General features: G+C 35.7%; 4 protein-coding genes across 9 annotated transcripts; 1 reads left to right on the top strand and 3 right to left on the bottom strand.

The window, feature by feature from the left end:
- Positions 1-9476: 9476 nt before the first annotated feature.
- Positions 9477-51918, bottom strand: Sirt4 (Sirtuin 4). 3 transcript variants are annotated; one of them, XM_081768696.1, is made up of 3 exons: positions 51589-51918; positions 37054-37709; positions 9477-9925 (listed from the first exon to the last, which is right to left on the bottom strand). In XM_081768696.1, the coding sequence occupies exons 2-3, from the start codon at positions 37678-37680 to the stop codon at positions 9611-9613; spliced, it is 942 nt and encodes a 313-aa protein (XP_081624822.1). In that variant the 5' UTR covers positions 37681-37709; positions 51589-51918; the 3' UTR covers positions 9477-9610. The 3 variants fall into 3 exon arrangements, with proteins under 3 accessions (XP_081624822.1, XP_081624823.1, XP_081624824.1); XM_081768697.1 differs by lacking the exon at positions 51589-51918 and adding an exon at positions 51254-51517; XM_081768698.1 differs by lacking the exon at positions 51589-51918 and adding an exon at positions 49108-49289.
- An 18625-nt stretch (positions 51919-70543) lies between these two features.
- Positions 70544-98615, top strand: Vps37B (vacuolar protein sorting 37B). Of its 2 annotated transcripts, none has more exons than XM_081768699.1 (5): positions 70544-70696; positions 82678-82831; positions 84434-84605; positions 86931-87013; positions 92629-98615. In XM_081768699.1, exons 2-5 carry the CDS (start codon positions 82697-82699, stop codon positions 92911-92913), a joined length of 675 nt encoding a protein of 224 aa, XP_081624825.1. In that variant the 5' UTR covers positions 70544-70696; positions 82678-82696; the 3' UTR covers positions 92914-98615. The 2 variants fall into 2 exon arrangements, with proteins under 2 accessions (XP_081624825.1, XP_081624826.1); XM_081768700.1 differs by lacking the exon at positions 70544-70696 and adding an exon at positions 70742-70982.
- LOC145692201 (uncharacterized) lies at positions 78288-78716 on the bottom strand. The gene has a single exon (XM_081767501.1). The coding sequence runs from the start codon at positions 78714-78716 to the stop codon at positions 78288-78290; it is 429 nt and encodes a 142-aa protein (XP_081623627.1).
- Positions 91097-115540, bottom strand: LOC145693027 (uncharacterized). Of its 3 annotated transcripts, none has more exons than XR_014132684.1 (2): positions 114360-115540; positions 91097-91312 (listed from the first exon to the last, which is right to left on the bottom strand). XR_014132684.1 is itself a non-coding variant. In XM_081768695.1 (1 exon), exon 1 carries the CDS (start codon positions 115469-115471, stop codon positions 114443-114445), a length of 1029 nt encoding a protein of 342 aa, XP_081624821.1. In that variant the 5' UTR covers positions 115472-115539; the 3' UTR covers positions 113609-114442. The 3 variants fall into 3 exon arrangements, 1 of the variants encoding a protein (XP_081624821.1); XR_014132683.1 differs by lacking the exon at positions 91097-91312 and adding an exon at positions 109791-113429; XM_081768695.1 differs by lacking the exon at positions 91097-91312 and having other exon boundaries at positions 113609-115539.
- Positions 115541-121896: the final 6356 nt, after the last annotated feature.

Raw genomic sequence — 121896 nt, 5'->3', positions numbered from 1 at the left:
AGCAATGATCTGCAGTGTCTCCGCCCAACTGTGAAACATGGCGGCGGCTCGGTGATGCTGTGGGCCGCCATATCATGGTTTTTATTGGGTCCTGTGGTCACACTTAGCGGACGAATCACTGCCAACGATTATGTCGCAATTTTAGGGGACCACTTGCATCCTATGGTCCGGATGTTGTTTCCGGACAATGACACCATCTTCCAGGATGATAATGCACCCATTCACACAGCTGACGTTGTTGCAGCATGGTTTGAGGAACATCGGGATGAAGTTCAACACCTTCCCTGGCCCGCCCAATCCCCAGATCTCAACATAATTGAACATCTGTGGTAGGTCTTGGAAACACGACTCCGGCGACGATTTCCACCTCCATCCTCTCTCACAGAACTGGCCAATGCCCTGCACGAGGAATGGTGTAAAATTCCACTTGCTACCATTCACGACCTCTATGCCTCCATCCCACGTCGCATCAAGGCTGTTCTGAAGGCGAGAGGTGGCCCGACACCATATTAATCTGGTAAGTTGACCATCTGTATATATATATATATGTATGGGAAACTATACAGTCGTGGGCACCTTAAGGCATTTTTTTAGTAATTAATTTATAACTTTTATACGTTTGGCCATATGTGTCTAATATTTGTCAAATAATATTGTTACAGTATGGGCTTCAAAATAAATATGATATTGGACTGAAAGGTAATCTTAGGTACGTGTAATATGTTTTTTAAAAAAGTACTATAACTTTTATAGTGATGGGCTCTACAGAGACTGAGTTGGGCACTTTTGATTACAGTTATGGGCACCTGTGCAGAAGTTTCTAAAATTATTTAATAATGCCAAGATAAATTACTTTGTTACATAAATGCATAATACAGCATCTTGTTTTGACGTTTTGTGGTTTTATAGTAACAATTTTAATTTAAAAAAATTAAGAATTTATGAAATTAGGCACTCTGTTTTCCTAATCGCTGTCACTTTCAGTTTCGTCTAAGATCTGCAAACACTGGATACAATAACATACATCATCATCGTATGCTTCTCCACAGCAAGAAGGCAAGCTTTATGAAAAGCCTGTCCACAGCGTTTGCAGTTCATTCCTGGAAAACGAGGTCCTACAGTCTCACCACACTGGTTACACAATCCAGAAAGTGAAAAAGAAATTACGGTTTTCTAATTGTTCCATACTGTTTTCCAATATCCTCACTTTCAATATGTTTGAATCTGCTTTGGATGCTGAAGAAGAATGAACTCCCTCATTTTCGTTCTCTCGCAGTTCGCCAAAAAGCACTAGTTTAGCCGGAGGGGCAAAGGATAATTTCTCCACATCAGCTCCAGTTATACCTGTACGTTCAGAAGAAAATAGATTAACACTAGGAGTATCTTCGTGTCTTTTTTCTACTTTCCCAGCTGGACCTGACTGTTTAACTTCTCTTTTCCTCTTTCTTCCTCTCTTGCTTTTCTTTTCTCTTTTGTGCAGCTCTTTCTATTTATCTGATGTTATTACAAATGGGAATCTTTGAATATTGCGACCTTTCCGCTTTGGCGTTTCTGCCATACCAAACAGTCCTTAAAAAGTGGCATATCTGATTTCTTGATTGGATACATTTTACCCCGGTCAGTAGTTCAATTTTGCTCTTCTGGTGTCACTTCAACTTGTAGAGAAGTGCTTGCTTCCTCAAGTTGTTTTGCTAAAGCACTTTCAGTCTGTTGTAATCGTGGTGAGTTTGAGGCTTCATCTGCCAGCAACTCATCATTTGTGTGGATTTTTATGAGCGTTTCATCTTTAGAAAATTCTTCAAATATTTTACAGAGAAGGCGAAAATCTTCACACTATTCTTCATGACCATTAGCACCTTTATCTGTAAACTGTTTTATTTGGTTACATTCTCGGGCCGAAGTAAACCACAAAACTTCTCATAAGTCAAATCACGAAAACTTGATTGCATTTAAATTGTATTTACATAATATTGGAAATAATTTAGTCCTCACTCAGCGCCGCAAACTAACTTGGGCAGCTACCTGAGTGAAAACGCTGTGATTAGTTTCTTAAAAGCCGGTATTAACAGCAGTGGCAAATGATGTGCTGAGTAATCACATCCGAGGCATCAATGCAAAAATCACCGATAGACACTGGCCATTACATCACATAATTCATCTTAAAAAGCAACTAGGCCTATTTCATACTCCAAAACTTCACGTGTAAGTACTTACATGGCCACAACGTAAGTCACTGGCGCTTCTCCTAGCGCGAGGACTGTAGCTATATTTTAAATGTAATCATATGTGATAAATATGAATAGGCCTTGTTATTAATTTTCAAGGAAAAAGCTGTACACTTAGCAATATGAAAAAAAGAGGCTTCGGACTTCCAATGCACATTGACGTTTGTGCAGTGCTTTCCATTCTTGTTCTTTTTTGGGATCATGATCTAGGTCTAGCTGAGTCGAAGCGTCGAAACCTTCGTTTCATATTGGTAAGAGTACAGATTTCCTCCTTTTCCCTAAAATTAAATGTAATCAGATACATGAGAAACTTAAACCTACTTAAGTAATCTGATTATAATGGGCCCTATACCGAGATTGTAGTTATACACTCTCTTGTACAGTTTTTCCAGAAAGGGGTCTCTATAAAATAAGCCTAGTTCTATTGTTATGCTTAATCACGACCGCCTTTATTGTTATACAGGCCAATCTTGAAATGGCAACAGGCCTTTTTGCCTTCCATAGACTATCCACACAGCACAGCCGGCTGCCCAAATTCTCTGCATTAATGTCTAGAGAAAGGAAGGATCCTTGCTAAAAAGGTAGAGAAATAGTCTGTGAACTGCCAACTGTTGAAGGTGGATAGTCTGTGGCAGGCCGATTTCCGCAGTTGCCACATTCAAGGTCCTGGCTTGTATAACAAAGAAGGCCGTGGCTTAATTCAATATAAACATACAGTGATGGGCATAGTGAGTTTACAGTAATGGGCACTGGGCCCATCACTGTTAAATAACCTTTAAATTTCATGAAATTTTCGAGCAAGAAACACAACAGCCTGAAATGCACTTTAGGCTTAAAATAACGACAAAAAAATTCATATAGTAAAATATAGTTATGAGCAATAGATGCCTTCCACGGTCATGTTCCATTAAATTAAAATACAGTGGTGAGCACCTCATGATTTGAGAGCAAAACTCATTTAGACTTACATCTCATTAGCATGAAGTGCTCTTATCGTTTAATAATCACTCAAAACACAAAATTTTAATTTTCAATTGATTTATAATTAAACAAAACCTTAATCAGTATACCTATCTGATTAAAAGAATTCTTTACAAATGAACAACAACCATCACAACGTTTCACATCGCGCACCTTTCTATACCACGCCACACACACGAAAGAAGGAAGACAATTGACAAACTGTGAGCGTAAAGAAGAAAGGCGTACCAACATTTGAAAATCGTCAATAGCTCGCTACAGGCGCTCAGACTCTTATTATTTGAAAATAATTGGCATAGGTGCCCATCACTATCAGAGTGCTCACGAATGTATAGTTTCCCATATATATATATATATATATATATATATATATATATATATATATATATATATATATATATATATATATATATATATATATATATAAACTAAACTAACTAACTCTATGGCCTATGGAACCCGGAGGTTCAATGCCGCGTTCACAAAAGCTCTCCACTGACTTCTATCCTTAGCTAACTGCATCCAGTTTCTACATATTATATATATACAGTATATATATCGGGTGTTTCAAAACAACACCGACAACGTTTGCGAGTTGATTCCTGACACCAAGATAAGACAAAAGGTATAGAACAACTTGGGTGCACAAATGCTTCCTTTCGGAGTTATAGGCTGCCGAAAACATGAACTTTAAAGGTCCATAGTTCCAAAATTATGAGACGTACCGTAGTCGGGTCAAGACTTCACTTAGGAACTAATATATGCCCTTCCCAAAAATACATATTTCAGACAGAGGCGTCATTTAGGGGGGGCAGGGAGGAATATTTGCCACCCTCTGAGTTTGAGATGTACATCCTCCATTCCAAAAGAAACCGAACGTTTTAAAAAAACAAAAAAGCAATGTACATTTTGGAACAAATCATTTTTATTAATCAATGTATTCCCCTTCTGCATCGATACACATATTTGCACGCTCCAACAAGTTGTCAAACGATTTCTCCATGTCCTTTATTGGAATGGTCTTTAGGACGGCGGTCGTCGCCTTCTCAATGGCATCAATCGATGCGTGCCACTTTCCTTTCATCGCCAAATGCAGTTTCGGGAACAGATAGAAATCGCACGGAGCGAGATCTGGTGAATAGGGCGGATGATGCAACCGAATAATGTGATTTTTGACCAAAAATTCAGTTACAAGTCGCGAACGATGTGATGGTGCATTATCGTCCAAAAGAGTCCAACTGCCGATTTCGCGATATTCGGGCCGAATACGACGAATTCTTGCCAGCAAACGCTTCATGACGCCCAAGTAAAACTCTCCAGTGACTGTCTGGCCGGGCTGAACAAATTCTTTGTGGATAATTCCTTTTGAATCGTAAAAACAAATCAGCATCACCCTAACTTTTGACTTCACCAAGCGACTTTTTTTGGGTGTTCCTTCATCCGGCCCTCTCCATTCAGCACTTTGCCGCTTTGTTTCGGGCTCACATTCAAAACAACACGTCTCGTCACCAGTTACAATCGATTTCAAGAAGTTTCGATCCTGCCGAGCACTTTTAACGATGTCTTTGCAATGCGCAATTCGATCAACTTTTTGGTCTTCGGTGAGTTTGTGTGGTACAAACCGCGAATTAACCTTCTTAAGGCCCAAAACTTCGGTCAAAATGCGGTATGCGGTTGTTTGAGGAATGCCTAATTCCATTTCAATAACTTTCACCGACGATTTTTTGTTATGTTTGATGAATTCACGCACTTTTTCGATGTTTTCTTCCGATAATCCGGTTCTGGGACGGCCTGATCTTTCGTCATCATCCAGCGTCTCTCTACCCGATTTGAATCGCCTGAACCACTCGTAAACTTGCGTACGGGATAGACACTCATCACCATATGCATTTTGTAGCATTTGGTGCGTTTCACTAAAAGTTTTACCCAGTTTAACACAAAACTCAATTGCAGCTCGTTGTTTGAAACTCATTTTCCGACCGATGTACACAACACACTGACAGTTGAAACGCAATAACTTTGTTGCCGTGCATCCAAATGTCATGACATTTATACCAGTTGTCAATGAGGGACTACACCATCTACCGGTAAAATATTATAACAGATGGCACTAGTGGTACTATTTGTTTTCAAAAGTTCGGTTTCTTTTGGAATGGAGGGTGTATATAGATTTTATCAATAGAATAGTAATAAATCAGTGAAAAACGCGAAATTTTACTTATATCAAGCGGTCTTGCCCCCCCAAGCAAAATCTGAAATGACGCTCCTGGTTTCAGAACTCTAAAGTACTCACATAACAATTTTTATAGAGGGAATTTGGTTACGGGCATTTAATTGGAAATACTCACCAACTACCTTTATAAAAAGTATTGCGGAAGTACCGCAGGATTCTGAAACTTGGATATTTGGATAGGGTACATACTAGTTTCTAAGTGAAGTGTTGACCCGACTACGGTAGGTTCCATAATTTTGGAGCTTTGAGCTTTTAAAGTTCATGTTTTCGACAGCCTATAACTCCGTAAGGAAGTATTTGTGCACCCAGGTTGGTCTATACTTTTTGTCTTATCTTGGTGTCAGGAATCACCTCCCAAACGTTGTCGGTGTTGTTTAGAAACACCCTATGGAGAGAAAACAGAATAGGGTGGGGATAAAAGGATTTGTTTCACTTGTAGAAACACCTTCAATTATCCTTTCCTCTCCGTCTTTTTTCTTTTGCTCTCTATTTTAGATTGAAGGAAATAAAAACACCAGGGAGAAAGACAACTAAAAGAAGTGACAAACACGAGATCTATGAAAGGAAGAATGTCAAGGAAAGTGAAAATCAATAGATAACTATGGAACGATTTCATTCATGTCTTACGATAATACACATATTTATTAATCTCTCGACTGTCCAATGATTTGCCTTTCGTGATCAGGGCATGATTCTTAATACAAGTATACTCAGAAAAACTCTTAGATTAGCTGACCTCAAAGCTCGATCTACATATTCAAACTGCAACACGTTAACCGTTATACTACATTGGATGTAGTTCTGTTTGCTAAAATCGTGCTTTAATTCTATTCGCCAGCATAAGAAGAAAGAAAATTCACGCCAGTGATGTCTTAAAGTCTTATTTAGTGGTTCCAATTCTTCACCACTATGTCTTCTCAGAAGCTTTTCCAAGGTCATGTCTTCAGTTTGAAGACATAAGACAGCTTGCTTGCCAATTCTATACTTTTGTCATTTGATGAAGGGCAATTAGGCCTTCTATACAGAGACAAATCCTAGGAAATATATTAAGATTTATCTTACGAAAATTTTATCGACATATATCGTAGGAAATCCTACCCTTTTGTGCCATTCACGTAAATTTTTTTTTGTTTCACATCCTCCGAAGAGGTGCCAGGACTCACAACGCATACTCGGCCAGCAATGTTTTCCAGTGCTTTGCATGTCTGTTGAGATAAAGTGTTGAATTTGTATTATATAAAAATGTTTCTTCCTCGTATGCACTAGGGCTAGTTTTAGACGGAAGCATTATCGTAAATTTCTCGTAGCAGATGTGCTGCCAAAAATCTCGTATAATATTCTATGGCATCAAAAGTACACAGTGCTTTTACACGGTAGCAAACAACCGGAGAAGAGAGCAATTATGTCTCTGAAACTAAAGCGTGAAGTAGCTAAAGCTATGGTGGTTGTAACAACAGTTCTCACCGGTTATATTAAAAAACAAAAAACCACAAAAAAGTATGTGGGCAACGACCATTCCTACTCCAACTCATTTTTCTTTACTACAATTAAATTTCCCACACAAAACAAAGAGCATGGATATTTGGCACCATGGGCGTCTCTGGCGAGGGGGCGGGAGGACGTGTCCCCCCAATATTTTGAAATACGAAATATTCAATATTTTAATTTAATTTATTTACATAGTCACTAGCAGTTAGATCATTTTCTTTGATGTCTCCCCCAAATTTTACATGTCAGAGACGCCAATGTTTGGCACAAAATCTTTTGCTTCCTTTTAACACACAAAGGCGCTGCAATCGGACCAAAAATGCTGGGGAAAATACTACGAAGAGCAAGTTCTATCGACAAGATATGCCACGGCATGTGAAATGCTATAGCATTTGCTACTTTACACGGTAGAATATCGATGATGCGATTTTTGCTACGAGAAATGCTTCCGTCTAAAACTAGCTTAATAAGTGCACATATAGCATGTTTGCCGGCGGGAGAAAACAAATTTGTTTTCACATTCTCTCACTTGATGTCGCTTAAAACAAAACCTTACGAATTTTCTTTCCGAAATAGAGCGTGCTCTGAACAAGAGAAATCTCATAGGGTCGTTCAGCACATAGGAAATGACATGCGAACTGATATCATAAACGTTGAGATTTTAACTCTAGGAAAATTCTTAAGGCATTTCCTAGGATTTATCTCATAGTGTATAGTAGGCCACAGAAACACAGGTTCGAGTCCGGTTAAATATTTTGTCCTACTAGTCAATCAGGCAACAGTTAGGCCTGCATTTGGTAAACCACGCATAGGTTCCAGTTACAAAAGATAATGCTGAAAAAGAATTATGGAAGACATCTGAAAAACTCATAAAACAGGACCTTTAACCAGATAAGTATTAGGAAATCGTTATGTGGATTTAGTAACAAACAATTTACATTTATCGAGATTAATGAAAGTTGTACTAAATAAAGGAGAAAGAATATGAGACATATGACTTGTAAATATTGTGAATATATTGTTTATTGCATATTTGTTTAATATATACAGTACAGGACCGAATTGATGATGAAACCATCATTATATATATATATATATATATATATATATATATATATATATATATATATATATATATATATATATAGGGATGATGGTTTTGTCATCAATTCGGTCCTGTATTGTGCAACTCGACCGTTTGAACAAAGCAATCCAGAGTTGTGTTCCATCATGACAATGTGCGGCCACACAATTTTTGATGACGCGGAACAAATTGACGGAACTTGGTTGGGAAGTTTTGATGCATCTACTGTATAGCCCAGACCTTGCACCGTCTACCATTTGTTTCGGTCTTTGCAAAACTCTCTTGATGGTAAAAAAAAATGGGCGACCGAAGCGCCGCTGAAAATCACTTGGCCAAGTTTTTCGACGATAAACCACAGAAGTTCTACAGCGAAGGAATTATGAAGCTATCCGAAAAATGGAAAAGGGTCATATATAATAGTGATCAATATGTACTTGATTAAAATTGGTTTTCAATAAGAAATTGCTTGTTCAAAAATGTGCCAAAAAACCGCGGAGACCTGTTTATATGACCCTTTATATTTATTTTTTATATAATGCAAGAAAATTTGTATATGCAAAGTTGTAAATAAGACTTATTTAAAAAAATAAAATAATCTTGGAAACCATAAATAAATTTTAATTTCTTTAAAATCCTTATATGATGATACTTTATATGATGTAACATTTAGTGTAAATTTACATAAATTACATTTACATAATTTAGTGTAAATTTACATTTACATAAATTACATTACATTTACATAAATTACATTTACATAAACAATGGACCTAAATCGATTTTCCCCTGACCAATTTGACACTTCCCTGACTTTTCAGAATGTGGACACCCTGTTTAAGTCAGTAACTTTTTAATAACGAGTGGTTTAACAACAAATATTTAATGATTTGGAAACTACGTTTGCTCTTGAGTTCTATTTATGAAAGAAATTGTTAAATAAGCGAAGGATTGATACGAGTAATAATAATATGATCACTTTAAAGGTTTAAGCAAAGGTTTGAAAACGGCAAAGTATCGAAAATCCCCTCTACTATATAGTTTAACTTGCTAACAAGCAGTCTGGAACATGATGAATCTGGACATGGAACTAAGGGTTGTCCATCTCATCTCATGTCAAACTACACATTTCATTTCCTTTGCTGAGGGTTGGGGATTCAAGAAAAAATCTAAATCTCAGATCAGGATTAATTAAAAATTTTCGAGAAATATAATTATTGTTCAGTAAAAATATATTTTGATTGTGAATGTAAACATTTATGTATAAGACCCTACGGCTTGAGCGTGGTTTATATATTTATTAATATATGGGCGACTTTGAAGGTTCGAACATTGATTTCAAACCTTCAATTTAAAACGTACCTCCGTAGTATTTTATTAACTAAGCAGAACATGATTTTGTAGGAGATCAGTACAAAAAGATTTTATCACTGTAAACACACGAATTAGAGGTAAGTAAACTCAATACTGATAATTTAAAGCAATATATTATCATCTTAAAGTACATATATACAAGAAAATCACGTTCACTATATCTAATACTTAATTTTTAAACTACATAAATACAACTAAATCAAGTTAACTATATCTATTTTTCTGTTATCATATACTAAGTTTCGTTAATACTTCACCACATCTGGCACTAATTTTCAATTGAGCATATTTATCACCACGTGTTTCACCAATGTTCACAATAGCTATTGGTTTGTTTAGTTCTGCAGCTTGTAAAATTATCCTAAATGCTGAGAACACGTAACAAGATGATCCAAGGACCAACAAAGCACTACATTCCTCTACTTCGCGTTTTACTTTTTCCACTCTCTCTTTTGGTACATTGTCTCCAAATAACACAACATTGGGTTTTAAAATTCCTCCACATCGCTCACAGTCAGGTACTACAAATCCATCTACTTGGTCCTGTAAAAAGTGAAACCTTAATTTGTGGCAAACAGCGGTCAAGATAATAAAAGCTTAACATGCGAAACTGTTGTTATTTTAGACAACATGCTAACAAAGTCACGAATTTTTGCTATCATTTTGCTTATTTGTAATTATGATTGCTGAATATCCTTTGTAGTTCCTAGCTCTCGAGCCTTATTCACGAAGGATAAAAACAAGAAAAACAATAAAAAGAAACATTAGAATATAAAAGGAACAAACTCATCGGACTAGAGCATTGCGAACACCTTGTCTTGGATGTTAGGCACACGTCGAGTGGTAGGCTCAATTTGCGCATTCTTTTGTTCATGTAGGGAAGGTTATCACTTCATGTTGGTATTTTTGTTTTGGTGCCAATGTTGTATGTATGTTTAATTACTGTGTCCCATTTCTTGCTTAACCAATCCTTATCTTTGTTACGCTTTAGATTCTTTTTAAAAAGTAACATTTGCTTTTAAAAAATCAAAATTACCGTATTTTACGGACTATACGACGCACTTTTTTTTTTCGAAATTTACCTCCAAAATTCAGGTGCGTCTTATACTCGAAATTAATATAAAAATATCCAGGGTTTGATTTAAAATTCCCGCCAGTTTTAAAAATGGCCATATATTCGATGCCGCGGTAAACCTATCTCTATCTAGCAACATTAGATTCAACTGGCAGCAGCAGTGCACCGATGCGACGAACATGAGTTGTGGGGTGAAGACGCATGTCGCTCATGGGAATGGAGAAGAGTTGTGACCCTTCTCCTAGTTGTCGCTAACTTACTTGAACTTCTAATTCGATAAGTTAGTCACTAAATTAAAATGAATGAATTTCGGAATTTATTTTCTGTTATCTGTATATTTAGCTATTAATTAATTAATTTCGGACTTCCGAAGAGGAACATCACAAGAATTTAATCACCGTGACTACAGCGACAACTTCCAGCCACGACCCCTCTTCAGTTTTATTAGAAATAGGAAAGGAAAAGTGAGAAAGAAGAAGAAGGTAGGAGGAAAGAAGAGGAAAAGAAGGAAGAAGGAATTAGAGATAAATAATTACTGGATAATGACGGGAATATGGTAAAGAAACTTGAATAGTTATTGAAAAGGTGATTCATATCCAAATGTTATTACTTGAGAATAAATTCTCAAGTCATCTCGAAGAGACATGTTCCCTCATACTACCCTGACCTGGATCCAGGCAACTACACAAGTGGTAGTTGCCCTTACCCAGCCTAGGTGATGATAAGTTTATTTCATCATTTGCATGTTATTTCCAAATGTTGGATAACTTTTATCCAGTATCTGAATTTCCATAGTGGAGATCGAACACACATTTGAATTAGCCAAGAAAGGAAAAAAAAATCAAAGTGATGTACATATTTTCCCTAAATAGAAGTTTTAGGGATTTCTGAAAAGACTGTCGTTATTAAAGCACATCCTGCCGTACTGGCTTTCCTCCCAGAGCCGATTTAGAATAACTTAGGGTTAGTTATCTTTCATGATTTCAGTCATGCACCAATACATATAATATACTATTACACACATATTATAAATACTATCGTAGTAAATCAATATTAAATGCTACTACTTAAAACTAAATTTCTCATTCATTCACGCACACACATACATACAGGACAATGTATTGATATAGGTAAAGCAGTTTAAAGAAACCATCATTTAACTACAATTGGTGAACATTTATTACATCTATTGAGAAATTAAACACAAAATGTTAAGGCTGTTGACCTCTTTGTCAAGTCGAGTTTTCCCCTATCTAATAACATTGGAACTTTTTTCGAATTTTTCTCAGTAAGCAATGAACAAATTCCTACAAAAATTTGCATGGAGTCAGGTCAATAATAAAGGATTCCTTATATGAGCTTATAATTTTACTAAAAGCCTCCAATTAAGTTATTCATTCCCCCCCCTTTTTTCATGTGAAGATTTGCAACAGTGCGATCTCTCTTTCTTCCTGTTTGTGTTAGCAGCGTGCGAGAAATTCGGGCTAGCCATTTAAAACAGGTTTTAAAACTCTGTCCATAACGCATCTGCGGAATGAATGTTTCTAGCCCTGTCGCCTTTTTCGAGGACAGATTTATGGCACTCAGGAAGAGTGGGCGCTCTTTATTTTCTTTGCTGCATCTATTGTTTTTGGTATATTCGTCCAGTCTTATTGGAAGTTTTTGTGGTTACTTTCAAATCTAGCAAGGTGCCTCTTGCATCTCGTGTATTTCTAAGTCTTAGATTTAGTGATTGGTTATACAAATATAAATTAACAGACGGCTGTGATACCAGATCAATCTCCTGTGTGAAATAATAATAATAATAATAACAATAATAATAATAATAATAATAATAATAATAATAATAATAATAATAATAATAATAATAGGAAATACGTGGAACAAGAGCCTGTAAGGAGCAGGGAATCTCGGTGCGGCTTTGACACTAGTAACCTAGTTAAAATGTGAGGTCACCACATCGGTTCTCCCTTGCCGGTAATGCTCGTTTCCCTGCCGCCTTTAGCGTGGGAGATCCTTATTCGATTCCCGGCGGGAGCTCATGTGGTTTGGAACCCACGTTAATCAGTAGTCTCGTTTCATATAGCCTCGCTGCTGAAAGTGACGTTAAAATCAATTCATTGTTTCCGTGCCGACACCAGCTGGGTTTTCACATTGAATACACTAGCGCTCTTTCACATTTGTAACCTCACGGAAACAGGTAAACCAGTTAAGGTAGCATTTTGGACTAATAATTATAATTATAATATGTATCACTTTAACAACTTTGAATACTATTATAGAATTTTTATGCTAAATAGTAATCATTTTTTTTACCACATGCGAAGAAAATTTAGAAATAAACCTTCTTTTGTTACACAAATTTGTTCTTAGCGTGAATGCTGTCGAATTCTATTCCTAGTGAGGACAAATTTTTCGGTATTGATTCAGTATCGTGAATCAATTGGGAAATTGAGGAACTGACCACACATTACCCTTCTTACAGAGCGCATTTGTAGGAGAAAGTGAACTGTAGTATCAGGGATTCTTTTATTACACAAGAAAGACATCTATACCTAATGAAATAGGTACTTTTAATGTAGATACAAATATCATTTTCTATTATTATAACTTTTCGAAATATGAATAGGGATTTATTTCTTGGTTACAGGATATAGAGTAACCTGATAATAATAACCTTGAAACTTACGCATTCTACACATGGAATATTTATTTCCAAACGGTGGAAGTGAAATTTCATATATGGCTACAACACATACAGTATTATACAAATAGTACAACATATATTATTAACAGAATAATTTTAATTTTATACATTATCTTTTGATGCTTCATTTTAAAATACAGGCCTTACTTTTTATTGAAGTACACCCATTTGTCAATGTCATACTTATTCAACTAAAACATTATCGCATGAGTATAAAAATATGTGATGGAATACTGTTTCATCAAGCTACCACATTAATGAAATTCGAGTCGAGACAAAAAAATATACAAGTTAAAATATACACACACATAAGCGAGAACCTTATGACTATCTACCTAATTGTCAGTATGTCCACCTTTGGCACGGATAACAACGGCGACACGTCTTGGTATGGACGCAATGATCCTTGGTAGATCGCTGGAGAGAGTTGGTACCACATATGCACACAGGTCACCTGATTCCCATAAATTCCGGGGAAGGGGCGATGCGCTCTGACGTCACGTTCAATCACATCCCAGATGTGTTCGATTGGGTTCAGATCCGGCGAGTTGGGCGGCTAGCACATCACTTGGAACTCGCCCCTGTGATCTTCGAACCACTCTATCCCACTCCCGGCCTTGTGGCATGGTATATTATCTTGTCGAAAAATGCCACTACCGTTGGGAAACATGGTCGTCATGAAGGGGTGTACGTAGTCTGCAAACAGTGTGACGCCTGGGCCGTTGTGGTGCCTTGCTCAAGCTCCACTAGCCACATGAATGCTCCCAGAAATTGTTTTCAAAACTGTTTCTGAGTGAATACTTTCTTCAAAATAATATTACAAATTATAGAAAGATTTTCGAGACATTAGAGTCGAGTCGAGATTTTTACGAGCAGTCTCGACTCGACTAGTGTCTCGAATAGAATATTCGAGTCGAGAAATAAGTTTGTCTCGACTCGTCTCGAATTTTAGTGTGTCTCGACTCAAATTCGAGACATGTCTCGACTCGTGCGCATCCCTAGTTAGTGCCGTTTATAGCTTGTTTCGAGTGTTATTTATGAATACAGTTAGGGTAAACTTTCTGCTTAAGTACAAGGAAGCCCGTTGGGGATGATTTGAACGTGGCAAGTATATAACATGCTATTACCCAGAAATCACATTTATGGTACATCCTTTTTTCAAAGTTTCATTTCTTCCGCGTATAACGCTACATGCAAATAAGATTTCTGGTTCAAGGAAAATTCGAAACACCATCTAAGTAGCAAAGTACGTAGAGCAGAAATCCCTACTGTGAAACATTTAAACTTTTGATAGATAATCAACAAGGAGCTATGCTGTTATTTTTTTTATTTCGTTTTGCAATATGAACTGGCCCTTATTTGTTATAAATTTCCTGAGTTTTCCAGACGGAATTGTCTTCCAATAAGAAAATAATAGGTTATCTAAAGCTCAATAAATCCATTTCAACTGGAATACAAAATTATTTGCAATGTCGTATAATATTGGTAACGTTATGTTCAAAAATCACCTACAGTTGACATAGAAACCAAGGAACACTACTAGCGTCTCTGGTATTTTTGGGAGAATTAGTTTTAATGAGCAGCTTTTCCCTCTTTCTATCTTTGATTTATTGATCTTTGAAAACAACAGTAATAGATGTTCTTCTCATACAAGGGTTTTAAGAGATGAAGAAAATATTATACCATGTGCCCAACATAAACGTAAATAGGAGCCCAAAGGTAAGGAACACCCGAAAATGAGTCTGCTTCAATGCGGCCGAATTCCAAGATAGATAGATAATCAATTTACACGGTAGCATGTAATGCATGTCTTGATCAATGAGAAAATGAAACTTGTACAAAACTAAGGTCAAGTTGCGCAAATGGCCAATTTTAGGGTTACCATATTCTGAAATGTCAAAATGTGAGCATACTTCTACGTGTACTCCCCCCCTTCTTACCTGGGTAATATGCGGAAAGCTTATACTAAACACAATAGTAAGAAGTAGAGTCCCGGTGTGACTAGATTTAGCCATGTTCAAGACAACGAAACAATTTGGTCAGGAAATGTATGTGGATGGAAATTTTAACTCTCAAAATGCGGACATGTCTGTAAAAATGCTAATGTATGGTAACCTTACCCAACGTATTTAGAGATGTGGGCAAATTAACAGCTTTATTTCTGTAATATGAAATCTGTGGTAGTTTCCATTAAGTTTCTTGGAGTTTAATTAGTATAAAAGTGCGGAACTTTTTTTTTTTTTTTGCTTTTAAAATATTATACGAAGTTGTGACTATAACTGCAAAGGCAGTTATTTATACATATGCAGTAATTTATATTATGCATGAAATATCATGATAATGCATTTGAAATTTGTTTCAGGTGGAAAGAAAAGACAAAGAACAGTTACCGGATACAGATATAGTGATTATACATAAAAATCTGCTCCTAGAAACGCTTTAGTAAATAACGTTGTTCAATATATATTTTCTAATGGAGTTATGAATAACAATTTTTGGACAATTTTAGGGTGCTAAACACGAAAATAGCACTGAAAAAGCGAGATTAGTTTTTGTTTTGAATTGTCGCGGAGAAAAGGGTGAATCTAAAAATTACACTATTCTCCAAACTTTAGTAGGTATTGTGTAACGGAGACATAAGCAGACATTATTGGATAAGGGTACTGAAGACGAAAATGTCAAAGGGGTTTCTTGTTTTGATGTTACAGAGAAAAGGGAGGAAATTGAAATAATGGAAGGTTTATGTATTTTTGTGGGAACTTCACGAATTCTGCACATTTTTCAAAGCCACGCATATTATGGCCTTTGTATTATTTTTATATGTTTTGTATGCCACTTTATTCAAAAAAAAGTTATAATAATAATAATAAAGTGATATTCGCTTTCGTATACACTAAAAGTATCTTTATTCAATAGAGACAGTTCGCTTCTAATTGCTTACAACTGTCTATCCATGAACGGGGGAAAAGCTAATGTAAAAGAAGAATGGATTTGTTCTCATTGTTTTTATTTCTTTTTTTCTGCTTTCAGCAAAGAAAACGTACTCCAACGCCTCCTCACTGAAATGCCATAAATATGTCATTCTTGAAAAGGGTCCCCTCGCAGCTGTGGACAATGTTCAACCTCAAAGTAACCCTCCGCAACCTGCTAGAAGAGAGAACCAAGTGTCGTCAATGCGTTGTTGCGAATCTTCACATGATAAAAGAAAGGGGGGAATGGATAACTTAATTGGAGGCTTTTAGTAAAATTATAAGCTCATATAAGGAATCCTTTATTATTGACCTGACTCCATGCAAATTTTTGTAGGCATTTGTTCATTGCTTACTGAGAAAAATTCGAAAAAAGTTCCAATGTTATTAGATAGGGGAAAACTCGACTTGACAAAGAGGTAGCAACAGCCTTAAGTACATGTAAATAAGTATACATATAAATGTATCATTCCACATATAATGTCGGACTACATCAATGTAAATACACATATATATTTGATATTAGCAGACAGATGGAAAAACAACTAATTAATTCAAATTTTGTTAAAATAGAATGCACATTTTATTCAAAAAATCTAGTTACCTTTTATAATATTTCATATGAAAGGAAAAAGACAAAATGATGGTTAGAAATTGAGTCTGTATCTCATTAAAAAAAAATTAAAAGGAAGAATAATTCAACGCGTCCTTTCTCGTACTTTCCGAAGATCTGTTATGTCACACACATTAGCAAAGCACCCTTTTGGTGTCCATGTACTTAACTTCACTTTATTTAAATGTACACACATGAGATCATATTTTTAAATTGTAAACAACATATATTCAGTCTGCAGACGCATTTTTCTATGCATCTTTCCATTTCCTGGATTAAGACAACAAAGTTTTGTCACTAATATCACGGTGGCTACGTCACTTACCGGGTCATTTAAGTTATTATCTTTCATAGACTAGCTTTAAATCACTATCGCCTTGTATCACAAGGTACACACATTTATAGTTATATCTGTACAATGTATTGAAGAACGAGAATTTTCTAGGTCCAAAGGGATTTCTCTTTTATATCAACAGCACGATTACTGAGGTGGAACACTGTTCAGGTTTGAAGATTCGTATATAATAGATAAAATCGAAATGTAATGGTACAGAAGGATTTCAGGTTTATAAACTTGAGTGTGTAAATTTGCTGATAAATTAGGGTTACGAAGACCTGCGTAAGTTCTATGTCACATGCAATTGGTATAATTACAGACAATATTAGTAGTTACATAAGTTACTTAATAATATTACAGAGATTAAAGAGAATATCTACCATGCGGCGGTATTTTAAAATTCACATTCTATATTCGTCGGATATTTCGAAACTATGGCAACCAACAACCGTTCGGGGTAACTATCAAGACCTTTTACACATGTTTATTTACTCAATTAAACATTATACATTTTACTTTAAAGGAGCAGTTCGACTTAGAAATGCATTTTTTTGCAATTTATTTCCATTTGTAGAGTTGAAAGTTCTAAAAGGAATGGTGTTTGTTTGATCGCGATACGTTCAGTCGTTAGCGAGTAGCAGAGGAAGAAAGATTTTGTGATGACGTCATAGGTGGGCAAAGAGCGAGAGCAGGCTTACATACTACACAGTGCCAAGCATTTCGTTTGTGAGAGGTGCAGTGGCATGTTCTAAGTGCGGTTTCCTTTTCCAGAACTGATTGCAAAAACTTACAAATATCATCTGCATGTAGAAAATGATATCTGACGGTGGGCTGTACAAACGTTTTATAATATTATAAAACGTATTCTATAAAGCATGAGTTCAGCGTTTCAAAAAAAAAAAAATCGAAACCAATATGTAAATAGATAGCGGACGAGATTACTGCAACACCTAAGTACCTTTTCTTTAATCATTCTTCCGATTCCCAACATAAGTATGTTCATTTTCACGTTTTGTTGCAATTTTTAATGCTGACCCTATAATTTTATGCTTCAAGGTATGTACAGGAGCGTAACATATGAGGCAAAAATGAAATAACATCTGTAAAGTTTGCCAGAATACGAAAAACATCTCACCGGTTAAATTTCTTTTATTCTCATAGCTGTCCGCGGAACAACTCTCATCACCCGTTTCATCATCATTGTCACATGATACAGAGAAATTAAACGATGGATCAATGTCTTGAGGAACAGTCATCATCACTGATCCCTTCTACAAGCCGGTATATTTCACTCCCTAATTCACATTGTATAGCTTATTTCTAAAGCAGTATCTTCAGAATCATGAGTGACATTGTCTCTATTACCCTCTAATGCATCGTCTTGACTACAACCATCAATTGCGTCTTGTACGATATTTGTACGTTGGTAACTGGACATAGATCGGTGCTTGTTCAATGACTCGGATTTTAAACAATTCAATAATATACTTGGAACAGCAGTCTTTCTCAGTTTGCGTGTAAATAATTCTCCTGGCATTAGCATTATGATATGTATATCATGTTTACTAAAAACTTTCAAAAATATCTAAATAATAGCTTAAATCAATTTTGTCACTCAAAATCTGGGGGGCCTAGGTCCCCGGCCCCAGCCTAGATCTGCCACTGGCATTAACTTTTCTTTCAGTAAACTTGACTTCTCGAAGGCAGGCTCTTCAAGATGTTTGCAACACGAGTGATTTTATTGGGTACATTTTTTTCCCCCATTGATTTTCTTGGGCCATAATTTATATCGATCTGGTGATTTCTTACGACTTAGAAACGTAAGAAAAGATACTTTACGTCCTCAGCTTCAATTGCACAAGAATTACAACCGAAAACACAGTAGGTGTTAGACATTTCTACTTCACAGACACAGCACGCACTGTACTAACAAGTGTTTTCTACTTCACACTAGTGTTTCTTTCAGAAAAAAATCTGGGGGGACACTTAGTATTCGGAAAGGCACATTATTTTTACACAGTACTATTATATTTATTACATTATAGACGTACTATTTTGGTCTCCTCCGGGGGAATCTCTCAGAGCTCCGGGAGAGAGTGCCACCCTAAAAACATATATGGAAGAAACACTGTTTCGCACAACAAACGTAATTACTGCTCTCTCTCTCTCTACTCTTTTTTTTTATACTAATGCTATAGGAAAAACAACTAACAGAAACTTCCCTCAAGAATTCAACACAGAGCAAGACTGCTATTAAATCTATTGCACTATTAAAGGTTTATCAGCTGCGTACAAGGGAGTGGTTGTTGACTCACATTGAGTTTCTCGCGTATCCCACCCATGACGTCACCATTTACGATTCATCAAAAACAAATGCCTGTAGAAGCTGAACGAGACGGCCTATCAAGATATAAAAAATACGAGTCTCTTATTTTTTGTTTCTCTTTCTATTGCACCAAACTTGTTTTTAACTCCAACTGCTCCTTTAATATCATATTTATATTCCACACGTATTTATATCAACATACATATACTCAATAATCATTAAATCTTTCAACTTAATAGCCCCGACAAATAAATTTTTCAGGTTTCAACACTTCGCATAAGAAAATCCGAGTATATCACAAATTCAACTAATTAACCGCGCATAATGATGAAACTTATATTCTCAAACATTTTTTTAAAAAACTGGACACTTAATGTGCAAGCCAGGCACGTAAACACAGAAAATATATATACAAGTGAACCTAAAAAAATGTTAGTAATACTTTTGGGCCCAAACATCTACAACATTCACCTCTATGGTAACCAATGGAAACAAAGTAGAAATGACTGATAGCACAACCGGAAATTTCAAACGGATAATGATAAAAGAAACGAAAGCAAAAATTTAATCGTATACTGAACTATCGCTCGCTACAAAAATTTAATCGTATACTGAACTATCACTCGCTATTGGGGTGGGTCAAATTGTGATAGGGGACGGTCCCTTAATATTCAACATCAACAAATACCTCCACAACTCGTCTCGCGACATCTCAGTTAATAATTCAGGTTCAAATGATACATGTCAAATGGTTGATATTTGTCAAGTTCAAATTCGGGGGGAAGGTTGAAAAATTTAAAAAACATTCTTGATGAAAATAGCAAGATAGACAGAGAAAAGAAAAAGCGGCGCACCAAAGGAAAATACACTAGTACACTAAATACTAAATATAAGTGGTCGAATTTAGACATATGACAATCCACAGCAAAATATACTTTTATATGCCGAAACAGGTAGCCTATTAAATATGTAGCCTAAGATATATATCTCCAAGTGAGTGACAAGTCCGTGCCCACAATGGGGTTTTCATAAAGACAAGGGCTTTAGGAAAATCCCACTCTTCACTGTATCCGATCAAAACGCCATTGGAGACTCCGGCCCTAGCGGAAGATCAATGTGGTCTCTAATTTAGAATTTCTAAATAAATAAAATATCCGACCCTTCAGAAACTGACAAGTTTTCAGTAAAGTACGGAAAAACTAGAATAAAGTCGATAAAATAGAAGAAATCTTAACAGAGATTTGCGAAAATTAAAAAATAAAATAAAATAAATTTTATACTAGTAAGTTGTCTGCCAAATCTTGCTAGTCGCTACCAGTCGGCAAGGGCGCTAACCTTGAGGCGTCAACTAATTTCCAACACTATATACTAGAAATAAAAGTGAAAATTCATGGACATTGGGATTTTGAACGCCCTGGTACGATAATACGAGATTCTACTGTAATAAATTTACTAGGTTATTCAATCCTATTCAATCGTTACCTCTACGGACAGTAATGAACTTGGCTTAATCAGGTGACGTGGAAAAAAATTCAAAGTTGCAGAGTAGTATCGCAAATGTAGGATGAATGCATATATTTAAACTATACCAAATCTGCAAACAGCTATTCTGTTATTTGATTACTTGGAAACTATCCGAAACCATTTGCTACATGACCACCATTCGCATCGTCTAACCAGATGAGTAGTTAGTACGTACGGTTACTATTAAACGTCGAACCACGAAGCGAAAATACAATCGATTATTTTCACACGACACACTATCCTCACACCAAATTCTGACGTAACGATCAGTGCACAAAACATTTATTATTATATATATAAATACAATCAATACTTTGTGGCAAAATTCACAACTGGGCACATATCTACACGAGTATCCTATTATTTATTCACGCTCACTACAATATATATATATATATATCGCTATCTTTATTCATTTATATTTATTCTCATTTTAACAAACTTCTTTATAGACACCCTATTCCATCATTTTGCCCTAGATTGTTCCAAGCAGTCTCATTATATTAAAATCAACAAGCCACTACAGTACACTGATCAATACGCGAGAATTTGTATGGACTGATACTAGATTATTTCAGTACAAACTACAGTATATTTTACTTTACGGCTTCATATTATTTTTATATGCAATGAGAATTCAATATCATTAACTATCCTCTTAACTAAATGCAATTATATTTTTAAAAACGACAACAACGAGATCGTTTACAAACGTAACGAAGAGAGAGAATCTGAAACTGCACTCTGACGACAGAATATATCATACAATGGAATTTACAAAGTATATATGGAAAATTACAATATCTAAAAACATTAGTCTCCATTTTCTCGATAGATGTTATATTAATTCTGGAAAGTTGGTGCACTCCAAAAATTCCTTTGAAGCTTAAAGGGTATCAATTTGTAAATCAGATTCGTCATGATGCTTATGGGGGAATCGCCATTTGTGTTAAAAGTCTGTAGGCTCAGACTCATTAATTGTGTTATCAGCTTTAAATTCTATCCATTGGAATAATTTTACAACTTGGATACTTCTAAATATTAAATACCTTTATCGAATAGTAATGGAAAACAATGATAAAATATATTTCACTTTTATTAAAGCCCACGTTAATATTGAAATGAATAGCAACATTATAGACGAAGCAGCAAAAACATCATGTCGTGAAGGAATATCAACGAACCAAATTATTACCAGGGAGTTACTATAATCACATCAAAAAGCTTTATGAGGAACAGTTAACTATCTGGTATAATAAACAATACTCATTATCTGGAAAATTTTATTGGGCAATCTCTACTTCATTGCAAGATCATATGAAAAAAAAAAAAACATTAAAACCTGGACTCGTCGAGAAATCATAATTTATTACTGACTTATTTTTGGAACTGCGCTGACTCCTATAAAATTATTCCAAAACCTACGGAAAAAACCTACATACCACTGCTGGTGCGATAAAGGAATAGGATCAGTTAACCATATTATTTTTGAATGTTAATTGTTTCAATCTTTACACTCTCAGTTATTAACACAATTATACAAATACCTTGGTTATGCGCCATTTTCATATAAATATATATTGGCAACCAACGACTGTCCATCAATTAAAGCATTAATACATTTTCTCATAACTTCTGGAATAAATATATAAAAAAATCACCTATTGAACAATTGCTTTCACCTGGACATATAGAATACAGAAAAATAATATGGATAATCAAGAATATTAAAAAATGGTATCTTTTTATTCATCTTTTTATAAAGTTGGAAACAGGCAATTATGATAAAGGGTGTACACATAGTGAAGACCGGCTACCAGAAATATTACTAAAGAATGGAAACCATATTACTTTCTTCGAACTTTTTACAATCTGTGACTAACTATTTTTACTATCTGAAAATAATTATTCTTCCTCTTTTGCAATTCTAGCACATACTGGTGGTTACCTGGTGCGCCGACTGTACACTATTAATAGTGCAGAAGATAGATAAACTTCAGTTTAAAGATAAATGCAAAGTTTAGTTTTATTAATAATTTGATTACCGGACTATATAAAGTATTGTGCTTTTCAGAGAAGCTAAATTATAATGTAATTCGTCTACATAACTATTCATATCGACCAGAACTAATATTTATACATCAATAATTGCAAAAGAAGGGTAATTTTTGAGCTGGCTAGATCCCTAAGTCTTGGAGTAACAAAACACTAGCGGCGAGTAGTTCTTAGCCCGACATGAGATGGCGTTGGTAGTATGAAAACAAATTTTGCACTACTAAATACGCTTTCTACTCTGTTATCGCTTAACTATATGTAGCATACTATGTGATGACGGTACCGAATTCCTATGAATTGGCTTTGCTGACCAAAAGAGATGATTAATTACACAACAATACACTGTCCGTAAATAAATGAATCATACTTTCACTCACACATTACTCCTACTATCTACGTACTAAATTACACACATGCATCTACATCCCACATGAACTGAGAAAGCAAATACTAATACATATCACTTCATATTATCACACAACTCAACTATACGTAAATCAAACATCACTAAATTTCACCATATCCACAATCGGCTCTGTAAACTAGGAAAAAGGAACAGAATAATCAAAGCCAAATGGCCCTTCTTGCCAATGCCCCAGGAGGGACATATTGAAACTATTAACGGAAAAAGTCCCTTTTCTGAAGGGAAAAGAACCCGTTTTGATTCTTTATTTAGCCCATGATGCGTTTGAAGCTGTGATCAACTCAGGAATAAGTGAGAGTCCCTGTGATAACTTACACTGACATTATGAAATTTAACTCAGCTATAAAGAAGTCTATGGATACCGCCATGTTAATTATAAAAATCACATATACTACATACAATATATATATATATATATATATATATATATATATATATATATATATATATATATATATATATATATATATATATAGATGGACAGGCTACCACAACCCTAATCTGAACTTTCGGAGGTTGAGGAAAATTTCAAAGGGAAGCACTATTCTTCAAAACTTAATTCGGAGAGATCATAAACTACGATGAATCTTGTCCATAATTAGCAATGTTTACCAACATCGCGTCTGCTGGGTTGAAGTTGATATTTCACAGATTTTCTGACTGTTTTAGCTGAAATTCCACTGAATCGAGACTCTCACGAGCTTCCTTACTATTTATTCATTATTTGAAACTAAGTTTACCTGATTTCCACTGCTTTCACGTTGAAAAATCCAAAATGTTTTCTGAGCAAAACTAGCGTGTGTTGCTCGAAGCTTTTCCCAAGTAGAACAACAGGAAGACGCGCCATAATACTAAGGCGTCAGAAACAGTTCCAATCAGAGCAAAGAATTTTGGCGGCGGAAAATACAAAACGAATAGAAAATAGTAGAAACTGGATAAAACCGGATTTTGGGAGGATATGGGCATCTCAGAGGGACGAAGGGGGTCTAAATTATTCTGACAAATAGATTGGTGGACAATTTCGGAAATTTCTGTCCAATTGCTGACCTATGTTTTTGTATCGCATTAAGATGTATTATTTCAATAATCATCCACTGGAAATACCCATATACAGAGTTTACAATGAAACAATATATAAATAAAGAAATTATTCTCCGAAATATAATTCTCCCTAGATCATTCCCAAGCTCCAAGATTAATTTTAGTTTGAGTAAAGAACAAATGAATTTACTATATACACCGAAAATTATGTGTTGAAAAATTTACAGTACACGGTACGTTCGGAAAGTATTGGGTCCTTCCAAACAAAAATTTTATTACCTTGATTGTGATGGCACATTACAAGGGATTCACAATCTTGCTAACAGTCTCATAACAATGGTAAAAATGTTACGATATATACAGGGTGTTAGGTAACTCCACCGACAAACTTTTGGAGGCTGTTCCTTATACAAAATGAAAGAAAAAAATTCTCATAAATATGGGTCGAAAACCGTCTCCTTTCGGAGTTATGAACTACCGAATATTTCGACATATCACGTTTCAAAACATCCTGGCTTAGAAACTACAGTGCCTATCCCAAGCGGTTTAAGGAATTACACAGAAACTGCTATACGCTCTATCTAAATATCCAAGTTTCAAAAGTCACCGGTACCAGCGAAACGAACGCACCATTAGTACTTAAAGAAGTATCCCTATACTCCAACTTCCTTTTCACAGTTCCTTTCACCGATAAAGAAAGATGGTAAAACATGGATATTTCGATAGAGAATATACTAGTTCCTGTGTAATTCCTTAAACCGCTTGGGATAGGTCCTATAGTTTCTAAGTTAGGGAGTTTTGAAAAATGATTTTTCGAATTTTCAATGGATCATAACTCTAAAAGGAGGCATTTTTCGGCCCATGTTTATTAGAACTTTTTTCTTTCATTTCGTATATGGAATCGCCTCCCAAAGTTTGTCGGTGGAGTTACCTACCAACCTGTATATATATATATTTAAATTGCTTTAAAATTAAGGTGCGTCTTATAGTCCGTAAAATACGGTAAGTCTTCCTATTTCATTCTTTGCTTCAAATAGAATTTCTGAATCAATAATTGAATTTGTTGTGTTACTTGTAAATGTCTCAACAGCCCCGAAAACGGGAATTCTCGTTTTAGCATCTCTGAGATGTTCCTTGATCCGTACTTTTCTTTTGAATCCTCCCTTTTTTTTCGTGATTATACTATATAATCACCAAGACAACTGCGCGTTATCTCGTATATTCCTGATTTTTCATTGGATTTTTCATTCATTTTTCGGTGTAGTGCCTCTTTAATTAGGTGATATTCCTTTCCAACGATTTTTTTTTTGGGGGGGGAGAGGGTAATGCTGTGCGACAACCATACTGCGTAAAAATCCCATTTAATGCAATTTTCTTGAGACATATAGGTCTATGGTTTCAGATTCAGGTCGGTCTGAACGTGTATTTATTTCAACCTGATTCTACCAATCCAATAACCTGGAAACAGGATATCCACTGATTTTACAAAGTTTTAACATGTAATCCATCTCTTTATTTAAGTCAGCTTCGATTGAGGCAATTCTTATAGCCCGAAGAAAAAGGTTTTTTTATTTGTATATTCACTTTGGTGATTGATAAATGTTAGGATTTATAATGTATATACGTGCAGTAGGTTTATGGTGGACGCTGGTAACAAACTTGTTATTGTGTCTTTCAAGTTTTACGTCCAAGTAGGTAAGCCTACCATTCTTTTCGTGTTCCACGGTAAACTTGAAGTAACTGTATTTGATTGAGTTTACTTATAAAGATAAAGATGCGACTTTTTTTAAACAGAGAAAGTACATAATTGACATATGTATAGTACCGCACAGAACCTAGTTCTTGCTTTTAAGGATCTTACTTTATAGTCATTCTTGGCTACTTGTTTTTCCTTGGTGAAAAAAGCTCTAGCCGAATGCCATGAATTACACACGATTTTTAGGAATCACAATTATATGTTCAATTTGCTTCAGTTTGACTGAACACAGTAAACTTTTTTGTCTGTATATAGTGTGCCTAGGCATAATCCAGCCCTTCCGTATATATTTTTCCATAATCTCTTCGTTGAATGCAACCACGCAATTTGATGGATTAAAGTGTTCCAGTTTCTCAATCGCACTAGAGAAAACGATAATGGTTCCACGAATCCAACTGTAGTTTTCTACATTTTTTTAGGACGCTTATAGGTAAGCTTTTAATTATGACTTAACCCTTTCGAACCCAGGCGGCCAAAGTGGCACACAAGTGTGTCACTTTTTTAATCTGCTCCTGTGTGGACACTAATTAAGATATCGGGATATTTTTTTGGTCAAATATGGTTGGACCATAGTTAATCATATTAGTTTCTTTTTCTTCTGGGTGTCGAATTTCCTTCTCAAATTTCAGCCCAAAGTAAAAAATTCGAGACTTTTCGATTTTTTTTCTGTATCTTCCTTCGTTGTAAAGAGATTTTCTTAAGACTTGTCAGGTAGATACCTCGGATGGATACCTAATTGTTGATATCAAGTGGACCGGTCCGCGCGCAGTGTTGCCAGCTAGGGAAATTGAATTTTCCCTAAATTTGGACAAAAAATTCGAAATGTTTGATTAATCCGTAGATATATGTCCAAGCGCAAGCCAGTCGAACATTGGTCCTTACTGAAAAGCGAGTACAGATCGTTACAATGGGGTAATTAGAGTGCGCACGAATAATTCGTATTTAGGTTCTAACCTTTGATTTGTCTACTTTTTCCCTACTTTATTGTTTACCGTAATTATTTTTTTTTTGTAATTAGAAGCTGAGTTTCTTAAATATCGCCATGATACTTTTAGGATATATTAGTGGTGTATTAGTGTTTATTTTAAGACAGTTTTTGTCTGTCTGGTAGCAGTGTTGCAAGCTACAGAAAATTTTAATTCCCGACTTCAGGGAAATTTTGGACAAATCCCCTTTTTTGTCTCTATTTCCCTCTTGTTGGCTACATTCGAACAAACGTAACACTGTCTGAACACCTCGTCCTTAGCTTACACAACGCACCATAAAAAGTTTCAGTAGGATAATTAGGGGAAGTACAGTTGAGGTTTATAATAAACTATGTTCTATAAATGATAAGAAAATGGTGAATTTCTGAGGAAGAATGATTTTTTTTTATTTCATGCTTACTTTGTTAGATATTGTCATGATACTTGTAGGATATATTAGTAAGATACCAACGTTTATTTGCAGATGGTCTGCGTCTGTCTGGTGGCAGTGTTTTCAGCCAAAAAGTAATTCCCGATTTTAGGTAAAAGTTCGAAAAGGATCCCTTTTTATCCCCTCTATTATTCCTTTTTGCTGGTTACATTGGGGCGAACATACAACTATGTGAAAGCCTCCTCTTTGAGCTACAGAACGCACTATAAAAAGCTTCAATAGGATAATTAGGGGAGCTGTAGCCCCGGCATATCTGTTGATTTTTGCTTCTAAGGCGTAAAAAAATGTCAAAATTTCATGTGCATGATGGCAGACAATTTTTTCTTTCTCCCTTTGATGGTAGCCAGCGACTTCAGGTTTTTACTGTACCTGGTTAACACACCAAAGAATTTTTTTTAGATAACTTGAATCCATATGGTAATAGTGGTACCAGCCAGAAAATATCTTAAAATTCTGTTACGGAATTTTTTGTAAATTTTTAACCCTACATTTCCCTCAATAATTTCCTTTCCGTTGGCAACACTGCTATGTAACTTACACCAAAAAATAACCATAATCCTCTTCTAAAAAACAAAGCCTTAACCATAGGGTAAATCGGGTAATAGTTTTTGAGCAACTAAGTCACTAACTGAAAGTGTAGGAAACGCCAAAAATGATCTGAGTCCGAGAGGGTTAACTTATTCAGGCTATGGTTTAAGAGAACCGAAAGATCAACGCCACAGTAAAAAAAAAAAAAATGCTACTGGATCTCATCATGTGCCACGCAATTTAGTCAGGATAGTTTTTACTAATTTCGCTAAGATCCTGGTTATATTATTACTTTTTACTCGATGTAAAGATCTTTTTTCCAAAGTTCTATCTTACCTAAAACTCTTTTTCCGTGTCTTCCGGACCAGAACTCCAAATAGCATGCGATAACGTGTGCTGTCCACTTAAGTAGGCTCAATATTATTTGTATCATATTCTGTGATATAATATTGTGAAATTGACCATTGTGTAACTCTACCTATAACGCCGTTCGATCGTCTATTTTTTGCATCTTGTTTGATGAAGAAAATGACACATATAATCAAAACATTAACACTTTATTCTCTAATAATATAATTTGCAATAAACCAGAAATTTCTCTACTTCATCTTGAAAATACTTATTTTCTGAAATTTTGTAATTACTAACTATAAAAGTATAATTACATGCAATAAGTTACAAGTCATTAGCTGGTAGCTATCACAGTTTATCTTACTTTATCACTTTTGCATCAGAGTTCATCTTCTCAACGTTACGCTTCTACGTTCAGTTTTTTAAGATTACCACTTAGGGGTTTACGATTAAAACCCCTTCACATTGGTAATATTTGTCTCGAACCCATAAAATCAGCAAAAACTAAAGCAATAAGAAAAAAAGAATACAATTTACATTTGTAACATTCACAATATACTCTGTATATTTAAGTTCTGATCTGTCTTAATATAAGAAACAGCGAAAGAAATGCTACTACTTATTTAACAAAAAAGATTTACCCGAAGACATACTTTCCTTACAACATGATAATGTCGTCGTACAGTCGTACAGTTAATTTAACGTTGAATACACTTCCATTTAATACGTGGAAAAAATAGCTAGTCGGAAGGCGCTATAAATCAAAATCTTCCAAACAGATAAATTTTGGAATCTTAATCATGTATTTTTTTAACACTTATTTCTCCTTTACGGTGTTCCTTTACTCTGCTAACACTTAAGAAGTTGCTTTTCGAAACAAATATTATCACCAATTATTTTCACTTTATTTATTGACTGATTGATAAACGAAACTGTTTTTGTAATTTATTTTCATTTTATTGAGGATACAGTGCGTCAGACAGGGCATTTCTGTCGTATATGGCCTACCAACGTTATGTAATACATGCACCTTCTGTGTGTAGGCTCCATAGGCAACTCCGCTTATTTTTATCACTTCCTCTATATTGATATTATCACTTTCAACACTAATTATCTTGCGATATTCCATGTTATGAAGTGGTTTTTATCTGTAATGCTAATTGAACAAAGGAATTCAATTAACTCTTTCGATATTACTTTTTTTCTCCTCAAAGTATCGCTCCAAAGGAAAATAGTAATTATGAATATATTCAGGCAAACATGTTATACATTGGATTTTTACGCTCATAGCTGTGAGTATTGCCACGAAAAAAGACTTATTTTGGGGTAGGATGTTTGGGAATGAGTTGAATATGAAATACATTTAAAGAAAGAATATATATATATATATATATATATATATATATATATATATATATATATATTCTCATTGGTGATTAAGAACTATCTGCTGCCACAACACATGTACACCTTAAATCTGTTCTTCTTCTGCTATTGGTGACAATGGTGTAAAAGTCAATGATGTTATTCCAACTTTCGGCCCACATCGGAACTTAATTTTGATTCCTCTGTCTTTCTGTGATTTTTTTTTTTTTTTTTTTTTATGACTTCCGTTTTATTGATATTGTGCCATGTGTTTTTCAGGTGTCTTAAAAAACCCAATATTGGGGAATGGTTGTGTTTATCGTATTCCGAATACATTCTTTCACTCCTAGTTTGTACCTTTCCGTTATGCCTATAAGGTCTTGGCATGTACATTATACTTCACCAGCATATACAGAATGCACCGGAATGTTAGTGAGAAACTTATTTTATAATATGCTTTCCCCACGTTCTATGGTACACTAATATTGTGTTTAAATTGTTTTTTTTTTTTTTTTCGTAATTTGTTTAAAATTAAATGAAATAAAGACTTTCCTATCTATTTTGTAGTGCCATAACTTGGTTTCATATTATAGGTTTTGAGTGCTGTTTTAATCAGATGTAACCAGATTTTTACACAGTCAGAGTTTTATAACCATTTCTCTTCCGAATGTTTTGGTTTCAGTTGTTTTGTCGTTATCATTGGAACAGAAAATTGAGGCATCGTAAGAAAAACTTTTGCAAATCTTAACTTTTGTTTTGGTTTAAGTGTAACAAAAATTACATTTATGTATTGGGTACCTGCTATATCTTTGGGATAAACCTTAGTGTGGATATGAAAGTTAAACTGTTGTACATAAGTTCTAACTGAGTATCTTGCTTACATGAAAATAGGTACCTTCCACAGAATGGTAGTGTTTTGTGTATTGTAATTATGAAGATATTAAAAATTAGGTTTTGAAGATCCACTACTGTATTTGGTCAGAATGGTGATGAGAGGTTTAACATAGCTACCAATCAGTCTGTTAATTTTGTTAGAAAACTGAAAGCAAGAGGCTAATATTTACTTTATTTCAAATATTGGATTTTTAACATTTTATTTTATTTGTTAATAAAACTAGTACAATCTACAGCCAATACGACAATTAAGGTGTAAAGGAAAGAAGACGACCAAGTGAGCTTTGGAGTTTATTCATAAGATTGACCTCAAACGCCTTACATTATCAAACTACTTATCAGTTTAGTATGGAATCTCAAGCACACAAGCACGATCAGAAGTCTAAAGCACATGTGCTAATCATTCGACTACGATAGACTCATAATGATACTATTCTTTATAATACGGAGAGTGCTGCAAAATGTATAAGACGAGCAGTTAATTTTTTTTTCTTTCTTTGTTCTATACTAGCGTTCCTTCAGTTCGTAAAGAAAGTTCGCAATGGTGTAAATTTAGACCAGTAAACTTTAATGTCTATTTCCTTCCTTAGAATATACGAACTAGCTTACATGATCTGAGGTTCAGATGCTGTAGCTTATACAAATTGCTAAATTTTGCACTGGAGTTTGAATTTCATATACTGTTTCTGGTTTCTCTTGCGATACATTTTTTTTTTTCTAGAATATTCGTCAGTGATCTGGAAGCACCTCATCCGAATGAAGTTTCCATTTTGTTTCCATACTGTTTCTAGTTACACTTGTGATACTTTTTATTTTTTATTTATTTATTTATTTTTTAAGACTATCCTTCAGCGATTTGAAAGCACTTTCTTATCCGAAAGAAGTAATGTTCATAAAAAAAAAAAAAAAAAAAAAAAGATGAGTATGCAATATATGAAACGTGGCAAAAAGAATGAGAGAAGGAAGATGTGTTGAAACAATTAAAAGAAATAGCTCTCAATTAATACTTAAGCAAAGACGATCGCGGACGAAAACTGAGATAGGCACAATTGTTAAACTTAAGTAACTTAGGTTGCTTCGATTCGATAGAATTAACTAAAGTCAATTATTACGTTAAAATAATTAAAAATGCATAGCAATTCATACGCATACGTATATAATGAATTCACATAGACAGATAAGTAGGAAAATTAACTGAAACACACATCAGACCTTCTAGGGTAATGATACACTCACGAATTCTAACAGTCATCCTACTTTTTAGGTTTATGTGATTCCTGAATACCATTTGCACTTCCAAGCTGTCGACACTTCCCTCCAATCTTGGTCACGGAGGATGAAAACAAGAGATAGAAAAGTAAAAACATTAGGAGAAATTAAAAGGACTGGAATTACCAGGGTAGAGCAATGCAGCCATGGATTATACGTCAAATGATGGACACATGGATTACGATATGGCGGGATTAATTTGTGCACTCGTTTGTTCTTTGATGGAAGGTTACCAACTCATGTTGGCATGCCAATGTTACGTAAATTTTGTAAGTACTGCTTCCCATTCATCACTTTCCATTCCCTGTCTACATTTAACTTTGGTTTCTTTAAACGAATAAATACATTTTCAAAAAAAAAAAAAAAAAAATATTTCTACTTCATATTTAGCACCACATGAAACTCTTGAATCTCCTAATGAGTTTCTTTTAAATGTTTCGACAAAATTTTCACTTCAGCATCTCTTACATGTGACTCAACACATTTTGAGGTTTCTTTTAACTATCACGGCAACTACATTTTACTTCGTAGATACCTGATTTCTCGTGAGGATCTGTGTGATGACTTCTAAATTGAATGATGTAATCGTTTTTTCGTCATTTGTTCGGGCGGCATTTTTTCAAATTGTTTTCTTTCCTTTTTTTTTTTTTTTTTAAAGCCCCTGGAGAGTGGTTCGGAATTCAAGATCATTAAGAGTTACGAGTGGTTTGAAAAAGCAACTTGAGTGGTATAGAATTCATATATTTTTATACCTAGGTACATGTAACGTAACATAAATATGAAACATCGTCAATCACATAAAAAAAAAAAAACTTATCTCTAAGACGAAGATTTATTTGGCATTTCCATCCTTAAGATAGAGTAACACAACACATGAAATTTTTCTCTTAAATGCCTACAAGTAATAAAAATGATATATATATATATATATATATATATATATATATATATATATATATATATATATATATATATATATATATATATATATATATATATATATATATATACCTAGTTATATCATAAATACTGTCACAAAGTTTGGAGTGGCGGTGTAGGCATCCGGAGTGGAGTGCTGCCATCTGTGTATAAAGCAGAACACTAGGGGCGATTACGAAAATCGTGTAGCAGTGATTGCACTACACAAGGTCGGGAAGACAGCAGGTGAGATTTTCAACCTCCTAAAACCCCTACAAATCAGCAAGAGATTCGTGTATCGCGCATACAGCGATACACCGAGACTGGAACGGCAGCTGACCGCGCAAGGAGTGGCAGACCACGAACGGTACGAACCCCACAGGTCCATAGAGCAGTCGAAGCAAGAATTCGAAGAAATCCTGCTCGAACACAAAATGTGATGACTGCTGAAATGAACATCAGCAGAAATTCCATGTCTCGTGTGCTCAGGAGTGACCTACATCTACGGACGGACTGGTCACTTTCTGACCCAAACAATGTCGCAGAGGGTCCTTAAATCAAAGAGATTGTTGCGACGTTACGCCAACAATCTGCACAGAAAGATTCTGTTCACTGACGAAAAGGTGTTCACAATTGAGTTGGCCTACAACGCCCAAAATGACCCTGTGGATGCCACGTCATCTACTGCAGCTGCTGAGGCAGCTCCAAGGGTTCAGAGGGAACATCATTCTGCCTCAGTGATGGTTTGGTGGAGAGTGAGCTACTCAGGCACAACCCAGCTGCATTTTTGAGAACAAGGTATTAAAGCATATGTCAAGGTGTACCAGGACACAGCCCTAACACCTATAGTGAAACCACTGTCTGCTACCATGTTCCCTGGAGAAAGGTGAGACCTTCCAGCAGGATTCCGCTCTAGGCCACAAAGCGAAAACAACCCAGGAGTGGCTGGCACGAAACATCCCTGACTTTATTTCTACCGCTGATTGACCCTCTAGCAGCCCGGACCTTAACCCGTTGGACTACAAACTTTGGGCAGACCTTCAGGCAAAGGTCTGCCAAAAACGGCATATATATTGAAACAACTTTTGATGCGTCGCACTAACAATAAGTTCAATATTTCACATTTTACATGCTTCCACACTTCGATTGCACTATGAAGAGGGAAGAAGGCTAATAACTCCTTTTAGTTATCTTCTTGGAATAATTCAGAAGTTGACGTTTAACACTATACTACGTAACAATGGTTGCATAATGGATAATATTTCTTAAAATAATCTCCAAGGTTTTTGAATAATAGTATTCTATATTTGCAATATAGAAAAATTCTTTTAAACACTATAATGCTCAATGATATCCTTCCTATATTAATATTTGTACTGTGAAAGAAAGAGCTAACTTGGTCCATGCGATGAGGTTTCGGAGAGCATTACGGGTAGAAAGTGATTTCTCACAGTTTGGTCTGTACGTTGTTCTCCAAACTGCGAAAGTCCCATAAGGTTGACAGGAGTTTTCTTTAAATACTCGGGGTAATGAAATGAAATTACGTATATGGAAAATTCGTAGCCCAACCCAGAAGGAGTGCAGATAAAATTATGAAATTACACAGTTTTAAAGACCATACGTCTCTGTATGTACAAATTAAATTTTCATATTAATAATTAAATTCTTATTATGTTTTATGGCCCCTGATCATTTGTGCTCAACCAGCGAATTTCATGGGGGAACATCGAGATGAGAGGTCATCAAATTTTTGTTTCAGCAAGGAAAGTCATCGAAGCAAATTGATGAGGAAATCAGTGAAACACTACGGGACTCTCCTCCGTTATATGCAATGATGAAGAAGTAGGTGGCACATCCTAAACGTGGTGATTTCTCAATAAATAATGCCCCATGTGCAGCATGATCAAAAAACAGTGACTGTCTCCAAAATCGTGGATAAAATTCATATTTTTGAAAATCGCAGAATCTCAGATTGTAACAGGGGTTGTGGGCATTTCTCAGGAACGCGTTAGTAACATAATTGATAACGACTTTGAGCATGTGCAAGCTCTAGGCAAAATTGGTTCCAAAAATTTGTTAACAGATCAAAAGCATGGAAGATTCAGAGCATTAAGAGAAAGCATCTCTCATTTTGACCGCAATGTCGATCAATTTCTGTCACGATTAGTAATCACGGATGAAATATAATTATACAACTACGATCCTGAAATGAAACAACAGGCGGCACTCAAGTTTCCCTTACCGTAAGAAGTTCAAGAGACAGAAGTCGACTGAGAGAGTGTTTGCAACATTCCTCTCGGATAAGGATGAAGTCGTACTCACAGAATATCTGCCCAAGAGTCAAATTTTTTCTGGATTACTCACAGAACTGAAAGACAAATTGAAAAGAGGAATTTTGTTCCCTCAGGATAATGCTTCTGTCCATCGAGCACTGCGAACCTATATCTAAGATCTAAGATTTTAATGTCTAGATCATCCTCATTATTCCTCAGATCTAAAATGAAATGAAATGAAATATGCAAGTGAATGATAATGGAAGTGGTGGAATGAGAAGGTGGGAGTACCCTGAGAAAACCCAAGGACATGATGTTGCCCACCACAAACTTACTTGGCCAAGGAACGAACCAGGGATCCCGCGGATTAGATTTACCACTGAGCCATTGTGCCCTTTCCTCAGATCTAGCTCTGTCAGACTATTACTTTTTTCCCCCAAACTCAGTTACTTGAAAATACACCATTTTGGATCTGATAAGGAGGTAATTTACTTCCACGGAGCAGTGGTGGGAGTAACAGTCTTCTGATTTTCTTTATAAAAAAAAATAATAAAAAAAAATAAAAAAAATGGACTGCAAAAAGTGGAGCACCGTGCAAGGTTGTGTATTGAACTTTGGGGAGAGTATGTAGAAGATGTATTAAATTTTATCATTCCACGTGCACTCATTCTGGATTAGGCAACGAAGTTTTCAGTAGTCCCTCGTAGGAACTGTTTTAAGATATTTAGTCTTGGAACTCCGATTCTGTTATCAGTTAATTGTATTTCGTGAGATGATACCTTGCCGTTTTTCTCATATATTTTAAAATGTCTCCAACTCAATATGCAGAATTGATTAAGCAATCACTAAATGTTAATAGACAATTTATAGAAGAATGATACAATCCAAATAATGCTGAATAATGCCTGTCCATCTCTAATACATCTGGTACAATGCAAAAAATAGGACTGCAATAAAGAAAATCTTAGTTCTACAAGCAACGACGAACTAAAGGGATCTGATTTTTTACAAATGTTCAATTAGCACAAAGAAAGATTTTCCGATATTATACGTAAAAAGAACATGTATTAACATATGTCTTTCGAACGTAAACGATAAATAAAATATATTGAAAATGCGTTTTCTTTAAGTTCCTTCGAATGGTTGAGATCAAAATTACGTATGAACCGCAGAGCAGTTACAATGTTTCTCTAGTAACATTCAAGGCATATATTTTTAATTTGCAATGTAGCTACAAGCATATTTATTACGTTTGTTGCTCGTAAGATACTTTCGATTATTTAAATGTTAAGAAAGCACAAGAAAATAAAACTGTATTATATTGAGCCTTAAGTTCAATTTGCAGAGAAGGAACTGACGCTGAAGTTCCGCAACTGTTAATATACAGTTACTTAAGTGTCAATTACAATTATGAGTTCTCTTTAGCATGACTATTCACAATCTGAGATAGAGAGATGATTATTTAAGACACTGTGAATGATTATTGAAGGAAGATTTGGAGATTCCAATCGAAAGGTCTCAGAAAATGCAAATGATTATTATTATTTTATAGTATCATTGATATTACACTAAATCTCACCAGCTGAGAGATAAATTAGGATTTTTTTATATCTAATTTTCTACAAGTTCAAATTCGACGCATACAGAAACAGACAAAGCACAATTTTGTCGAGAATAATAGCTCTGCCTTCCGAACCCGAAGTGGTCAATGTTACCTTGGCAATATGCTCGAAATAGAGTCATACTTATACTCAGCAAGGGGTTTAACACTATTTAGCTATCTCATATTCTAATAGCTAAAATTATCTACGATTTTAAACTACAATTTACCTGTGCTAAATCCACGTCCCCGTCTGGCCGTACCAAAGTTGCATCACCTATCATAGTAGGATTTAAGGCATTGAGTGTGATCTGAAAATCATCTCGCGGAATCAATTGATTGCAACCTAAACATATAACTTCGTAAATAGTTCCATGAAGTTCAATAATTTTACTGCTACCAGCTTTCTGATGAAGTCTATCTACATTTTGCGTCACTATACACTGTACTTTTCCGTTTGCTTCCCATTGGCTTAATATCTTGTGTGTTATGTTAGGTTGAAACGAGGAAAATCGAGGCCACCCAATGTAGCTTCTTGCCCAGTATCTTTTCCTTGCATTAACGTTTTTCATGAACTCCTGGAATTGAATGGGACGATTAGAACCCCGAGCATAAAGACCAACGCCTTCAGATCTGTAATCAGGAATTCCACTTTCCGTCGAAATTCCAGCTCCAGTAATTACCAGAAGTTTCGAAGATAAAGCAACATAGTCATTTAATAGTTCTATATCACATAACTGTGCTGGCTTGTGCACTGGTACAAAATTGGTAGAAGTGGCAAAATTGTGCTTTAGGTAACTTGTAAAGATGTTGAGCATTTGTGAATTTATGTTCGTGCAACTAGCTAAAATCTTCATTTGTCTTCAGCACGTGTTGTGCAGAAAGTCTGAAAAATAAATGCAAACTATTAAGAAAGTAGTGATTATCAAATTCTTCGAATAACTACTTTAATTTGCACATTAATGGATAAAGTTCGCTCTGCAGACTATGAGGACTATATTTCTCTTTAGGGTTTCTTTCGATTCAAATGCTGGAAATTATTAAGATTGTAATATAATAAGAAAGGAAGAGTACGGTGGGCATATCATTTAATTATTTCAGTCTTCTTACTTTTGAAATGAATCACTATTCATGACATAGTCTAGAGCTATTATTGAAATATTTATTTGTGAATATCTGTTATAGAGTCATTCCATGAAAAATCTCCTAACGTACTGTGCTTCAATGTCTCAGATTCTCTTCAAAAAATTTTCATACATTAATACCAATGAAATTATGTTAAATTAATTTTTTCCGATTTTTTGGATGAGAAATGGGTCGGGGAGAAATTTTTGAAAAATGTGAATTTTACTTCAATATCACTTTTTGGCACTTAGCATCATGGAACTAAATTACCATAACTTCCTTATTTTTGAAGTTAGTGGGCTCATCCAGGTGTTACATGAAAGCTTAATTTTTGCTCTTTCAGTAGATTCTAATAACCTTGCAAAAGGTTACACTGTCACACATTAATGGACATAAAAAGCAAATTTTAGAGTTTTTAAAAAATTGTGCCATTGCTCAAAAATTACAACTATGAAACTTTTGAAAGTTTTTAAATAGAATTATCATATGACACTGACTGTGCCATAAAAGCAAAATAAAAAAATATTTTGAACAACCCTCGTGTCATTCTATCATTAAAAGTTTCTTTCTTTTCCATTCTCGTCAAAACAGTGTGGATAAAACTCTTCGGGACGTTCCCGATGGGACCAAAACAAAATAGTACTTCAAAGCAAGTTTTCCGGTGTTTTAATTATTATAAAACTATAATAGAAGAACAGAAGGTTATAATTAATCGTATCCCAATTAATCAATACGCTTAAAACAGTGAAAAGTGAATGAATGTTTATTTCCTCTGTTAATAGCATAATACCTCAGCCTTCCTCACCACCGTTGTGTACTGTGCAGTTGGCGGAGAATAAAAAAGTAAAGGAGGGAAGAAAACAATAACAGTGCAAAACTTAGATTAAAACAAAAAAATGTAGTTTAATCTTGAAGCGCCATTAATTCGCGCTTTGCTCCAAGCAATATAGTTGGTTTCGTTATTACAAAAATACAGTGAAAATAAGTTGTTAATATTAATAATCATATATATAGTTAACCTGCAAAAAGCAAATAATCTTTAGCAAAAACGTACTAATAGTGGCTCAAGGAAACCAGACAGTGTAATATACACAGTTTCGTCATCATGGTGTCGATTTCAATAAACAGCCTTTCTTCTAAAATAAAAACAAAATCAGTGTAGCTCAATAATGGTGATGTAGCAAAATCAATATATGTGATATACGTTTATATACTGTGCAAGAAAAATAATCGCGCATCCACGATGCGAACTAGTATATAAAGGGGCAAATCTTAAAAATAAATAAAATAATTAAATCTTAAAATATTCGAAGTATATTAATGTGTTAGTGTTATTGTATTAGTGTATAATTTGTGGTAAGTTGCGTGTTCCATTTTAATAATATATTTAATAAAATTTATCATTAACATTACTTTTTTTACAGCTCCCTAAAGCAATAATGGTCATGTTAAATATCTAGTTAACAAACAATTACTTTGCTGCTGTGTTTAGCGTTGTGCAGGTATAAGATATTAACTTTATAGTTACTAGGTTGTACTTACACAAAAAGGTGTTCCTGGCATTGTTAATAACTATAGTTTCGTTACGTCCAGCGACTCAAACCCTGTGGACTGTAAAAATTCTAAACCGTCATTAACCATTCATCTACGGAAAAATTCAAACCCAAGACTGTTACATATATCGTTCCATTACCGGGACAAATTGTTACATATAATCTCTAATAAACAAAAACGGTCAAAAATCTAACCTGAACGGTAATATATGACTAAGTCATTATAAAAACAAACCGGACTCGAACCCAATACCGTTATAATCTTAGCACATAAACGATATGGTTAAAAAATAAAAAGGGTGCTTTTGGTACTTTTTTTTTTTTTTTTTTTAATTTTACTTGTACGGAAATATACACTTTTAAGTTTTGTTACAAATTGTGTCATTTCTCATAAGTTACAACCATGACACACTTGAAGCTTCTTTTTATAGAATCATTTTATCATATACATGATATGGTTAAAAAATAAAAAGAGTGCTTTTGGTATTTTTGTAATTATTATTATTATTATTATTATTATTATTATTATGATTTGGTATTTTACATATACGGAAATATATACTTTTAAGTTTTGTTACAAATTGTGTCATTGTTCGTAAATTACAACTGTGAAACTCTTGAAACCTTTTTTATAGGATCATTTTAGCAAATACATGACATGGTTAAAAAATAAAAAGTGTGCTTTTGGTATTTTTGTAATTATTATTTTTGTACGTCAGAGTGCAATTTATGAATGGCTCCGGGCCTTCTATATTCTACTGGCCATATTTTAAGAAGTATTACTGTTATGTATGTTTATTGTTTTCATCTATGTACGTACATTAGTCTATTATTTCTTATTTCTGTTGATAGGGTTTGTAATAATCACTCAACCCCTTACATTGCTAGGCCTATATTTTCCATTCACAAAACCGCAAGATTATTACAAAAAAGGTATCCCTTTTTGTTATTTAATCATACCTAGTAAATGCAAAGTAATCCTGTAAAAAGTTACAAAAGTCTGATAGTTGTAAGCGATGGTACTATTGGGGAAAAGGTTGAAAGTCATAGTTAAAGTACAAAAATATAATATTATGGTAATACTAAAACTACACATTACACCAGTTCTATTTTTAAGCATACCTAATATTTACTAAGATGATTATTTGAAAAAGTTTTAAAGTGTGACAGTTGGAGTAGGAATAGCCAAAATTTTCCGAAATCGGAAATTTTACTTTCCGAAATTTTTCTGATTTTACTTTCCGGAATCCGGAAAGTAAAAATTCCGGAACTGGCCATCACTACTTCAGAGGAAAGGCTAAATCCATTAACAACAGTAAATCTGTATATTTTTTGTACATTTAAAACACAAACAATAATATTAATAATAATAATTGCAAAAATACCAAAAGCACCCTTTTCATTTTTTAACCATATCATCCATGTGATAAAATCATTCTATAAAAAGAAGGTTCAAGAGTGCCATAGTTGTAACATATGAGAAACGACACAATTTGTAACAAACTTTAAAACTGTATATTTCCGTAGGCCTATATAAAAAATAATAATTACAAAAATACAAAAGACACCCTCTTTAGTTTTTAACCATACCATGTACGTGATAAGACGAATGTACAAAAAAAGTTTCAAAAGTTTCACAGTTGTAACGTTTGAGCAATGGCACAATTTGTATTTTAAAAAAAAAAGCTTTGTATGCATATTAACAGGGTGCGAATTGGCGGGGGGGATGCCAGGGATTTCCCCCCCTGACAAAAATCTTTCCCACCCTGGAGAAGAAAAATTTTATCCCTGGCAGGGATAACTTTTTCCCCTTCTGGAGTATTTTTAAATGGACATAAAGATAAGATAGAAAAAGGGAACAATTCTTACTTTGCGTAGCTAACCTAAATATTACTTGAGTGAAAATTTATGAAAGATCTCACATCTCATCTCAACTGTTTTTGTACTTGTTAGTATATATATATATATGTGTGTGTGTGTGTGTGTGTGGCAGACCTGGGTGCGCATATGGGTGAAATTCATCCCCCCCTGGGAAAATTTTTCAATTCGCACACTGCATATTGTTTGACAGTGTAACTTTTTGCAAGGTTGCTTAGGATCTACTGAAAGAGAAAACATTAAGCTTTCATTTGTCACCTGGATAAGGACAACAACTTTACAAATAAGGAAGTTATGGTAATTTTAGTTCCATGATACTGAGTGCCGTAAAGTGAAATTGAAGCAAAATTTAAATTTTTCAAAAATTTCTCCCCGGCCAATTTCTCATCCAAAAAATCGGAAAAAAATTAAGTTACCACAATTTCATTGGTATTAATGTATGAAAAATTTTTGAAGAGAATCTGAGACATTGAAGCACGGTCATGTTTTAAAGTTAGGTGATTTGAATGGAATGACTGCATAGACGATTTCGGAAACTTGAATTCGAGGAAAGTACACCCTATTAATAAACCACCCTTTCTGAATATATTTTTTTCTTTTTTCTTTTAATCCTGTATTAAACGGTTAGTATTTAAATGTTTATGTAAGACAAGAAAATCGCTACAAATATGTTCGGCTGAATGAAAATTCACCTACCAATGAATTACCCTCAATAAAAAGGGATAGTATAGATCTACCTTTTTGATTGCGTCTTTAACAGTTTTTATGAACGGTTTTACGTCACTGTCGGTTAAAATCATAGCTATTCATCTTAAAAAAAAAGAAGTATTTCCTAAGAGACTCTGATTTGTAAAATCGGCAATCTTCAATCAAAGACTCTGATGATTCTTTTCTTCTTTCTTTTACAAAACAACACATTCATTCAGAAGCCAGTTGCTCAATTTTCCATTTTAGAATCCTTGCATCTAAAGAGAAAGATGTTTTCATAAAATGATTTGTTCTCCACGTTCACTTGCTGAGAAAGGTCATAGTACTGAAACAGTTCACTAATACTCTTCACGACGCAATAAACAATGTACTGTACATTCATACTACAGTGAAACCTCTCTAAAGCGGACAGCCGTGGGGAATCAACAATTGTCCGCTATAGAGAGGTGTCCGCCTTAGAGAGGTTTCAATATTTTCTTACGTAAATTAATAAACAAGGTAATATGCAATTAGAAAAAATATTTTTGCATGAATCACGTATTTATGAATATCACCAAAATGTTACTATACCTGCATTATCTTGCGTCATTCAATTCCCTATGTTCGAGACACAACATGGGAATAAGATGTTATAGTTCTCTGCACTTTACAGATGTCGCTACTTACTACGTTTTTGGTGTGTTGCTTTAATTCGTGAGAAATTGCAGTCCAGTAATTACTTTTTTTTAAAAGAAGACAATATGTGTACCCGTGGTCAAAAATACCAAACTTGTCTTCTGCTTGGTTAGAGATTCCACACAGCGGGACAGTAGAATGATACGTCATCCCAAACAGTGGGCAACTGTCAATCACTTTTTGTTTCTGAAACAGGTTAGGTGGAAGTAGAATGCAAGCACTGAACAGACAGTTGAGGAGGCAAAATGTTGTCACACCGTCATGTTCTGTGTATTTTTACTGTACTTTTCAACTTGTTTCTAGATAAAGTGTCCGTACTAGAGAGTGTTCGCTTTAGAGAGGTTTGCCAATATGTTTTTTCCTACTACAGTGTTTGGGGATTACAAAATATGTCCGTTATGGGAGGTGTCCGTTAGTAGAGGTTTCACTCTACTACTTTTTAAATAGCATTAAAAATGCATTACTTTCTTCTTTTAAATAAATGCCCGCTCTAAATTTTTTCTTACAAAAATAGATCTTATTATATGATCATTGACGAAATACATATTTTTTATGAAATTTCTACAAAGTCGTTATAGCCGTTCTTCAAATATCATAAACTCGTCTAAGCTCGTCCAAAAAATATGATAAACTCTTAACTTTTGTTTATCTTTGATAAGGTCTGAAGAAAAGATGTATGAATCAATAAACCTCACCTAGATGAACAAAATGACATGCTTGAGAGTAATTTATCATGCGCAGTGTTTGCAAAAGCGAGAAATTTTTTATGGCGTTAAAATACCAGTTTGTATCGCTCGTTGTCAATTTAATAGAGTTGATAGTTTTTATGCTGTTAAAATATTTTTAAAAAAATACTTTATATTGCATAAGAAAAATATGAACTATTAAGTAGCAGATTGTATATGTTATTGTTTGATTTCTCCTAACAGAGACGCAGATACTACTTGTAGTTTATTAAGAAAACAAATTTTAGTTTTGAGTTGTAACAACTCAAAAGACGGCAGTGTATAGTTGTTAGTGAGATTAGCTCCTTTGCTACATACAACATTCGCCAGTTGAGAGCTCGTTTAGTAATCAGAAGTTTGGCAACAGCGCGTTGCGGACACATTGGCTGACGCGGACTATAGTGCTTATTTTATTTAAAAAGCTGTATTATTTGTTGAAAATCTAATTCAAAATGTTTCGAACTCTGAAAGCTCAGGGGCTTCTTACAATGATTACACAGGATTCAGAGACAAAATTGTGAAACAACTTTCCAAATTTGTCAGTTCCTTCGATATAGCTGACACACTTGTTCACCAAATGAAATAAAACCTAACGAAAGACGTTCACAGACCCGGGTTTGATTCCTGGAGGAAGCTGTTGTTGTTTGGATCCCATGTTAAGGTGTAGGTTCATGTCTCATATATCCTCGATGCTGAAAGGGACGCTAACTATAATCTAACCCAATCAATTCCAAATGAATGACATATGGAGCAATACTCCAAAATCGAAATACAAGATATTCTCAAATATCGTACTTGATAACTAAAGTTGTGCTCTCCAAAAGCCCCCGCGGATACAGTTGCTAGGGCGTGTAGCTTCGATGCATGTGATCCTACTTCGATTCCCGGTGGAAGAGCATAAAAAATATTTTCTCTGTCACTCACTTTTATTAATCATCTGTCTCCTATAGGCTAAAGGGCTTTTCATGGTACGTAAAACTAAAATATTCCATTTTCACTTTCAAATCATTAAATAATGTCGCAACTGTTACTTTGTTAGAAAAGTCGCTTTCATAATAACGTTTAAAATACGTATAAGTAACGAAGGTCCTACTGTGGCCAGAATGAAAAACACGAAGATTGTAGAAAAGATTTCCGTGTATCGAAGCTCATACCACCTAGAAGGGGTGCAATAGGGCAAGATGTCCACGACTCTACCATGATACTGCTTATGTAGATAGCAGAAATGAAATTGGGATAGATTTCTAATACGGTATACAAATATCACCACAACAGTTTGGAACTTCCGAATAATTGGGAAAGGCAAGTCATCAGTTAAGAGATGCAACTTTAGAACTGTTTAAAATATTATTTAATATTACTTTACTATATACTAGAAATTACCTTTTAAAATTTAACGTAAGAAATTGAGCTTATTAAAGAGCGCCTAAGTCTACGAAGATCATGAAGATATGAAACTAATAGGTGACTTGTCGATGGTTTACTGTGATAGTATGAAAAGAGAAAATAAAAAGTACAGTACAGGTTAAGGATCAGAAAAAGGTACTGTATCAAAATCAGTCGGAAATAGTAGGTTAATAGTAACTTAGCAGATCTCATGCACCACAAGCTACTGTTCGATAAATGAAAGTGAGTTCCATAGGTTCGATATGTAATAACAATTGACAAAGGATCACAACTGTAATTCGTTGTATCTTTGGAAGACTAACACTTTGTGCTAGTGCTCTGCTTTGGTTTATTGAAGTTCCCACATTCTCTGGCAAAGTCGCGAAATAAATCCCTTAGTGAAAGTATACCGATTAAAAGTAAGAGCTTTTTAGACAGAGAAACTTTATTGCAAATTGAGATAACCCTTCCTTGATGATTTTAATACTTATTTTATTCTCTTATTTGGTTTCCATTTTGCTGGGGACTTGCACGGGATTTGTTTCATATCTCACCTGAGTAGTGTAAGGGTTTAAGTGGGGGACGGCAGCCTTGTAACTAACAGGCTTAGAGTGTCACAAGCGCAGGGTCATATGCCAGTTTCGAGTCCATGAGCCTTAAAATAACTGACAAGTGTATATCAGGTGTTGGAAGTGCAGCAATGCTTCTTTTATAGAAACCTAGTTTATTTCCTCTTCCTTCTCTCCTCAACCATAGGTTGGTGGGCAACATGAAAATTTAAAACTCTTCTCTCCCTTGGGAGAGCTGTTGATTAGGTCTCTTCTTCGTAACTGCATCTAGATGTTCTATCCTTAATCTTCCTCTTCCAGATTTTCCTTCTTCCTTCCCTTCCATCAATACGGTGCTCCAATCGGAGTGCCGAGTAAGATGGCCAAGCATGCTGTTTCTTTTTCCTATTATCTTTGTGATCTGTCGCCCTTCATTAGCTTCCTTTAGTACGTCTTCAGTCCTTTTCCTTTCGGTCCATGATATGAGCAGCATTCTGCGCCAACAGCACATTTCAAAGGCTTCCAGCTTGGATATTTCAGGTGTTCGCAATGTCCATGTCTCTGATCCCTAAACCGCCACGCTCTATACCAGAATCTTAATAAATCGTTTTCGAAAGTCCAAAGACACATTCCTTGATGTTAGCAGTCCTCTTTTTCCTACTGAACGCTAGTTTAGCCTGCGGTATTCTTGAACTTACGCCTTTTTCACTTCTTCCTAGTTTACTACTATACATTATTATCAATTTAACTCTTGGACGACTAAATCAATTAATGAGTAAGTTCAGATTAATGATTTGAGCCCAATTTTTTAAAAATTTACAGGCACTACGTGTTACTTTTCAATAGAAGAGTAATACTTATTTATGTAGGCGGCAAACAGCTAAACCAGTATTAACGTAGATATAACACTGAAAAATTCTCTCCATTACCATGTTATTATATTCTAAAAATGATACAAAAAGAAGCAAAAGGAATGCAAAGTAAGTTCTAACATGTATAAAATGTAATGTACAGATTTGATGGCAGAAAAACATAACATTCTATCAACATAGATGGCTGTAATATTAAAAAGTGTGTTTCATTTTTCTTCAAGTTCTTCCCACTATTCTGCACGCCTCACGATTATGCATCAAGACTATGAAATACGGTGATGATGAAATAGATGATAATGGTGGAATGACGAAAGTCTGAAGAAACTGGAGACTCCGAGAAAACACAAGGAAAGAGCGCTTGCCAAACATAAATCCTGTTTGGAGGGAGCTGGGATCAAACCAGGGACTCCACACGCCGAAGGAGAGCGGTCTGCCAATGATCCACCACAGCCATCATCCAAATGTAACAACTAATGGAGGAGTTGAAGTCATTTTCGTGGCATAGAAGAGCGTGAAATATGCACAGGGCCGGATTTCCCAATAGGCCCGGGCCTATGGGCGCAAGCTCCCAGGGGGCGCACGGCCGAGAAAAAAAATTAAAAATTATCTAGAAATAAAAACAAATAGCCATAACATATTTTTAAAATTGATTAAAATATCAGGCTAATAAAGCATTCTGATTTTGAAGTTCATTGGAACAATTGTTGGTGAAGTTAAACTATTTTTCAACATTATGCATCAACTTCGTTACAACATTGATCTCAAACACGGGAGAACTGTCTGTAGGGATTTCGTTGAGCGGTACGCATCGTATTGCCACTGCCACTAGGTTGGCTCGACGCTACTGCTCGGAGTGATTAGGGGCGCATGCGCCGTATGCATGCCAATGTTCAAATCACTGCTCCACGAGTACCGCTACGAGGTTAAAACTATTTTATAATGTATTACAGAGGTTCTTATTTATTTGCCCAAGTGGCTACATTGAACAAAACCAAAGTTATTCACCAATCTTTTGTTAATACATTAACGGTATTTTGTTAAGCCCAGAACCAGGTAAATTCCTCAAAAAACTTGCAATGATAAAATTGCATCGTGGAGTGGTGTTTAACCAATTAACATATAGGCCTGATATAATTTTTTAATAAAGGTTTTTAGGAAAGTAACTTTAACCAGACTAGGGGGCGGGAAAAATTATTGGGCCTAGGGGCGCCAAAATGCTAAATCCGACCCTGAATATGCACTAGTATCTCTAGTTTGGATTCCTACACAGACACTTACGTTACAAGGTTTTCTTTTACATGCATGCCCTCCATAGCAAATGCCTGCTCCTACTGACCAGAATCCATGTACAATTTGCTTGCACTGACGAACTAGAACCAACTTCTCGTGTTTCTCGCACATACAGTTATTTTTATGTCATCAGTATGCAGGCCTATTACAAAGCTGTATAAAATGGGCGCTGGTCAAGTTTAAGTACACTACATTTTCCAAATTTATACATAATTTTAAATAGTGAGTAATACAGCAGTATTTTCATGTTAACAAGTATAGGATTCCTAATGTAAAAACTATTACAATTGCTATACGACGGTTAAAAAATAAATGCATATAAAAAGGACCGTATTAAATTATATTTTCCGCGGCCGTAATATTTGTGTACAGTGTAAAAAATGTATATTTAAGTTTATATAAAGGTTGCAATAACGGTATGAAATAATTGCAAGTAATATAAGAACTCCCTATCATTGCGAAAATCTATATTAAGTTCCTTAAAAATGCAACACATGAACACCAACCTAACTAACAATTTATAACGGTGAAGCTCCTCTACTGGTAAGACTTCTAGTAAATTGAAGAACACAGTGATTTTCAACTATCGTGGCTGACGTGCATACCCACCGTCGCTGATGGGGCAGCCTTAGCGCGGTCCCATCAGCTTCACCCTGCCCTGACTCCGATCGAGCATTCCTGATTTTAGTGACCACCTAGCATAGCATGGTTTGTCTTTTACTTGGTTTTATACTACATGTTCGAAAGCTATATTTATACGCAAATCCTGAAAGAATTCTAATTTTCAGCAATTATTGCTGGTGTCTTTCTTAAGCTTTGTCTATGCTAAGTGGGGGTAGCTATTATCACGCAGTCCAGGGCAAAAATTTTGCGAAACATGAAGAAAATGAAAGAATAGTATATTTTGGATTATTTTGCTTGGTGTACCTACACCTGACCTGGTTCAATATCCCGGATTTCAGCGAAGAAAGGAAAGGAATATTATAGTTTGCTTATCAGGGAATGTAATATAATAACAAACACCGCCATAACATGCTGCTAATATTAACCGCCCCCCCCCCCAAAAAAAAAATCTTTTAGCACAGCATGTACTAAATAAGGAGCTCCATCACTATTTGCAGATTGACTTCAGGAAGTCTCATAGTATATACAGTGCGAACGTATGCCACAAAAACTACAGTGCATAAAACGAACCAATTTCTGCTAGATGGCCACTAAAAGCACGAATACTATCTACCCGAGTCGGGGTAGGCGCGCAGCAGGGGGTCCCAAGCGGCAGCGAGGGGGTGCGGCCGTAGGGAACAAGCGCGTCAGCGACGGTGAGTATACTCGTAGACGAGGATAATGGAAGAACACACTTACACATAAATACTTTCACTATCACTCAAACTTCATTTCAGTATGCTCTGCACTTACAACAATTACTTATATTCAAATTCTCGTTCTTCTCGGAAAACGTTTCACATAATATTTTACCAGTAAATTTTCTATTTGGTAGAACTGTCTGATCGAGTGAACTCTTACCTAGCACTGGTTGGTTTGTTCTTCACACAGTTAATTTTATGGTGTACGTCCGATCCTATTTATACTCGTAAGAGGAAGTGCTAGTAAAAAGAATCTGGACCACATCCTAGATCTGGACCGAATTATGCAATTTCCACCATAATAGTTCTATGACACTGTGTGTTAATTTCGTGATGAAATAACTGTATATAATAGGATAAAGGTTACTGAAAGTCTAGAATAGCACGCACCACGTTCCTCGGGGTTCCGCCGTTTCCTCGCACTTTTTCATCGCACTATTTCATTCATTTCTCACCATCACCGTCTCCTTTAGCCTAGCTGGCATAAACATGGAATGTAAAACTCAAAGATTTAATTTCATTTTTATTTTAAAATAGCACGTATTTACTTCCAGTGCATATCATGAAATGAAATGAAATTTTGGAGTTTTACGTCCCACGCATATACCAGTTAGGCTAAGGGAGACGGTGATGATGAGAGATGAACGAAATGGTGGAATGAAGAAAATGGGAGGAAACAGGAGAACCCCGAGAAAACCCACGCACACGGTGTTCCCAGTGCATATCAGTTCACACAGACGTTACAAACGTGAGCATTACTGCTGTATCGTCAGACCAATTTGAAAATTAAAAAACGGACTAAAATAAACTGCATTCGGTTATATTTGGTTGAATTACATTAAGTTACGCTAGATTATGTTATTAGGTATCCAGATTTATTATACCGATCCATAGTATAAGTAGTAGTAGTAGTAGGAACGAGTTAGAAGCTCCGCAGGAGTTGGTTGGGTTCTGTTCTTGACATGAAATGGGCAAACTAAAGACTTGCCCAAATTCTTCTGCACATTTAACAATCTATGGATCCATATAGGGTAATAGTATACATGAGAACCCCCTGATCTGCGTTTCTTCTGTGTTCTATTACCACTTCTACATGAAATACCAAAGATTTTCTACGTAGTGCAATAGTAAGAAGTATCCATGTGCACAAGACATGCGATATGCGTTAAATTCCCTCCCCCCCCCAAACATAGTCATAGATAAAGTACAAAGGCACTACACATGCAGATATAAAGTACAGGTGCGTTCTTTTTTTCCGCATCAGTCGATAACTAAATAAAAGTCGCTTTGTTACCTCCTTTGTAAGTTCGTACATACTCAATGAATAATCCCTAAAAGTATGAGCGTCCTGCTCCTTCGGGAACTGATGCAGCTTTATGTATAATATATTCCCGTATAGTAAAGCTAGTGCACCTCTCCGCGAAATAGTCCATCCGCCTCGACATACAGTGCCGCTTACAACATCAAAAACCGGTTAAGTTCCAAATTTGGTCCCCGTTTCTAGCGAAATTTTGAAAATTTAGCTGGAAGAAATGAATAATTTGCTTGTCTATGTCCTTGATAATTTATAAGCAGAGCGGAAGTTGTCTTTATATAAACGGTTCTAAACATCAAATTGTTTGGGAAGCGGAGGGTACTTGCTACTTGGCGCAAGGTCACTTCATGGTAAGATTATGGTAATGTAATGAGCATTTGTTTTGAAAAGATGGCTGGGTAACTCTTTACTTTGGGCAAGGCAGTGATATCCTGTCAGTAAATAGTATTGCCGAGCGAGCGTGAGCGAGTGAGGGTGGGTTAGAGCCCCGCAGGGCACGTTGTTTTCTGTCTTTCCTTCTTGAGAACTGTAACTGTGGGAACCGGTTCAGATCATTTGGTTATTGTCACAGCCTTGTCTAAAGTGAAGACTTGCCCATGGCTGACATAAGTAAAAGTCATGGTTTAATAAATCTAAAAATAGAATGTAGAAAAAGCGGTAAGCAAATAACTGTAAAGAAACGTGGAGAAAGTTAGCCCATACTTGTCAATGTAACGGTAACATAACTAACATAGAGCCAAGGTTCTGAAACACAAATCCCCTTCCTAGATAGCTGTAATAAACACAGAAAACGTGTCCTGACGGGCTCTAACCCGCCTTTACTCGCTAACGCTCGCTCGGCAATATTTTAATTTAATATTAAAGATTAGTACATAAAAGAACCAATTATTACACATGTGGCTAAAAAATAGGAGGAGGACCAACTTCGGAATAAATGCCTCAAAAAAACAGCAAATACAATCGCTCTCTGAATTTCTACTATTTCCCTTACCTGACTTTCACTCAGTCCTCCTCATAAACCTAAATAAATTCTCTAATTGACCCGGTAAATTTGCTAAAATTGGTTCAGCGTTACAGCAGTCAACCCTAAATGTGTATGAAGTTATTTGGGCATTTGCTAGAATAAAGAAGTCCAGAATTCTTAAGAGGGTCCATGTTCCGTTAAAGGTGTCCAAAACTACACTGGACCCCTTAAGCTAACCTAACCTGACCTGACCTAAACTAACCTAATATAACGTTATATTATGTAATCAAACGAAACCAGATTTTGTTATAACACCTACATTATTAAGTTAGCTTAGCTACACTACATTTTTGTTTACTAACCTTTTGCCCTCCTAAAATAATTCTGCGCAAAAGAAAAAAAAATATTAATTATAAAAAGGGGAGTTAGGGCCGCGACTATGAAGTCAAATCGGCCATGTCTTGTCATCTCTTATGACTATTATCAGGAAAATAGGTAAGTGCACCAGCTCACTAGTCATATGTGCCACAAATGCTAAATGGTCAAATGTGTACCTCAAAAAGAGGATTTATAATTCAAAAACAAAATAGAATAAAATACAGGACACAATCGGGAAGAATGGACACAAGTCAGGAAAATAGTCGAAGACAGGGAAAGGTCAAAATCGGGAAAGAAGTTCCGACAAGGATAGAGGGCGAAAAGCCAAGATGACAAGACAAAAAAGTAAGGGTAAGTGAGAAGTATAAAATGAAAAGAGAAAGGAGAAATAGAAAGTGTAGAAAAAAAAGAAGGGAAGGTATGTACGTGTAAATGGAACAGAAAGTGTAAGTGCAGTGTAGGTGTATCACTGGGCCCACTTGACCTTCTTCTTCAGGGAGCACCACCAGCCACGAGGCACTCACTAGCACAGCCACTCCAAACCTATTAATTTGTGATAGAATTGAGAACGAAAATAAATATTGATTAAAATTAATGAGCAGTAAACTGCGGAAGGTTGGCACGGACGAACCGAATTGCCTTATATCGAAAAAAAAAAAAAGAAATAATGCATTAACCAAATTAACTTGTGTATATCTCAGAAGGAGGATTTTTGTATACAACTAACTAGTGAATAACAATCTGAATAAGAAATTTAAAAGAAACGTGGGAACTGTAGGATGAAAAAAATAGTAGAAAAAAGGGAAAGTATGTACTTGTAAATGTAAAAAGGAAAGTCCGTGTAAGTAAGTAGGTGCAAGGAAGAAAGTAATAGGAAGTCCCACTCAACTCTCTCTCTCTTCTTGCAAAAGAGCAACAAACGAACTGTCTTCTACTCTGGGCACTGCCGATCTACTGAACTGAACTATTGGGAAAAGTTAATAAAATTTTTTATCTTCATAAAAATAAAATTTCAACTAAAACTGCCATAGAGTCACGTTGACTATTTCACAGAATTTTTAAGTAAATAATAATGAATTCAGAAGTTGAAATGTTCACAGTAGATATGCAAAAAGCGTACAGTGATTAAAAATGGGATGCACTGACTAACCGATTGCATTGTTATATACATTCTGTCACTTTAAAATATTAATTAAAAACGAATGTGGGAAAGCATGTAGAAGAATTATTACGAAATAAACAAGATATTACGCGCTAGGTAAGGATTTGTAAAGTGCAGAAGATGACTGCACATAAAGTGAATATAAAAAGAGAAAAAATTGAAGGAGAATATCTCCCTCCACCAGGAAACACATTTGAAAGCTTATCAGAAGAAAACAATATACGGTATATGCCGGTTTTAAATTAATATACAGTAACATTACGGGTTCGTCCAGTATCGTTTCTGTTTGGGCTTGGCCAAATATAACGGTACTTGGTTCGTTCCTGAATGTCACCATTTATGCTTAAGGCTGAACATATAGCCGCTTTAAAATACATTTCAAAACACAGAGTTCAGGTCAGAACATTTGGGGAAATCGACGTTAAAGACATATTCTAATTGTTTCTCTAGTGCCGATATAGTTCAATAATACAAATATTAATGCGCTGCATAGACATTAAATTAGTTATGCCGGAAAGGAAAATAAATTAAATTCTTTTGTACCTATAGATTTAAACCATGATAATATGTATGGTAGTATTACTTTGAAAGGATACGTACGATTTTGTATTGGTAACTTTATTTAACAGCACTTGAAATTATTACACTGACAGAAATCGGATTACATGATGACAATTAGTTAACCAATTTAAATATGATAATGCAATTTTACACTTGACCCAATGCTCTGTACTACGATCGCGGAATTCGTGGGCTACCAGTTGAACTTCACTATATTGTTTGTTTCCGTTATTTCGCACTTTTACTGGTCACACATATTGATATGGATGAAAGAGGATTTGTGGGTGGTTCCATGTATATACACTCAAAATTGGATGATTAAATTTTTCTCGTCTTATTTCATGTCTTTCTTTTACACGGTCTTGCAGTTGTAATCGTCTACCGGATCTGCCCCCCTGCTGTCCCACTAACGAGTACTTTCAGGAGATCTGAACTTACCTGGTTAAGACATTAGAGAACATTTCCGAAAATGGATTACAGAACTCAACCAAAGTTGCGAACATATACGATCATTATCGAATGATACTATAATTTTGCCCCCTGTATGATGTACGATAACTCCTGGACAATAATAGGAAAGTATACGATAATTTAATAACTCGTGGTAAAAAGCAAAGATAATTCTGAAGGCGTTTGAAATTCGAAAGAAATTTCATTCATTGCGTGAAATAGAATATGAATTTTGCATCATATTAGTGACAAAAAAAATCAAGATGACCGACGTCTCGAGAAATTAAAGTTAATCGGGTAGTAATTTAAATATTTTTACGTGACACTGTTAGCTACATTTTACGTATATGGTACTTTAAAACCATAAAACTAATTCACCTAGTTACACATGTTCATTATTACTAGGTAATTGGTTAATTGCACTATTGCAGTTTAACATATATTTTTGAACACCAATATTGTGTGAGAACATATTGTAATATTTATCCAAACCACTACTAGTATTTGCTCTACAAACGTGTAATCACCTGTAATCAAACCGGGGACCACGAACACGTATGCAAGAAACCGATCAAGGAAGGTTAATTACTAGCTACTTAATGTAGATAAGTTTTCCCAAGAAAATGTATAGTATTGAAGGAAAACTGGATTTCTTCGATAGACTGATGAAGAATTAAACTTCAATCTTGTTTCCTATGCAGATTGTTAAATATAGTTTTAGATATAAACGTTAGTTTTCTCTTAACAATAATAAAGCTTAATGTCGAGACTGAAAACAAAAGATACGATAATTTTACAACAAAAACGATGATTTTAAGTGATGCGTACGATAATGCCTTCTGATCGGGTTGGCAACGCTGGTTTCAACAATGAGATGAGCATAAAGCACCGAGAGATTCGGATGTTTCATCTCGAAATCCTTACGGACATCCAGATGATCGCTCAGACCACGACACACCATAATATTATTCACATATGCAACGAAAATACATTCAAAAGAATAATATTATACTTATTTATTAAATGCACTCTGTGTAATATATATATATATATATATATATATATATATATATATATATATATATATATATATATATATATATATATATATACAGGGTGTTTCAGATAAAACGTCCAGTGCTTATAACTCCGAAACGGCTGAGAATAAAAAGATGAAACAAAAACTGAGATAGGAAAATGTCATAGGGCGCATCACATGGTGTTGTCGTGGTGACTCACAGGGCCCTCTTTCAAGGAAGCCCAGGGGCCAACTTCAAATTTTGAAAGAGAAACATGTATTGAATCATACCTCATTTAATAGTACTTGAAAAACGAAACAACTTTTGTAGGAAACAATTTTCGATTTGGGCCACCGTTTTTAAATGGCCGCAAAAAGTGGGTCCTATATCAGATAAAACGTCCAGTGCTTATAAATCCGAAATGGCTGAGAATAAAAAGATGAAACAAAAACTGAGATAGGAAAATGTCATAGGGCGCATCACATGGTGTTGTCGTGGTGACTCACAGGGCCCTCTTTCAAGGAAGCCCAGAGGCCAACTTCAAATTTTCAAATGGGAACATGTATTGAATCATACCTCATTCAATAGTCCTTAAAATACGAAACAACTTTTGTATGAAACAAATTTCGATTTGGGGCACTGTTTTCGAAATGGCCGCAAAAAATCCTGTATCAGTTTGAAGTTGGCACCTGGGCCCCTTCAAGGAGTTTCCTGATGGTCACCACAACAACACAACTTGATATACTTTATCATCGTTTCTATCTCAGTTTTTGTTTCATCTCTCTATTCTCAGCCGTTTTTGCTTTAGGCCTATAAGCACTGGACGTTTTATCTGAAACAGGACCCCTTTTTGCGGCCATTTTGAAAACGGTGGCCCAAATCGAAAATTGTTTCCTACAAAAGTTGTTTCGTTTTTTAAATACTATTGAATGAGGTATGATTCAATACATGTTCCTATTTCAAAATTTGAAGTTGGCCCCTGGGCCCCCTTGAAGGAGGGCCCTGGGGGTCACCACAACAACACCATGTGATGCGCCTTATGACATTTTCCTATCTCAGTTTTTGTTTCATCTTTTTATTCTCAGCCGTTTCGGATTTATAAGCACTGGACGTTTTATCTGAAACACCCTATATATATATATATATATATATATATATATATATATATATATATATATATATATATATATATATATATATATATAGTTGAAAGATTATATTTGGGGGATCACTAGCAAACACTTTTCTCACACCACTCACTAATGCACATGGGGGTTAACATAATCAATGCTAATAAGATTAAAGGTTGCGATTCTGAAATGAAAACTTGAATGGAACAATCCACCACAAACATAACCCATTAGCTTTGACAGGGGTGCCCACAAGGGGGGGCTATGACGCAAACTGCGTCATTGAAATATTTGGGGGGGGGTTAAAATCTATATAAATATGTTTGATGAGGGGGGGTAAAATTAATCGAAAAGAAGATTTTTTTCATGGAAGAACACCTACGGATAGACAATTGGGGGGGGGGTGCGTCATACACATAAGGGGGGGTGGGCACCACTGGCTTTGAAACATTTTGGAAACTTTTGAGGTTTCTTTTACGTAATGGCGATTTTCACTTGACGTCAAGCCAGTGAATTACCTTTGCTTAATTATCATTCTAATTTGGTAAGAAAGATGAAAAACAACAAGTACAAACGTAGCACAACTGATTAAACGTAATTTAAAATTATTTTGGAAATATTTGGTTAGTGGCGATTTTTACTTGGGTATCAAGTCAGCATCAACACTTTATTTCCTTTATTATTGGATCAAAAGATCAGTGGCGTATTTATTGGTAACCGAGGCTACCGGCGGTAGCCCTGCAATATTAATAAAGAAAGTTAATATAACATGTATAAATTAACTTAAAATAATACGTTTACAGTTTATTATCTTTTTTTCATGCTACTAGTTTCTCTATATTTTCGCAAACGTGAATACGTGCTAAGGCAGCCGTTAACGCTTAGAAAGCAATATCTCTCGCTTTCGTAGACACTAATGATTTGAGAACGCCTGAGTTACCACAGTCTATTGCAAGCAGAGAGAAACGTATAACTGCTTCCGTGCTCAAGTAGGTTTCTTTATAGCAATGTGCTAGCGAGATGTGGGCTGGTAACCAAGAAGGTTCCCTCTCTGTGGATCGGTTTCCGTAGGCAGAGAGGTAAATCGAAGTTAAGAACAATGACATAGCAGCCATTTTGGGCTATCTGGGAATTTTGGGGTCATCATTTTTTTAGCGCTTTGCGTCAACACAACGCAAAATTTGTGTTTTATTTTGCGATTTTTCTCATGGTAGTTATAATTACTTATTACGTTATTTGCATTGAGTTGAATCCACTGATTTTGCGCCAACCGTTACGAAATGAAACCCGCAGACAGTATTGTAGATTGGAAAATGTGCTAACTTCTATTACTCTGGTGAGCATTGTGAGCAATATCTAGCAGGAAAATGAAATGTTACGAAGAAAATTAAGAAATTTTATTTTTGTTACAAAGTAAATTGATTATAGAAACAATTTTTTTGTAAGGCTAAAATCAATACATTTATGACCAAATAGCAAAACCACTATACATATTTTGTGATGCAAATTGATGAACGAAAAATATTGTATTGGTTAACAAAACGGAAAATATGTGACTTAACTACCGATAATCTACAATTATAATGACTGTCTACATTTTTTCGTTACGTTACTATAATCAGAATTTTTACAAGGAATGAACCAACGTCAGTGACAGAGGCGACTCTTGAGGTCGGTAAAAATTAATATTTTACGAATGCAATCCACGAGAAGTTAACTGCTAAAATGTATGATGGAATTTAATTTACGGTGGAAAGACATTAGTTTTCTTAAAGCAAAAGTTCAAACAAAATACAGCAACTACTTTTTGTTCATTATTATTATTATTATTATTATTATTATTATTATTATTATTATTAAGAATCAAACACGAACATTTACAGCTAAAACTATATTTAACAATCTGCATAGGAAACAAGATCGAAGCTCAATTCTTTACTTATCTATCGAAAAAGAATCTGATTTTCCTTCAAGACTTTATACATTTACCTGTGAAAACAGCTAGTAATTACGCCTTTTTGACTGGTTTCCTCTGTCCGTTGTAGTGGTTCCCGGTTTGATTACAGATGGAATCACGTTTTTGCGGTATACTGGTAGTGGTTTGAATCAATTTTACAATATATTCCATCTTATACAGTCTAAATAGCTAACTGTAACATAACAGTAGTGAAGCGTACTATATGGCTCTGAAGCCGGGCCTACCGTGCTTTTTACTGTATATTTTCTTTATATTTGGTTTCTTATAAGTCAATACTTCAACATTTCGTTTTTTCGGTAACAAAATAGTAGGTTGGAAACACTCGGAGTCCCTTCTGTCTGAGCTAGTGATGGGCAAAACGATTCATTTCGGAGAATCGATTCATTTACTTTGATTCACTAAAATGATTCGATCATTTAATTCGTTCATATGAATTGGTTGTCCGCGCATTCCTTTTGCACAAGTGAATTAGTTGGGAATGATTCGCTCATTGAATCAGTTAGATTTCCGCGCATCTCTTTTGCGCAATGAGTTATTCTATCATATGAATTGAATGGGAATTATTCGATCATATGAATCGCTTGGGCTACTGCACTTCTTTTCTGCGCAACTTAATAAATTCCTTGTGAGGAAGTACAACCTCGTGTATCATCTTTGCCGCATGACACGACCAGCGTTTTATTGGGGTGAGTGGAGTGGCTCGGGAACTCTTAAGCTTCAGTGCAGTTATGAAGTTTCAATAATATGCTGTTGCTCCATTCCCATTGTTGTTATTTTTGCATCCTGCTTTCATATTAGAGGTTGAGACAAACACTAAAACTGTTGCAATCTCTACGTTTTTTCTGCCAACTTCAGTTTTTCGAGGAAATATTTTGTTGAAATATACTCCGTAAGATTTTCACGGGATATGAGCAGTTATAACAATTTATTTTCAACTTCTTATTGCCGTACATATTAATATGGGGAAAAATATAGAGCTCTGTATAGGCGACATTCATGCTTTTGGTTTTCAATACAGAAAGCATTATACAATGAGCCTGTAGTGTTATATCCATTTGTAGTGGATATTATTTGCCCAGGTCATATAATATAAACTTTGTAAAGTACACATCACGTTAATGGATTTCTTTTGTTGTTGTAAGTCAGAGTTATACCCTGTAGGGTAAAGAAGATGCGGATGATTAATTAAAGTAAATTATCTCGTAGTCCATTCTATTCTATCCTAGGGGTCACCGTGGCTCGCTGATAAAACTCTTGCTTCCTTTGCGCGGGGTCCCTGGTTTGATCCACTGCTAAGGAAGTTTGTGGTGTACATCATCATGTCCGTGGGTTTTATCGGGTAAACCCACTCCCCTTTCCTTCCACACTCATTCCAACTATTCTTCCATCGTCATTTACTTGACAATCATTCGTTTTCCTTAGGCTAATGGACATAAACATGGAACGTTAAACTGCAAGATTTCTATTTTATTCTATTATATTCTAAAATATGTTCTATTTTATTCTTGACTAGAAAAGATACTGATCTTCGAGATAGAGAAAAAGAGGGAGTTTACACATGAACATATAATTAATACTATTGTGATAATTTTAAAAGATTTAGCTCGGGGAGACTATGAATAAACGCACAATGAAATGAAATTTTAAAGTTTTACGTTCCATGATTATCATCGTGTAGACTAAAGGAAACGATAATGATGAGAATGAATGAAATGGTGAAATAAAGGAAGTGAGCGAAAACAAGAGAACCCCGAGAAAACCCACACATATGGTGCTTGTTCACCATTAATCCCACTTGGCGCAAATAGAAAACCAGGGACCCCATCCACCAGAAATGAATTCTTTGCCACTGAGTCACTACTACTTCAATAAGCATGAGATGAACATATATTTGCGGAAATACTGGTAACCCCAATTGAACCCAATCTAAGAAATGCCTCGGAAAAACTTCTTGGCCTTGCGGATTTTCTCCCCGGCCACTCCTGCTACCATGTTTCCCACATCTTGTTTACATGGAAGCTCAGAAAACTATTTGTGTCTTCATGTATGTTTGAGTAGAAGTAAAGTGAAAAGTAGATACCACTAAGCTTCGTTCCATGTGGACAAGTGTTTTTACTGAAAGATGCAATACACTGTCTTCCCAGAAAGAATCTTTATTCGTCTTTCTACATATACATTTTTAAAATCAATTATGTACAGTACAAATAATTTACAGTGCACTTTTTCTGGGTAAGTACTGTATTTACATTGAATATAATATAGTACTTTGAGTTGATTATAAAACATTAAAATTGACCTTTTTGGCTACTGCAGTTGAAAGTAATGAAAATAATTTTATCCAATGCACGGACAGTATCTTAATCAAATTGATAAATGCTCTTTAAGAGTATGTTGATATTAACTACGAAAACGTATTACATCTAATTGAGCAACACTGCCAGTACTTCACGACAAGAAGCAAGCAACAAGAAAGTTTATTCTGAAAGTAATCTAACAACGCGGCGTCCTTTCTTCCTAGGAAACAACCCTACCACGCAGAAAAAAAAAACCGCACGCATCTACAAAAGCAGGAAGAAAAGACGCGCATATGGTTTTCTTTCTTTTTCACTCCCCGTGAACTGCAAGCGCATTTGCAGAATCAACATCACCAATTGTCTCACACAAGCTGGCAGTTTGTGATTCTCAATTCATTTCGATCACGGCAAACAATTCATTTAGAAGTACAAATGATTCATTAGAAGAATCGATTCATTTGTGAAAAGAATTATAATTCATTTGATTCACGCCATGATTCATTCATAATGATCGAATCGTTCATGATCGACACAACACTATTCTCGCTAGATAGGTTTACGGGCTTTGCTGCTCAGGAAGCGAAGTTATTATTGCTGGGGATTATACGCATTGTTGGGAAGGTGCTTTTAGGCTCCCCTCTGGAAGTTTAGTTTTAATGTTGAAGGCATCTTTCAACGCTTTCCTTAACACAGAGTAAGAAGTTTCTGTGTAGAATTATGTATTTCTATTAGTGATAACTTGTTTAATTTAGGTATATACTCTCGGGAGTTATTCTGAGTAGCTGTATTTTCCTACATGGCGCCTGGCACATAATAGCTTGTAGAGTATAAGTATGATACATTAAACATATGTATAAATTAACCAAACGCTACGGTCAGGATAAAATAACTTTATTTGTGTGTAATCTTAGTTGTTTTCCATTTCATAGAATAAGTGGGTATATAGGATTTTGTTTCGGGGGGCTTTGCTTATTTCGGGAGGGGCTTTGCTAACTTTATTCCTGGAAATGATAAAACTCTGTAATAGGCTTGTATATAAAACAATAAAAAGTTGCGATAAAATTTCGGTGATTGCTTAAGCCCGAAAGCCACCCCCTTAAATATGTCACTCCATAGAATACAATATTAAATATATTCGTTGATTAGGTTCCTTCTGAGCATTAACGTTTATAATGTGGTCATTATCACGTGATGCATTGAAGTTACTTTATATAGAGAGATGCAAGTAGCAAATGCTTATCTAAGAAATTTGACAGCTAATTTAGGAATGTAGTTTCTTTTTCTCTCCCTCCACTTTCAAATATGCAAGAAATGGAAACAGCTGTTGAGGAGGAAACTTCCCTGATTCCCCCTGAAAATCACAGACAGAAGAAAGTATAAACTGCACTTCAAAATGTTTATAGTGGATCTAAAAGGAAATATTCCATTGATACATATTGTGTGTTTTTCTCATGTAAATATTTGTTGAATAATAATAATAATAATAATAATAATAATAATAATAATAATAATAATAATAATAATAATAATAATAATAATAATAATAATAATAATAATAATAATAATAGTGTAGTTTCCGTCTACTTATACATTCATTCTTTTTTGTCAAATGAAACAACAACAACAAAACTACTATGTATACATGCACATGAATTCAACTCTAAACAGTGTTAGAAATAGAGCTAAAAAGTTCTTTAAAATAAGTAGATTACATAGTTGTTTAAAACTCAATAAGGAAAACAGAATTCTGACTATAATTTTAAACATTTTATGATACATTAAATGTTATTTGTATTATTAGTTTGTTAGGCTTACCCTACTAGTGGGAATACGCTTCGCCATTGCATAAAAATATTTAAATTATTGCCTGATTAATTTTCCTGCATTATTTACTTTCTCGAGACGTTCGTCGTCTTTGTAATGTTTTAATTACCAGGACTTGTTAAATTATCGTACATTTTCCTGTTATCGTACAGCAGCAATTGTACATCGTATTTGGGTCAGTTATCGTATGATAGATAATTATCGTACATGTTGGCAACACTGCTTGTAGCCCTACATGCAGTGTAGCCAAACCCAAATTATTAGTTAACTCAGTACGATGTGCTTATTTCGTACAAAATACGAAAACTCGATTTAGAAGCCTTTCAAAAATTTTTTGGCCTCTGATCCAAAAACTAGTCATTGGCCAAGATCGCAATCTTTTGATCCATTTTTTGGATCATTCCTATAATACTTGTCCAAGATCGCAATTTTTTATCCGTTTTTGATCATTCCTTTTTTTTTCATTTGATAACACAGACGAAAATGTAAAGAATACTATCCAGGATAAACGTAGCAATTATTATTTATTTTCGATAATAATTGTTAGAGTCTTTGATATACTATTTTGTGTTAATATACGTCAAATCTGGTACTTTCTCGATCTGGCTACATTTGGCATTAACTTATAGTATGTCAATGCTGTGTTCTGAGATTCAGAATAACAGACTTCCTGCTCAAAGCCCTGAAATTTTCCGATAGCTTGCAAAATTTCCCACCAAGAAAGAAATGTTTCTAATGTTAAAAATCAAAAAGTGGTCGAACGACTCCCATCACCGCCATATTTTTGACCAGAATATTCTACATATGGATCCATGTAATTCTTCAATTGGACTCACAAACAGTAAATTATGAGGTCGTAGCTGAACTCGAACTCGGAACCCCCTCGTATTCAAAGCGCAATGTGTAGCATTTCGGCTATAAAGGTGCTTCATAGTTGTTATTGTATTATTCAACGTCTTGATTCATTAGCTACAGTAGAACCTGTTACTGCACTAGCAATGTAGGTACAGATATGCTCAAACACATGGGCGGCGATTAGGGGGGGGGCAAGAGGGGGCAGTTGCCCCTCCACTTTTTTGAAGCGCCCTATTTTATATTTCATTTGGAAATGTAAACAGAGTGTCCATACAACTTGGAGAAAAGATCTCTGACTTTTCCCTGACTTTCTTTGACAAAAGTTGCAGATTTGCCTGACCCCTGAATAACTTAAAAATATAGAAAAAGAAAGAAATCCCAGCCTCCACATTCCCCATAGTTAGCCTTGTTCTATTCCACTTCTGTTTCTTTCTTTTTCAAGTTTTTTCCAAAGGAATGTAAATTTACAAATATGTGCGTTAGGCCATTATTGATTAGGCCTACATATTACACAAAATGTAAAGTTACAAACAAAAGTGTGCAGAATACAGAGTACTTAAGATATGAAAGAAATTACACATTATAATACCAATTACACAGCATTATAATATTGTCTATAGCAATAAACAGTTCATACATGATTTTACTGATTATTAAAAATAAAGAACACATTGTGTAACACATACTTTTGCTGGTGCAGTCGTTAAATGCAACAAATTTAGATTTTTTTTTTCATATTTTCTATCATAGTTTTCTTCTCATTGATCTGAATGTCCTTGTCTTCGCAGGTTAATTTTTTTTCTTCCTCCAGCTCCTTTAGTTGTTGCTGAATCTTCCGTTTCTCTCTCCTCTTCTCGTCTCCAGCATTTATTTCTCCTTTCTTTTCCAAATACACCTGATATTGTCTCTTTGAACTTCTCACTGAATTTATCATACCTCTTGTAATTATTAATCCTGATGATCCACCTATTCTCATCACAGAACCATGATCCGTTGAGCCACCAGAGATTCTTCTTGTAAGTTGTCAACAATGAGAATTTTATTTATTGTGAAACCACTTTCAAAAGATGCGTTTCCGTGAAAGAAGATAAAACATATTTCATAACTGACCATAAGTCAACGTAACTCTTCCCATTTCCTAAAACTAAGTAAAAAACTAATCAAGTCCAATATCATCTCTATCATTGGCTATGAATTCATTCTTCAGTCTGGGCTTTCACTGTGAGCTGGAGATACTATTTCTTCGCGTTCTCAGCCACTTGTCCAGATATCCTCTTGGCACCATGCAATTCTTCTAGGACAGCGTCTACCTTTTTAAGCAAATATGCCAGGAGGTAGTTAAATGTTTTTTTCGCAGAAAATTAGTTTCAACGACTATATCAGAGAACACTGACTCCCTCAATATCATCACTGAGAACACCACATTTTGCATCCAGTAACAGTAAAGAAATCAACCCTATTTCATAAATTGAATAATTGAACAATGGACCTAAATCGATTTTCTCCTGACTCCCTGACCAATCTGCCATTTCCCTGACTTCACCTGATACATTTTTACTTCCCTGACCTTTCTCTGACTTGCACGTATTTTCCAGAATGTGGACACACTGGTAAAGGTTTTGTATGTATTGTTTCATAGAAAAGAAAAATGGTCTTATTTGCTATTTGCCGTTGTGTGAGTACATATTGGTTATTTGGCTTCCCATGGAGTTAAGAAAGCTACAGGAATTGCATTTTAATTGCAATTCAAAGCAATTAATATTGCAATTGCATATTTCTTTAAATGTCATAGCATATGCTTGCAGTACTTACTGTATTTCATTTTCTAAGACTAAAAACATTCATTTAATGGCATGTGTGGAATTAAAAGTATAAATTGTTCATTAATTCCCAGTTTCAATATAACTTGTGCAAAACAAACGTCATTATTCATTACTATTATGATTAATATTATCCCTTCTATTTATTTATTTTGCAAATTTATGAAATAATCTGATCACACAATTTTCCATACAGAATTTTAAGATGTTCATGAGCAAGAACTCAAATCTCTTCTTACACTTTCTTGTTTAAGCGTATAAAGGGCTAGCACCTACCTGTATTGCTCTTATGAATTTACTTAATAAAATAGAAATACGATATACGACATTTTAAGTGAAAAAAGATAGTATCCTATTAGTTTTACAACCTTTCATGAAACAGTGTTAGAAACAATCAGGAAATCTAACATTGATATGCAATTGTTCAGATCATGTCTTGCCCCCCCCCCCACTTCTAACGTCCAATCGCCGCCACTGCTCAAACAATATATATAGATTTTTCCCTTGGTCTACCGCAGTCATACTGAAATGATACCTGAAATTAAGACACAAACCACATTCCTTCTGAAGACTGAAAATTGCGAGAATCTCAGTAATATCCCACCAATTGTGGTTTGCATAAAATAATGTTCCCTAAAAAGCCTTAACAGTAATGTTTTACTTTTCTCAATAGACTTGGACAGGGCATTCCAAACACTAGCGTGTGCAGGACGGGAGTTCTTAAGTTGACATAACTACAGCAACAGGACATGACGTCACTTAATGTCGTCACTACCCTGGAGCACTTAATGCACAGTGTATCCATAAGCAAGGCAGTTCTGTTGACAGTATTACTGCTGAGATAATATGCCAAGGTGGATTATAATTTAAGACATACCTGGAATTTGTTCGTGTACTGGTGGACAATAAAAAACACATTATGTTGTTACAGTGGTTGTGTGAGTTGCGTTTTACATTCAACAAACGAACAAGATTATACACAAACAATGCACTGAATAATGCGTAAATAATTGCGGCTTGTCCCATCAAAGGCGGGAAGAACGCCGGGATTTTTTTAAAAAATCTTATTTCGTGCTGCGCACTGATACGTGTATCAAGATTGAAATTTCAGGTTTCCTCAGTTATGTTCTATTTTTTAGGTGTACTGACATTCATGATATATCAATTTATTTTAGCACCAAATGAACACTTGTAGGTGTAGTTAGTGTTTTGGATTGGCAGAAACGGGATTAAGAATACGTGGACATTTTTAAAATTACAATTTACAGGTAAAAGGTGTTAATTCAGAACAAAAGACAAATGTTTAGGGAATATATTTATGAAGGCGCAGAATATGTAAGTCATCTGTGAACATAGATACAGCAATAAGATGTTGCTTTAATTCTATGAAACTCTCCATAAGGGCGTTATTCCAGGGCTGCAAACTAATGTACAAGGGACTTGAAATATGACTATTTCGCTGCCTGAACCTACCCTAACCTAACCCGAACTGCTGCTACTTTACTACTACTAGTATACTATTATTACTACTACTACAATTACTGCCTTATTATACTACTACTACTACTGCTAATAGCCTATTATTATACTATCATTGCTACTACCAGGGCCGAAACCAGCTACGGTTTGGAAGGACCGTGAATATGTTACGGGGGGCCAAGTCTTTAAAATTATCTTATAAGTATCTAAATTGTGTTTTTTGTATTAATAATAAAATTTTGAATTGAAGTCTGGAGGGGCCACAAAAAGTTTAGAGGGGCCTGCCCCCTCTGGTTGCGGTCCTGGCTACTACTCTACTACTACTATACTATCATTATCTACTACTATTACTACTACTAAATGTGCACCCATATCTTTTTTTTAATGTAATTTTTGAACAATTATCTCTTGTAGCGCCCCTGAATTTTACCTGTTCCTGGTGGATCACTGGCATGTGCCAACACATATAATTACAGTCTAGAAGGCGTGATGATACTATTTTCATCGAGAAATGTGAGTTTCAAAGTAATATGAATTTGTCCACGTATTATTGATCTGAACTGCGGAAACTGCTCTATCCCTATTTAAGGATGCGCATTAACACTGACGTAATAAAGTAATTATGCAGCCTATACCTAAGCTACACGAGGTTTACGTCTACGCACCCACCGTTTCAACTTTTTAAGTATTTCGTTCTATTAGCTTATCGATGTCGACCATACCCTAGACGCCGCATGGACAAAGTTGCACATAGTAGAACTATTCGCAAAATCAAAGTAGCCGAATCACTTATCGACAATTTTCGCATTTATTACTGCCCTAAAATGGGGAGGTCCTTAAGTGACATGAATTCCCGCCTATATCTGTGTGTGTTGTGGATTACACGCACAACATTTAATGGATTTATCAAGAAATACTGAACCCACAGGTTCAGCACCCACATAACTGCATTACTTATGAACAAGGGCGCCCATCAAGAGGGCCAAGGTGGGGCGCTCGCCCCTCAGGGGAAATTGTACTTGCGAATACTGAAAACCCAATAGAATTTTTACATTACTTACAGCAAAATTTGAAACTATATTTGAAACGTCGCTTATACTTGCCAACTTGGAAACCACAACATGGGCGCCCTTGCTTATGAACTGCACACTAAGAAAAATCCGTTTTCCGGACAGCGGTATATACAAATATACAAAATCCTCTTGCTTACTACAGAAATCAGTATGGAGCATATGCTACATACGCACTGCCCTTAGATGTTACATCATGCCATTGCAGGATGTCTGACATCTAACAGTTTTCCGTATACCACCTATGTTACATTCTGCAGCTATATTCTATTCTACTATGGACATTCTGCGTCGATTTGTATGTGAGATCCTGACCGCCTATATTGTTTCATACGGAAAGTACGTATAGATGGAACGCTTATACGGAAAGTAAGTATTATAAAACATGCGTTTTCAGTTATACGTTTGCTGTACGTTAAGTCCAAAAGCTACAGGAATTACGCATGTAACCTACCGTTTTGAGTACGCTACCTACAATTTTTTTTTCTCAGTATGTGCTTTGAAAACTAGGCATATGTCGGATTACTGGGAGAAAGCATTTTTTGTTGAAAATCATTGCTGTTTTCTTAAATGTGTTTGAGGTTAATCTACCTAAAGCCAAACATACCACTAACTAAAGAGTTTCAGACAGTATTGCTGAGCATGAGTAGTCGCTAATGCTCTCGCCTTTGGTCCTGGGATCGATTTCTGGCAGGGTCAGTCGGTCGAAAAGGTGTAACAGCTTTTTTAGGCTAGCTATACTAAATGAGTTTTTTTCTGGGATTTCCTCATTCACACCAGGTAAATGCCGGGATGGTATCTAATTTACAGGCCTCAGGCCGCTTCTTTCCTTATCCGTCCGTTCCTTATATCCCTACCCCGTACCGTGATTGTGTGCTCGCCGAGGATGTCATCCCTCCAACCTGACGTGCTTGGCCATAGATACCGGTAATGGCCATGACTTGTATCAATAAATAAATAAATAAACATTGACGAGCGCTAGCAAGCGAAGTCGAGTTAGAACGTCGCAACGCACGTTATATTTGTCCATTCTAATTAATAGCAAATAGTAATTGCAAAATTTTCTATTCAGCACACGGCATTTCCAGTCTACTCAGTTCACAAATTACTCACATATCAATATCAATTATCTTTCCGCAACATGAACTCATTCCACCTATAAACATTGTGTTTTTACGTAGTTTTGGTCCCCCGTAATCCTACAGAACCCGAGAAATATATTACATACTTCTTTCCTAAATTTTGCAAATTCAAACTTATAAAATAGGACTGCACCATCGTTTTCTACATACAGTAAACGTTATATAATTTTTAAAAATTAGTAGTACAGTCCTCTTTCACACGCAGTCATTCATTTTAATCATAAATTACTGTTTTCATGTTTATGTATTCTACACCTGCATCCATTTATCCAGTGCAGTAACTTAGATTGTTTTCTTGGGATGGGGGTAAGCATTAATACCCGTATATGGTGCTCCTAGAAAAAAGTTGTTTTTCTAATCTTGGGCTCCCTCTTTCCATCTTTCTCTTACTCTTTATGGGCCCGGGTCGTTAGTTACACCTTTGATCCCGTTCCATACATGACAAATGAATTAAGGGGGCAATATTGACAAATATCAAAGCCATACGAATAAACATTACTTCTAGGGCCCCTAATAGAAACTTTTTTATTGAAATGGGCTCACGACTCATTTTTGTTTTATTTACCTTTTATGTGTTGTTTTGTTTATGTAATATAGTGGACATATTCGATGCTTCATTTATAATTTCATGTTCGTATCGTATACGGAGTAACAAAATGTTGTCTTAAAATGGGTCCCCTCGAACGGCGGGGAGCTTCCTTGGGGAAGCATTTGCCCTTCTCCCTCCTCAAGTTACGGCCCTGTCACTTATCACATACTAGGCTGGTAGCCAGCCCAAAAATCTAGGGGAAGCCCGGTAGAAGTTTGGGAGGGAGTCCCGATCCAAACGTATTATAGTTAATCACCATATTATAGCTCAGTGTACAAATTTTCGACTAGAAATTGGCGACTAGAAATTTAGAGCTGGCGACCAGTGTTCATTAGGAATGGTTTCTGCCTGAACTCACAGGGCAGCGCATTTTCTGTTTTGTAAGAAAATAATTGTCACCGAGTGAGAGAAAACACGGAATGTGAAGTCTTTCTTTGTCAAACCAAAGGGCGTTTGGGGGGGGGACATCTCAATTTGTACGTGAGAGATACTGGCGACCATTATTTTTGGATTGGCGAGTGCATTTGACTTCGAAATTTTTCACCCTGTTCATTTGCAAGCGTACTGTGAAAATTTTAGGGGACCAGTACCGTAAAAATTTAGAGGGGCCCGCCCCCCTAGACCCCATAGATAACGGCCTGTCACATATTAATATGATGCAGACCTATCATTAACTTTTAGGTCAATTATATATTGCAGATCTCCAAATTTTTTGTGGCAACAAATATTTTGCGGAGCACATCATCAAATATCGCGTGTGGAAATGCTATGTTTTCATACAAATATACAAATATCTCTTTAAGTATAATACTTCATTAACACATAATCATTTTTAAACATATTTTCTTTACCGGTCTGTTACTCTAGTATAAAATTAATAAGTTGACACCAAATCAGCTGCAAACACTGCTCAACTTACTATCACATTTAGTGACGTCATATTGTGTGGTGCTCTGGTTTTGTCAACTTAAGATCTCCCGTGCAGGACATTGGGAATGTGGGTGCCAGATCTAAAGTACCATCATATGGAATATCGTCCTCCCCGCCCCTTACTCCTAAGAAAGGAGAGCGTCATTGCACCCGACGCTGCGTCGGCGACGCACGGCACACATGCAGACGGGAAATAATTTACCCGTAATCTCTTCTCAGTTTGTAATAATTCTACATAAAAAAGTTTGTCTAATGGGGGTGCCAAGGCACCCACGTTGCGCAGGCCTATGATTCCAAATATAGACAAAAAATAAAAGTTGTTGGTGCAGTTTTACTATACGGGTCCACAATTGTAAAATGTACGGAAACATTTGGGGAAGTCTTTAATTTGGCCATTTTATGTCAAGTACAGAGCCCAACGAACCCCTGCGAGGCTTCTAACCCGCTCCTACACACTGCTACCTCTACCCCTACTCCTACTCCTATTACTAATTATACTATGGATCCGTATAGAAAAACTGCACGAAGTTGTTTATAGGCTATACCTCTAAATTATACAAAAAAAAAAAAAAAAAATCAAACCATTATTTCTGCTGACAGGAAAGAATTGTTTGCACAAGTTGGTCAGAAACGAATTGACAGAATTTCCCGTCTTCCCGCCAATGTAAAGAATTTCCCGTTTTGCGTAACTGCCGTCAGAAACGTATCGTATGCTGTTGCTCATTTGTTTCTTATTTGGGAAATTGTCATCGGGGAAATTGTTCAAAGAAAACTATATCTTTGTTAAAGGTAAGTTTTTGATTTTGTACATTAGCAGTAATTACAATTGTTTCTTTTGGATATTGGAGTGACAACATATGGATTAGTGGTATTTCAAATCATAACGAGAATCTCACGTTTCCAATTTTGAAATGATACCTAACAAACAAACATGACAATTTTTCGATTACCCAACATTGTTTTGTGATTAATACTTCAGACGGATGTAACGTATGTCCCGTAGAGAGCAGAAACATAGGTACCAAATTCAAGATGACATCAGCGTGCAATTTTACAATACAGATTCATAGAATAGGTATGTAGTAGGAGCGGGTTAGAAGGCCCGCAGGGGTTCGTTGGGTTCTGTTCTCGATGTGAAATAGGCAAATTAAAGAATTTCCCCAATTTTTCCGTGCATTTTACAATCTGTGCATCCGTATAGGGATGGCATTTAGTATTTCCTCCAACTCGTTTTGTGGTTCCAGAACCTAGTATCTTGTTTTTGTCTAAATTGTTATAAAAAGTAGAAGTACAAGGGTCCTGGGAGCTTCTAACTCCCTTCGGTAGCTGTCTCTAGCTCAGCTATATTTTGTAAAGTAACATACTGTAAATCTTATATGTGCAAGATTGGGAGAGATACTAAATATCAGCCCCATATAGTAAAACTGCACCGAAATTACTATGTAGCTTTCAAGTACATCGAAAGTACTGTTGAGATTCAGAACAACCGAATACTAACATCGAAACCAGGTACGGTTCAAATATTTTCAAGAAACAATTTTTGAGTTAAGTGCCGTGTCGCCGGACCAGTTTTAGGAAATTTACCGGGTCAATTGGAGAATTTATTTAAGTTCGTAGGGAGGAATAATTTTTGATGTAAGCGGCACTGTATATGGAGGCAGAATGACTTTTTGAGGAGAGGTACAGTTCTTATGATGTAGTAGCGCGAAAGGCATGGAGTTGGAGAAGAACAAAGAGCATTTCTAGGGCTGTTTAGCGGAGTGTTTACTTAAAAAAAGGAAACCCAGGAACCTGTTTTACATGATATTCTTCTTGAAATTGGAAGAGTTTACAAGCCTCAGTTTTGAAGGCAAATGACTTCTAACTGAACGGGAATGTGTTCATGCACAGTGCACAGAAGCTGTATTGTATGTTAACAAGTGAAGTGTTGTAAGTATGAAACCATGACAGGTGCTATTGAAATTTGTGTGATCGCCAAAACCTACATGTTGTTACTACCTTTGCTTACCCGTATAACCACCTCGCTCCGCTCGGGCAACCCTGCTGCAATCCTCCCCTGACTCGGTTAGATAGTATTCGTGCTTTTTAGTGGCCACCTAACACAGTTTGGCGTGTTTCTTTCACTATAGTTTTTATGCTCCTAACGTAAAGCAATGTCATCTCACGTAAGTTAATGTAATCCAACGAAATGTAACCGAATGCAGTACATTTTGGTGCTTTTTTTTTTTTTTTTTTTTCAGTTTTCGAAGTGGTCCGGCGATACGGCACTATTTTTTTTTATATTTATACATATATATCTATATCTATCTATCTATCTATATATATAAAACAAATTTCCAAGTCAAATTGCAAACGAGATGTTGCTAGTTAATATTAAGTATTGCACATTTTGCAAGATTTACACACAAGATTGAACAAGAGTAGAGTTTCCATAAACCTTGCCCACTAACATATATTAGGTGAACGAAACCAAACCTAACAAAACCTAACCTATCAATCTATCGGTAAGTCATTATTGCCATGTGAATAGGTGGAGGAAATTAAAGGAATTGCTTTAAACACTGCAAAGAGTCTTTGGTGGCGCAAAATATGCCTAATATTTGCAGGCTGACAAACCTAAAATTGGATGGCATTTAGTATCTCCCCCAACTTGTTTCATGGCTTCAGAACCAAGTACCTTGTTTTTTGCTAAATTGTGTTAAAGGTACAAAAATAGGGCGCTGCGGGGCTTCCAACCACCTTCGCTCAGCTATATTTTTAAAACTAATTAACACTGGATATCTTACATGTGCAATATTGGGGGGGGGGGGACTATATATCAGCCCGTAAGATTTTCGTCATTTATGAAGAAATTCATTGTCATTATCCAAAAAGGCATTTATTCCGAAGTTAGTCATCCGCCTGGTTTTCGACAGAAAGCGTAATAACAACTATGAAAATTTTAAGACCGCTTTAAAAGAGTATAATAGAGTAGGGTTGGGTAGAGTAAAGTAAGGTAGGAATGAGCAGGGTAAGGTTAGAGTAGGGTAGCAGGGTAGGGTAAGGTTAGCTTATGTTTAGGGAAGTTTGGAACCATTTTGTTAAAAATAATAGAATGTAATCTATGCTGTCCTTATATTTTATCAAGGCCACAAATGAGCAAAGTAAACGTTTCTTTCCGGTAAGTTTTCAATATTTTGCTAGAATTGGGTGACCAACTTTGGACCTCCCAAGAAAGTATTGTTTAAGAATTCGTCGATGTATATTCACGTTAAGAGGACTTTACCGTTTTGCCTGTAAATACAGCGTTGTTGAATTGAGTTTAACGTCCCTTTCAGCAGCGAGTCTATATGAGAAGGGAACTACTGATTAATGTGGAATCCGAACGGCTTTGCCATGAAAGGGCTCCCATAAAGACTAGAGTAAAAAACACAAACCAGCCTATCCAGGTTCTCGTGCTGTAGCCTTCGCTCGCTCTCTCTCTTTTCCTTTTTCTTTCTTTTCAAGAAGACCAATCCCAAAAATTTTGATTTTGTTAATGTTGGTTAGTACCATACAGTACTACTCACTCCCTGGAAAGGAGAACTTTCACTTGTGGGTTCAACATGTAACAAACCAATTACCGGTTTGTTTACATTGGATCCGTATTGTTATGTGTACCGGTTGAAGTCGAAGTTGGTTCCCGCATAATATTACTGTGCCCAGTTTTGTTACGTGTAAGTCTACACTAATTTAATGTTAATTTGTTTTCAGTTTCGTTACGTGTAAGTTTACACTAATTTAATGTTAATTTGTTTTATATTGTTAGTACAAGGAATGGCACAAAAGAATACATGCACTCAATTTTGATATGAGATACGCACGTAAACACATCCGGAAATCTTTTTAAATCTAGTCCTTACTGATTCACTTCAAACTGTAACCGTTTCTTTAACGTCCATATCGTATTCTTAGCTCACACATACGAACAATTAATATAAGTAAAATTAAATACTATTGAAAATTCTACCTTAAAATTTTACCGAATACGATGTAGTTATATTTTATTCATTTGTTACTTACTTCGGCTTTCTTTTGTTACATTATATTACTGCTAACATGGCGATTTCTTTGGTTATTGCCGCAAGAGGGCGTTCGAATCGCTATACGTGGAAATAACATTGTAAAAGATGGCGGCTCGGCGGTGAAAGGAAGTTCTCCGTTACTATGGCAATTTCTAAATAATTGCCGGGAAAGAATAATCTTTTAATTATTTATTTATTGAATAGAGTTTTCGGTAAGTTAGATATTAAAATAGATATAGAAATTCCTGATTTTTACAGTTAGATTCTTGTATTGATATGTATTTATGGTAAAATTATGCGAATTATAATCAAAGATATAATAGTAGAAACCGCGTTTATAGAGGCCTGGCTACGAGTGTAAGATGACGCAGTGGATTAGTAGATTTCAGTGTGGAAAAACGATGGCTTGTTAGCTCCTCCAAAAATTTTAGAAATTCTGTAACTAAAAGTGTAATTCGGCCTGTAACCTAGTCAAAATCATGGTTTAGAATAACCTAAGACGTTATTTGGAAGAAATAGATACGGAGGAGTCTAACAAAAGTCAAAATTTAGTGAAAACCTTTTTCGGCCACAAGCCATCAAATGTCATCTCCGCCATTACTAGACATATGCAGTAATGGAATGGGAGATGTAATTCATCGAAGCTGATTGCTGCGGCGGACCGGAAAGATATTCTACGTTCGTGGAGTGTGTAGCCGGTGTACCGAAGGAGTCATCTCTCGATTTTAAATAAGCAAGTAGATGAAACCTACTTTGCGAGAGGACTATTATTCTGTGAAACCTGCGGATAATCGGGTAACATCTTTTCTTATTTTCCTTATAAACAGTATAGCAGTTCAGCAAATGGCATCTTTAAGAATCAGGATGTGTAACTAAGTTAAAGGGCGTTACGCGTCTCTGAGCTTGTCAATCGTCATTATCCACTTATGCTACAAGCATGTATAATTGAATTATTGAATCTTATGTGTGCCTCTACGTAAATTTGAAAAATATGTATGTTGATATTAGGGTAATATTTTACTTTGTACGTACCTTTCGATGGCAATGTATCTTGAAAATTTTGAATATTTAGATTAGATCGGTTATGTTAAATACATTACTGAATTATGTCTCAAATTATGTCCTGTGATGATGCCTTATTTTGTGAAATATTTGCTGTAGGTTAGGTTAGGTCTAATTTTGCAAATGTGTGATCCATAATATCTATGTAGGTTAGGTTAGATTCGCTTTTACCCGTGTTTCCAAATTTAATACGTGTCTTTTATATATTGCAATGTGATATATGCTATTTTGTTGGGAAATCTTTATCATGAACGCACATACGAATATTCCGTGTCTGAGAAATTTAAGTATTTCTTAATTCATTTCATTCGCTTCAATATTGCTTCATATGTCAGTCGTAAACATTAAGATGAAATTTCTTTGAGAGTGCTCTGATATATATATTAACGTGTCTTTTAATCGTATTTGTAATACATGCATGTAGGTTAGATAAAATTTCCATTTCTTACGTGTAGAACCGGTAACAATTGTGATGTGAGCGTACTTTCCTATATTTTGTCGTGTGTCCCTTTGATATTAATCTGTAATGTATTTTTGTATCCGTGTTTGCCATATTTTGTCATGTGCATATTCAAGACGTGTAATGTTGATAAAATTGCATTTCAAACGTGTCTATTATTATTACTTTGTCGTGTGCCCTTTTATAGTATCTCGTAATACATTAGTGGTTTAAAATCTTATTTCGTATGTATGATCTCATTTCGTTGCACCATATATTTAGTTTTGTAGGTTAGGAAAAATTGAATATAATATATCCTCCGATGTTAATATCGTATCTTGATGAGTGCGAGTAATAGATCTGTGCCGATGTGGGAGAACTTTACTCTGGACATACCTCCGGAGTTCGACATTACTATTTAGCCTACAAAAATACTATTTCGTGCTATGTTTGTTTATTTTCAGTTAGGTAGATATTTACTTTGAACGTGCCATAATTACAGTGCGGAATTAAATGTTCGTGCCTACATTGATATTTGCCTCGTTGGAAACCAATAACGTTGGAATGTTTTTCAACTTGCTATTCTCCAGTAGAGCGTATCCATCCCTCTATAAGTTTAATTAGTTGTAAACAGAGATAATAAGTTAAAAATAATAATAATTCTTTAAAGAGGCGTTTCAGTAATTGGACCCCGTCGAGCATATGTAGATTTTTTTTTCTTTTCTTTCGTTCTCGCTAGACATTTGTATATATATATCATTTTCATTGATAGTAGTGCTTTCATAGTAGATGTATTATGCGAATGATGCATAGGCTAACGTAAAGTAATACATGATGCTACTCGTATTTTTTTTATTGAATTGAAAAATGGAATTGTAGTAGCGATGATACTGCCTATGTCTGCATAACTTGCATATTGTTTAATGAATGACAGGGACATTATAAGCAATGAACGCCCAAGTAAAAGAATCTTCTGTAACTACATAAGTAGAGTGGATGGATCGCCAATTCTTTGATTGATAATGAGTTTTATATGTATTAATGAGATATGTTCGAGAATCATGTTGGAGACTAGATATGTTAAAACAATATAACAATATCATTTTATAAAATGTTGATAAAGTATCTTAGAGATACCACAATGGAGGCAAATGTTTTTAATTTTTTTTTTCCTCTTTCGATCTGTTATGATGTAAATTGTTAATAAATTGGCACGAATAAATAGTCATAAAAAAATTTAGCTCTATAATTTCAAATATAATCTATACAATTAGAATTTATGAAGTTTTTTTTTTCTTCTTAAAAGTACTAATTAAGCTGAACAATGTTGACTCTTATTCTTGGTTGGCCACAAAACAAGAATCTGGAAACTTCTGATGATAAATAATAGCTTTATCGTTGTGTTTTCCTTTTCTTTTGCTAAAGCTAATGCAACCTGAACATTAAATCTAATATAACCTTGATTTTTTTTTTCAATACCGTAAAAAACGAATTGTTATAATTGGCGATCCAATCCAGGATTTGCCTGATATGTATTCATTTCTTTTACGACCGTAAAATCGGTTTGTTATAAATGGCTACACCGGCCAGGATTCTATTTACTTTAGCGTTAAGACATAATGATTCGAAACGATTTGTTATAATTGGCTTATCTCAGCCAGGATTCTATGTACTTTAGCATCAAAACATAATAACTTAAAAAAATCGTATTGTTATAAACAGGTTTTATAAGCAATTAAAAATGTTCGTACAGGTTTACTTTCGGTGCATCACTAGAAAGAATTGTTGAAAGATTACAATTCTTTCATTAAATTCCTTCTTATTTCTTCTAAAAGGTTTCCAATGGGCGACTAGAAAATATCTCACTTGGCATAGATAAAAATCAGGGGGGAGCACCAGAAGTAACTGTTGAAAAGTTACAATTTGCGTATAAATACGACTTTCGGATATGTGGAACAAAGTTAGTGTAAAAAAATCAACGTGTGCTAGGTGGCCGCCAAAAAGCACGAATGCCATCTAACCGAGTCAGGGCAGGTGAAGATGGTGGGTATGCGCACAAGCGAAGTCTCCTAGCACCCCGTGTAAAATCCGTGCTCGTGGTAAATAGTGAACAACAACCATGTAGTAACTTAGTAGGCCGAGCGGGAAGTCGGATTGTTATGATGACCAAGATGACGGCCATCTTGAAAGCCACCATCTTGAATTCACGTCAAGATTTTTAAATGGGAACATGGTCATGGGCACATCATTTTAGTCTAGAATTTAAAGACAAACACAATGGTGAAATCGGTTTGTAAATATTTTAATTTGTTCAAAAGTTACAGGCATTTCAAATTGCTAATTTTACCTGTCACGCATGGCGGAGCACGTCCTCTACGTGGCCCCCATTCCGAGTTATGCACAAGGGAAGTCGTTCAACCCAATTGTCCATGACCCTCAAAAGAGTTTCTGGTGAAATATCGGCACAGGCTGCAGCTGTGCGTTCTTCCAGGTGTTCAAGATCCCGGATCTTTTCGGCGTACACCTTTGCCTTCAGATGACCCCACAGATAAAAATCCAAGGGCCACAGATCTGGTGATCGTGCTGGCAATTCAATGGGACCACGGTGCCCAGTCCAACGTCCAGGAAATTGTTCATCCAGATAGGTACGGACATGTAATCCGTAATACGGAGGGGCACTATCCTGCTGGAAAAAGATTGGAAATGTGCCGTCCTCGGACAATATGGAAGGGAGGATGAGTTTCCGCAACATATCCAAATACCGTTCAGCAGTGAGGGTACCAGGAATGATGAGTGGGCCAATTAATTTGGTGCCCCATAGACCACACCACACCATTCATTTGCCTGTACCTACCATTTTGTAAGGGTCAACCCACTGAGGATTTGTCGTGGACCAATAGTGACAGTTTTGCTTATTCACTTCTCTAGTGACATAAAAATTGGCCTCATCGTAAAATAAAATTTGTGTGTGGAATGTGGGATCCGTTTGCAACTGTGCAAGGGCCCAGTCGCAAAATTCCACACGACGATCAGGGTCATCTTTAGATAGATGATGTTGAAGTTGCAATTTGTACGGATGCCACTTGCTTTTCTGTAAGATACATCTGATGGATGTACGGCTGACACCACATTTAATGGACAGACGACGGGTATTGCGGTGTGGTGATGTAGCAAATGATGGCAGCACTGCTACTGATGTGGCTTCATCTGTTTCGGTCGTGGGTCTTCCACACCTGGGTTTATCTGCTATGGAACCAGTACCCATGAACTTCTGGAAGAGTTGGGCGACACGAACATGGGACACTGGATGTCGATCTGGGTGCTTGGCATTGAATTCAGCTGCTATTGCCCTTGCACTCCTTCCTCTCTGCTGTCGTTAGCGGCATAATTATTCACCTGCAACAACAGAAACAGTACGGTAAAATTAGCAATTTGAAATGCCTGTAACTTTTTAACACATTAAGATATCAACAAACCGATTTCACCATTGTGTTTGTCTTTAAATTCTAGACTAAAATGATGTGCCGCATGACATGTTCCCATTTAAAAATCTTGACGTGAATTCAAGATAGCCGTCATCTTGGTCACCATCACAATCCGACTTTCCCCTCGGCCTACTATGTTACTACATGGTTGTTGTTCACTATTTTCCACGAGCACGGATTTTACACGGGGTGGTGAGGGACTTATGGCCCACCCTGTATATCCGTAGCATAAAGTTCACAACAATTTAATTTAACTCACAACTGATATCTATAACATCTGCAAGGCACTAGTCGCTTTAATTACACATAGAACACAAACATCTCTCTTTTTAGGTTATGAATCTGAATATTCTCATGCCGATTCTGAGATCTTGGTTGGACAAATAAAATTTCTTCTTTCGTGCTCTTTAAGGATGGTGTAAAGGGACAAGTTTTCCTGCTAGGTGTCACTACAGTCTTCGTATCTCTCTTATGTATTTTTTACCTTTCACGAAAATTCACGATTTCTCTTACAAATTTCAAGGTAGAGATTTAAAATTTTTAGAGAAGGAACTTCATAACCTATCGAAGGAAACGATCCGTGCCGATTTTTTTTTTATTTAGAATTTTCTTCATTGTTGAAACAGTTACATTGTTAAAGGTTTGAATATCCATTTCAAAAATCAGGCCATTTCAACAATGAAGAAAATTTTAAATAAAAAATCGGCACGGATTGTTGCCTTCAATAGATTATGAAGTTCTTTCTCTAAAAGTTTGAAGTCTCTAGGTTAAAATTTGAAAGAGAAAACGTGAATTTTCGTGAAATATAAAAAAATACATGAGAGAGATGCGAAGACTGTAGTGACATCTATCGGCAAAACTTGTCCCTTTAAACCAACCTTAAAGCTTGTAAGTTCGTCCATCACTATGAGTCCAGACATGACTTCTGAATTCCTTTCACAGTTATAGTTTAGTTGAATCATTCTTCTGCTTTCTGCTGGTGGAATTCTTCAACTTCTTTGGGCAACAGAGTGAGCGCTGTTTATGTGTATGTGAATACCTCGACTCACTACTTTTGTAAAATCCACGGCATTCTGAATTGCACTGTACTTGAGCTGGAAAGATTATGGTTTGTAATTCGGTGCTTCAGCAAGTCTTTCTCATGACCAGCAGCACTGTTTGCCCACTACATTGGTACAGTCAGAAACAATATTAAATATAGGTTGATATAATTCACCTATACTAGTATAGGTAACACGATTGAATAGCTGAATTGATGTTCGATATAAGTATGAACCAAGTTGCACAAGCTTCTTTCGAGTTATTTTGCTGTGCTTTCTAAGTGCACGCAACCTTCAATTTGACTTAACTGACCATGTTTTCTTAACAGTACTAACAGCAATCTCAATAGCTGATTCAGGGAATGTAATTCTTCTGCATATATAAAATCTTCATCATCCAATCTGTGGGACACTTCTTATTCAATTGATGTCATTGTTGCTATTCTTTCAGAGCATTTAGAACACCGAAATTCATCACAGGAAACATCTTGAGTATAAAACTGAGTCTCTCTTATTCCCAACTTGAAATGAACATTCTTATTTGAAACCTGAAAAAGTTTTTTGCTAATCTCATACATTACACTTTTATGGATATGCAAATAGTCACCATACTTCGCTCTTCTGTAGACCTAGTCAGAAGACATTTCAAAATCAATTCTTTCCACAAAACATTCTAGAACTCAATCAGCAGAATCCTCACGAAAGCTTACAAGTACTGTTGGACAGAAATTTGGTGAGCTGTACCCTTTGTTTGCCAGTTGACAACTAAACTGTGAATTCGTATGTCCTCTCTTTTATATACAAGGCCAAGCACACAAAATTATCTGGATGGTTCCAGAAGGTTTTGTTACATTCTGAAATAATCTAGATGGTTCCAGAATTTTCTGTTACGTTCTAGAATAATTAGGATGTTCCAGAAGACTTGTCATGATTTGGAAGATTCTATTTAAAGAAATTCAGGACAATAAAAACAATTTACCAGTTCCAATGCTGTTCAACTTATTGTTTTTATTCCATCATATTCAGCACATTGGTCCGAGAGTGAATATTTTACCAAACCATTATGAAAAATTTCAGAACCAAAATGGTGTTTTTTTGAGTATGTGTAGTACAGTTATCTAGTACAGCAGAGATAAAACTTGGGTGTAATTCTCAGAATTTTTGGAATTGGTGTTTCTGAGAATAAATAAATAAATAAAATAAAAGTACAATTAAGACATCAGCCAAGGAAGTTAAACGTAAGTCAAAAGTGAAAATTCTTCAAAAATCGCACGTGAGAAGTGACGCCCGAGGCGGCTTCTTTAGTGGCCTACTTTATGCCTAGGGTCAATTTTTTTGACAAGATAAAAAATACTAGTTTCTTCCTTTGTTCTGATTTTTAACATCCGTTAAATTGAGTAACATCTGAGATTATTAAGGTAACCGCCGTGTCTGAATTTACACTGACTATAGCAATGCTTTTTACACTACTAACCTTACTCTTGTAAACATAATGTTCAACTTCCCTACATAGTACAGAAGTACTCCGCCGGTAGAAATTAATATCTAATACAGTCGTCTTTCATATGGCCTCTAATTTTAACTGTACAATTACCATGTTTATGATGAATTTTTGTAAATCTCCACGTACAAACTTCCTCGAGAAACGCAGCTTGGATGTATGTTCTCGATTGTAAGAGTAACTACAATTTCAACCAACGCTTGTATTGTGGCTTCGCCGTTGTATTTTTTCTCCCCTTAACTGCTTGCCTTGTAAGTTGCTATTGTTCACTCATGCTTCCTTATTCCCGAGTAGATTACTAGTCATGTGTTGTTCAATAGTAGTAGTCCAGAAGTATTTAATATATATATGTGCTTATGTTTCCTGTCTTATATTTCCACAGCAAAGTTATCCCTATGTAATGGTGCTAACATTTGAATGATAAATCTCACATAATATTGTGACATTAGTTCTGCAAACAATAATTCATGTTGCGGAAAGTTATATTTCGTCCAGAGATTTCTTTAAGTAAACTTCTTTCAGCAATTGCAGATACTTTTTTTTTTGACATTTCCCCATAACCGACCATGCTCTTATACTCACGAACGTCATGTTGGACTAGATAAGGTTCAGTCTTTGTAATTGGATGATTTTTGCGCGATTCAGTAGAATAGTTCTGTGCCGATATTGAGAGGTTCCTGTTAAGGGCTAAATGAGTTCATTCAAATTTCTCAAGGAATTGTCTTCATCGTATCGTATATAATCGATGTTTGATGTGTAATCTAGTAGTGTGAACGTGGGTTTCGGCACAGAATTTTCGGTTTGATCCAGCGTTATGAGGCAATAAAAAAGCTACGTGGATTAAGAAGTAGCGATTTTTTTTTTAAATGCTCACTACAAAGTTTCCAAATTTTTAGATCAAAAGTAAGCTTTCGTGCACTGAAATTCAAGGCAATTACTGTAGTATTTAATGCTTTTCTGGTTTTGGTACAACAGTAAGTCAGTAATTCGAGAAATAAGTTTCTAACTTAGTTAATATATAGAAGATTTATATCTGAATATTAATGGATATAAAATAGTTTGAATTAAAGGGCGAGTATTTCAATACTACCGTGCAACTGTCATGTTTTCATAATATATTTTTGTACGAGGTTTATTTAATTCATAAATCATCACTTATATAGAATTAAGTTAATACTTTTTTGTTTGTTTTATTTTCAGGACTATATGTACAGTAGCCATGTTCGGCAATAGTTATTATGAACCAGATTATCCAGCAGCTATGGGACTTTTGACTCATCTAAACAACGAAGAACTCAAAGAATTATTAAATGATGATGATAAATTGGACGACATGATTAGAGATCTTAGTCAGGTAATAATATTTCTTGATAGTCAGCTTTTAACTACCTGACTGGGTCATGTATTGTACAGAGATGTTTGGAGAAATTTATGATTCTTAGCAACTGTTGATGAGAGAACAATCCCCAATCAATACAGACATTTTTTTTTCTGATCTTTTAATACACTGGACAAAAAAGTGTACGAAAAATGAATACATAGTAGACTATAGGAATAACTATTTTAAGTAACATAAGCAGTGTACTTTGTACGAGATATATGATCCCTGTACTTTTCTAATTTACTTTTCTGTGTTAATAATGTACTGACTTGTGAGACAGAGAAATATTTATATGCTTCAAAAGGTATTTGTTGTTCTTTGTTCAGCATCGAGGCTGTATGAATGTGGACCTACTGTTTAAGGAATCAATCTGAACCACCGTAATGCGTTGAAATTTCGAAGCTCTCCCACGGGAATCGAACCCGGGAGCATGTGCACCAAAGGCACGCACGCTAGCCCAGATAAGCGGAGAGAGCTCTGAAAGGCGGAGAGGTCTTCTCGTGTTTATGTATAAAGCGTTCATTATGACAGTAAATACTAATATTCTGTAACCGTTAACTGATTTATGAAATTTTCTTGCAAATCTATGAAATATGGTATAATGATTAACCTGTATCATTTTCGTACTTATTCTCAGAAGGAAAAATTGTTAGTTTCGATAAGTCACATACCAGTTTCGGTTTTCTGGATTCTTGTGGCTTAATGATATCCAGAGTGAGAGTAAAGAGCGAAAGAAAATGTATATAACTATATTAGGGTCACGGAGAAACTAATGATGATGGTATAAGGCTAGAAAAGAAAAGCGAGTTACGATTTTTCTGACAAAAAAGGACATTCTATCTTTATGGTAGACAGTTTCCGTAAATGTAATAAATTAGTGCTAATTCTTTTGTGTTGAAAAAATAAAGTGTGAAAATGTAATCCAGATTTAATTTGAGTTTAGGGAAGGAAGAATTAAACTTTCCTTTCTAAACTTAATTTAATGCAGCTAATTTTTATGAGCTACGGAGTGTCGATTTTCTTGAATCGTATTAGAAGCTATATATTTTGTACTTTTATTCTTCCTTTCTTATGTGATTGTAGTTGTACTTTTTGCAGTTGGAAAGCATCAAACACACTTTTGAACTTCAATTAAAACTTTGGTTAATCAATTATTTTTTAACGATACTTCTAAAACTCATTTGTCGGGTGGATTCAAAAAGAAGATTCATAGGGCGTATTTTCTGTTTTGACCTTGGCTTATATATTGTGAAAGAAGCTGTTACCAAATGGACCATTTCACATTTTCTGATATATCATTTAATATATAGGAATACTTTGCTTAACACGGTTTCGAACAACACAGCTGTAATTGTTTTTATTATTTTGTAATAGGTTTGCCAATTCAAATTTTTTAAAATAACAAAACTTTCATTATTATTTATTAACCTAAATTTTTGTGATGAAAAGAATTCAATTTAAACTCGTTGTAAATAGACCTTGAACCTGGTTTTGCATAGCGCGTTACGCAGGGTATTCTTGTATTTGTGTCGTATATCTGCTATTTGTTGTCAATGATAATATTTCTGTTTGCAGTTTAAAAACATAGAAACAGAAAAGGAGATGTTGATGGCGAGTGGTAAGTCACTGGCAGAATTCAATTTGTCCAAAGAACCAGAACTAAAGCAAAGGAAAGAAAGACTGAAAGCTGTTAGTGAACAAGGCGACGAATTGTGTAAAACTATTGAGAGTAAAATGGCAGATATGAGTAAGTACTCACGATTAATATAATTATTACTGTGTATAAGGTTATATTCAGGCTCAAAAAACTATTGCAAACGTTACTTACGTGTAACAGCCCAGTACACATATTTTTACATAATTTAACTAGAAATGAAAGGGATCTTATTTATGATCGCATCACGGGAAAATGGCTGAACAGTTTGAAATGATATTTGGAATATACCTGGTTATTTCATAAATATTGTCAGAGGTTTTGACCACCGTTTGACCATGGTAGGTATGAATGAATGCTGCCATGTGTGTATTTTGGCCAAAGTGAGTCCCTTAGCTGTTCATTCCCGGTGAGACGCGTAGCAGTGGGAATGTGTAACGATGGAGTGGGGCGACTACGAGAGTTGTGTTGCAGTCATAGTGCTACACAAGGTGCACATGCCATTACTATGGATCTTCGCCACCCGAAACACCTGTAAATCTGAATATTTGTCTACCGCACCATCCAGCTTTACAATGAAATGGGAAGTGTCATGATCGCGCACAGTGAGGACATCACAGATAGTTAAAGCCGTACCTTCGAGGATTCGGCAAAATCCTATCAAAACTCAATCAGTGATGTCCAGAGAGATGTTCATTTCAAGACCAACTATGTCACGAGTGCTCAATCAGGACTTGGGACTCAGACCCTACAAATAGCGTGCAGGTGGTCTTGATTGAAGCATTATACTAGTAGAGAGTGATTGAAGTCAAACGTTTCCTCAAGCGTTACACAGGACAGTTTTCTTTTCTGGCGAAAAGCTGTTTATAGTTGAGCAGTCCTTCACCATGTGTACGCATCATCATCAGTGCAAGTTACTGAGTATGTTTCTAGGGTACAAAGGTCTCATTACTCAGCATCAGTCATAGTGTGGCGGGTGAGAGGTTCAACGACACAACACTGCTCCATTTTTGTGAACGAGGGGTGAAGTTATCGGCTACCATATACCAAACCACAGTTTTGGAGGCCATTGTGAAACTACTGAGTACTACCGTGTTACCCGGCCAACAGTGGACTTCCAACAGTGGATTCTGCTTCCACGCACAGAGTAGGTCTACACAGAAGTGGTTACGGGCCAACGTCCCAGACTTCATCTCCATATCAGACTGACCCTCTAGCATCCTGGATCTGAACCCGCTGGTCTGCAAACTGGTCAGTGCTTCAATCAATGACTTGCAAGAAGAGACTCCCTGACTCCTCCAGTGTGTACTCCCTAAAGCATATTGCTCCCAACATGAGATTTTTATTAACTAGTGTACTTCTCACACGCGTGACAACATAACAAATAATACATTTTTTAAAAAAATACGGGCTCTTCAAAAGGTGATTTCATTTTTAAATTTTCGTTCGAAAATTTATAGAATATGTTCACGTCCATAACTTTGCGTTATTGTCAATAATGTCGAGAGGGTTAAAAGCCCAGAAATTCGTACATGATACTGTAGTATGACAAAAAATGTTGTAGTAATTATTTATTTAGTATGCTTGTGATAATTTGTAAGTACTCGTATTTTAAGTTTGAAAGTAAAAGCAGTCATTCACTGGTGCTGTAGGTTAATCACGTATTGTCTTAGCTAATAAGTCAGCGTAACAATTAAATTCATTGCGTACAAGACATTCCTTCATCTAGGAAATAAGCTTCAATACGTCATAGTTCATCGAATCTGACAATTAAGCCATCTTCCTGTAATTAGCGTAATCAGGAAAAATCGTTGCCGATTAGGCGGAAGAAAACATCGGGCCATCGTTATGGAAAGAGAGGATTCGTGGACCAACAAATGTGAATTCAGAGTTGGTCTTGCTACATCTGTGATTCGAATAACATCAACGTCTACAACCATGAAGTTAGTGGTGAGTACAAACCTTCCTTTTGGCTAGTACCGATACAGTTAAAAGGTAACTTCGACTCATGTCATCTATGTAAATTTCACATCAAAATAAGTATAGTATATTTGACCATCTATTCTTGAGAACACATAGAGACCTCAGCACCAGTTTTGGAATGCAGTCTAATCTGATATTTCTTGTTCTATTTGTGTTTCTTAACGTTCATTACATTTTCGTGTGAGTTTTAGTTCAATAAATCATGTAATACATAGCGAACGCTGCCTGCAGTTCCCACATTATGAGTAAATTAACGTCAGATTTCTGAGCTACGAATGGTTGCTTTGCGATAATGTGTTTAGATTTGGGTTTATAATGGGCAAAATATCATGAATAAAATAGATTCCAGACTCCTATAGATGAAATTATTGGGCTTTCGGTAGTGGATTTTAAAAAATTATATATATATATACGTTTATATTTTTTTTATTTTAGAAAAACGTATTGGAATGACATCATTAGATACGATGTTAGCACTTCTTCAGACAGCGGCTGCTGAAACAGAGGAGGAATCAGAGGTAAGAAGTTAGCTTGTTGTTACACATTATTAAGAAATTAATTTAAATTTACTGTTGTGTGACACTTTCAACATTACATTTCGATTTTTTTTTTTTAAATAGTTTACTCAGACTTACATCAGAGTTACAGAGTTCCGAGAAGATCGATTTGGTAATAGCTGAAAAATTGTTTATATTTAATCAACTGTTCAAAGGAAAATCATTTAGTGGTTTATTTACTTACAGATATTACTTACATATTGAATAAATGAAAAACAATCTTATCTAGTGTCGAGTTTAAAGAATTTGCAACATATTTTGATGTTTTCTTTAATATTCCATAACCTAGCTACATACAGACTCTTTAAAAGGATTTCTTTTATGATAAACTATCCTATAGGAGTGAATGAGTTGTGAATTATCGGAAACGAACACAAAAAATTCTGCACTAAAGATGCTTATTTCTTGAAAAATTGTCCACAATTTGAGCCTCACTAAATTTTTTGTTGTATATTGAAGTGGCATGCCACTTCTTGTTTATAGTAAATTAGCTTCCGATGATTCACGTCTCATTAACTCTAGGGTAGTCCAATATAAGAGAGATCCTTTTAAACAGTTTAGTTTGTAACTGGTTATGTTGCTGGAGGATACATCAGAATATTGTATTTGCGCGAATATAGGCCGCACTTGTTTCCTAAATTTTGGCTTGGAAAACCATGGTTCGGCCTATAATCGAGATTTCCCTCCTCGATCATAAATCGTCAATTTCAAAATGACATGTACACGTATTTTGTGGGTTGAAATAAATACCATTACAAGTTACTGCAGTTACGTTTGTAAACCATCAAAGATTTAAGAAGAAGAAAATAGAAGAAAAACATACTTTGCTCGCAAAAGATGCCACTTTCATTGGCTATCGGTAACGCCTTACATTGACACAAAAAACACTTAATAGTTTTATTAATAGGAATACGAGGGTGGTTCAATAATTATTGTCCCTGACCTATAAGGAGTATCATTTTTCCAAAAAGTCTCCTTTCATAGTAATGCACTTCTTCCACCTATGCTGTAAAGCCACTATGCCAGCTTCAAAGAAAGTCTCTGGCTCAGCCATGAGCCATTTCTCCACAGCTTCAATAACAGCTGCATATGAGTGAAACTTCTTCTCCTTGAGGTGCTCCTTCAACTTTGGGAACAAAATGAAAGTCACTAGGGGCGAGGTCGGGTGAGTAGGGAGGATGTTCCAACACATCAAAACCAGCAGCATGGATTGCGGCACCGGTAAGATGGCTCTTGTGGGCTGGAGCATTATCTTGGTGTAACAGCAGTGTTCGCTGCAACATCCCGCGCCGTTTTTCCTTGATTGCTTCGCATAACTTAGGGATTAGAGCTGCATAATAGGCCCCCGTGATAGTGTGTCCAACCTCCAGGTAGTCAATAAGGAGCACACCCTTCGCATCCCAAAAAAAATGTGACCATAATCTTGCGTGCTGATGCTTGCACCTTGAATTTGCGTGGGGGAGGCGAACTGCTGTGCCGCCACTCCATGCTCTGTCGTTTGGACTCGGGATCATAGTGGTGGAGCCACGTCTCATCCACTGTCACAAATCTATCACAGAACTGTTTCAAGTCTGCCCCCATGACCTCCAAACCAGCCCCTGAACATTGAACTCTGTCTTTCTGATGTTCACGAGATAACATTTTGGGTACCCATCACGCTGACACCTTTCTGAATCCGAAGTGTTCATGCACAATGGTTTCCACTGAGCCTACAGAGATGTACATGATGTCTGCTAACTGTTGCACCGTGATTCGTCTGTCTGCTATAATCGTATCATGCACAGCATCAATGTTTTCTGGGGTGCATGCTGTTGTTGGAGGACCAGCTCCAGGGGCCTGTTGACAGCTTTCCCTGCCGCAACGGAAGTGGCGGCACCAGTTCTTTACCACTTGGTAGGAAGGAGCCCCATCACCCAACACACTGATCATGTCCTCATGAGTCTCCTTTGGACTTAACCCCTTTTTCTGGAGATACTTAATTACAGCTCGTTGTTCGGTTTTCTCCATTTTTCAAGCTAGGTGCCGTGCAACCTCTCACGCCGGAAACTACAAAAAAGAATATAATATAGCAGCTATGGTTCTGAAATTTAGCATATAGACATCTAAGACATTAGGCTACAATATCCCCCATCAGCCATCCCAGCTCAAGTATTTTAAATATGCCGGGGACAATAATTATTGAACCTCCCTCGTACGTATCTTTGTTATACAGTATATATAATACGTATATACGGAATATTTATATACAGTAGCTGTTCTTGAAAAAAAGAAAAGCAACTTTGTTTCGCAAAACTGGTCAGCTTGTTTGTAACCACCCAAGTCATTCACAATCACTTCTCACCATTTCAGCATCACCAGCACCTGATTCTTCACCCCCGCCAGACCATGCAGAATGCTGCTTAGAGTCACTATCATAAAGAAGGTCATCTTCATAAGTTATCTTTAATTATGCGAGAGTTAAATAAGGAGAGGGAGACAGACACATTTCAAAGTACTGTCTAATTGAACTTTCTCGTAAATTTAGTACCGCGGCCTATATTCGAAATTTACTTTTTTTTATAATCTCGTGTCAAAAGTTTAGGTGCGGCCTTTATTCGCGCAAATATGGTATATTGACATAATTATTCTTTGAATTGAATACTAAGGTAAGAAATTATTTTTATTCATTTAACGGTTATTCAATTTATCAAAACATTTAACCATTTATAGTGCAAATTTAACTGAATTACTTCCAAATACAATAAAATTTCATCAGTAAAACATTTAGTTTGTAGATGCTGCTTATGTATTGAAGTTTGAAAAGTCAGTTTTTATCTTAGTTTTAAATAATTTCAAGTGAAGTTCACACTTAACGTAGAGTCTCAAACAAATAGGCATGGGAAGCTTCCGACACCTGTCAAAGACGTGATAAACAATTTTCGATTATTGTTCAAGTAATGATAAGTATCAAAAGTAAATGAAAATTCTCGTACATTAAAACATACAAAAGACAAATCTTTGAACGGTTTCGAGGCAATCTTCACTGGTTTCTGAGCGCATATAAACCCATAAGACATGATGAATGAAGCTCTCTGCTTGTCCATACTGTAGAATAAAAGTGATGCAAAAGTTTATAATTCCCAAATTATGAATAGTGGAAAGTTCTGGGTACGTACTTCTACGTAAGATCACAATTTGAAAACAAACAATGGTCTTGAACGGCGAATCACTCAGGGAAATGATGATGATGTGATACTTTTTATTTACTATTTATGCATCTCATCGTATCAGTTACTAATTAATGATGGTTACTTGCTTTTCTTTCTCAACTGTAAATCTCAAGTTACTATGGAACACAACTTCATTTAGATCTTAATATAAGAAAAGATATAATAATAAGTTCATTACTAGTGTCCATCACAAGCCTACCACCGGTACACAGTACATAACTTACCTTATAAATTGCTCATTCTGTAAGTACCAAAGCAGTTTTACGTGCCATTCGACTTACCTCTCTAAAAACGGATTTACAGATAGAGATTGACCTTTATTGAAACTAGACAGTGTGAGTGGGTACTCAGTCCCATTATTAACTAATTGGTACATGTATAACCATGTTAAAAGGGTTTCACATAGATACACCTGAAACCGTCACGAAAGACATAAATTGGTTAGGGGTACGTATTTTTTTTAAATTGACAATTATATTGAATCCCTCCAAAACCTTAGAAATGAATATTATCCAATATAAGAGTTAGAAAGATCCCAATGAAAAATCGGGTATTTTTTTAAAAAATAAAATGCAGTTGTCGTGAGAGTTACATAGGCAAAATCAAAAGAAATGTAAAGGTCCGTGTCAAGGATCATATTGGGGATTCAAAAAGCGGAGTGTCCGGTGTTATGTCTGTCGAAACATGTAAAGGAAATACAAGGTAAAAGATTCAAAATTTTATTGGGGCTCAGAAATGAAGTAGAGACACTCATATTTGAAATTTTATTCATTAAAAAAAATAATGAATAAATCGGTAATTACAAAATTCGCACAACATTGGCGTAACAAAACAACAAAAATAATAGCACGAGCTGGCATTCTTTCATTAAAGAACAGAAGAGCGCACAAATCGACTCCACCATATTGCAACTTGCATCACCACCATTTGATGTTTAATTGTTGTACTTGACAAAGTATTTTCCAGCGTCCTCTTCCCTTGAAGTCCGTTCCATTTTATTTCTTGATATTTTTATTCCCCGTGACCAAGTCTCCAGAAAGAGTCGAAAGCTCTGAGGTACAAATAATATTTAAGAATTAGAGAAATCAGTAAGTAGAATGATAGTTAAAACTCCTGAGCGTGATTTTACATTTTTTTTTTTTTTTTTTTTAATTCACAACATTAGTCGTACTGGTTTAAGATTTCAACCTAAGTAAGAAGATTATTTTATAGAACAAGATTGACTAGACACTTCAAAACATTATCCTGACATTCATCTAACGCGCCTAAACACCTGAACTGAGGATGTTTTGAAATGCATTTTAGTTTCCAACTACCCCATCTATGGGTAACGGGATCGTTGTAGACTTCCATTCATTTATTTTTAATGATACCTCTTTTTGTGTGTTTACCATTATACCTACTACAGGTATTTCAGATTACCATTAATCTCAGAATTATTTTATTGTGTGTGTTAGATGATCTGTACAATCTTTTCCCGGAGGAAATTCAAAATGGTGCTCTCCTGTTGGAGTTTTATCAGCACCTAAAATACCAAGGAGGTTTTTTTTTTTTTTTTTTTTTTCATATTTAACTTCTAAAAATGTAATACCATTCTGAAAGTTTTCCATACACAATTTCATTAGCTAATATTTGTTAAAACACTTTCCCCTAGAATTACAAAATGATATTTTAAATTTTGATATTTTTTATTTTGTATATATATATTTAACCGATGGATTAAATGGAGAAACCTGCTTTTAATTTAAATACGTTGCCCGAAACGTAGAAAACGAAAAAGAAAGTACTTAATACTATAGTAATAAACAAAAGCTAGAATTTATAACACACGTTATGAGTTAAAATTTAATTTAAACAGCGTTTCAGTTGTACACGTAGTTTATATATATATATATATATATATATGAAACTGCCTAAGATACCAAAATACTATGATTCGTGAATTTCAATGAAACTTGCTACAAAAGATGTGATGCCCATGTAGATACTCTTCTAAGATACAGGCCTGTAACAACACTTTTTTTTTTCTTTTTAACTTCCTGTAACTTTTATGTTAATTATCCGTTATCATGTATACAGAATATTCATTGTTATGGTACTTTCCTTGTGTTTTTCGTACAGTGTAGTTAGCACGTAAACGTATCTCTCGAGAAAACTTTTTCTAAAACTAACGTATGTTAGATTTTCACTAAATGCGAATGCTTTTTTTAAGATTAAGCTTAAAACCTTGCATACTTACTCCACGCAGATAGGTGTATGTTTTGTTATTTTTATTGTTTAACGAGTTAAGGGAGGACAAATTGATAGTAGTTATTTGTGGTATTTAATAGTTTTAAGCCTATAGTCAATATATTTTATTGTTTAAAGGCACTTGGTGAGAAGTTCCTGAGTGGTGACCTAGAAGTAGATGAGTTTCTGGATAAATTCACAGTTTTAAGGAAGCTGATGCATCTTCGAAAGGTGAAAGCAGAGAAAATGAGTGAATTACTAAGCAGAAGGACTTCACCAATTGTTCCAGCGACAACAACACAAAATTTCTATTCCAATTTTTCTCCTCCACCAGCATCCGTAGGTCCTGCACCGTATCCCGTAATGCCATCGTCGATGCCAATGCCTTACTTACCAACACAGTATAGGTTTCCAAATATGTAGCTTATAGAGTTCTGGTCGTACAACACTAGATCCTCCTGAACTAAAACAAGTTTTAAACAAGCATACGTTACATCCTGATTTGTAATAGTTCAATAAGTCTGCTAAGTCATGACTTTTTTTTAAAATTTACTACATTACTACAAGAGAAGGTAATTTATATCTTTCAAGTGCAGAATAGTTGTCAAACATAGTTCATTCAAATGTTGTATGCTACGTTTTTATTTCATACTTCAGTTACCGTGCTTCTTGGAAATTAATATATCTCCATAAGAAAGAGAGAAAAAATATTACTGGGATGTAACAGAGTATTGTGCCTCAAATATATGCAGTGGACAATTCGTATGTAACATGGTTAGATTTCTTTTATATATATATATGTACGAAGAAAAGCGAACATCAATTCATCTTAGTATTTAAAAAGATATTTTCTTTTTGTGTATATTTTTGTAAAGTTATATTTTAATGACATTAAAAAGAACACAAACCTGTAAATGTAATGATCTTATCTTTTTATAAAATAATTCATTAGTGAGTGTAAGGACAGGCATCTGACAAAAATTACATTGTAAGTTGCAATAATTAACATTAGCAGCACTCTAAGAATATGAAAACGTGAGAAGCGTATGTAGTTCAGATTAGGAAATCACCACGATCAAAAGCAATTTAAAATAACTGTGAAATGTGTAAGACATAAGTTAATGAAGTGAAGAAAGAAATGGAGCATATGGATCAAAGAAAAATGTAATGTGTAAGACATATAAGTTAATGAAATGAAGAAAGAAATGAAGCATATGGAACAGAGAAAAATGTAATAAATCAAATAAATATTTTTTAAAGTCAAGAATAATATAAAAGTGTATAATTTTGTTAAAGAAAATATCTATGAATAAAATAAAATAATGGACGTATCTTACGTTTATTTTTCTTGTTTCATACGACGATTATTTCGGCACCTGTTAGAATTCCTGGTACTTATTTCAACTCTACTTTACCTTGAAGATGAAGAAGTTGTCACCCACATCTTCTGGCTTATTTATTTCAAGACTTTATGTTCAAAACAAACAAAAACTAATTATTTTAATTACATTCATATTTTAGCGAAGTCCCAATAAAAACGTCCATGAAATAAAAATGTTACACACTCATGAAATCTACCATCACCCATAAGATACAAGATACATCTATTATTTTATTCATTCATAAGTGCGTATTACACAAGATGAAAACTTTAACAAAATATTATCTAGTTTGTATTGACAAGAGTAAGAAGAAATTGACAGAATAAACCCCATACCTGATTTCTTTAACTTGCATATTAAGTGCTGAAAACTTCGTCAGTACTAAATTAAAGCAGATTTCTCAGGTTAAAAATTTTGATCGGAAATTTCGTATTATCAGAAATTGCTCTGTTGTTCCTGCGTTGCGATAGGAACAGTGCAATTTCACAAATATAATCTTTTACAACAGAAGTAAAAATTTATTTAAACAATTCGTGATGAAAATTTATTACATAGCAATGTCTAAGCTTAAGAAACTATCGTAAAAGGGAGTATGATTGGATACAGCTAGTATGAATTAAGAGCTTCAATTTGACACAGATCATAAGCAATTTTCATTATATATCTCGGGCTTGTGAAGCTTTGGGGAACAAATGGAACAGTTGTTCAATGTATAAACTTCATAAATCAACAGCTGTACCGATCAAAACTTCGTGGATATGTTAGGGTTGTAATGTATTATATTAATCGAAAACTGAATGAGGAAATCGATTATTAATATAATAAATCATAACTTTAATGTGCCCATGAAACTTCCATCGCTGTAGTTGTATTAACGTATCTGTCGTTTATATTGAACCTGAAATATGTGAAGAAAAACTAGCCTTCGGCTAGCTGGGGGCTCACCCCCAGACCCCCTGCGTTTGCTCGGCCTACGGCGTCGTACCTCTTAAACCCTACAATTCTACGGAATTTCAAGTTTCTTTTCCTGTTTCAACTATCTAAAAGATAAGATTTTGTATCCTAGAATTTGGTTAAATAACATGGGGCATTTATTCAGCCATCCTTTAGACCCCTTAAAAACTAGAAATATTCAGTTTCGGCAATTTTCCTGTAGGTTAGTACCAGAAGGCTACAATCATCCCAAATTTCATCGTTCTGATCTTGCCGAAAGTACCTAAATATTTTGGGGTGTGGAATATGTCCCATATAAATAACATCGGAAAGATTTTTCAGTTCCCTATAAAACCACTCTAAAGTTGGTGCTTTACGTAGAGAACGTTAACGGAAACATACAAGCATACTGAATTTCAAGTTTTTATTCCAATTCCAAGTACCTAAAACATGAAATTATATATAAAAATAAATAAATAACATGGGGATTTCTTCATCCCAATTTAGACCCCCTAACACTTAAAAATATTCACTTTTGGCAATTTTCCTGTGGATTAGTCCCAGAAAGCTACATTCCTGCCAAATTTCAACTTTCCACGTCAACCGAAAGTACCCCTTTATTTTGTCAGTCAGTTCATATGTAGTTAGGATGTTTATGACCTATGTTAAATCGAAACTCTGAATCCATAATAGATGTATCCATTCCTGCTTCCCTTTAATCTACTTACCCGTGAAGGTAGTAAGTGCGATATAAGGAATAAAAAGTTTTCTTTGAGTTAAAGATATTTTTTTTTAAAAAAAGTATCTTTTGTGCGCGTATATAATTTCTCTGTTGTGTAGCGATCTGTTGCAATATTATACGTCTTCGTATATGCGAGAAAGTTTAAAAGGATTCGAGAAGGAAGTAGATTCTTTTAAAACATTTACACACGAAGTAATTTGATACTTGGGAAAATTTTATAACAAAAATAGTGAAATGAGGTAAAGCCAAAATAGTTAACTGTAAGAATAAATACATTGATTTACGTACCTTGCGCGTATTTTAATTAAAAAAAAAAAGTCTAGTCATTTCGATGCACCCCGTGTCTCGTCTTAATGGGAATGTTATATCTGAGCGTTTAAATCGAACATACATTATGTGAAGTTGTGAATTCCATTTAGACGCTCAAGGACAACATTCCCGTTAAGATGATGTCAGGTTACGGGGATATCGAAATAATCATACATAAATTTAAAAAAGAAAAAAAAATGCAAGGTAAAGTAATCAAGTTACTTACTCTTACCAGATCATAGCATATAAAATGATGACTAACATTTTATAGTTACCTATAAGCTAAAAGGAAAGTTATATTGCGTTACGATGTGCACATATTGTTTTATAAATAATCGTTGATTACGCAAAACAAAGTCTGCTTTATGTTTTACAGACCTGTTTGTAGAAAAGGTATGAAAATGTTCAGTTCGGATGTTTTGCTTTGTTTTCTTGGGTTTGATGAAGATTTTTATTATAATTATTATATATAAACTTTTCAGCTTCTTGTTATTGTGTTTGTTTTATTTGATTATTGTAAATCATGTGTGTATTGTAAATCATTATTGTATATACATTAACAAATTATATTAGGTATTATGTTAAAGAAGTCTTGCGTTCTGAATAAATGTTTGTAATCTGCTTTCTTATTATGACAAAATAGTTACAAATAACAGGATTCATTTGTTACAGGATTATATGAAAACGAGGATTTAAAAACTACATTGTGATGGGATTACAACTTTTCATGGTGCATTTTATTAATTGAGAAATCAGTATATATAGTTCGCGTAAGTATTACTTCTTGAGTTACTCTTACTCGGTCGAATGAAATTAATTGAATAATGCAGTAAGAGTATAATTTTAAAGTATTTCATGTCACCAAGATGTGAAGTTAATCATTAAACAAGTGTATCCATTAATGCGACAATATAATGTACAAAAGACTGCAAAAACTATGGAAACATTTTTACTTATTCTACATCATCCTATAGGTCATACAATATGCTACAAGTACATAAGTAACGCATCGAACTTCTATCAATAATATCAGAAGTGGTTTGGAAAGCGTTTTCACGAACAGGGCACACTTTTATGATTGGTTACAAGGTAACGAATAATCCTTATCAGTGTATTCGTTGGACTGAGTAAGTTAGGTATGAGGCTTCGTTGAACGTCATTGTATAAGTGCAGGGGAAGTTGGCTAAGTGGTGGTTTAATAGGGGGATTAGTGGATAGGCTATTTGCCTCCGTCACAGCAGAACAAGTTGTGAAGAACAAACACGAACCATTTTTGTGTGTCCTGGGAGTTCTTTATTTTGTGAACAACATTTGTAGATGCTGATGTAATCGTTTACCTTTCCGTATTGTTGAAAAATGTGAACTAGCCTCAAGCTACAGAAAGCTGGTGTAGACTTTCCTAACTCGTAAATACTTTCTAAACACTCGAACTAATTGGACCAATGATATGTAAACAATTTTTTTACTAGTGAAGGCACTATACTTCACTTCAACTTAAGGCAGATTCAACAAAGCAGAGTACCTTTGTAATAAAACCTAAAAATTTTATTTCACAATGCTTTTCAATAAATACTTAATAAATGTAACATGTGTTCACAGAAAGAAGTATGAAGAAAGACTTCCAGGCTGCTGTATCACAGGTCTTGATGATTTGTAGGAACTGAAAAAATAAGGTTATCTTAGAAATCACTAACCACTTTCGTGTTTTAGGATTCCTAGTCAAACATGTGTAAATAGACGCATCTTATACTGTTTTATTTATGCATAACTGTTATCTCCCAAATTTTGAGCTAAAGTGTGTAGGTGATCACCAATAGTTAAAGTTTAAACAGTGACTTGGTATCAGTGACGGACGCAAGGGAGGTTTTAACTCTTCGAAAGGATATGAAGTTTGTTGCTTGAACCCTCCTTGATGAAATTCTTGTACGCCACTAGTTGGTATTAAACATTTTTGCTGAATAAGACCGAGTTGAATAACACAAAAATCTTTGTGAAGTCTATGTTCGTATCAGACAGTTGATTGAACAGAACTGGCTACCAAAATAATACGGGGAAAGTAATCATCCGGATAGAAATCCCAGGAGACAGAAAAAGTTGGTGGGTTCTTAATCTTAAGAAATAGAACTATTGCAGTCCGTAATGAATGTTCAATATGTAATTCATAAGTCTTCAATGGAGGATAGTAAATATAGCACGATTACACTCTATGAGAGAATTTACATTCTACTACGTATTTTCCGTAAAAAAAATCTTAATATATATGATAGTATGCTCGAAGAATTTCGCTTCAAGATCGAAGAACGTATTTCAAACAGATCACTCTTCTTTAATTTATAAATCTATTCGTTGATTTGTCATGTTGCTCCATCTACGAAACGGGTTAAACAGCAGATCCAATGTGATGGACCGGAAAAGGCATACATTTCTATATGCAGTGGCACGATTATGACGATACATGTTTTAAATCGCCTTCTTTGTTAAAATTCTTACGTATGTATAGTTGAGGCAATTGATTTCAACGAACATCACGGCTCGAATTTCCTTGACATACGTAGATGTTGAACTGCGAGGTCTCTCAGATGCTATTTTGATAGTTTTTAAATTCTTGTTCCATCATGGTAATAAGGATATATTTTTGCGCACATCAAAAACAATGTATACAATAAAATCCGAAATTTTGTATTGAACTGTACATAGCGAAATTCACTATGTAATATATATTTGTCAATATTTATATAAATAATAATAATTAATTGAAATTCTATGGATTTCCATTGTGTTCTCTGCTAATGTAGGATATCAACAGTGCAAGAAGTCAGATAAAACTTTGGTATACGGTAATATGTATTTTGTAGTTATTATGTATAAATGAAACAGATCTTGGGATCTGATTGAATCACGGGAAAACTGATGAAACGATTGAAATGATTTTGTGCATTTAGTTACCCCTACTGTATTTTCAGCTGGGGTTTTATCAGTTTACTTTGCTTAAAGTGCATAACCTAGGGGAGAGCGAGAAGGGGGACAGTATTCGAAAAATTGAGTATCTTACGAATTCGTTAAGTTGAAACTTGATGTATAAACTCTTCATTAAAATTAAAAGGACACGTGTCCCAGCTTTTTGAAAATTTTTGTTTTAATGGGGCATTTTACAATATACTTAAGTTTACAATATACAAAGTTGTATGAAAAAGATGAATTTTCGATTTACTGGAAAATGTGGAGATAAGTATCTGAAATTGTATCATGTTTGATATATGGAATCGCACTAATATTCGACATAGAAACCATTGCGGTCCAATCATGCATTCCAACGTGACATCAAATTGTTTATGCCCTTTGCAAAGAAATGTTGCTCCAAGTATTCGATTAAATATAATCTTCCGTCAGTAATGCTTCTGTCTATCGTCAAACCTTTCCGCTGGCCAGGACGTATTTTGCCACTCACTTCAAACTCGTTGTCTTTGAATCGTCGAAACCAATGTCTGCACATTGTGTCCGACAAAGCATGTTCTTTATACGCTTCCAATAGGAAACGATAACTTTCCGCAGCAATTCTGGAGAGAAAGCAGAAGAGTAACACTTCACGAAAATGCTGTTTTTTAGGCTCTAAATAGGTATATTCTTTTCACTCCACTCAAAAGTTACACGCAAATCTGAAAGCCTAACGTTTCTGTTGTTAAATACGTCTCGCGTCACTGTTCGCTATGCTGCACGTAATAAACAAATAAACGCGGGGTTGGCAACAGTGATTAAGTTCAGCATATACAGAAGCATGTCCTAGTATTCTGTACTTGCAACAGAGATAGAATCGTTCGAGTGGAGTTAACGTACGTCCAAGTAACAGTAAGGTAAAATGGTGTCGTACTACAAAAATTCCGCCAAGTGTGCAGTGAGAACTTTTATATGATTTCTGAATGCCGAAGGAGAGAATGCAGCTGATACCCATCAGAAAGTGTGTGCCATTTACGGACCGACACAATAATAAGCAGAATGAAGGTCAGGCAATGGGACGGATGTTAAATGGCAACGTTTCGGGAAGGATGTTAAATGTTCATGACGAGGAGGGTAGCTGAAGGCCTAGTGTTCATACGGACGATCTGGTGGAGCGCGTTAACAAGAAAGTGCGAGCCAATCGCTAGTTCACAATAAATGAACACGCCAAGGAGTTTCTAGAAGTGTGTGCGAAAACATGCATCGACCTGTGACTGACAATCTGAGTTACTATCACAAACTGTCTGCAAGATGGGTGCCAAAAAACCTTACACAAAGAACAAAGAATGTCAAGTGCAAGTGATTTTATGGCCCACTGGAGGAGAATGTGGATGACTTCTTCTCTCACAAAATGACGCTGGCGGAGGAGGATAAAATCTGGATATCATACGCCATTCGGGAGTCGAAGCAGCAGTCAGTGCAGTGGCGGAACTCTAGTTTTCCTGAAGCGATCAAATTCAAACACCATCAGTTCACAAAATCATGGCAACTGTGTTTTAGGACCAAAAAAGTGTAATTCTTGTGGAATTCTTGGAACCTGGACGAACAATTATACAGCAGATGTGTATTGCCAAACACTACCATCCAAAATCGACGGAGATGAATCCTACGGTCTGGAATTATTCTGATTTATGACAATGTCCGCCCACACACAGCTGCCCATACTGTTGAGCCAATTCAAAGATTTTGATGGGAACTATTCAGTTATTTCCTTTACAGTCCTAACCTTACCCCAGCAATTTCTTTCTTTTTCTTCAACTGAAAAAGTGGCTTACATTGAAGTGTTTTAACGACAGTGCAGTGCTCAAGGCATTAATTCTGGACTGGCTGCACTCTTAGTGTTAGATTTTTGCATAGTTTGTGTTCGGAAGCTTGTGTCTCGCTACTAGAAATGTGTGGAGGTCTATAGTGACTACGTTGAAGGTAGGTACAAAAGGTTGGCCCACATTTATGGAAACGATTTTGTGTCCCCTACGCTAGGGCGTAAAGCCGTATTTCCACCAGCAGTTGTGCTCGGTATGATGACACTGACTATAAACTATAGCCCGACACTGAAGTTTCCATTGGAGTAGGCTTCTGTTCAGAGAAATCTGATCAAGTTTGGACCACTTCTTCTTGCAAACATTCCACAAGCCAGCCAAGTGCGTGGGCGATGTAAGGAAATCGCTCGCTTCAAATACCCAAAAGCACAAAAGTCCATTGGTGCAGCATCGGGAGATTTGCCAGGGATGTTTGAATATGGGATAGCATGGATTCCAGTTTCACGCTCTTTGCAGGCCATGTATACCACAGTTGTTCGAGCCATGTGGCTGGCTGCTTTGTCTTGAATGAAGACTTTCGGCACCTCAGCACCATACGACGACGGAATATGCTACCGGTATAATTGCTTCAGAACGTGTTGACAGTATGCTGCGTTAATTTTCACATTTCGTGCAACTCTATGCAAGGGAAGTTTCCCTTTATGGCAAAAACCTGCAACCACCATGAAGCCAAGGGGAAAACTTTTGCGGCACGTGCGGACCCAATTGGTATGGTCTTTGGCATCCTTGGGATGATAGTAATGGCTCCAACCCGCTTGGAGTTTGACAAATAGATCCAGGCCTCGCCTAACGTGACCACATATTTCCATATGTCACTCGCTAAATACCGTTCATAGAGCTGTTTGCAATGGACCCTGCGTTCCCGGATGTGTTTGGCTGTGAGTGTGTGAACACGTGGCTTATGCTTCACTTGCAAGCGTAAATCCTGGCTAATTATCCTCTGCAGTTGATCTGGAACTTCTCACACTCCTGACAATGTCTCTTTGTGGCGGCGAATTCTTCTGGGTCACCAACTTCTGCACTTCTCGAACAATATCCATTGTATGTTTGGACGGGGGTGTTGTTTTCGTGCCATTGTGCGCACACCCGCTTTCTCTGGCTATGCATTTTTGTTGCGTTTGAGTACATTGGCAATATCCTTCTTGGAAATGGTGAAACCCTTGGACGAACACTGTTTCACAATTGCACTGTAGCTGTATCTGATGTCGGAAAGAGCGATGATGTACCCCTCCCAGATTGGAGTCACTTTTGCAATTTTACACTCGGAACACTTCACTTCCTGTTACCGAATTCCCCACACAACTGGTTTCTAATCGCTCTGTTGTGCCTACTGTCTGCGATTCTAGCGCCGCTGGTGGATGTTCCACTTCGTTTACATAAATGTGGACCGACCTTCTATACTTGTATATTAGTCACAACAGTATTTTTCTATCATTTTTTTTAAATGTCGGACTTCTTTTTTTATATGCGTCTCGTATATGCAGGGTGGACAATTTATCTTGATACGCCGTTGTAGCTTTTAAATTAATAGATAAATAACGCTAAAATGTTGTGCCATCCAAATATCAACAGATGAACATTGTTTGGCATACTTTATGATATCATAAGGTTAACAGTGTTGACAACCTAGCATACAGTTATTTTTTTTCAAGTATCACTACCGGTATGTCAGGTTATTACATATGTCAAATCTACTTGTAAAAGGATAACACAATACCACACTCTCGTGCAGTGTTGCAAAATAAAGACGCCACAATATTACAAAAATTCAAATTTTGATGGCCTCTACAGTAGTAATAACGAAAATGAAACAGACGGGGCAATGCACATCCAGAATACTTTAGTGTGTCATACTATGATTAGGATATGTCAGATTTCGAATGATTGAATTTTTAACTAGGTTAGGCTAAAGGAGACGATGATGAGAAATGAGTGAAATGGTGGAATGAAACGAGAGAACCCCGAGAAAACACACAAGCATGGTGTTTGTCCACTACAAAATCCATACGGCGCGAGCTGTGATCGAACCAGGACCCCAAGCACCGGAGGTGAACGATCTACTACTGAGCCACCGCGCCCCCTATATAAATTTTTGTAGAATGTTATAAAATCACTGTTACTATTATTTTTGTATTTCAAATAGCTGTAGAGGTTTATTCACGGTAAAATAATCTAAATTGCAAGGAATTCATTATCACAGCTTGAAATACAGTTTTAAAAAAATCTTGCTTCCAAATTTAGCTGACAAAAAATGCTAATCGTTCTCATCCACTACTATGTTGAAAAAACACCTTGAAAATGTTCAGCGCAAACATCCAACGATGCCACAATACAGTCTTAATTTATGAGCACTCCTACAACAAAATGACTTTCCGAACCTTGAAATTCTCCCTGTAGCAATTCTCAACGATCATAAAACTTTTCGTTGCATTGATATACAGATTTATATCGGTATTTTTCATTTTCATTGGCCTTGCGAAGTGTACAACCTCGATTTCTGACTGACTGCACGTTCACTGTAGACTGGGTCACATATAATCATTTGGCCATAACACGCTGTGGTGATGGATTCTCATATGCTGTCATATCCCAGATTTTTGGCGCAGGCGTTGTACGTTACAGTGATGCTCTCTTTGGATGTGATTTCGTTGGTGATGTAGGCTCTGAAGGAGGGTGCTGTGCGTAGCGTTTAACTATAACACAAACACGAGCCCATCGCATTACAAAGCTGTTATTTCGACACTATTTTACATCGTGGGAAATGCTAAATTTTGCACTGAAAGGAGCCATGACGTACTCTTTCTAAAAGCAAATTTTGACCACTACAACATTTTGACTTCGCTACACAACAGCTGCAGTTTTGTTGCTGTAAACTTGGTTTGAAAGATGTCGCTATTTGCAAGTTGTTTCGATAGAAACAGATCAGTTTTCTGTATATTATTATTTTTAATCATACGTTACCATAGGTTAAAGATATTCAGATGTAGCAATTGAGTGGCGCTCTGTCTTTGTTTCTTCGTCAAAGTGTATGTTCTTCCTGAGCAGTACAAAGGTTCACTTTTATAAGAACATTACACTTGCGCATCCAACAAATGTCTACTTCCTGCGGAAATACAAAAGATTTTGATAATCAATGAAGATGATAAACGCTAATTTTCTACATCATTTGTGTTTTCAGATACTCTCACGATAGTTTTTTTTTTAATTTTTTGTAAACAGGTGTAACAAATCCATTAATCTCTTCAAGTTGTAAGGAATGTAAGCGTCAATTAGACTAGTGAGAATAAACATGGTTGCCACATTTCAAAAATGAAAATCCGGGACGCTAATAAATTACGAGAATCTTTGAAATGCTTAAAATGAAAAGAAGTGTTATATACTAATTTACTTTCTTTCATTAGATTGAGTTGTTGAAGTAATCACATTTTTAGTCATTTTAGTATACCTTCTCCTCCCTAGTTAAGCAAACGTAAGCAGATGATATACCGGCTGCTGCTCCTGGTAAGCAATTAAAAAAAAAAAAAAAAAATGTTTCTTGGCTTTCACAGTCTGTTTTAGCTCATTCAAAGTGTGATGTTTCCTTTCACACGTTTTGTCTGTTCGTGTTGTATTATTTCTTTTAGAACGGTTAATTCATTAGCACTATGTTCTGGTGGCGTTTGTTATCTTCAAAGAACTTCTTTCGTTGAATTTTTACTTTATTTCCGTTATTCTTAACAAACTAACAACTTAATAACTCGCATGTATGCTTACGTCAGCCTTATTCAAGTTGAAGAAGAAAAAAAAAATAAAAACCTAATCCTACGAAAAAAAGCAAACTATAATATTCCCTTCCTTCCTTCTTCGCTGAAACCTAGGACATTTAAGCATCCCGAGAAATATTTTAGGAACGCCGGGACGCAAATCTCGATTCCGTGACGAATGGAAACCCTAAGAGTAAAATTAGTCGGAACATATTTTTTTAAACAGCACTAATAGAATTGATTTTTTGGGTACCGGAACTATGGTTAACTTTAGAACAGTAGTCAGTTAATTACGCCAGGAGCTATGATACATTGAAGTTTGCGGTATGCACAAAAATTGATAATTTTTATTATTATTATTATTTTAATTTTCGAGCCTCTACAACTACATCGTCAACGAAGCCTTCGAAATACTAAACTTCCGTAAAAATCAGAGATCAGGTTGTTGGTTTGCTCGGGAATTATTTTCTTCTTGGTTAAGAAAAAAAGTATCTATCGCTTTGTAGATGTTGTCTATTGTAGTGGAATCTGAAATGAAGATTAACAGAATGTTAGGGGGAAAGACAAGCTGTAAAGAATTTGGAAATTAAAATACGTAGATGTTAAAATAACAAAAGCACTGGTAACTGGAAGAATCGAATGCGTCGAGTTAACAAACAAAGATGAAAAGTAAAATAGGGGACTAGTTGTAGCACCAGTAATGAAGATCTGAAACATTAATGGAATATAAAAGCAAGGATGAAAATGGCAAAAGAAGCTCCTAGGAAGAAGAACAAGAAAAGCGTGACATGAAAGAGCGATGAAAAACGAAGAATATAGAGAAAATTACCTGGCAGTACGGAAAATTCAATGAGGAGTGTTAGCTACAATTGCAGGAGAAAATACTGGAAAAAGTTAAAAGGACGAAGAGAGACTGCTAGGCCAATCTTTCAGAATAGTTGTCCCATTAGTGATGATTAAGACTCGGATTTCTATGACGTGCAAACTTTGAAAATATGCATGCAATTATGCCCTAAAAATGGCGAAATATAACCTAAAAACATTTCAATCAATACAATAATATATTAATGAAAAACGTAAAACTACTTATATCGGACAATCCTCCCCTTCCCCCTCCAAGCAAAGTATGAATTGACGCTACTTCTAAAAAAACACCCAACTTCACAGTATTAGAGCACTTTATGCATCTTTAGATGATATTCAGTGATGCCAAGTTCTATGACAAAAATCCCTCCAAAGAAGGCAAATATCCCTGATATTCGAAAAATATTCGTAGCTTCAGTATAACAGAAAAAAAGACGGGTCTTACCATCAGCATCCACGATGATTTCATGGGGTGGCCCCGGGCTGGAATTTTTCCTGGGGCATATTTCCGATTGTGCTCGAAGTGAATTAGCAGTATTTTTCACAATACTACTTTCATATCTTACGTATTTCAAGTTTCGCCGGATAGTTTTCACCAATATGTATAAAAATACCAGAATAAAAATATGACATGTCATAAAAATCCAAGTCTTAGTAATGATATAGGACAGTGATGGACAATCTTTTCTAAGAGTGGCCAAAGAAAAAATTAGGCGGTCCAATATAACTTATTAGAAAACAAGAATACATTTTATAAAATTCGTTAAGTGCTATTACTGATTGAAAGATTATGAATGATAAAGTGATGGATCAAATTTAACTTTCTGAAAGCTCCTTTGTTGAATGAATAATCAGACTGTGGCCTTCTCCACACGGATATCTGCTACATTGTAACAGCATACACAGTACTCAGTTCAATAGTCGTAATTGTTGGAATACAAAGATAAAAGTGAAAACCTTGTACTTCTGTAATTTTCTAAGAGTTAATGATCTCTGCTAACAGACGATGGAAGAATTAATTGTATTAAGATGACTGAATGGGTAATTATTAAATAAATATACTAATCTATGGTCACTAAGCTACCCATAAAAGAGAAGAAAGAAGAAAATAATCCAAAATAATTTAGTTTCCTTAATTCCTCTCCATTCGATAGATCAGTCCAGATGGTATAACGTCGTTGGCTTCCCGCGCGTAGACCTGCTTGTAACTGGGGGTGTGGTAAGAGGATAGCCAATCACCACTCACCAATCAGCGCACTCAGCGAGCCACGAGTAACCAACTGGCAACTCCGCATAAACGTCACTACAACTTTTCGCGGGAAGCCAACGACTTTATCATGGTCTATCGGTCACGAAAGTCATGAAAAAGTCACGAAATTAGAAAACGGTCATGAAAGTCAGGAAAAAGTCACGAAATTTAGCTTTTGGATCACGATTTTTTTATCTACAAATATAAGTAGAGACTGGAAACTTTTGTTGTATAGAACGTCAAAATTCAACACAAAAAATGTCCAAAAGGTTATTACACCGTAAGAACTTGGACACACATTTTCAGACGAAGGATATCATTCTAATCAGTAAATTATTGTCTTCCAAATAAAAAGCAACAAATACTTTGAAGCATTGAGATAGAGTATTTTAACATTTTGCTGAAAATCGAACATAAGCTTATTGGAAGTGAAGACTTAAGGCTGTGTTTGTTCCTGAAGACGAATACCTGAGTAAAACATTCGGAATATTGGAGGTAATAATTGACATTGGAATACATGTGAGTAATTAGTTATAAATTTTTATGCGTAATTAGTGATCAATTTTTAGACTTCCAAACTATCCTATGCATAAGTGTCCGAAGTCTTATAGTACGGCTTTGTCCGTCCGTCCGTCTGTGCACAGTATATCAGCACAAATGGTAAGTGATATCGAGAAGCGATATTTTTGCAATTGTTTCAATGTCCCAAGAATAGATTTCACCTCCTACGCTTTCTATTCAAATAGAAAGTGGGATCCGCGGTGGTTCAATGGTAGAGCGTTCACCTCTGATGCATCGTATTCTTGGTTCGATCCCACCTCGCGCCAAGTGAGCTTTTGGCGGACAAACATCGTGTGCGTGGCTTTTCTCGGGGTTCTCCAGTTTCCTCTTACTTTCTTCATTCCACCATTTCATTCATTTGTCATCATCACCGTGTCCTTTAGCCTAGCCGACACAATCGTAGGACGTAAAACAAAGATTTCATTTCAAGTAGAAAGTGGTTCAAATTAGCCATCCGGTTTCAATGTTTACCGCCATAGAACGAAAACGGTAATATAGCGAGAAGTGGTTCTTCACAAAGGATTCAGCGTCTCAAGACAATGAACTATGACCATCTACAACACTGTCCCAAAACCGGAAATGGATTATATTTACTATTACTTGTGGTTTCGATACTGATTTTCACAAGCAAAACTGGTAAGAGGTATCGAGACGCGGTTTTCTGCAATTGATTCACTGTCCAAAGAATAGGTTTAATCTTTTCCATTAACCCTCTATTCAAATTAGACATTTGCGGTTTTAACAATTATCGCCATAGAACAAAAATGATATAGATAGGGGGATACGGTTTTCTGGAATAGATTCAGTATCTCAAAAGAGCATACCATCACAAACTACAGAGCTATCGCGAAACCGAAATGGTTTAAATTTTCTACTACTTCCAGTTTCAATATTGATTTCTGTAGGGCAAAAACAGTAAGAGATATAGAGATGAAATTTTTGCAATCGATTCCTTTTCACATGAGTAGGTTCCATCTCCTCCCTCAACCCTCTATTTAGTACCGGAAGTGGTTCAAATTAACCATTTCCGGTTACAACCTTTATCGCCATAGAACAAAAACAGTAATTGTATTTTGATATAGAATCAGAGCCTGAGCAACAGGATCTATCTTGGATTTTATAATTCTATTACAATCAGTGGTTACAGATACTTCTTCAAGTTTGAGTACTGAATTCGCATAGTTGGGAATTTTCCCGTAGTTTCAGACTGCGAACAAATAAAACTATCTCATTTATTATTATTGCTGCTACTGAATGTTGGTGCTTGGACCTTCCACAGCTTTGAAATAAGTACGTGATTTAGATTATTCATTTGATAAATAATAGTTCAATTTACGTTGCCATTCTGTCCTTTTCATCTCTGTCCACGAAATGAAAATGTTCTGTTGTCGAGTTGTTGTAGCTGTCAATATTAAGCTAAAAGAAATCACTGAACATTTATTGAACGATATCATTTGACGCGCATGCACGCGCGCGCACACACACACAATATACAGTTTGCGGCAAAATAAACAGTACTGAAATTCGCGTGCAAATGGCGCGCGGGCGCAATGTGGTATGAGCCGTGAGCGCCACATTGTATGCTTAGCTGTGTGTGGACTAGCGGAGTATGCACTTACAGCGAAGATAATGCTACTCACAACAGAGACGGTGGTGTTTATTTTAGAGCGCTATTTCCGCTCATACGGTGTGGACCATCATCTCACTGCAGGAGATGAGTGGAGATGCCTCCATGTGGGGTATACTAAAGGAAGCAATTTTCCGAATAGATAATACCCTACCACTGTACTGGAGTTGAGAGAGAAGATTCGATCATTTGTTTTGTTGTTCCAGCAAGCGGTGCTCACTAACATGTTCATCGATATACAGAACGGCTGTGAAGAATGTTAGACGTAATGGTCAACATTTTGAACACGTGATGTACAGGCTAGATTCCTCTAAAATTTAAAATTTGTGTTAAGTAACAATTAGTTGACATGCTTTGACATTTCTTGTTTCATTACGTTATACAAAAAATAAATAAATGTCAACGAGATGATTCCAGTACAGTTTTGCTACATACTGTATTATATATATTATCCTACTGCCTCAAAACGTACTTTAATTGCACTAAACTCTGTTTGAACAACTTCTGTCGCCTTCATCAATAGCTCCAAGAAACTTACAAGATAGTAATTTTACTTCTGAGACTGTAATTTTGCACTTTTTTCGCGTGCTCGGTTGAAAAATAATGAGGTTGTATTTGAGTGCTTCCCAAAGACTGAGATTCATCAAACAGTTTCGTATAATAAAAGTACATTCAGACACAGTACAATACTAACTGAACAGTACAGTTCATTTGTTTACGGTATAATTTGTGTTCGTAAAAACTCATTTTTTTAAAAAAAAAGGACTGAAAAATCAGTGATTCATTTATTGAAATCTTTGTTTTTTGCGCTTTTATGAAGCATGATTACCACCTTGTGATTTAGACTTGGGCAGGGCTTCTACATTTTTAGGTTGTCTCCTAAATATTTTGAATTTTGAAAGCCGATATATAATTAAAGAATGAGTCAGAAAAAACTTGGCCAGTAACTTTGACCAAAAAAGTAGGTAAAGAAATGAAAATAAAAAAGGTCGTTCTAATACTTTAGTTGACTATAAAGTAAAGTAAAAAAAAATAATAAAAAATAAACACACAAAAGATATCATAAAGAACTAATTATGGAAAAATGCTCGTACATTACTTTTAATCCGCTTCATAAGAGTTCGCACATCTTCTTCTGTTATTTGATTGGCAGCTGCAGTCCACTTGCGACGAAAAGGTTTCAAGTCAGCCTCCTTCCCTTTTGATGTTTTCAATGTTCTTTTAATGTGGGCCCAATATTTTTCAATTGGCCTAAGTTCAGGGCAATTTGGTGGATTTGCCTCTCTTCGAACTGCGACGATACCCTTTTCTTTATAACAATCAGTGGCTGCTTTAGAGTAGTGAGAGGTAGCAAGATCTGGCCTAAAGAAAACAGAGTTACTGTGTGACATCACAAATGGATACAAGCGTTTTTGTAAACTCTCTTTCGTATAAATTTCGCCGTTAATTGTCCCTGTTGTGATGAACGCCTTGCTTTTTTTTACCGCATGAACAAATAGCTTGCCAAATCAAATATTTTTTGGGATATTTGGATGCCTTCCGTTGTTTAAATTTACCTGCACATCTCCCCTCTTCAGTGCTACGTAGTACTCCTTTCCGGGAATTTGACTGAAATCAGCAACACAATAGGTTTCGTCGTCCATAATGCAACATTCATATTGAGTAAGGTACTGAACATAGAGTTTTCTTGCTCTGGATTTTGCCGACAGTTGTTGCTTTTCGTCTTGGTTAGGTACCTTTTGCACATTGAAAGATCGTAAACCTTTCCTTGCTTTAATTCTGTGCACTGTAGATTGGGACGCTTTGACCACACCAGCAACTGCTTTTTCCGATAAATTCGGATTCTGACGCAGCAATGCAGTAACCCTTTTCTCCAGCTTCGGTTGGCTAGTCCCCGGTTTTCTACCTGAGCCACGTTTTCTTTCAACAGTTAAATCTTGTGTATACTTTCTAATTACATTTTGCACAGTAGACCGAGGGTACTTTACGAGTTTGCTTAATTTCTTTAAGGACATACCTGGATCTGCGAGGTATCTGTTCACAATTAGTTTTCGTTTTTCTAACTGACTCATCGTTCTTTACCACACCACGCGCACTTCACAAATGACAATCTATTCGTGAGTAAGATCGGCAGTCTGTCCTTGCTTATGCACAGTGCTGCCAATGTTCACCTTATATACTAGAAAATATGGCGGGAGGAAAGCGGCCAAGTTTTTTCTGACTCATTCTTTATATTGTTATTTTGTGAATAACTCATATGCTCTTTAATCTTGTTCATATACTTCTCTTCGCTATTTCATATCTGTTTCTCAACACTCCTGTAGCCATAACCTTTGCCTATCTTTCCTCCCGCTTTCATGAACTCTCCTGTGTCTTGGTATTTTCTCTATTGTGCATTTATATAATTCTGTTTTCAGATCCCGGCACAAACATATGGTCCAAATGTTTGCCTTAGTCGCATAAGAGTGAACTGAAGTTTGTGAAAGAATTACTATTGGCAATGGATTTTTCAATAGATTTTGATTACGACTTTTTCTCCTATTGTAATTTACCAATTTATTTTGAATAATCTGGGTTATTATTAAAATAATAATAGTAATAATCATCGTGACTAGGCTTCATCGGAAACTCATTGCCAATAATACCCTGATTAGGTCATTTGCATCAACTTTTTGATCAAGCCTCCATGTTAACAATATCACGATGTCAACTATACATAACTACAACAAAAGATAAGCTACACATGACAAAGATACTTTACAGAAATGGGAAAAGCAGGGACAGATTAAGGCTAACAGAAATGCATTACTGAAAATTTCTCGAGTGCTAAAACACATCTAAATGCAGAATGTTAGACCTACATAAGGATGTGAAGGTACGTAAATTGGAATGTGAACGTGAAATTAAAACAAAAGTTAAAGACATTCCAATAATAACGAAACCTTTCAAAATATTTGGTAAAAGACTTACACAAAATTGAAGATGTGGTAGAAATCCTTCACAAGTTCAAATCAAAGACTAAAAGGGTTTCTTAGGAATCACCTTTATGCGCAAGAAATACTCTTCATGAATACACAAAAAATATAACCTAAACACGACATCGGATAACAATTATGGAAAGGTATAAACAAAAATTCAACAGAAAGACACAACGTGTAGTTCACTTTAGACTACGCACTCCAGTTGGTATCGTTACGCAAATCGAGGGGGGCGCGATGGCTCAGTGGTAGAGCGTTCACCTCCGATGCTTGGGATCCCAGCTCGCGCCGTGTGGACCTTGTGGAGGACAAACATCGTGTTCATGGGTTCTCCTGTTTCCTCCCACTTTCTTCATTCCACCATTGCATTAATTCCTCAATCACAGTCCCCTTTAGCCGAACCGGCATAAACGTGGGACGTAAAACAAAGATTCCATTTCATTTTTTGTTACGCAAATCGCAGAAGTGGTTTTACAAATGTTTAGTAAGAGAGCGTTAATTTTATAGATACGGCACACGCAGTGCAACTGTGTGGGGAACACCCACCTGTGTCACTACAAGATGGTATTGCATCTAATCCGCGTTAGAAAAAAGGGCTCGAGCATGGATGCATCCGTAGGAAGGCGGCGACTAGCGAAGGAGGGTATGCGCATAAAGGAAGATTTCTTTGATTTGGCATTTGCCAATGAACTTGTTTGGTCTTATGCTTGATAATACTGCCATTATTCGTGTTTGCATGTTAATACCAATTACACCAGACTTTGTAACGAACTTATCACTACAATCTATAAGATTTAATAGGCATACCACAAATAAAAGTTATCACGTATTTCCAGTACCCTATTATTGGCAGTACTGCTGTATCGCCGAACCACACGAAAAGAGGAAAAAAAAAAAAAAAAAAAAAAAAGCAATATTATTTAGTTTCTCCCCAAAAGTACTAAGTTGTGACCCTGGCTTACTTAGTGGTGATTATTGTTCGAAATCCAGTGTGGACGTATGGCACAAAAAAGTAGCGCATAATATACGAACCAACTTGTGCTAGGTGGCCACTAAAAAGCATGAATGGTACCAGACCGAGTCAGGGCAGAGGCACACCAGGGGGACCCGAGCTGATGCGATGGGTGCGTCTGTTGGGAGCAGGCGCGTTAGCGGCGGCGGGTTTATGCATAAACGGGGATAGTGCAAAAACTCTTTATATATCATAAAATGCATGACTTATGTGTTGCACAAATTTGGGGAGGATACTAAATGCCATCCCAAAAAGTACCAAATTAGGTTAGATTTGATTAGACGTTGCTCCTCTTTTCTGTAGTTTCAGTTCGTTTCCACACTTAGGATAAACTGTTCGCCTGTTCACTGGACCATCCCTAACAGAATCTCAACAACTGACACTACTTATTTTTTGAATACGGTAACTCGATAAAAACTCGAACACAATATGACACAATCTTGTTATTTACGCACAATTTCAACACTGCCTTTCCCATAAATCATAACAGGTGTACCTCTCCGCCAAACAGCCCCTTCCGCAGCGATATATAGTGCCGCTTACATCAAAAACAACTAACAAGTATTTTTTAACTTCTATTATTGGCTTCACCTTACTTTCACTCACTCTTCCTCACAGAACAAAATAAATTCTCCAATTCATGTGGTAAATTTTCTAAAATTGTTCCGGCAATACAACAGTTAACCCTATTATTTTATATGCAGTTGAATTTTCAGTGGTAGGGACTGAAAGAAAAAGAAGAAATTTGTAAAGGTATTCACTTTTTTGTAAGAACGTATCGTTTGCACAATATTATGAAACTGTTTGTGCTTAATTTAAAACACACCACTCTTTCATTAGAGGTTATCCCAGTCCTGAGGTATTCAGGCATTTTTTCTTCCATCGCACACAAACATAACAACGAATACTAAAATATAATATCCATTTACAACAATAGAAGTGAGCTGTACAATTTATATATACACATCACAGGTCCATTAAGTAATGAAACAACGCATCGCAGACAATATTACTAACATTATGCACCGATTTACAGCTGTCAACAAGCACTCAAAAAATACATACAAAATAAATATTTTAAGCTTATTTCAATACTTAATAAAGACTAGGGAAATTGGAGTACTAATATTGTTTAGATAGGTATATACATATATACAGCAATAAACCACCTTAATAGCATTTTTAAATTACTACTTTCAATTTTCTGGTTCTGAACTGCTAAGATAGTATGTCACAACTAATTTCCTTCGTAGGTTTAAGTTTCACGTAAACTAAAGAGGTCACACGCTGAAACTGACCGCGTAATCTTTGTATTTTTGGCGATCCACTAGAAAATTAAGTTTAACAGTGAGAAAGATCAATGGCTTCATGAAACGGTTTCAAAGAGTACTTTCTTATGTTACCTGTGCTAATATAAAATATATACAAAAATTTAGTAACACAATGAACTTACGTAGATGGTAAAAAGCAGAGTAATATTTTCACAAAAATAACTGGGCTATGAACACTAGCAAATACTATTGAATAACGCTTGAAATTAAATCTATTCAGCATTACTACTATGTTAGCTTTCTCTCTATATTGTAGTTTTATGATTTAAAAAAGAAAAAAAAAAACTTCCAAACTGAGTATTCACATGTATAGAAAGTACTTACGATCAACTAATTATTAGGGAGTTTAACTCAGGTTATCACTTTCATGTAACATACCGAAATACTTAATATTAAACTTCATTTAACTATAACTTAGTGGAATCATCATGGTCTGACTTTTCTAATTGGTTCCTAGTGTGTATTTCCCTGGGTAGAACATTATCAAATGTTTCATGTTTCAAAGTTGTGAATACAATCACAAAAACACCGAAACCTAAAACCAGAAGAATTGTAAATTCCTTTTGCATATCCTCTCGTCTACTTTGTCTACTGGACACTTCCATACGCCATCTGGCTTTCGCTTCCTCTCTTCTCGCAAATGTATCACCATAATGTGCACGGGTCCATTCATCAAAATCATATATAGGTGTCCTACCACTCGGTGGGGGCGGTCTATCACGGAACGCTCTAGCTCTATAAAACTTGGTCTCTGCATCCTCTTCCTCCTCATCATCACGCATTTCAGATTTATGTAAAATTCCTTTATCATACATTTTCCTTAGCCTGTAATTCCCAAGAACTTCATAGGCAGCTGTGATGTCCCGAAATTTCTTGACAGCTTCTTCACTCCCCTTATTCCTGTCAGGATGATACTTCATTGATAATTTATAATATGCATCTTTAATATCAGCTTGAGTAGCACCTGGAGAAACACCTAATGCCTCATAATGACTTTTTAGAAGGTTTTGACTCGTAACGAGGCTTCGTACCTGATTGTACGGGCTTTTAAGTAGGTATGGATCGAGAGTCAAAATGTTCGCAGACAAACTAATTAGATAACGTCCTCCGTTCCTACGAGTATTTGGTCTTCTTCCACACAACCTGACTACGTTTAAATCAACACTATGTACTTTTTCTTCATTAGTGTTACATTCGAATACGGTAATTCGATTATTCTGTAACACCTTCCTTTTAATTAGCACAACATACTTCGTCTGCTTATCGTCGACACTGCACAAGTTATTGTCACACTCACATTTTGTGGACAAAGTAAATGCAGCAAGGAACTTAAAACAGTCATGTTTTTGCCTAAGGAGAGACAACACCTTCGTCTTCAGATTAGTCAACTCAGACACAGCTGATACCACCTTCGTCACCTGCAAAATATTCGCCATTTATTTACGGACAAGAATCGTCTTGCGGAGTAGTGACATTCTTTTGTCAGAAAAAAATTCATTCAGCTACCGGAACGGTAGTACCGTTCTATGATAAATTCAGTATCCAAATACAAAGGATATAGATTCACATAAATACGGTCACCTCACTACGCTCGGTTTGTATTGTTCTAATTTCCATCAGATGCACACCCACATTAAATGAAAAAGTGAAGGCTAGGGAGCATACTCCAAGGTGATTTGCGTCAATCCAATAAAAAAGATTGCTGTTAGTTGAAATTTTATTTGAGAATTACAAACCAACGCAAAAATAGGGACCAGACCTGAAATTCGAGCCCTGCAACCTAATTACCAGAAGCAATTTAGAATATTTTTAAAGACTTAAAATTTCTACTTTCTTTTTTGCTCCTGTAAAAGTATACGGGAGCTTATAGTTCTGCTCTAAGTGTATGAGTGTGTTTGTGTATGTGGGACCGCGCCAAGGTTGGACGACGACAAGGTTGGACGACGACAAGCCTGGACACTTTTTGTGTCCAGGCCTGTCGTTGTCCAACCTTGTCGTCAGCGACCCAAAATGAGATATGCCAAAGCATCTCTGGGTCGATCCCGACAAGCCTGGACACCTTCAGGAATGTGTCCAGGCTTGTCGTTGGCCAACCTTGTCGTCAGCGATCCAAAATGAGATGTATCCAGGCTTGTCGGGATCGACCACGACAAGCTTGGACACCCCAGGAATGTGTCCAGGCTTTTCGTCGTCCAACCTTGTCGTCAACGACCCAAAATGAGATGTGTCCAGGCTTGTCGGGATCGACCGCGACAAACCTAGACACCCCAGGAATGTGTCCAGGCTTGTCGTCAACGACCCAATTTGAAATGTCTGTTCCAACAAACTCTACCAGTTAAGGCGTTTACAGTTCATACATACATGCCCTTCAACAGGGTGCGAAATCATTTGAAAATGGGGGGGGGGGAGAAGTTCAACGATCCACACTAATGCTTTGTGGAGCCTCCAAAAAATTGAAATATTAATGGATTATTATTATTATTATTATTATTATTATTATTATTATTATTATTATTATTATTATTATTATTATTATTATTACTACTCTGCTATAAAATGAATAGAGATTACTACTCACGTAGTTATGAATACTGGTGTCAATTTTGGGGATTGCAGGCATTGAGCGACAGGAGAAAAGTTATTGAAAGAGATTTTATTAAGAAATTATTAGACAATAGCTATCATAGTGAATATTGCTTTCATAATATAGGTATAAGGGTACCAATGTATAATACAAGAAATATATCAACATTAGTTCCGTTGAATCCGAAATCTGTAATTTTAAGAAGACTGACCAATTCTTTTAATTTTGTTTAATTTATTTTTATCAGTATAAAAGCATGAATTTTTGAGCTTGACAAATATTATTGTTACTATTTATGACGACTATTTTGATACTTAAAAAAAATGGTGTTAATTTGACAAGGAATTATTAATCCGATATTATTTTACTTTATTTTATCATTATGTTTTATTGTTTCAGTATATAGCTTACATTGTATGTAATATGTGTTTATATTGTCTGATAAAGTGCTGTATTTTTGCCGTTAGGCTGTTCATGGCACAGAAATAAACATTACTATTATTATTATTATTATTATTATTATTATTATTATTATTATTATTATTATTATTATTAGTGTTATTGTTACTACTACTACTACTACTACTACTACTACTACTACTACTACTACTACTACTACTACTACTACTACTACTACTACTAATAATAATAATAATAATAATAATAATAATAATAATAATAATAATAATAATAATAAATGATCAAACTAGTCGTCATTGTTATTTAAAAATACTTTAATGTTATTTATTCATTTACCCAAAATTGGTAACTTATCTACTGCATTTAATATACACTTCGGTGCATATGGTCCAGGGTTAGACTCTCGTGGGAGCACAGTACCCTTGTGTTTACCATCATATTGAAGACTGCATTCACGAAAATAGCGGTAGAGATCTATAAGTCAGAAATAATAGTCCCTGAGAACCGATGTCCTAACCAAGCATTAGAACTACTAACTTGAAGCGCTCCACCTGGCCAACCATAGATCCTCATGAGCTGTAGAGTCAGAGTATAGTTTTTATTATTTTTTATGAAATTCTCGTTTCTCCGCTACGTACGTAGTGTTTCAGTTTGGTCGTTCAGATATACGGTCACCTTTGTAAGTCTAAATAATACTATGTATCTATATTGTATTATTAGCAACAATATATTATTATAAATAACAGATATGATTTCAATACAAATACTTGATAGACAACAAAAAGGCGTGTTGCCTCAGTGGTAGAGCGCTCACCTCAGGTGCGTGGGATCAATGGTTGGATCCTAGCTCGCACCAAATTCTGCTTGTGGTATACAAACAATTGTGTTGGGGTTTTCTCGGGGTCTTCCCGCTTCCTTCCGTCTTAATCTACCCTTATAATTCATCTCATCAGGACCGTCTTCCTTAGCCTTACTGAATATTCGTAGGACGTTAAACTTTAGAAAATAAAAGCACAAACACAATAATACGATTGATTTGCTGATTTAAGTTTGATGACCCTTTTCTGCAGCGAGGCTACGAGATGTGGACTTACAGTTCAAGGTGGAATCCGAACCATCGTAATCGTTTAAATTTTTTAAGGCGCTCCCACCGGGAATCGAACCCAGGACCCCGTGCACCGAAGATGGCGTGCGTGCTAGCCACTAGACCACCGAAGAGAGCCACAACAATACGAGTATTGAATGATTGTGTTACTGTATATATGAACCTAAAATATGGTTTGCAATAACGTATCTTACATTAGAGAAAATTTTTAAGATTAAACTTCACTTTCTTTCCGTGTGTAACGGGAGTTGAAAATGTGATGGCCAGAAGAAACTCACGTATGAGCAGCAATAATAGCATCCCATAATTTTAAAGGAAACCCACTGAGTTTAATTATCAATAAAGATTTCAAGGTACCCGCCAACATACGGTTTCTTTCGGAACTTTTAATATGAACAACACTGAATCCACCTTGACAGGCAGCAGTTGATAATGGCACAGAACGAACTTTCCGCGTTAAGGCTTTAAGAACTTGAAAATTATTTACCGACTTAGAAATTGACTTGTACTTTCTCCATTCTGACACTGTAGATTCCCCGCTTGGTCTATTGGCTAGCACGCTTGACTTCGGTTAGCGTGGTCCCTGGTTCCACGGTGGGATACAGTTGAACGACCAAAGTGATTCGGATTCCATTATAATCAGTAGGTCCACGTCTCCTTTAGCCTAGCAGGCATAACCGTGGGACGTTAAACTAAATCAAACCAAATCATTCTGACACTGCAGTATCAAGATTCAATCCAAACAATTAAGCTGCTTTATGTACGCCTACGTTACCGTATAAACCATTCAGGCTATTACGATCTTTATTTTCAAACATTGAAAAGCACTTTAGCATATCTTTAAAAGGAAACCTTCTTTCCACTTCGTCTATTAAACCCTGGATTACCTGCCCCCTTATTTGATCAAACTCACTATCATCACTCCCTGTATCAGATGCTTATCTGCAGTGCACTAAATACTTATCTTTACAAAGACTTTGGTTCACATCATCTTTCATACGCATTTCTCTCAGAGCTTGGATTGTAGAGCCAATTTTTTCTCTATTTCAGTGTACGAAACTGCTTCCTTTTGCATCATTTTACTAATATTAGACAGAATGGACGCAATATTCAGAAGAAAAGCGAGCAATAGAATGTTCTTTTTCCCCGACAGTTTATTATTATTATTAATATTATTATTATTATTATTATTATTATTATTATTATTATTATTATTATTATTTGTAAATACCACTCAGTTTAAAACTGTCTCTGTTGAAATGGTCAGTATTTTCATACTCCAAAAGTAGGAATTGCATTATACAAGAAAATTATGTAAAGATTGCCAATAATGCATCCTTCTCATTTGAAATCCAACGTATCTGAAACAATCTTTTGATTTTCAGCAGTCCTGCGGCATCTGTGACTGTCTTGATACTTTTAAGTGTTGCAGATGTAGATGACTTACTGAACACCTTGTAAAGTTCGCCTAACAAACATTTGAAGTTGTGAACAGCATTCACAACACCAAAAACTCTTTCAGAAACAAAATCAATTCGATGTGCCATGCAGTTTACGCTAATTAGGCACGGGTTGACATTTCTTCTAATTTGAGCAGCAACACCTTCGTTTCTCCCAGTATACACTGCATCCCCGTCCGAACTAAATCCAACAAGTTTTTCTTTAAGATTAAAAATATCTATGCCATCTTCGGAAAATGCTTGAATAATTTTCTCTTCAAGGGATTTTGCATCGGCATTTTCTACAGGCACTAATTTATAAAAACGACAACAAGGTTTATTTTCTTCGTCCACATATGTTCATATAACAGCAAGTGCTTATCCGCAAACCTGTTTGTAGATTCGTCCACTGAAATTGAAAAACAATCTGTTTGTTTGAGAAATTTTACCAATTTTGCATGCAACTGGTACGCTAGAGAATAAAGGTCTTCATCTCGTCAACAACCGAACAACCGAAAAAGTTAAACACCTGATCCTTTTACAAATAAACTACGTTTTCTAAAACAGCATGCATTTAAAATTATTGTTTGTCTGAAAATTTTCATTATAGACCTACTTATATTTTCCTATTAAGGTGTCCCTCCTTACAGATTTTGGTGAGGGGGAAACGCAAGTGTAAAATTTTTGGTGGTGGGGAAATCCCTCCCGTCCCCCCGGGATTTCGCACCCTGCCCTTCAATATAGAGTTGCATGGCTCGCATCTATATCGCTATTGGCTGATTCTCGCCAGTCAGCTACTGCCCTCTACTAGAGAATTTTCGAATTATTTTAAATTTATTTATCTTTTATTAAAAGAGATTATTATTATTTACAAAATTTACGTTTTACTTAAATAATTACAAGCAGTATTTAGCAATCGTTGCAATATTTCCGCCAAAAAATCATGGTAAGTACGGACCGTGCGACTCTGCCGTGAAAGCCACGTTTCCATGCACCGCTGACTCTGGGGGCGCGTTCTTAAACACCGATCAGGTTAAATGCTTTCTTTGATCAGGTTAAATGCCTAGTGTTATGAAATTCTTTTCGTGAAAACGCTTATTTCGTTATGGAAGGTGAATGAATTATTAGCGTGAGTAAGCCTACACTTCGCAAAAAAAAATTTGGACTTATTTGATGAACAATTATGGAAGTGAGTTATTTGGGGAGATCATCTGGTGAGCAATCGTAAGCAAATGAAGTATATCTGGTTTCTGGAAGACTATCTGATAGAACAAGGAATATCTAAAAAATCATGATCTATGACCATGTAGAGCAGTTTTGTTTGCGTGCCTCTTAGTAGGATGTTCAAAAGCTGAGAATGGGGTTCATCTTAAAGAGGGCCGTACACAGGATTTGTTTGAGGAGGGTATAGGCCATATTTAGAATATTTTGAGGAGGGTATAGACCATATTTAGGATATTTTCATGGGTGCATCACTGTATTTTATTTAAACCAGTAACTACAATAAAGGAAACTAACAGTGTCATAGCAGCATTAGGCTGGGACAACAAGTATTTGTGCTAATCTTGATGTTGTTTTCGGACTATGAGAACATGGGCAACGTTGAAATATAAACCAAGAATATTCCAATATCGCACAGTGTGTTTTTCTACGGACGCCATCTCGATGGAGAACAATGTTACAAGGAAGTGTGGGTTTCCAAACTGCAATGTTAGAATTGAATCAATCGTTTGAGCTATACAGATGTAGTCTTGAATGGTAGAGAAAATTCTGTGTGGAACTCTCTTGCTTGACATCAGTGTATGAAAGAGTGGATAGTTTTATGACTCTAATCCAAGGAAAATGAGAAAGACGGGCAGCTAAATGTTGATACTTGCTTTTCGTACAAGTGTTACAGATTTGATCTGAAGAGTCTGCATTAATACTAAGCTTCTTTCTCGCTCCCCCTGGCCTATCCCATTCTTCAGTTAGTGCGTAGTCTCACCCATTCTACTTCTCTTTAATTCCATCTTTTTAATATTGCTGTTACAGCACTTAATTTCTTCTGCTCTCCTTCATTACATATTTTGTCTGATAATTTACCTTTCTCTCTATGCCCACATTTCGAAAGTTTCCAATTAGATTTCATTATCTGTTCCTGCAGGCCCGGATTTCCCAATAGGCCTACTAAACCCGGGTCTAGGAACTAAACGTTCTGAGATGCGCAAAACCGCCAGTGATCATAGTTTAGTTTTATATCCTTATTGCCGAAGGATAAGAGAATGTACTAACAACTTTTGATCAAGATATCTTGCAAATCAAATGCGTAACATT

The sequence above is a fragment of the Thermobia domestica genome, chromosome 8 (assembly GCF_964235325.1).
Source record: "Thermobia domestica chromosome 8, izTheDome1.hap1.1, whole genome shotgun sequence".
NCBI lineage: Eukaryota > Metazoa > Arthropoda > Insecta > Zygentoma > Lepismatidae > Thermobia > Thermobia domestica.
This window is presented reverse-complemented; position numbering and strand designations above follow the sequence as displayed.

Bases quoted from the DNA above. Each gene is read 5' to 3' on its own strand.
- Sirt4 (XM_081768696.1), bottom strand. From the start codon at position 37,680: ATGAAGATTTTAGCTAGTTGCACGAACATAAATTCACAAATGCTCAAC. The intron at 9,926-37,053 runs GTAAATTGTAGT...CACTTTTTACAG, and splicing joins GGGACGTGGATTTAGCACAG to GACCAAGTAGATGGATTTGT.
- LOC145692201 (XM_081767501.1), bottom strand. From the start codon at position 78,716: ATGGGTACTGGTTCCATAGCAGATAAACCCAGGTGTGGAAGACCCACG.
- Vps37B (XM_081768699.1), top strand. From the start codon at position 82,697: ATGTTCGGCAATAGTTATTATGAACCAGATTATCCAGCAGCTATGGGA. The intron at 82,832-84,433 runs GTAATAATATTT...TTCTGTTTGCAG, and splicing joins TGATTAGAGATCTTAGTCAG to TTTAAAAACATAGAAACAGA. The intron at 87,014-92,628 runs GTAAGAAGTTAG...TATTGTTTAAAG, and splicing joins AAACAGAGGAGGAATCAGAG to GCACTTGGTGAGAAGTTCCT.
- LOC145693027 (XM_081768695.1), bottom strand. From the start codon at position 115,471: ATGGCGAATATTTTGCAGGTGACGAAGGTGGTATCAGCTGTGTCTGAG.